Source organism: Azolla caroliniana, unplaced genomic scaffold, assembly GCF_043228905.1.
Source record: "Azolla caroliniana isolate FFs.n. ecotype wild unplaced genomic scaffold, voAzoCaro1.0.p SCAF_17, whole genome shotgun sequence".
Taxonomy (NCBI): Eukaryota; Viridiplantae; Streptophyta; class Polypodiopsida; order Salviniales; family Salviniaceae; genus Azolla; species Azolla caroliniana.
Genome location: NW_028230452.1, coordinates 4,735,503 through 4,853,478, shown reverse-complemented (window position 1 = coordinate 4,853,478; position 117,976 = coordinate 4,735,503). Strand labels below are relative to the sequence as shown.

Sequence of the window (117,976 nt, the reverse complement as noted above, 5' to 3'; positions counted from 1 at the left end):
TTGATGAACTATTTAAATGACGAGGATGAGCAAACACTTTTGAGTGAAGTAGAAAAATGTCTAAATTTCACAAGAGTAAAATTACAAGGCCATTTTCACTCAAAAAGAAATGCCATCCTTAATTACTACAACAATATTTAAGATTCAAGTTTGCATTGTCACTATTAGGCGCATGAGGGAGGAGTGCACAACTATCTAAATCTAAACATATTAGCCTACCACATGAGAGAATGGTAACAATGGTCATCCGATGCAACCAATTTGAATGATATTGCGACAATTGAACATGTATTGTGATAATGTGAGAACCATAATTACATTAAGATAGCATGACAAGTTACAAGTACAACCATACCTATATTATACATGTGCATACAAAACACAAAAGATTGTAGCATAGTAAGAGTTGAACTCCCGACTTTCTACTTGTAAGTAATACACAGTTACCAAGAAAGCCACTTCTGAGATAAATTTATCTTCTTGAACCGTTTCCATTCAAAGGCATTCTCGAGTCTTCTAGACATCCTATTCTTGCTTGTCTTTGAGCTATTATATACTTGATTATATCTAAGATCTCTTACTAATCTTTCGTGCATTTCATGCATGTTTTCAAGTTTTTCCATGTATTCACCTTATTGTATTGTAAGTTCATAACAATGTTAACCACATCACATAGCATGCTTTAGTTTGCTTTGAGCCAAAGCTAGTTTTTGTTTTCATATTTGTATTTCTATCAATATGGAGGAGTTTGGAACAAGCATGTCAATCATGACATCCTTGAAACTACAAGTTCAACGACTTGGCTCAAGTATTCTTAGTTCTAGCAAAGCAATCACAAACTTATAACGAAGAACTCAAAGAGCACGTAGCCTCTCACATATCTACATGTAGTCCCAAAGTGGACTATCAAAGCCTAAGATAGATTGTGATCGGTATGTGAGACAGGGCAACACAAATTTCCCAATTAATGATTCCCAAAAGTGTGACATTACAATGCAAATGACTTTAGTAATTAGGCATCTAAGGAAATATGTGCTTGGGATAATCTTCAATCATGTGTCAACGCATGCATCATCTAAATTTGTGTTGGTTTTTTCAAGCCATTGCCGAAGGCCCACCACCATTGCCCACCAAAGAAACACTTTTACACATGATGAAAAATGAGATTGCCATCTTGTGTCTAGCAAATGATACAATAATTATTTACATCAAGTAATGTGCCATCCAAGGGATAGCTTCACCACTAATCAAGCTCTATTTTCAATCAACTAATGGTAGACGTGATGGTTGTGCATTGCAAGTATCGATTTTCTAGTTCAATCACCACCAAGTATGGAATAGGAACCACAAGAATGGGCAAACAAGATAATGATTTCTGTCTATGGGTGGGTGATTTGAGAATGGATGTCGCCAAGTGATAATGGGGTGGGGGGTGGAGCCATTCTGGGTGGGTAATATGAGAATGGTTGTTGCCAAGTGATAATGGGATGGGGGGTGGAATCTAGAATGGCTCCACCCCCCTCCCAGGGGGTTGAAGAGAGAGAGAGAGAGAGAGAGAGAGAGAGAGAGAGAGAGAGAGAGATATTAACGTCTTCGAAGACCAAAATTGGCCCATGAGACAATTGGTTTACAACAAAAATGGGGTATTTACCTATTCATTGAAAGTAAAAATAAAATAAAATAAGACTTAAGCTAAAGAGTTCTAGTAAGAAACATGTTCTAGAAAGGAAGTTTCATTTCCATCCAAGTCTCTCGAAAAGAAGCAGGTCAAAGGGTCCCAATGTAAAATGTACCCCAACCATAGCTTCTAGGCGGTGCAACACACGTCCCCTTATCTTCTTAATTGTTTCTACTCCACGTCGAGTTGCTTTGAAGCCCGACATCCGAGAGCGTTTGGTTGTTCTTTGATTTTCTACTTTAGCAAGGGAGAGGCCGAGTGATGTAGGTGTGTCCACATTCATCATCTCCCATTGTTCCTAAAAAGTTTCATTAGTTACATGTTGGTGAATATTAGAATGGTTATGGTTAACATTTTGTAGCTTATTCCCTCTATGTTGTTTTAGCTCTAAGATATACCTACCTAGTCTCTTTATATTTGGGGTATCTAATAGTTTGGAGAGGGTGGGAGAGGGTCCTAGTATGTCTTGATATTTCGCCCTTATCTCGGCGTAAGTTGGACACTTGCATGTAAAGTGATATTCATCCTCTATCTCTATGTGACATAATCTATATATCCTTTCCTCTTTAGGAACTCTATGAGTATGACCATTCTCAATCTCAAGTTGGTGAGGGGATATCCTAAGTTGTCAAATGGTAACCATTAGTGCATTTGATAAGAATGTATCTAGATATTTTGGTTGTGTAATAAAACCTAACTTAGAGAAGTGCATGAAGTGTTCCTTATAGTACAACATTTTAGATGGGAGTGGCTCTCGTGGGGCGATCCATTTATATCGAGTGTAAATTTGCCATATTTCTTGGCGTATTACTTTATTACGGTTCTCATGAGAGATTAAGGTTTTATCAGTCCCATGGTTGTACTTAAGGGGAGGTAGGTTATTAATGTCTATGCCATTTGCAAGTAACCAACTCACTACAATGCTATATCAAGAGCTAGTATCTCTGGAAGCATATAGCGATCAGGATGCCTCAAAAGCTTGATGAGATATCCTATCTTGTGGTTGGCTATGTATCCTATGAATTGGAAAAGTGCTTCTATAACATCGGTGACAAATTGAAATTTGCTTTAATAATGTCATGTGGTACTATTGATTTGTTTCGGAGTTGACATGATAACATCGTCACCAAAGGTCTCTCTAATTGCATCCACATGAAAGATGGTAGACCTTGAGCCCAAACTACTGATGCCTACATGAGGGAAGGGGTCACTAATGAGTCGAAGAGCCATCCCTTAGTCCGTGGCTCTTGAAAGTATGCCTAGTGACATTGTCTCTCTAAGAGTGAGAGGGATGCATACCATCTCGTTAGCCTATCTTTGGCTTCCTGGGTCATCGTAAAAGATACACATTGATTCCATACACAAAACAATGGTGTTGGTGAAGCAATCAAATAGGCCACTTAGGCATCTTAAGCATCCAGAGACTTGCTCATATAGAGCATAGATGGCCCATATCATGTCATTTGGTATCTTCAGGCGCGTGCACGAGAGAGAGAGAGAGAGGAAGCTTTTTCTTGTTATTCATTCATGCCCCATGCGGGGTTAAATAGTACAATGAGGGTTACATATCAACATGATACATAAGGATGCATACCCCACTATCCATTCACACACAATTCACTCACACCCTTTCATATCTATCCACATGCACACATGTGCATGTGTTCATACAAATGCACATATTCTCACTCACACTCATGCACATTTGCACATACACAAAAACAAAACTATAGACTTTCACCCTTATCCATCTCCGTACCTCTCGTGCGGGTAACACATGGCACTTATCTATCCCCGTACCTCTCATATGGGTAACAATTTCCAAATGGACAATATGCATGAGGCATATGAAACCTTGTTTGCAAAGTCCTCAAGGTCATGGCGTGCCTACCTGGTGCTAAAATAACCATTTGCATAGTTTACCAAACCAAGCTTCACAATACAAGTAAATTTAACCATGAGACATTCTTTTCTATCCTCAAATACATCAGTCATGCGAATGCATCTCTGTTGGTAGCAAATTACTATATTTCCAGCATACCAACTTCAAAGTGTGGACACATAACAAATACCATATAGCTATCTTCAAAAGAAATATGGCGTTGACATTCATTTTGAAAGGGGTCACTTTTAAACCATCTTTTCTTCTTACCATTTCAACAATTATCACACATCACAATGCTACACCAACCATTCCACTTGGAGGATACACATTGATTCCATACACAAAACAATACATACCATCAATGGCACATTTTATGCATTGTATGTCACTTCATATGTTTTCTTTTGTATATCAATATTATCTTTCAACTAACCAAAACTTTGCATGGATTTCAAAATGGATAAGTTATTACATTACCATCACCAAAAGAATAAAGTTAATAATGTATTTCATGAGGGGTGCTGATTCCGAGTCGACAAATCCCATATACAACAAATGAAATGGCCCCAACCAGTACAACTTTGTGGTTGTTGTGTAAACCATGTTACACTTCAAGAAAAGAGATACAGCAGATAATGAGACAGAGGCTCCCTTTACTATATTGATCCATATAGCTAGTGAGCAAGCATATGGCAATAAGAATCTTGTCATAACGATCATTATGTATTTGATTCTATGTTATATCTTATTCTAAGGTGAACCTTTCTTTTTATTATGAATTCTTGGCCCATTCAAGAATAATCTGGCAACCATGGCCATGTCAGATGTGTAAAAGAATGTACATAACACAATTCTCCCTTGTTTGAGAAAGAAAACACACACAATATGGTGTTCTCGAATCTTTCCCATGTTTCACTTTGTATCGCCGGGGGGTGGTTTACAAGAAAGACAAGTGAGAGTGAGCCTCAAGTTTTGAGGTTTCCGAACATCAAACTAAAGCACAGTGTATGCTAATTGAAAAAAGTCTGTGCAATGAATGCCTACTTTCTTCGTATGAGCTCTTGGAATCTGAATTATGAATCCTTGGATAAAGAAAAGAAAAAATTATAGCACGTAAATACAGTTTTTTTTCTTCTTCTCCTCACCTTTCAACAGGTATGTAGTCATTGCTGTGACAAACACTCCAGCGTGTGACCTTCCATTTCCTCTTCTTATTCCAAAGAGCTCTCAAATTTTTATACAATGGTGCCGCCGAAAAACAAACCAGGAGTAAGAACAGAATAGCTGTGCATAGAAGAAGAACATTCCGGAATCCATCTTTGAGTTCTGGATTTCTTTGCTCTGTCCAGGGGACACCACCAACATTCATCCCGAAAGCTATTAAAATAAGCTTCAAAACGTTTTAGTGATTCTAAACAATCAAATATTAATGTGTATGCATTTTATAACAAGGTAGAATGTACATCCCACAATCCTAGTTTAAAATAATGACTATTCATGTATATATAAGAGCACACATATGTAAGTGATGATAAGATTCCGTATTTTGTTTTTGCAATGCATCTCAATAAGATCCTTCATTTTTCCAATATGACGATATACACATCTTTCACACGATATAATTCCCAATATTAGATAATTAACCAAAAAAGACGGCAAAAGACAACTTTTACCATAGATATGAAAAAAATACAAATCTCTATTGGTGCATAGTGCTCTGCATATATAGCCTTCAGACAAAAGACCCCCTAGTTTGGATATACATTGGTAAAAATTTTGGAGAATTGTAAACGAGCAAGAGTTGTTTCAATTTGGGGATGATAAATAGGTTATTTCATCATTTTATTTGATAAAAACCAAACCTTATAATTGTAACTTTTAAGCTTATGAATGCATCAGCTTTCTGGATATAGACATTATAGTATCTCAATTCATGATGATGCGCACATCTTTAGTTATGTTGATGTGCACAGAGTTACGGGCACTACAATCATTATCTCCTCCATCACAAAGTTTAGATACATTAACAGGATGAGAACACTTGATCCTTATTATTACAAACACACAAGCTAACAAGAACTCAATCATGGTTATCAAACCAGCCAAACCAGCCAAACCAGGATGCCCTAAACACTTGACCCTCTACATCTATCTCTGAACTAACTGAGATTACTTGAAGTAAACTATGCTGCCAGTTCAACCATAAAAACGTAGAAAATGGTTGAAAGACAAATCAAGCATGAAGTATGTATGCTGAAGGACCTATGCATTAACAAAATATTCCCAATAACAGAAAAGCAGAGTAGTAAGGCATGGGATAAAGGATACAATGGCAAAAATATTAATGAGAAGAATGATAAGTAGTGAACTTACCTGATGTAATGATTGACAATGGCAAAAATATTATAGAGAAGAATGATAGGTAGTAAAGTTTCCGATTTATCTGCTCCGATTGCCAGGTATCCAACCCAGCTTGAAGAGCTGTTATTCGGCTGGCAAGGAACCCAACATTTTCCTTCTGTTTTTGGAGCCGACCAACTAGTGTTTGTAATGTTAACGTATCTTCAAGTGCACACCAGTTCTTACTCTCTAACTTCTCCTTGAATCTTGGGAAAACTTGCTCAGCATGCGAGATGACCTAGACAATTAATAGATGACATGGCATTTAAATTCCCTTCCAATGCCAACAAAGGGCTAGGAAGATTAGATTGCCTATGAATAAGACAAAAAGAGATTTGCCTGTAATAGTCGTTGCAATTTGAGCTGCATCTTAGGGAATAACCTATCACTAAGCATTTTCTGTTTTACCATATATCCACCTGCAAGAAATCATGTATGGATTCAATGAAAAATGTTTCAGATCTGACAAAAAACACCACAATATATTATATATAGATTCACTGAAAATGTTTCAATTTCAGATTTGACCAAAAAAATTGTCAAACAAGAAATTATATATGGATTCAATGAAAACGTTTCTGATTAGAAGAAAAGGATCTCCTAAGAAAACTTATAAATGGATTCACTGAAAATGTTTTAGATTCAACAAAAAAACGTCACACAAGAAATTGCATATGATTCACTGAAACAAATCTGATTTGACACAAGAACAAGAAGCACATCAAAACAGCATCAAATAAGAAATTGCATATAAATTCATTGAAAATGTTTCAAACTGAAACAAAATCATCAATCATTCACTAACGAGTGTTTACCAAGAGTGCACTATGAGAATGAAATTAGGTGTTACCTATATCAAGCTCATGCTCATTCTGGTCAAGGTCCATTTCAAGGCGGGTCAAATTATCTTGCAAGTGGTCAATGTGAGTGTCAATGACGTGGACCAATAGGTTTGAAATCGATCTTGGAACACGGTGATTCACATCTTCCAAGTGGTTTCTCATCAAATAGAACTCAAGAACATGCTTTTGTATCACAAAACTATTTGGATCTGATGTAGGATCATTTTCCAAGCTCGGAATTTCAGTTAAGAAGCTCCTTTTCTCCAATGTTGAGAATTCTAACCTCGGGATTCTTCCAAGAGAAATAGTTATTATCGAATTGTGAGTTACGCGAGCCGATAGCTTTTGTGTGTATTTGCTTGATGTGGGTCCTGCTGAATTTGTTCTAAAAATGAGGGCACCGTCTACGAATCCACAAAAGGGTCCATTGCTAGCAAGAGCAAGTATATCTTGGAGCTTCAATGGAGGGCAAAGAGTACTTATAAGGTATTGAGCCGCAGTGGGTAATGTAGTATGAGACCTGGATAATTCTACATGATACCATGAAAAGCTTTCATTAGGGTGAAGCATTTGCTGTTGCTGTTGATGATGACTATGACTAGGATCCGTACTGATTAGATCCCATTCTTTCTGTTTCACATTCCCTTGTCCATCAAAGGTATACGCCATGCGTTTTACAGGAGGAGGCGACATTCCTGCGTGTTACTCTGTTTCTTCTCTCTATGTCTTTCTCTGTGTGCCTCTACTGGTCTTCACAAGATGGGCTCTTCAGAAATTCACATCACAGACAGGAGGAGGAGGAGAGAGAGAGAGAGAGAGAGAGAGAGATTGATTCAACGAAGGAAGCTTCCTTCCTAGGGGCATCTGTCTCTTCCTCCCTCTCTGTCTTCTCTGTCTCTATGTCAACAAGTCTCACTCAGTTTCGGGCCCTCCATTTCCTTTCAATCTTTTTGCTTTCTTTCTTTAAGCTTAAAGCTATATATATATATGTATGTATATATACATAGAATGAACCATACGTGCATTCGCATTCGAGAATGATTCAATCAAACGTGTATAATATATAGCTTTTTGTAATCAAAACAAAATACTAATGGATCTCCTTCACCAAAACCTTCTCCTTCACATACATAATGATAGCAAAAAATGAGACCCCAAAAAAACAAAAAAAAAAACTAACTCATGGATCTCCTTCACATCATGAAAGCCAAAATGAGACAAAAAAAAACTCAACAATTTATATCTATACCGACCGACTGTTCATCGTGTTTAAACAACCCCCACCGAAATAATGCTACCTCTTGGGTCCCATTCCATTATCGATACCATTTGTGCTCTTTTTGTTGGTACTTTGCTTTCCGTCGAAAGGTAGCAAACTACCTGTTTTCTGATGAACAAACCAACCATCCTAGTGTCACTTCTTCGTGGGTGGATAAACCATGTCCACTTCTTTATACCCAAGTCTACCCCAAAGGGTATTCAAACATCAGTTATGTCACAGAAAGTAATGGTTGATCATCAGTTACGTAGCTCACCACATACCTTACCTTACAAAGCTTCTCAATACCCCTAGCGCCAAGCAATGGCCAAGTTGTATTTGAACATCATATAGAAATGTGATTCCCACACTTCTGTTTAATTAACCCTTTAAACATAGAATACTCTTTTACATATTGTATACTCTGAGGCACTCTAGAATAAGGGAGATAAAGACCTTACTAGTGAGATTCATATGTTATTGTATATATCAAATAGTTAGTCTTGAATGGCATTTCAATTTAACAATTCCATAATAATCATCTCATTCTCTCTAACATAACATCCTTTGGCATGTCATTGTGTATATATTTTACCTATAACAAAACCATTATGTACATATTCTACCTTAATGACTTTTATCTTGTCATTACACATGGATAACTGAAACCTTGACTATTAATATATACCATGGATCCTTTCATGTGGTATATGGCATTCATGTATCCTTCAAATTTGTCAAAATGTAAACTTTCTATTAAACAAAGTGAATTTAATGTGAGTAAGATCCATGGAGCAAACTATGAAAGTCAATGCGTATGTCTAGAAACTCGAGAAAAAGTGCTAGACATAAGGGGAAATCTAATTTGTTTTACGAAACACAATTGAACTCTAGTGCTAGAGACAAATTCTAGCTAATTCAAAACTCAAAACATTTGTTTGCTTCTTATAATTGAACTCAAGTTCTTTGTCTAAGTCTAAAACATGCATTTTGATTTGATTGATGTAGTTAACATGTCTAGTACAAAAGTTTAAACAAGTTTTTTTCCAATTCTAAGATTGATTTTAATTAGTCTATTTTTGAAGCATTTGATTGAAAGGTATGTGGTGTAGTAATTTGACAGTTCAAAATTGCATTGATGTTGACTAAATAATCCAAGTGGCTAAGCCCAAAAAATTATCAAAAAAATTCCACTTCATGGAATAGGAACCACAAGATATTTTATGAATGGAAAAAGGTTATATCAAAAGTGATTTCACGGATTGAAAAGGGAAAACAAAAGAGCCACCATCCATGAAGTCTTGTGATGAAAATGAATGCAAAAAATAAAAAAATTAGGCAGGGTTGTCATCTCTTACACTACCACATCATTCTATTTGCAAAGTGTTCATAAGGATTATAGTGTCGATGTGTATGAACACATATATACCCACACCCCTATAATAGAATAGGAATGGTATAATTTAATAAAACTGAAGCACTAAAATATCACTAACGTCATAAGCTATGATTAATAACGGAATGTAAATCCTAAATCAAGATCTAGAAACTGCCTTCACAAAATTTAACAATATTGTAAAAGTGGGAGTCAATCATTTTTGAGAAAGCCCAAACATTCTTGATGGTTTCCATGTTTAGATTCTCTTTATTGAGATCTACACATTAATATGTAATGTGGTAAATAATTATTTGTTTGACCTTTCTAAAGCAAAACTTTTTGATAGGTCATGTGCAAACTTGGACTGTACATTCATCATGCTGTCGACTTGTTTGATTTGAATTTCCAATATAGTGTTGAATTCAAAGAACATAGTAATGCATTCCAACTATCCTGTTCTAGTTACCCCAGGAAATTGCTGTTCGTATCACCTTGCCCAATAACTCACTCACAATCATACCCAACTGCCTCCCTCGACCTTCACAATTCCATGGAAAATGTGGTATACTTTAAAACAGGAGTCTAAATATTCACTAGTACTAATGGACTCATAATATTCTGTTATTTCATGCATGTAATAGGAAACTTGACTGATTAGTAAAGAAACATTTCCAGCGGACTGGATTCACATATACATAGGTGTTGACATTGATTCCCTAGGATCTTAAAGGGTTTCAATATAAATAGTCTCAGGGGTAACATTGATGACATATACAAGTCAAAGAAAGTATACATGTTTTACAAATTGTTTGAGAGTGAATGTATTAATGCCCATTTTCCCACTTTGAAGTTCCCTTGTGTGCATCTTTTTGTCCTTACTATTTATCTGAATTTCATCTTCTTTCTCTAGAGGGTCATCAGCAAATCATGCAATATGTGCTATTTTCCATGTTGACCCCAATAAAAGATGTTAATACTGTCATGTTCAGAAAGCTGGATCATCTTTGCACTTTATATTAGGTCTTTACAAGAGCAAAATCCTTCACTAAAAAAGTGAACGCGGGTTCCATTCGACACCGATACTATAATTTCTCGCATCTCAGCCTTGGATATGATCTTCATAGCATTATGACATCCAACACACATCCTGTGATTTTTTGCAACTCTGATTTTTGTGCCTGGAGGTGTGTTAAGAAGGCCAAAAGCAACAGCCAGTATCTCACTATATCCGTTTAAGACATCTTCCACTTTGCTACTTCGTGTCAGTTTCATCAAGTCTATCTGTAAAGCTTCCAGCTTTGATAAAATACTGTCTTTCTGTGGATGAACTAGCAGCCCATCATGATCTGTGAAAGTATAAACCTGCATTTCAACTTCAATAAATGCTTTTGCACACTCTGATTTTGTTGTGATCACAGTTCTTCTCAACTCTTCTACCTCTAGTGCCTCATCCTCCTTCGAGGCCTGTTCATAGAGACTTCTCATAATTAGAAATGCTGCATCATGTACGCGAGACGACCCTTTGAGCAGATAATCAAAGCATCTCCTACCTAAACCCATGACACCATGAATGTGGCATGCATTGAGTAAAAGCATCCATCCTTGGTCATCCAGCTGAAAAGGAACACTTTCCAATAAGTCTTCTGCCATGTCCAAGAAACACATTCTCCCCAGTAGGTCTAATAACATATAAAAGTGGTCAATTGTGACAAAAACATCATCAGCTTCTTTCATCAACTTAAAATAGTAACAAGCTTCATCTAAAAGGCCCCCAAAATTACACGCAGACATGAGAGAGAGGAATATTATACCAGTGGGTGCCATACCCACCTGATGCATGTCATGTAAGTACTTCAAAGCTAGAGTAAAATTGTTATTCTGGGCGCATCCTAAAATCATTGAATTCCATGTCCATATACTATGCCTTGGCAACTGCTTGAATGTTGCACAAGCACCTTCGAGATCTCCAAATTGGGCATACATGCTCACTAGAGCACTGCCAATGGGTAGCTCTCCTTCAAAGCCAGCCTTGATAATCAGCATATGGGTCACTTTAGCCTGCTCAAAGGCGGCAATAGAAGGGCAGAATTGCAAAACAGTGGCAAGTGCAACATAGTCTGGAACCATGCCTTTTCTCAACATCCTCGAAAATAGCTGCAAAGCTTCTTCACATCTACCATGCTGAGCATACCGTGAGATTAGGGAACTCCATGCAACTACATCAAGGTTTTCCATCTTATCAAACACAGCATGTGCATCATCGAAATGTCCACTCTTGGCATACATATCAGCAATGGAGCTAGAAAGTACAAGGTCTAACCTTAAGCTAGCCTCAATGATCTGGCTATGCATGAGATATCCGAGCTCAATATCTCCAAGATCTGAGCATGCTTTAAGTGCTGCAACGAATGTCACTGCATTAGGTTGTAGACCCCCTTGTTGCATTTGCATGAAAAGCTGCAAAGCTTCCTCAGAGTGTTCTTGTGTGGCGTGCCCTGAAATAAGCGCTGTCCAGGTGACTATATTCTGTGAAGGTAAACCATGAAATACAGCAAGTGCTTCTTCTAGTAGAGAGCATTTCACATATGTATCAATTAAAGCACTTCCGATGAACATATGTGACTCAAGTCCACGATTGATTATATCAGAATGAACCTCCATCACCATCTTTACCTCCCCTTTCATACAGCATGCTTTCAGCACTGAGATTAAGACATAGCTATTAGGTTGAACACTTGAGTTACACATTTCATGATAAAGGCCCATTACTTTGTCTAAATACCCTAGTTTAGAATGTGCCACTATGATTGCATTCCATGAGAATGCATCAGGTTTTGAAAGATGTAGGAATACATTCCTTGCCTCTCTCAAGCTTCCAAAGTATGTGAATGTTCGAATCAAATTTGTCCCCAGAAAGGGATCAGCTTCTACTCCACACTGCATAGCTAGACCATAGAGATTGCATACTTCATTTGGATTATTATCTGTGATGCAAATTTGTAAGAGACGGGCAAATGCATCAACAATGATGCGAATTTCCATTTTATCCATTCTATCAAGTGCTCGGACTGTTTTATCAAACTGTTGGTCATCATTGAGCAAATTGCTGAAAGCTCCAGAACAAAAAATAAATAGACCATTACTTTCAGCCATCCAGCTGGATTGAAATGAAAATTGGAGGGGAACATGTGCAACGTCAAAGAAATGATCAAAAACTACAGGTGAATTTATTATGGTCATGTATGTCTTCTAGCATATAAGACTTTTCATTACACACGCTTTTTTGTCCTATGTATGCACAATACAATGGAAGCAATGGATATCTATAAATGAAATCATTCTGATAATGTTTGCCTTTGATCGTAGATGCCTTTCTATCATTTGTAAAACTTCAAATATATGCCATTTACCATACATGCTTTTCATTGTGTGTATATATATATTCATCATGTATGCTTTCAAGCATATATACTTTTGCATCATATGCACGCAACAGCATATGGCATAATCAAAGAATACATGTGTTTTACCTGAGATCGTACATGTTTTGAGCTTCAAGCTTCTTGATTAGCTCCTTAACTGCAGCAGATTTTATTTGTAAATTTGACAGGATCACTTGTTGCTCCAATTCCACCCGAGCTTTTTCCACCCATGATCTATTCGACCAATGAGGCAAATCTTGAACATCCTCCTTAATAGTCGTAACTGCAATGTCACTCATTCTCTGTCCATAGGCATTCAAAATACACATGAAAAATGAAAACCTCACAGGATGCATCAGGGCTCACAAAAAACCAGAGATTGATTGTATTCTAACAGGATTAAAACATAAGAAAAAATTGTATTCCAAAATATTTTCCTTTCTGTAACCCAGTAGAACTGTATCTGCTTCTCTACTGAGAAATAGATTCCGGTGAAAGCTATGTACATTCAAAACCAGCTCATTTTCAAACATATGTTCCCTGACACTCCAAATTCTCTACATAAAAGTAGACTATCGTGCACTGTATATGCACAAGAATCCAACATCATAGACACTCTGATACCTTTTTCCTCGTAAACGTTTAACTGTTTCTCTGCATAAATTTACGTTTTCATGAAAACTTATATGCACAAAAAAAAAAAAAACCAGCCGTAAAAAATGCCCAATAAAGGTCAGAGAACCGAATGGCATCATTCGTGAGTGCAGAAAGCAATAGAAGACGATAAATAAATGCTCTACAAAAATGGCATTCCTTCTCAATTTCTCTCCTCACCTTCTGTGGCCTCTGCACTCTCAGAACACGGCGTCCAACAAAATCCTCGGCCATGTCTACTACAGCATTCTCTGCGAGCAACAAAGGGAGAAACGATGAAGTAACGGATCACAACGGGGAACATCAAGAAAAGAATGAATGGGTGATTTAGATAACCCGCACCGTCGGCAACAAAAGAGGGGGAGGAGGAAGTGGTGGACGAAGAAGAAGCAGAAGAAGATGGTGATGACGATGAGATGCTGTAGCAGGCGATGGAGAGGCGAGGCTGCGAAGGTAGAATCGGCAAATGAAGGCAAGGGTAAGAAGAGCTGTCGAGCAGAGGGTCGTTGGTCGTCGAAGGAGGCGGGACCATCGCAATCGCCATGGCCATGGCCGCCCCTCTGTTCCGCTTCTCCGCGGGCACAACTCAGACAAAAAACAGAGTGGTCCGAGAGAGAGAGAGAAGACAGAGCAGAGAGAGAGAGAGAGAGAGAGAGAGAGAGAGAGAGAGATCAGAAGGGATAGGGGGGCGGGGGGGATACTCTGCTCCACCTGGTCCTTTGTGGATAGAACTCGACCATGGGCTGCCACGTGTCCGTCTCCTATTGGACGAAGCCTCGTCCTGCCCGTGCCCCGCCACTGCCGCCGCCACGCAAGGCCCATCCTGCTGAATATCAAGATTAAACCCTAAACCCTAAACCCCATAGCTATATATATATTATTATGTGCCGTCCGTCCCGTCCACCCACCATCGGTGCAACAGCCCTATACTTTGACCATGTGAACTCTTTTCTCACCAACCCAAAAGAGGTAGGGCACTCAAAGTAAGAAATATTGCAATGCTAAGAACACTACTACTAATCAACAAAATGCTAATCATCATAAGGGTAGGCTTGGTATACATACATACATATATATATGTATGTATGTATGTATGTATTTATGTATGTATATATATGTATATGTATGTATGTATGTATGTATGTATGTATGTATATATATGTATATGTATGTATGTATGTATGTATGTATGTATGTATATATATGTATATGTACATATATATGTATGTATGTATGTATGTATGTATGTATAGCTCTAACCTTCTTGCTGCTCGTGACTTTGTCAAGGGGTATTCTGTGTCTATATTTCAAGTCTCCAAGAAGAACTCTCTCTCTCTTTCTTTTTTTATCGTAATTACCTTACCCTACTCACACTATGCATATCCTCTTCATTTACTAGACGCCATTGTGGAATATAGGTTCTGAACCCATTACCTCCTAGTCTCCACTATGCAATCTGACCAACTTAAGCTACATGCATTTGAGCAAACTCATTCCCTCCCTCCCTCCCTCCCTCTCTCAACCACACTCACTCACTCTATTCATCACGCATTATTATGTTTTATAGTACTTTATGCAAACGTTAGAGCAAATCTGTGATGTCTTATATTATCATGACAAATCATATGAGTGTATCATATGAGTGGAATGATTGCCACATCTGATTGAAAAGACTTGGCACCTTCGAAGTGTCGAGAATTAGAAAAATACCCCATAATTCGCTTTCGACATGCTCTGAGATTTTGGTATATCCAAGTGTCAACAAAACGAAGTTGTAAGTATGAAACATTTCCTAGAGGGGAAAGGGGACTTTGATACCTATCATAACTTCTCGAAGGATGTAGAAACTCTTGAAGGATTAAGTTCCTCATAATGCAAGAATGTCAAATTATGAGGAATGCCAGGAGGCTTCGATCAACATGTACATATCAAGGTACCAAAAAACACAATGAAAAACAATAATTGTGCAAGGTATACCTTCAACGTGCATGTCTTAAGAATGACTTCAAAAAACTCAGAGCTGAAAGCAATTTCTTGTCCTCCTAATTCTTCCACCAGATTAGCTTCTTTCAATCTCAATGCTCTAGCTTCTTCGCATAATGAGAATAGAAAAAAGAGGTCACTCAAAATTTTCATCTCATAACATCAACAGCAACAGCAACAATTCAACTAACATAAAAGAAACCAAAATGCATCAAGACAGCACCATGATGTTTACGACTACCACATAAAAATTTATCACTTCAAAGTGACCAATGTGACTGAATAATAAATGCAGGAGTTTGGGTGCTCTTGTTTGAAATATACAGTAAACCCGGTTGCAATGTAAAACCTTTCCCACAATCTATTCTCAGAAAAGCCTCCATCTGAAGTTGTGGATTGTAATTATCTCTATCCCAACCATAACAGTCGGACCGACAGCTCCCAATACTTGCTCCCCAATCAATACCATTTCCTGAGTTTTTTGATAGATTAATAGCCCATTGAATGTTCCCGCTGTCTAAATCTTGAAGTGAATCTCCTTTCTCTATTTGTGCCCAAGCACTAACATTAATGTTCTCACTCAAATCCATCGAGCTTGAAAATGCAAATGAGAACGATGAAGTTCCTTTGCATGACGATGAATCAATACCATATTCGAGTTTGGGTGATTCCCAATGTGATCTTGGACTACTACTATGAGAGGGGAATCCATCAATTGGATCTGGATAAGCAGCATGAGATTGGTGTTTCTTCCATGGACGAAATTTTGGGATAACAAGGGGACCCATTTCACTCCAATGGAGGCCCATTGATGATGGAAGAGGAGGGCTAGGCCAATAACGACCAAGTCCAGAAACTGATACAACAATACCCTCTATAGGCTGGATCAACAACTGACCCAATGTGCTGAGGCACAATGGATCACCAGAATCAGTTGTGCCACGATCTGTTGTGTTTGACTGGTTACCCCATCCAGACAGATATTGTCCAACAGAAAATGCAAACATTGAACCACTCACAGTTGCTCCGAGTGCAGACCCCCTGCAATGGTTAAATAAAGCCGGTCCTTGACTGGAAAAAGTGGTGAGGCCCTTGTCCTGGAAGAAGACAATTCAACAAATTCAATTTCAAATCGCCTGAAAATAATCCCATAACGCGTTACGAGGTATAAATGAACATGTGCTAAATAAACTTGTGTTAGGAATCAAACCAAGGGTAGAGTTGAACTATGGGTGTGCAGCCATAGTGTGGAAAGCTGTGTTTTAGACATGACCTAGGGTTTCGAATATATAAAGAGTTAGCTACCTTCTCACTTCTACTCACTCTATGGAAGAAGGTTTCGTCCTCATCCATGTACATTTGCTAATTGGGTTTATGTGTAGCCTTAAATTGACTATTGATGTATAGTCAAATGTACAATGTAAGTTGTAAGATAAGACTATACCTGGAGAACATTGATTATCTCTGTCACATCTTTGCCTTGTGCACCAAGAGGCACAAACGAAAGAGAAAAGTCATCGCTAACATGTGTGACATATTGTAATTTTCCTAAAGCCAGAGAGCCCCCAAGGGCTCTGCCATCACCGACACTGCTACCCTGACCCGAAACACATTGTGTGATTAATGTATCTCTTTCTCTAAACCGAGTCTCAAATGTGAAGGAGACATCTAGTCCAGACTGCATCCCAGCATTTACTAAAGCATCTCTTGCTTGTCGACTATTACTAATATCATCAATCAAAACAAATGCCACACCAGCTTTGGCTTCTCCTTTTAAACGTGTCTTGGCACCGCCTTGCTGATCTGATGGTCGGCGGATTTGTTCTATTTTCTCTAGCCTCTCTCTTAACTTCATCAATTCTGAAAACACTTCTCTTTGCAATCGCTTCATAATTTCGAGCTGCATAGAAACAATTATTTCACATATTACGATTCAGATGTATCTCTAAATATGCTGACAATAACTAGTATGATATTACTTATCACATGAAGAATGTTCACATACCACAACATGAATAGAGTGATGACAACAATTAGAACTGTATTTTCTCTGCATACGAGCAAACTTCACAGATAACAATACACAAACATATATATAGATGCATACATGCATATGTATGTGCGTCGAAAATTAGAAACAACAATCAGTATCATATTTTCTCTACAGATGACAAACTTCACAGAATGCAACACCTATGTCCATAAAAATCATGATACCAATTACTGCCAATTTTCACATATTACAACACATATATCTACAGAAATGGTGATAACAATTTGTAACATATTATATTCTGGTGCAAACCATAGAACATGGACTTACATCTGACTGCTTTGCTACAGTTGAGTCTCCTCCGGACCCAAGTATCTGTGTAGGAGAATCTCCATCAATACCCTTAGTAATTGTCACTGGTTCTTTTATACCTGCATCCCCTGATTTTGCTGATGTTGCTTGATCAACTGCTACCTTAGCCAAAGCAGGCTGAGCAAACCAGCTTATGACAGCTTCATTAGAAACTAACCCTTCATATGACATGTGCGTGGATACATGTTCTTGCCCTAGAAACCCATCCTTTCCATGCTCCAATTTCAGCAAATTCATGTTGTTCTCTCTGCATTCACCATGTGTGATGGCTTCACCATGTGTGATATTACCTCCATCAGCTTGAAAAAAAGCCAACTCCTTATCATCTCCATCTCTCTGGTCAATCACCGTCACTGAAGCATTACAATTGCCATCAATGTCGGCATATTTGTGCAAAGGTTTGACATGTCCCTGATAGGATAACAGAAGTGAAAACAAACTACTTAGCATGGCTTTTAAACTTTCAAGGAGACTGGTATGTTCTGAACACTCGCCTTCATTGATATCATCACAGAAGCCCTGCAAATCCATCATTGTGAAGGCGAGGCCATAACAAGAACCACGAGCATGATCTTCTGGGCCAGAACTGAAGAAATCTCCATACCCACCATCACCTCCATTTCCTCCCAACCCTCCATGACCTGAGTTATTCCCACCATCACCAGGGTTACGCCCCAGCCTTTTGATGAGCTCTACAAGGTCAAACTTTCTGGCCGCAGCAACAACGGATGATGCGGTGCCATAGAAGCATCTCCTCAAATGCCATGAGGGAATTATCCAGCTAGAATCCCTTTTGGTTTCTGATGTATGGCAAGTATCGACTGCTGACATAGCAGCAATGTTGGCTCCTGGCATGCCAACCGTTGATGCTGTACCGTCATGGAGACATCTCATCAAGTCATGCGTGCTGATGTGGGCCCTTCCTACCGATGATGCATACTGAACGGAAGCAGAATCCGGGCAACCATTGCGGGTGCTACCACGACTCATTCCACAGACAGATACAGAGAATTTAGGGTCAGGAATGCTCATACAGGGGGGAACAGGAAGTTTTGATGGAGATGGCCTGATGCAAGGCCATTGCTTCTGAGGAGATGCCATGAGGATGGTGCTTCTGTTGTGTTGCATGATATGGTTGAGGAGGCAGGGAGGAGCGATGAAGCGGGAGGAGCAGGAGGAAGAAGGTGTGTAAGAATTGCAATGGAGATCTACATCAGAGGGGGGCTCATGGGAACAGGGGAGGCAATAGGAAGAGGGGAGCAGGGCCATGGAAGCTGGAGGTTTTTTTTTAAAGGTTCACAGACAAAAACAGAGACAGAAAAAGAGAGAGAGAGAGAAGGGCCTCCTTTTATTATGGGGGGGGGTTTCACTTCACTAAAAAGATTATTAGAGTGAAGAAGCCAGCCTTCCACAAGTGGGATAGTAGAGTAGAGTAGTGGTAGTAAATTGGACTCTAAATTACTCTAAATCATTGTTAGTATAAGTATTATGCATACTCTAAATCTTTAGAGTATGCAATATACATACATACATAATACTCTTAAAGGCCCCTCCCTAAGAACAAACACAACACACTCTTTCTAAGTGTGTGTTCCCTCGGAATCAGAACATTTCATTTCATTGGTCGGGTGTTTCCGCGGGCCCCAAACGATTCCCAGAAGTTATTAGCCCTACTTACTTAACACTCACATCTCGAGAATCTTCTCGTGGACGCGCTCGATCCGTCGACACGAGCTCTTTTTTCGTGGATGCCCACCCAAACTCCTCCTCCTCCTCCTCCGTAGTAATGCGAATCGAGGCAACACCTGCTCAATGAGTTTCTCTCTCCTTTGTATAAGTGCAATGGTGTGGTCACGCGCAGCGCATTAAACCAGATGGTACTATCGGGGAGGTCACAGAAATGGATTACTCTTCGATGGATTCATTATCATAGTCTTACTTACGGCACCCCATCCTTCAAAAGCAGGGTTTCCAATGGGATAAGATCATATCCTCTCACCGCGATAATAAGGTTAAGGGATAACAAGGGTTTTGTTGTATTGTGAAGGTCTTGGTTTTAACTTTATAGTAGTATATAGTATATAGTATATAGTATATACATACACAATATGTAGATATACATAATACTCTCTGAGATACAAGAGAGAGAGTGTGGCATTCATTATATGAATGGTTGAGATACAATACACAGACAGACTTTAAGAGGCAAATGAGAGGAGAATAGAAGAAGATGACTTTGCTTCACTCCTCCTCTGCCTCTGCTGCTTCTTCTTCTTCTTATTCATATTCTGCTTCATCATCATCATCATCATCATCATCATCCCTGTTCCTGCAAAGGCTGCAGAAAGAGATCCAAACAAAGAGGACCACGAAGAATAGTTCTAGAGCTCCCTCTGGTCCCGGCCCTCGTGCTTTCATAGAGAGGAAAGATCCTATCTATGACATTATCAATAAGGTTCGCGGTGCTCTGCCCATAGTTGGCCTCCTCTCTCGCTTATTCAGCGATGATGGTGGCATCGGTTCGGATCGAATCCAATTCAAAGAGTTTTGTAGTCTTGTATACCGTGAATTCCCGTCGGCAGATGTTCCCATGGCCTTCTACGAGTTTGAAGGACGACATGGCACGGTATGCCCTTCATCTCCTCTCTCTTTTGTTTTGTGAGATAACATAACCCTGTTGAGATAATACGGAGATACCATGGCACATATGCTAAAATATATCCCTCGGCTTCTTCTTCTTCTTGGTTTGCTGGGAAAAAAACGCGTGTCGATATGTACTGCTATATCATCAAGATAGATATACTGATATTGTTGAGGGTATACTAGAACATATATACCCCCTTATCTTCTTGTTTCTCATGGTTTATTTTTTCACAAAAAGAAATGTTGAGATATGTTGATACCATTGTGAAATGATGTTACCGCATTGAGATTTGCTTCAACCAGCTGGATAGATACCTTAGAGATATGCTAAAATATACCTCAAATTGCCGTTTCTGTGGATTTTGGAGAGCAGTTCATTGTTATTTCTATCTTTCCTTTTCTTGATTTCTTTTCGAGAAACAGTAAGATCTTAAACCAACTATAATTTTATTTTGATCTGCTCAAAAAGCTAATTTTTGCAATTGGCATATCATCGTATGCTGTTAGGTTTTTAACTCATAAATACCGTCAATTGTTTGAACAGATGGGGATGTGGGCGCAGATTTCAAGCCTTTCCACCCCCCATCGGAGGCCATTAGAGTTTTGACAACTCTTACTTGTTGTATTTATTGCTTTCTTCATTTTTCATGTTTTTATTTTTTCTTATGATCATGGTCTTGAGTGCTTTATAATCATCTCCTTGACTATATTATCCATTTTCACATAGGATTTGTTTTCTCTCATGGAAATGGTTTCTTCCTTCCATTCTTTTACATGCGGCAATATTATCCATTTTCACGTAGGATTTGTTTTCTCTCATGGAAATGGTTTCTTCCTTCCATTCTTTTACAGGCGGCAAGACCTCAGTATGTGCTGTTTTGGTGCTGGGCTGCAGCTGTAGGTGCAGGGTTACTCAAAAGTGATGACATGATGCTCGCGGCAACACGGTTGAGGATATCCTTTGACATTGTATATGAAGAAGAAAATTTTACTATTCTCATGGATCAAGCCACAGAGGTAAAAATGGTTATTCATTCGATCTTTATCTGTCATTTTCAAGGCATTTTTCTTTTTTTTATCAAGTGACCAAATTCGATTTTTTAATGCATGGCATAGTAGAAAAGTATGTGGAAATACCACAGCTATATAGGAATTATGCTGGAAATTTTGGATTTCTGTGTTAGATATTGTTCCCTTTATAAATATTTCTCGCCAAGAAGCTCAAAAACTCAACCTACTACTTTTTTATTAAGGCCATGGATACTGATCTTTAATTATGAGTACATGGAAAGAGCACTAATTGTTATACCTATATAATGCTGACTTTTTTCAATGGGGTTGTACTTATATTTCTTCTATTTGCTGAGCAGAAACGCAAGAAGTCAAAGTCTCCAGTACCATTTATACCTTATGAGGATAGAGCAGAGAAAGCGTTAGATGGTATCTGTAAATGCTGCATCAGTAAAGAAACAATTGTTGACGAGGAGGATGCAAGGTTATTAACTATCATGTTACAAGGTGTCTTCCCTGGGGCCAACAAGGAGGAAATAGAGAGGATTGTTCAAGATAAGTTTGCAAGGATAAAAGATGGTCTAGATCAGAGTTTGGAAAATGTTCAGAAAGAAAATGCCCAAAGCTCAGTTATTAGTGATTCATTAGCGGTGGATGTAGGTTTGGCTCCTACTGAAGTCTTAGGAGAGGGACAAAGTGTTGTCAAGTCAACCTAAATTTGGTGTAGCCTTATTTAATATAACTGAACCTTACAAAACCTGTCCATACTTCATAGCTACATGCATGTACTTATAAGTCATCTTGCCTTCTTCCAACACTTCCAGTGTATAATACTTTGGCAAGTTTGTATGAAGGTGTATGGTATGTTTGTATGTTCTATGGTCTAGCATTTATTTTGAGCCTTGGATGTGTCTTTACATTTTTTTAAATCCTTTATTGAGTGTTGATGGTTAGCCTTGCTTGTTTGTCTCAACTACCGAAATATCTCATTGAAAATAAATGTGTGAATATTCTTCTTTCATTCTCTCCCTACCTAGTTTTTCATAACTTACATTTGAGAATGGCTTAAAGCTACGGAAACTGAAGGAATGATCCACCATCCATGAGTTCTAAACCGACTGCACATATGTTTATTTTTCTGTTCAACATCTTGGAGTTGTAGACCAATTTTATTTTTCAGAACATCAAATTCAGGAATGATCCACCATCCGTGAGTTTTAGACCAATTTTATTTTTCAGTTCAACATCTTGGAGTTGTGTTCTTTAATGAGAACATCAGATTCTCCATCAAACTTTTACATTTTGTGCTGCTTGCCCATGATTCTATTGTTCAACTTTTATATCTTAACTCTCTTTTCTTTTCTATGCTGTTGATTCTTTCACAATGCATGGGGATTTTGTGCTGTCATCCTGGTGATTTTATCCAAGTGGATGTGATTGTCATATTTCTATTACAAATATGAGTTATTCACATCTAAAGAGAACTATGACTGAACCTAAACCTTTACCACAATAAGCATATTATATAGGACCATAAAGATGATGAGGATGACCATGCAGAGAAATTTATGCAGATTCAAGCAATAATTCAAGATATTGACATGCACATCTATAAAGGAAACACATAGAAAACAAATAAACATGAGCACCTTGTAAATGTGAAGGTCTATGGAATTATTACTTTTTATACAAAATTTCATGGAATTTTGAATCTGATAGAAAGCATTGGCTTAACAAATTTCACAATGTCTTTTGAGCCATTGACTATAATGGCATCATGATTCAAATGGGAGAATATTGTTCTCCTCAAGAATTCCATTGGCATATTTCTTCGCATACAACAATTGAGAACACTCTAACGAAGTCACTTGATTCTTCTCATTGCCTCAACTTTGCTTGCTTCCTTTGGCATGTCTAAACTTACATAGATTTGGTACATTGAAATATATGCCACAGGATTACACTCATGAAATCCAATTGTTTGCTCAAAAGCATATCTTCCAAGTTCCACATTTCCCCACTTTCTGGAGGCTCCGAGTACAGTGTGCCATACTACAGCATCTGGATGCAATGGGATTTTCCTTACCATAGCAATTTCCTTATCAATGAGCCCCGCACGAGCAAGTAGATCAACCATACATGCATAATGCTCAATGGTGAGTAGATGACCATGTTCGTGGACAATCATCTCAAATAACATCAAACCTTGCATAACAATTCCAGCATGGCTGCACGCACTGAAAAGGCTCATATATGTAACTATATTTGGTGGCATACCGTGTCCTATCATCCGTTCACATGTATGAAATGCATTGTCACAGTCTCCAAACTGGGCAAAAAGAGCTATAAGGGTATTCCACGAAACATCATCAGCTTGAGGTACAAGCTCTTCAAAATATTCTTCTGCTTCTAGAATTAAACCACATTTTGTATACATATACATCAATGTGTTACCTACAACAAGCCTTCTTTCGAAACCCCTCTTGACTACATCACAATGCACTTGCAAGCCCTTCATTGAGGCTCCATTATTACCACAGGCTTTTAAGCAATAAACATAAGTGACTTCATCCTGATACCGTCCTTGCCTTTTCATCAGTTCGAAACAGTCTATCACATGTTCATCTTGTCCGTGCTCTAGATACCCTCCAATCAGAGCATTCCATGAAATGACATCTTGAACCTGAAGCTTGTCAAACAATCTATATGATGTATCCAACAAGCCCAAATTTGCATACATATAAACCAAGGTATTTCCAGCAGTAGGCTCTTGCTCCAAACCTTTCCTCACTAATTCCATATGTATTTCTTGTCCTTCTACGATAGCCCCTAAACTTGCACATGCTCTGAGGCCACAAACAAATGTCACAATATTGGGAGAGAGGCCTTCGTGTTGCATTTGTTGAAAAATTTCAAGTGTTTTCTCAGCAAACCCATGTTCAACATATCCATCCATTAACGTAGTCCATACAACCACTTCTTGAGCTGGAAGCTTTTTTGCTACATTTTGTGCATCTTCTAGCCTCCCAAGCTTGCAATACATATTGGTTAACGCACTCCCAGTTATAGGTTCTTTTTCCATACCTTTTTTTACTACCTTTATATGCACTTCTTGACTTTTATTTACGCTTCTAATGCAGCTGCAAGCTTGGAAGATACACGCAAAAGTCACAGCATTCATTGAGAAATTCCCATTCTCCATCCTTTCTACACATTTTAGTGCCTCTTCACTATATCCCTGGGCAACATATCCAGCTATGAGAGCAGTCCACGACACCACATCATGGTCTACATTCCTGTCGAATATATCTTGAGCTTCAGTGAGCAATTCACACTTAGTATACATGTCAATCAAGGTCGCTGTTACTAAATGGTTGTTTTCAAACCCCTTCATGGCAATCTCGGAATGCAATTCTCTACCCTCAGTGATAGATACAAGCAAGCTTGAAGACTTCAAACAACAAACAAATGTGGAAGCATCAGGAGATATCTGATCCAATGTCATCTTTCGAAAGCATTCTAATGCCTCATGACCATCCCCTGCTTCTACATATCCTGCAATCAGAGCAGTCCATGATATTACCGTCCGATTTTCCATCTTTGCAAACAGGTTCCCTGCTTCCAGAAGGCATCCACATTTACCATACACAGCAATAAGCACATTTTCAACAAGAGGGTCCTGTTCATATCCCATACAAACAATATAATCATGTATTCTTTGGCTCTCATCTGCATCTTGAAGGCCTTGGCATGCTTTCAAGAAACAAACCAGAGTAAAATCATTGGGAGGGATACCTTGACATTGCATTTCTTTCATACACATCAATGCATCCACGTTATGTCCATATTCCACGTAACCACTGATCAATGTAGTCCATAAAACTACATCACGAGCAGGAAGATTTTCGAGAATTTCTCGGGCTTTTACAAGACACCCACATTTAGCATACATTCCAACTAATGCACTTCCGATGCATAAATTTGCCACAGATTTCTCACTCTTCGATATCTCAGCGTACAAAATTTCACCTTCCCTGATATTCTTATATATACCACAAGCCTTAAGTAAGGCCACGAGGGCATACCAGGTAAGATTTGAAGCATCATTTTCTTCATTCTTTCTCCTATATAGAGAAAGAGCATAGCTTGGCTCACCAAGTGCAACATAAGCTGTGATGAGATCACTCCAAGAGTCTCCATCTCTGTGTTGAAGCTTTTCAAATATCTGAAGAGCATAGCAAAGCTTGCCTGATTTAGCGAGGAGGGATAAAAGAAGCTTACCAAAGGAAGGATGTGATTCTAAGCCACGTTGGCAAAGATGAACTTGCAGGGTCAAAGCATGGGCAAGAAGACTAGGCCTATGAAAGAAGGGCATAGCCTGAGATGGACAAGGGCAACCTGAGAAACCCAAAAGCTTTCTGTTGTTCTCTGCATCTTCACAACCATAGCTGCCAACGTGCGACCTTGCACGTAAGTTTGATTTAGTGCCGGAGACTGTGCATATTGCTGAACAATGTGTCTGTGTGGTTGGTCTATGAGAATGTATGTATGTATGTAATGTATGTAATGTATGTATGTATGTATGTATGTAATGTATGTATGTATGTATGCATGTATGCATGGATGCATGTATGTAATGTATGTATGTATGTATGTATGTATGTATGTATGTATGTATGTATGTATGTATGTGTGTGTGTGTATGTGTCCTTTGTTTATGTGTGTCTATGTACAAGTAGAGTGTGTGTCTCAATGGCGATGATGCACCTCGAACCCTACAATTTCAGTAATTGAAAGTTGAAGCCATGGGTTTTTTTTTTAAGAAGATATCTTGTCATTAGTGTAACCATTTTTACAAGATTTTAAATTCTATGTGATCGGTGGGGGAAACAACCATTTCGGAGTTTGAAAATGCCAATAAGGAGTATCACAATTTTTTTATTTTTTTCTTGAAAAATATCCTTTCATTAGTTATGAACAATTATTACAATAAAAACTGACCTACCATCAAGCTACTATTGATCTGGTGCATTCTTCCTTAGGTCCCATCCCTCAAGGATAAATAGTATGAACACTCCACCACTCCTTAACCAAGTTATGTGATTGGTGGTGGGAACAACCATACTGGTGGTGCTAAGCACCATTTAGGTCTTGAATTTTGTACTGTGAGAAAAGGGGCCGTCTTCCAATAAGCAATAAATTCGAGATGTTGCAACACTGCAGCATCTGTCTCACCTTTAATATCCTCATACCGCCCTTTCAAGGTATGTATCATCTCCATCCAGACATTCCGTACACTTTCCACTGGATGAACAATAGTATTACCAAACAGCTTAGAACACCTAGCAGTCCAAATAAACCACATTGTGGTGATGCATAGTAGCTCCCATACTTATTGCATTGTCTTTAACATGTAAGGAGCCTCCATTTGACTTCGTTGCACCACCATTATCATTCCTCTTTGAATTCTAATAATCGTGTCATTTGGGCATGCCTCATATAGCCACATCACTTGTGCCACTATAGCCCATACTACCATACCCCACGAAAAACTGCAATCCCTAAGCATACAGGCAAGAACTCAGAACACTTGTCTCCAAACTTGTTGTGCAACATGACATTCCCACAAGCAATGTTTCAATGTCTCCATCTGACAACTACAATAGATGCATGTGGCCGGTGCAGCTGATTGTTGCAACCATTGGCCAACTGGTAATGCTCTATGTATTACTAGCCATTGGAAGACATTTATTTTCATATCTTGCTTCCTTTTCCATAATGTTCTTCAAAACTTTGTTAGGAATTCGGATGTGATCCCTTGGTGGGTCCAAAATTGACTAGCTCGTGGTGTAGTCCTATGTTGAGTTGCCAAAATGTATTGTCCAATCTTAACTAAGTACTGAAAAAAACCACACCTTTTTTCCACACAATCAAACGAATCTTTCCACCAAAATTCTCTTGAATCCCATTGCAACCTTATCAAAGGTTTCTTTTCAAAAACTCTCAGTTTCCAATGCTCCTTGACTGCCTCAACTTGTGGGTTGATGATCCACTTAGATCCGTCATATCTTGCTCTACATATACTGCCATCTTCCTCCACATCAAAGTCTTGAAGCCTCGTAAATGCTCCTTCCCAGTTGGGAGGATTAAAGGACCATACCGTAGAGGCTAAGTGCCCCAAAACCGACTGCACCTGGTCCCACATAATCAGACCCCCTCTCAAGGAAGACAAGAATTCTGATTTGTCATTTATATTCAAAGTATGAAATGATTTCCATGCATCAACGGACGCTCCTGACCCTTCATCGAGCTTGGCCCAATCCAATCGCGTACGGGACCCCAACATGTGCCCTGAGGGCAAACGCATATTCGGATTCCACACTAAGTTTTGTCTCAAGTATTCCTCCTCACATGTTGGTACACCATGTTCCAACCCTTTATGTACATGCTCCCATGCTCGTAGAAGACCATTAAAAAATTTGTCTTCCCAATTCCTAGTCATAACATGTTTCTTGTCCGGTATAAAGATCCACCTTATGCTATCAGCCCATAAACCACCCATCGGCGGAGCACAACGATACAATCTTTGCATAAGCAATTGCTTCCAAGGAGCATGTCCTGGTAAAAGGCCACGAACTAGTAGCTTTGCTAACAAGGCCATGCATTGGTCTAATGGATCTATAATCCCTAGATCATTGTATTGCTTCGGGGTTATCAGTGTACTCCAAGCCACCTTCGCTCTTACATGACTCTTATCCTCCCCAACCCATATAAAATTCCTAACCAGCCTTCGAATTTGTCCAATGCACGATTTTGAAAAGATCCAAGATGAGGCTATATACCACACCGTAGATAGTAGCACATGGTTGGCAACTATCACTCTACCGGCCAAAGATAGTTTAGCATGGCTCCACAAGAATAACTTTTTCCTCAAAGTTAATAGTAATGGTGTAGGATGTAATTCTGGAACCAAATCAATCCCAACCTGCACTCCAAGATATCGAACTGCAACTCCTCTTTGAATCCACTAGAAAGTATGATGTGGTGCCCAACAAGGCGGCGGTTCCTTGCTCAGCCAAAATGCAACAGTTTTCTCCCAATATAACTTAGCTCCAGACGCTATACAAAACTGTGACAAAGCCCCTTGTACTTGTTGCAAATTCGTTAGAGTCCTATCCACATATAATGCAGTATCATCTGCAAATTCCAAGTCCAATATATCTTGTCCATGCATTGGCATTGCCAAACCACGCAAGCCTATAGATTGTGATGATATAAATACATGCATTGCTTCCGCAAACAAAAGGAACAAAAATGGTGCGAGTGGACATCCTTGGCGGACGGATCGAGTAATGTTAAATCGAGGTCCTACTCCACCTGCCAACAACACCTAACTATGTGCATGTCTATAAAGACAAGAAACACCCTTAATCCATGCCGTGTTGAAGCCCAAGTGATGCATAGTACCTTCCAAAAAATTCCAGTCAACCCTATCATACGCTTTCTCAAAATCTAAAAGCAACACAGCTAGGTTTTGTTTGTTTTTTACCGCTATTGCAGTAGCCTCCCAAAATGTAAAAACATTATCCATAATACTCCTTTCCCTCATAAAACCAATTTGTGATACATGAATTATCTTTGGTAATACCTCTTGTAACCGAGAACTAAGCAACTTAGCAAATAGTTTATAACTAGTATTCAAGAGGGTGATTGGCCTCCACTTACGAATATCTTCTGAAACCCCTTCTGTTTTAGGTATAAGATAAATAAGCCCCTTAGATAACGACATGGGCATCTCTCCACTTTCAAACATATATTGGTAAGCATCTTTTAAATCTTTCTTCAGTATCCCCCAATATTTCTTGTAGAATTTAGGTGTAAGTCCATCCACTCCAAGACAACTATTGTCCGATAAAGAGTGTAGCGCTTATTCCAACTCCAATTCTGTAATAGGTGACATCAATGAATCTTGAATTGCTTGAGTAACCTTGGGTTGAATTTCTGCCCAGACCTTCATTCTATTTTGATTGATATCCTCAGAGATAGGCTCTTCTAACGAAAGGGTAGCATAGAATTTCGTGGCAATTTCCCGTACAACATTTGGATCCATTTCAAGTTTTCCATTTTCATTCCGCAAACAACAGGTTACATTAGAGACTCTCTTGGGGCCTTTAATATTAAAAAATTGTTTTGTACATCTATCCCCAATTTGTGTCCATCTTGAAGCAGAATTGTGATACCGAAATTGACTACGACATTCTTCCATATGTTGAACTTGTTTTCGGGCTTCTTCAAGATGTGAAGCTATCCATGCACACTCTAGCCGACCTTGTTGCAATCTTTGAAAAGATATCAATCTTGCCCTCATCCTTCTTTCCTTCTCTTGATATTCTATATATTCAGATCTTGATTTTAACACAAAATATTGTGATATCTCCGTCAAAGCACAAGCCACTTTTATTGTAATGGGAACATCCATATTATCTTTGTTCCGCCAAATATCTGTCACTTGATTATACCATCTATCATGTAACATTACTTTTTCGGGTATCCTAAATCGTATGGACTCCCTTTTCGATTACCCAAAGGTTCTCAATATAACATGAGCATGATCAGAGAAAATTGTGTCTGGCATAATAGTGATATTTCCCCCCTTTAAGACAAAGGCCTCCCCCACATAAAATCTATCCAATCTTGAAAGATTGGTTCCAGCAATTCTTCTATCAGAACGTGAGAAACTCAAGGAATACTGAGATCTATAAACATTAGGCATATGCCATGCATCCAAAATACTCAATTTCAAACACATCCGTTCCCAGACTGTTAATTCCTCCCCATGAATTGTTGAGACACTCCCTCCTTTCCTATCCTCCGGGTTCTAAAGCATATTAAAATCCCCTACAACACACCAATGAGACACATTCGATAATGCATTTGTAATTTCACACCAAAAGTGTTTCCTAGCCGATGCATGATTTGGCGCGTAGATATTCAAGTAACCCCAAGTTGTATGCAAATCTTGTAATACAATATATTGTGCTCTTCCTGGCACAATGATCTCTTTGCATATAATACTTGATTTCCAATTATGTGTTATTGCCATACACACCCCGCCTTGTGTACCACTAGTGCCAATAGCTGGGGACCAAAAGATCTCCAAACTACTAGGTAATATAGTGCCATAGTTCCTTATTCTTTGCTCATTCAAATGATGTTCTTGAAACATCATAATATCCAACGACCCATTCGTGAGACACTTTTGTAATGCTTGCCTTAACCTACCTCTATATCTTCGATACAAGGGACCTCCCAAGCCCTGAACATTCCACGTGAGGAGCTTCATTAACAATTGTTAGAGGTCGAACCAGACCCGATCCTACGAGTCTTAGAGGATGGTTCCACGGAGCTTACGCCTCCCCCATCTCCCATAATCACCATTTGGCTTTTGAGTATGTCACAACCTTCTTTAATGAATCGCCAATGATGATGGGCTCGAGCCTTGGCTTGGCTTTCCGGCACATCATCTTCATGAATATAAACATATCCAAAATCAAACAATATATCTGAAGGAGTATCACAATTGGCTGTCATGAATGGAGTAGCTTTCCATATAGTGATAAATTCATGTTGTTGAGCAATTTTAGCATCAGAATCTCCAACAATACCATCCCATTGTCCCTTCAAAGTATGAACTATGTCTAACCAAATATTTGGTCGGATTGTTGTTGCTAATCAGGTTTTATTGGCTTTAAGATGGTATGTTTTGCCATGTTGGATATTCTCCAAGTCATGCATTTTGGAAATACGTAGACTGATTCGTAATTTCTTGTGGTCCGATAAAACGGAAGGCAATGCTCGGTCAAAAGTGAAATGGGATGTTATTACCTTACCTCGTTCTAAAGGAGGATTAGGTATTATTGATCCAGTAGATCAATCAAGAGCATTGCTAAGTAAGTTGCTTGTTGGAGGATTTACATCGGGGCAAGAGATATGGAAAGTATTATTGATTGACCGGTGTTCAGATTGTTCTCCTCGTTTAGACGCCCCCTGGCCGAAGGATGTAAATTGGATATTTAGGGAAACTTCCCAAGTACCTTTAGCCAATAGATGGGAAGACAAATTTATTAGGACATTATTTTCAGCATGGAAACATGTATTACTTGGTTTGCTTCATAATAAACCTAATCCCAAACATTATGTTGACTATCTCAAACAAAAGATAGTTTGGAACCCGTTGTTTACAACATCAGATGGTTCAGTGTTGGGTTCTAGAAAATGGTTATCGTGGGGGAAAATGACAGAAGGTCCAACGAAAACAGTTCAGACTTGGAAAGAGTTTTTATCGCATTCATTGAAAGAGCAAAAAGAAATCCTACGTAGTATACATGGTGGCCAAATAATGTATCAACAAATTCAAGAATCAATGAGTAGACTTCCCATACCACCCAATAATGCTAACCATAGATGGGTTGGGGTTTTTTCAATATTGGAAGTACTCTTGGCTGTGAAGGGGTATTCAGATGATAAGACATGCCGGTTTTTTGAGGTGGATGAAACAAACCAATTATCTCAGTCCCCGGAAATGGTGATAGATTACCCCTATGCTATTGAGCACAAGATAAGGGTCATTGGATATGCTGACCGTAAATGGTATATTGATCCGATGATAGCGGAAATAAGGCCACATTGGAAGTTGTGGGTGTTAGCTAAAAAACCAATATTCATATTAGATTGGGACCCAATTGATTATCAGTGGACAGATCCTTACACGGGTAACAAATTCAATTTCTTCCAATATTCTTTATAGTTGGGAAGACATGTACTTTCAGATACACGTGATGTGTTGCCAGTTGCATCTCAATATTGGAATCAACAAGGTATTACTCCCCAGTTCCTTGCAAAATTTTGGGTATTTTATGGGCAAGAAAACAGCCACACAAAATATTGCATGTACAATGGTTAGTTGTACACCAGGCCTTACTGGTAGGTACATGGTTGCGTACAATGGGAGTATCTTCTGGTTGTATTCGATGTCAATTACAAATGGAAACTCAAAAACATTGTTTATGGGAATGCATTGAGTCTCAACAGATATGGCAACGACTCAGAATTTTTGCTAATTATTTTCCCCCATTGGTTTTCACTTGGGGCATGGTGGTTTGGACATCACTTGTCCGTGATGTGTTCCATTATGTCAATGAATCTATGGACCATGGATTTTACACTAAATATGGACGTGTTCATACATTACCATTGTTGTCATTACAGTTTTCAGGAGTAAGGAAGGAATTCCAACTAGTATGTGAGATACTGAGTAGTACCATTCTATATCACATTTGGAAGGCTAGGTGTTCTCTCATTTTCCATCAACTTAAAACACCACCAGCTGAAGTGGTTTCGAACATTTGGTTCGACATAATTCATACTTTGAAGGGTCAATGGGATGGTATAGTTAGAGATTCTAAGGCTAAAATTGCTCAACGGAGTGAGTTTCTTATTATCTGGACAACTACTCCATTCTTGACATTGAATTACGGCACTCCTTATTGGCATTTTCATCCACCGAAATGGTTGTTTCCCCCGCCAATCACATAGAGGTTTAAAATCTTGTAAATTGTTTATACTAATGACAGGATATCTTTTAATATATATATATATTTGAAACCAATCCAGTCGGTGGCGTTTTAAGCTGATGGAAAATGAGAGAGCGCCTAACCTTCCAAATGTGATATATAGTGGTACTACTCATTATCTCCCATACTGGTTGGACTTCCTTTCGTATTCTTGTAAACTGTAATAACAACAATGGTCATGTATGAACACTTCCATATTTAGTGTAAAATCCATGGTCCATAGATTCGGTGTCATAATGAAATGCATCACGGACAAGAGATGTCCAAACCACCATGCCCCAAGTGAAAACCAATGGGGGGAAATAGTTAGCAAAAATTCTAAGGAGACGTTGCCATATCAGTTGAGACTCAGTGCATTGCTTATGGGAAGTTGAAACCATGATTGGGTCAACACCCCAACTCTTCTCGAAAACTTTCTAAACCAAACGCTCAAGTTTCCCTTTCATTCATAGCAATGTCAGATTACACAGGAAATCGCCTAATATTTTATAGGAAATTTAGCATGAATTATATATAACTGCAAGCTTTTGTTCCTTCCATACAACTTCAAATTTGTGATTGGCAAATTAGACAACATAGGCCTGAGCATTTGATCCATGTCTCTATACACATGAAGTAGTTGTGAAATATGAAGTGCAAGACACCACATCTCTTTACATGTGATGCAAGGATGTAATGTCCATACCTCTATGTTATTACATGCAAAATGATGACATGTTTGGCAACATAATCACGAGAAACATTTGTACCAAAGTTTTCATCATCTTAGAGGTGTATAAATATGAACATTCAAATGTCATTGGATAGTTGTTCTTTGTTGTTCAAGTGTCATGGATGAAAGGGTCAAAGTGAAGGGTGAAGTGATGAGACATAACTCAAATAGTCAATAGCGTCAGCAAGAGCTCAAAGTAGAAGCCCAATGTCCATGTTGTATGTTATATACGGAAGCCTTAGTGAAGGGTTTTGTGGGTAAAACTCGTATCAACTTCCAAGACTAGCACTCTCATGCATTCACCATCTTCACCCAATTTTAAAGAAGATAAATGGAGCACAAGAAACACTTGTGCAATTAAAAAAAATGTCTATTTGAAGTAAATTCATGCCATTACTAGATATAAATTTGTTAACACTAATTCACATTTGTTGTGTATTGGATACTTTTTGAGTAATGACTATCTCAATCTACATCTTACATAACTAGATTGCAAGAAATATGCATAGTCAATTATGTCCAAGTGGTGGGGTTAGGTTTAGGGTATCCGTACTTCACCAATTCATGTGGCGAACTCATTGATGTGTCCTTTGCTCAAACCCTAACTCCCCAATATTTGCTCAATTATCTTTTGGATGTTATTCTTGTCCTAAAAGTAGCATTCCACTTGCAACGATTAGTTTTTGTTTTGTATTATCTAAATTGTATTTCGATTAGAACGTTTTGCTATTAACATATCTACCTAAAAGTTCTTGTCCTATGTCTTAGATTCACAATTATTATTCATTCAAGATCATTTGCATGTATTGCCCTCAATCATTAGCCTTCATTGTGCATGTTCAATATTAGGATTTTGTTCTCATACTTAGGTATACCAATCTAATTATGATCCATCTATAATATGCAACTTGACTTTACATGTTCTTTCAAAGTGATTTTGCTCTCATGTTTAATTTTCATATCAATATCCAACTCAATCATTGGCCTGATCAATGAGTGAGAACATATTCAACACTAGCGTTACTTCTCAAAACCCATATATAGACGCTTTTACAGCCATATTAGCTTAACAAATAGCATTATTATAACTTAAAAGTAGAATAGCACAAATACATGGAGATTTGAAATCATGATGTTACAGTTTGATCAAACTACAACCTACCATGGTCAACAACACATAGACACCTACATGGCAATCAAGGGCCTTTTGGTTTAAAATATAAATATGGGACTAACTACCTCATTTTATCATAAATTAAAGGCCCCTTGACCAGAACGTAGGTACCTTACATGTAGCTTACCATGCTGAGTTGCCTCAAATCCTAGGATAATTATCCTTGCTAGTATATTTATTTATGAATGATAAATTAGCCTTTCCATTCTGGCCTAAACCTATGTCCATTACATGGTAACATAAGAATGACAGATAACAAAAAGAAACTTCTGCTGAAATAACCATGGGAAAATCTTCTTCATAATAGTTCAAGAGATCTTTGAAGTTAGTAAATTTTGTGATCTTGCTAAAACCAGTTTATTGCACCCTTTGAAATCACCCAAGTATGTCATGCAATCTATTCTATTGACAACTTATTATGAAGATACAAAAATGATCAAAACAGGCTTATCATTTTAACAGTTAAATTTATCCAGTCATCCTACAAACTTATACACAGATTATCTCATTAGATGGAGATATTTTCGTTATTGTTAACAGATATACCCAGACTTCACTGTTTAAGCCTTAAGGTTATCTTTTATTCTCAATGTCATCTCTTCATAATTTCTGTATTTTCTCGTACACATTTACATTGCAACAAAGCATATCCAAGAAAAAGATCGATCATGTCATGGTAGGAAAATCATGTTGTCACGGACATACTCCCACGCAGCTCTGTTTTTTCCTTGATTGGCAATCTTCTTCTAACTGGAATGCTTCTTTCCGAGATAAACAAGCATACACTCTTTGACGCATAGCAATGGTGTGCTTTAATCAATCAAATGTAGAATTTAATTATTGGAAGAATACTGTTCATATGTCTATACAAGGAAGATACATACACGTTGGCCTGATTACAGCCAGATTCCTATTGCAGAAACACGTACATCATCTAGGTGTAAATGCACATTCGGTACCTTAGTCTCCAAGTCTCTGAATGTCATGCAGTTGATACCACCAACTAGTGTCCACCCTACAAGATCAGCAGAATATAAGATCCACTACTGAAATTTCAACCATTTGGAATTTCATGAAATGCAGAATTAAAGTTTCAAATGCTTTTGCAAATTGCAATGTAAGAATATCTTCAATCTTATACCTATTTTTCTATATTTTTTACAATTTTAAGGAAGATAAAGAACTTGCTTGTCCTCTTACAAAATATAAGATCTTCGTAAATGAGTTAAATATAAGAAATTCGAAAAAAACTAAATTAACTTTAACATAGAAGTAAGCAATATGACAATATGGCAGACATATTTAAGGCCATGTTTATAATAGTTTCTTCCTTCATTAATATCTTTTACATGCAAGCTACAATTTACAAATATGATATACATAATTTAGAACATACAGTTGTAGACAGTTACATGCCTAAGGATAGGTTCAAGTTTCAATTCCATGCAGTAGAACAAAAAAAAATCAACCATTCAAATTTACCATTACCTCGCATACAGTTCTTTATTAATTGGCATAAGATAGTGATAAAAAATTAATCCACTAATAATTTATCATAAAAATTTAAAAAGTCTTTGAGAAACACATCTATGCAACGTCCACAAAACCACCTTCTGCGTTGCATATATGTGTTTCTCACCTATGCAACCATCTATGAAACACTCACCTTCTGCGTTGTGAGCAACGTCCACAAAACCACAGTGTAGTAGCAACTGGTGGTGGTAATGGGGGATCAAGACAGAATGAGTGAGCTGATCTTGCTCCACATTCATTACAAACCATTAGCATCTCTTCCATATCTCCAATGCCACACATAATACAAGTAGGTCTCTGTATAACAAAACCATTCCCATATAACAGGTCAGAATTTCAAAATCTTGCACTAAAATTACATATTATGACATCATAACATCCGGCCACAAATGTAGCACTTTATACATCTGACATACACCAAAGGCAACTCACTGCAATATTTTCTGCAACTTGTTGAAGATTTCTATCTTCTCTGCACTCTAACAAAACTATCGACTCTTCAAACGAACTTTCTTCGCCATTTTGTCCAAGTCTCAGCTCTCTCTTAGTTATCATGTCAAATGGCTTTTTACATAGAGGGCAAGTTGGATTTTTTGATGACTACAAACATATCAAGGAAAGATATGAAAAACTGCACTATAATCTTATTAGAAATGAGATAAATGAAAGAATGAATATCCTCATTACCACTTCAGTAGCCCACTGCTTTATGCAAACATAGCAAAAGTTATGACCACACATGAGCAAACCTTCTGCTGATGTAATCTTATCAGCATGGCATATGACACATGCAATATCACTGGGAACAAGAGTACATGCTACATGACTTTCCTCCACAATGTCAACAGTTGCACCACATGATGCACCAGTACATACTGGAAAGTGAAGAGAATTATCCTTTTGAATTTCTCCATTAGATGTAGCTGCAGTTAAACTAGGAGGTCTGATTGATGTGGCCACATTTTGACAGCCTTCTGATTCAGTTGCAACATTATTTGAATAACATGAATCTGGCAACCTGTTTATAGATCTTTGCTTCCTTTTAGGATGCAAGGAGACAAACTTTGATGATGTTAACTGCTTGCCCTTCAATCTTAGACTTCTTCTTGATGATGTCACTGGAGAAGCCTCTTGGATATCTTCTAGAAATGCACAACCAAGACTCTCTGCATTAGGAGACCTTTTACCATCTTGAATTCCAACATCTTGATTTTCTTGCCTCACTTCAGTATCACTTTCATCTGAAATCAGCATATAATTGAGTATGCTGTCAGATCGTTGGTTTATTGAAACTTTATTGCTTGATTTAAATGGCTGGATTGGGCTTGACAACGGCCTTCTGGTACACTTTTTAGGCATCTTATATTTAAAACTCTGGTTTTTTATAACCTTGTGTTTCCCTTTGTCTCTCTTCTTTGAGCTATTTTGCAATAATGTCTCTAAATCTTGATCACTGTATTCAGAATCAATGATGTCATCTAAAATGTAGGACTTGTCAGGTGCAGATGAATATTTATGAATCAAAGTCTTTTGACAAAAGTCTTCATCAACAAAATAGTTTGGTGATAAATGCTTGTCAAAAGTAACAGCTTTAGGAGAATCCAATTTTCCACTCCATGCAAAATCTCTTTCTTGCTTCAGCTGCTTACATGACACAGTTCCTACATCTTTCCCACTAGTACCAAAACCACGATTAATTAATTAATAGCAGTATATTATTAGGAAGACTCGTACAAAATATATACACTGCTATGATAAACAAAAGCTATTATTTAAGTAAATCTAATTTCCCACTCTATGAAAAATCTCTTTCTTTCTTTGGCTGCTTCCATAACATAACCCCAAAAAAACCTCAAACAAAGTATGCATAGCAAGAATTACTAGAAACCCAAAAGGCTGCAATAATATAAGGCTACAATTTTGGCATATTGTATCACTTACTCAACTTCAGCAAAATACTCGTTTTTATCTTACCTCAATGATGTGTAAGATCTCTCAGAAAGACGTCTCCCAGCTTCAATGCAATCTTCAAACCATCGATGATTTATAATATGAATCCCAAACCTCTTTGCCATCTCATACTTTTTGCCACTAAATGTTTTGCAAACCTTTACCACAGATTGATCATAAACCAGTTTAGTTTATATCTACTTACCGATTTCCAATGCAATAATGAATTTAAAGTCACTTACCAGATGTGTTGTTGAACCTTTCCTTAAGCTTCCAACATAAAAACTGCCAGAACTGTTAATGTTCTTGATAAGCCTGGATTTCTCATCTCCATCATAACCAGTGATTGAAGCAACTACAGATTCCATGCCTGGTATTCGGATCTCATGAAAATCTACGGTTGTTCCAAGGTTTACTGTTACACATCATGATCATAGTCAAAACAGGAAATGAAAAGACAGTAAAACTAAAACACAGAAACTGAATTCATGAAATATTCTGCTGTGGTTCAAATATACATATGTAATCCGAATTTTACTTCTGATTCCCCCTCATCATTGATCAAAGAAATGAAAAATAAATGAAATGTGTAAAATACAGGAGATGCAATCGAAATGCAGACAATCATGGGACAAGCATGTCGATGAATTGACATACCCTGAGTATGTTCCTGATCGACTAAGACATGAGATGAGAAGGAGCGGAATCTATAGCGTGGAAATGCAGAGAATCAAACGGAAAAGCAATCGTATGAAATGAAAGGTTAGGCAGTTTCTATGAATGCTTCCATGTATCTTTATGATCGACCAAGTTTTCTACTACATAAGACGAGCAATAAAGGAGTTGAAAAAGGAGAAGAAGTAAGAAAACACAGAAATGTAGAGAATCGATTGAAAAAATCAAGGCATGAAGGGTCAGATTCTGCAAATTTGTGACTTGAGGATTAGGGGGGAATGGATGAAACCGGTGAGAAGGATAGAGAAGGAGGCAGGGAGAGATGGAAAATAAACACCTGAACCTATGTCTGAAGATCCATACGATGAAGAGCAGGGAGCACCATCTCCATGGACTCGATCGAACACCATCGTTTCAGCTGCTGCTGCCGCTCTCTGTCTCTCTGTCTCTTGACTCTTGTCTCTGCTGAGGTTTTCAAAATTCAAATCTCTGCAGCAAAACGGTTTCACACCTCCGGAAAATGTCCCAACCCAAAATGGTTCCCACTTATCCCAAAAAATATGCCCAATATGTACATATCTGATCCCAATAGTATAAGAACGCATGGCATCCGCCCTGTAAACTGATTCGGAAAGAGATCCACGATTATACTAATCCGCACGGTTTATGAAACTCATACAATCGAATAGTATGAAACTAATTTGTGTTCATCCATTAGAGAGAGAGAGAAAAAGGGGGGGGTGGAGACACATAGATCTATATACTTTTAATTTGCTCAGGAGACTTAATTGCGATCTATGAGACAGGGCCTAGCCCATTGCGAGGAATTTGTTGGGAATCATTATCGAATTTGTTTTCCAATGTGTCGATTATCGATCAATTTGTGATTTCATGGGATTGTGTGATGGGCAATTCTTTAGTGTGAGTTTGTCACGATAAGGAATCATCCCCGTGACTCGAGGCGGATGACCTCAAACCATGGGACTCTACATGTGGAACACATGAAGAATGACGTCCCCGAAGAAAATGAAAGACGATGTCGTCCAGGGTTTGCAAGACCCTGGATTTTGCTTGAAACAAATGGAAAGCAATAGACAAACAATGAATATGATGACTTGAAAAGGAGAGTGAGATGTATGTTTGGATACTTGTCTAACCTCTCATGGCTATACTACTCGTTGCTCAATTAAACTCTAGATCAAAATGGCATCTTCTATAGAGATGAGATGTTCAACTCATCTCAACAAAGTCCTTGTCATTGATTTTGGAAAGGGTGAACGAGAAAGAAGGTTGAGTGAACTCCTAATCAACCACATTCCTCATGAAGCATACTTGGATCCGTCGTAGTCCTTGAATGCACTTCCAAAAAAATTGATATTCAACAAAAATCAAGGAAAGAAAGGGGAACCTTGTAAAGCACATTGATTGCATGCTACAAACAGAGATTTCAGCAAATTGAGATGAATGAAATCCTAACATGCACTAGTAACATCAACAACTACCCGATTAGGTAGTCCTGAAGGAAAAGTGGTGAAGAGAAGCAAAACAAATTTGTCATGAAAAGTGAAAGAATACTTGTAATCGACGAGCCCTCCTCTGAAATAAAGTCAACATTAAACGTCAATAGTAGCGCTTTGATAGCAACTTCACTTGAAATCGAGACAACATTAACTAACCTACTTATGTTATCACATCTTTGTATATGATATGAGCCTAGTGAGTTTTGCATCTACAATTCAAAAGGTGATATGTGGAGGACTTCATGTCCTATTTCTACAAGTATAGCAAAGGGAGTGACATGCACGAAAAATCTTGCAACAATGGCTCGCATGGTTGCACATAGACTCTCATATTGATTAATGTAATATCAAAACTAGCCATTGCATTGTTTAGACATGACTCAAAGTCAATGTAATGTATGAAGACATCCACAAAGAAGGATAATGAGTGATCAAACAAGTATGGGCTACCACAATAAAAGTTTATCAAACCACTCAACATTTTCCCAGCATCATGTCCAAACATCAGAATCATAGTTGGAGATGTTTTGTTGGTTCAACTTGGATCACGTGTTCTTTGTTGATGGAATGTATTACACATTGATATTGAGGCAACCATTTATTTAGTAGACAATACGGGAGAAAAAGTAAGGTTCTTGACAATTTTATAACATTTGCTTGAATTTGAAACCTTGACAATCAATGAAAGATCTAGTACTTAAGAAAACCTGCAAATCATGCCCAAATAGAGAAACAAATATCAATGAATTTACAGAGATTCAAAGCATAGACAATTAAAAAAGATGGACAACAATTCCTAAATAATAGTGAGCCAATTGCAATGAAATAATTAACAACACAAACGAAGATCCAATGTTATTGACGGTGAGGTAACATGAGAATAAGCTTTAGATGATAGCATAGACTATGTGGTCAAGCCCTCAATCAATGAAGAAGAAGAACAAGTTAGGGTTGTTGGTGCTTGTCAAAGGATGGACAGGTTTAGAGGTGGTGAATATCATTATGTTTGGCTCCTTGCAATTTCAAACCATCAACTAACTCATCAACATTAATGTTCCATAACATGTTATAAGTCTATTTGTCTAGACATGGAAAACTAATAAATGATCTACCTTATGGAGTAACTAAAGCAAAATGACTTAAATTCTCAACTTCAATCAAACCCAACAACCTAACCATATACGATGTTGATTATGTTTTTATACATATTTACAATAATCGTACTGGCCAATCTATATGCCTCTATATCAAAGTCACTTGGCCACCTACATTCATGGGCCTCTCCCCACGTGTATTCAAGTCCACTTTCAAATGATCTCTTTTATGATTGAATGCAATTTGTAGAAATCCATCAAGTGGCATTTCAACTTTATTTATGAGTGCTTTTGGGTTTTGGCAATTTTTATATATCTCTATTTTGTGAGGGGTTTTCCATTCGGTCAAAGTTTGTACTACAAAGAGAAAAAAGGAAAAAAGTAAATGTACGCCTCTACCTCTATGCATATCCATCTTCACATTGTTGTGTATGATAACCAAGAGCATTCCCTCCTCGCAAGGTGAATAAACATATGTTCCATACCCATCAAAGTGTGAAAGCATATCCCCACCATGTGAACCCACCGGTCAAACTTTTGTACGAGAATACATGTCTCACATAAAGGCAAGTGTGAAGACAAATGCCGAAAACCCTCTAAGGGGGAAACTCAAGGAAGTCCACACCCATCCAGATTGAGTGATTATGCGTGCATGAGGCAAATTCAAAGAAACTACAAATGATGATGATTTAACCCACTAAAAAGATCAATGGAGAGCCAAATGACGACAACATGCGAATTCAAAGAAACTACAAATGATGATGATTTAACCCACTGAAAAGTTCAATGGAGAGCCAGATGACGACAACAGGAGACCTTAATGTCGGGGTCAGGAAGGAATGGTAACATGGACACTGTGAATGTGAACTCGGGGGGGGGGCGGGGGGGATCACAACATGGGCACGAACGAGGACATATCGGGCCTCAATACATGTAGTATATATATGCGGGTATTGTCCGGACAATACGGGATTCGAACTCAGAACCCAAACATTTCATATGAAAGTGAGTGAACATTTTGATGAGTACCATTTTGGGTCTTTCTCACTACTCTCCTCCTCTCCATTTCATGACTTGTTCTTCTTTCTCCCTACAAACAAACTTGTACAAAGAACAGAAGAAGAAGAGCATGTTGGTGCACTCTGCATACATACATATCAACATATTCTTCCCATGACAAAGACTTTGATCGGCTCGGAGAAGAAGGTCTTAGCTCTCGCTCGCTAGCTAGCTATGGCGATGGCCTTGGGTTGGCTGGACTGGGCATACGCTTGTTTCCAAATGTCTGCCGAGACTCTCCTGCAGAGGATCTATACATGCCATCTGCCTCCTCGCCTCCCCCTCCCACCTCTCACACACTTCACCTGCATCATCACCGGTGCCACTAGTGGAATCGGACTTCAAGTTGCAAAGTTAGTAGTCCTCCTCCTCTCATTGCACAGTTTTTTTTGTTTTCTACTTATGTCCATCTATTGTCTTCCATCACTCATGGATTCGAAAGTTTTTGGGTTAGGCTTTACATGATCAATCAGCATAGAGTGGAGAAAAAATAAAATACCAACAGTTCTTAACATATAATTCATCTTATGATTCTATCATTGTCTTGAGATGAATTGTCTATCTCTATTACATTCCATCTACTGCCTTGCCGTGGATACAAAATGTAAAGAATCTACATCATCAACGTAGAATGGAGAACAAGAATTCCAACATCAATGCGTTTCTGTGCCATTCTCATGAAAATCCATTTTTATATTGTGCTAAGTCACCAATACCTTGGCATAAAAATGCGTAGATTTTACATCATCAACATATAACGAAAATTCATTTAAATGTTGTAGCAAGGGGCACGTACCCTTGTATTGGCATAAAAAATGTGTAGATTCTACATCATCAACATATAATGAAAATCCATTTTATGTTGTACCAGCACACTATTGTCTTGGCATAGAATTTTTGAAGTCTTTACTTATAATGCATGTGTGTGGTTATTTTTAACTCGTTTGATGAAGTGCAATGTAACATCATGCATTAGAAACATCTCGTGGATCTGCATCATCAGCATAGAATAGAGGAATAAAGAACCCATTTTATTTGGTATAAAATGTATTGCTATAATTCCTTTTCTCTTTTTGATGAAATACATTTTATGCCATGAACATCTTCTCAGACTGATGTATCATTGGATGAATCAGAAGTTGACAATGTGACGAGAAATGTAACTCAGATTCTTATTAAAAGATCGTTCTCATATTATTTTGGGTGTGACCATCAGATGTTTTCTTAGGAAATAAAAAAGAAAATAGCTATCCAAGATCATGTATTGTATGAAGGTGACAGTGCATGTGATTGGGGCTGAAGACCTGATTCATTTGGTAGATTTGTTAAAGGTTGTTGTGTACCCTAGAACAACCTGTAAGTGGCATGTGGAAGCTCCTATGATCAAGTGTTCTAAGTTAGGGACATTCTATTTTCTCTGTATTCGCAACAATGTTCTGAGTTACTGCATGGTGAACACCAACATTTTTTGTTATATCATATATGTATGATAATATTTTGTTGATTGAATTCTGGTGCCAAATTTGATAATGTTTTAATTTTGATAACACCATTCCTTGTTCTAGGCAATTGGCTGAAGCCGGTGCACATGTTGTATTAGCATGCCGAAATGTTGAAGCTGCACATGCTTTGGTACATGAATGGCAAGAAGAGAGTGGCCATTTCTCTTGTCCCCTCGATGTGGAGGTAATCTCTAAGTCCTGAGGCCACTTCTACCTTTTTGACATCCCTGTGTATAAGCAAAAGAGCAATGTATTACATGCTATAAACATTGAGTGTTGGCATTGGGAGTTAATAACCTGAGGAGTTTTAGCAAATGAATAATAAATGCGGCGAGGAAGTAAGACAATGATAGTGTACAGACAAACTTTCAACAAAGAGACCAAATGCAGTGATTTAACCTGTTAGATAGTGATTGTCTTTCAAATGAAAGGAGATTATTTCTTTAACTGGTCATCTCTACACTCCGTTTGATTAGCTTTATGTCAACATAAGATTTGAATGTCAATGTCTTTGGTAGAAACAGATTTGTGAACAGCTGTAAAAGTATATCTTGTCAAAGTACATGGTCTCTAGAGCTAGGGAAGGGAAGAGAGAAAAATGAAGGTGGATAAGTTATTGAGATCATTTGAAAAATATTGAGTGCAACAGTGTCAACAGTTTCAGGTCAGTTCCATTGCCCAAAAAACAGTTCCATTTGGGGTGAAGTGCATTTTTTTGGTTGTTACACTGGCGTTTTGAGTCTTCCAAGTTAGCTAGTCACTGTTGCAACCAATCCTCTAGTAGGGGAATGTGTAATAAACGTGTGATGTATCTCTTCATGTAGGGTTTGGAGTTGTTTGGTTTTTTCTGCACACCTTGATTTGTTCAGTTTTCTGGCCAGTAGGTGGTAAAGCGCTCCACATAGCTTCCTTATTTTTTCTGTTCAACTTCAGCATCTTGAGCTTTTAGTCTGCCTATCTGCAGCATCAATATCAGCAGACAATATATCCCTAACGAATTGTCGGGGAGTTTTTCAGCTATATTTTTAAATGTTTCCCGATGAGCGAGTCTCTGCCAAAGGTGGTTGGCTCCAATGGTTGCTCACGTTGCTTAAAGCTTCCAAGGCCATTGTTAGTTGCTACTAGAGTTAACACGATTAAGAGTTCCAGCAAACCAACAAGCCCATCCTTATCATTGACACCTTTTTTTTTTTCGACTGCAGAATCCTGGTGCTTGTGCCCACTATTGTATCAGTTCCTTAATGAGCAGATCATGTACAATCTAAGCCCAGCAGAGACGCCTTTTTGACATCTATATGTCATGACTTGTGTTTGATAAATACTGTTTTTTCTAGGAGCATTTTAATGGTCAGATAGTGGGATAAGAGTTGATCTTGGAAACTTTGATACAAATGACAAAGATCTGAAAGATATATGATATATCTAACTATGCAGAGGACTATTTACAGCATCCATGAGATGTTTAGAGTTTCCTTTTACCCATCTACTGAGTAGTACAGCTAGTTCCTGATGTACAATTTCAGGTCAATTATTTTCCAGTGTGAACAATTTTACATATTTTACTGTGTAATGCTTAACAACATTGCCTTTATGGCTGCATTTGCAAAGGTGATGGAGCTTAATCTTCTCTCGTTGTCATCAGTAAAGTCATTTGCATCTGCTTGGGAAGCTCGCCAGGGCCCATTGCATGTCTTGATAAACAATGCTGGCATATTCTCAATGTCAGGTAATGCATTATGCATTTACCAGGCTATTAAAATGCAATGTTGGTTTCATGCTTCTTGTAATCATTCTTATTTGTATTTTCAGCTCCACGGAGATTTTCAGGAGATGGGCATGAGGAACATATGCAAGTTAACCATTTGGCACCAGCTCTTTTGACACTATTACTTCTCCCATCATTGCTTAGGGGTTCTCCCTCACGAGTTGTAAATGTTAATTCCGGTGTAAGAAATATGGATTTCTGTGCATCGTATCAGCAAACTGATATTCTGACGTCTGTTCCTACTTGATTTTAGGTGTAGTTTTTATCAAAATCAATTAAATAGTACTTCCCAACAGCATAAATGTCAGTGTATGTTTGAGAACCTCATGTTTAAATACATTTTTTCATCCTTTTGCAGCTCATATCTCTTAGGACACTACTAAGATAGGGGTAAAGATATGGCGTGACATTTCTACTGTCTGCAGAGCCAATCAGCTGTGTTGGCTGGAGATGCAGAGACCATTGGAATATTTATAACTTTTACCAAAATTGAGAAAAGACCTATGTAGATAAGAAAAGAATGAGTATGTCCTAATGAACTGGTAAAAACTCTTCAGTGTAGCAGCGTAAATTTTATGGATGAAATTGATTGACTAGTTTCTACATCCCCGTTAGGGAGCTGAATGTTTCACCTTCTTTATGGGTTAGGGTTAGAATTTAAATGCATTACAATGTGAGAATGTTATCATCTAGGCTGTAAGCTACTGAAAATAACTCGGCCGATCTGCTCCATATTGAAACTAACAATGCCAATAGATGATCTCTTTACAGTATTTGGATGTTTGGAAGACATTGTAAATGTTTGAACACAGCATATCTGCTCATTTGCTCCCAGAATCTGGCCTCGTGTTCTATTTTGCCCCTTGTTTTTCTGAGATTCTTAAAATTAAGTACCGGTGGTGCAAGTCAGGTATGAATGATTCTGATACCACTTTTTTAGATGCAATGTTTTGGAGCTGTGGATCCAAATGATTTAAACATGTCATCTGGAAAGAGAAAATATACGAATGTCGCAGCTTATTCTGGAAGTAAACTTGCCCAGGTTTGATTTATTTTCTCGTTGTTTCAGATTTTGAGGCATGCATGAGCATGAAAGCTTATGCTCATCTTATGTTATATCAGATGTATTTTAGTAGTGTTCTTGAAACTAAGCTGCTCAATGAATCTGGCGTTCATATTATTTGTGTCAACCCTGGAATCGTGAAAACAAATGTGGTATGCCTTTTTACAATGCTATGTAGATTGTGTTATCAATTTGAACAATTTGGTTTCAAAGTCCCGGATCTTTATTCCTACTTTACAGACAAGGACGCTGCCCAAACTTGTGCAAAAGGTATATAATCTCGTTGGATTCTTTTCTCTTAGTCCCTTGGAAGGTAAATTTCGCCACTTTCATTCTCTGGAGACATGATTGGATTCATATGTTTGATGGTTTACACTTTCTATCTAGGTGCAAGAAGTGTACTTTACTGTGCAACAGATCCAAACGTCATGGAATATGCAGATGCATTGAAAGAGGAAGGATGGCCAGTATGCTCCTATTATTCTGCGGATTGCAAGCCAAATGCTGCTTCTAGGCAAGCTCAGAATATGGATTTGGCATTCCAAGTGTGGGAAAAAACCAGAGAGGCAATTGGGTTGTCAAATGCACTTGTGGAAAAGCTGCTCGAAGGCAAAGATGTTAGCTGCTATTTGACTGAAGAACTTCATTCATCTTCAGATGATTAATTTTCATAAGGCAGTCAGATCATCTCGATGATTAATCATATGGACATTGTTTCTATGGTGTGAAGGATGCAGAATAACTGCCTCAAGCACTTGATTTGTTCGATTTCTTGACACCCATTCAACTAAGAACATTTTCATATTAATCAGAAGTTTTCCTTACAATGGGTTAGAAGGAACCCTGATTGACAAATCAATGGGGAGTGGCTGAAAAGAATTTAAATATTTTGTGCAAAGTTGATCTAAGGGATGCAATACAGAAAGAGATGGTGCAAATGGCTACCTTTGAAATAGATCACCTTTGTGATTAGTATGAAGGGTTCTTGGGGTTGAGGATCATCATTTTTGCCCTTAAGGGAATGGGACTCAGACTCATGTCATAAGGACAAACGACAAATAATTTGTTAATTCTCCTTAAGTAGACTCTGTTGGTAAATCAATGCTTGCAAAGTTATGCATGTTCAAGTTAGCTTGCGAGTATGGTTGGTACACATCCCTTGATGAGATCAAGTATCAAAATTAATTAACATTCAAAGACGTAATTGGTGTTCATGTCATATTTCAATTGAAGGTGGCAAAACATGGATATGGGCCATGATTATTGAGCATGCATGATGGAGGCGTGTATGGTTATATGGTTAGAGATAGGACGGAAGATTAAAGACATGTCATAACAAAAGAGAAGCAATTTATAGTGTAGGCAAGATGTGTTTGTCAATGAAAGTAAAATTTAAAGAAGGCTCTTAATGATATGGTTGATTGGACATCACAACATGATAAGTGTCGTAATGTTATTTGTAATTTTAGAAGGAAGCTCATTAAAATGTATAGAAACAAAAGTATGCACATTCACACATCTTTTTGCAATGGATTGTTTTTTTGTTATGAAACTTGGAAGTGAGATGAAACTCTATAAAGAATATCAAGAAAAGTGTGGTTAGAAATATCCAAAAGTAGGTCATGAATTTGCCCAACAATGACATGAGTGATATAAGAAGTGTGACATGTGAAAAAGATTGCAAGTGGCACAAGTTCTAGATGTACCATGCCAAATAACTATAGACATTGGGTAATTTGCTGCAAGAAATGTATCCAATGGGAACGAGTGTCGCAAAAATATTTCAATGCATACATTTGTTTTCAAATAGTCCTACATGTGTACATCGTATACATGTGTACCCTAATGCATTTATGTGTTTATTGGGAAATTTCTTATATGTGTAAGAAATTTAGACAATGTGTTGCACTTATTTTTATATTTATTTAGAAATGGTTGGTTTGTGTTGAGGCTCATAAATTATATGAAAATTAAGGATAAGCACATGGTGTGTATATATTATATATAGTGAGAAACACAAAACAAATGCATTATTCTAAAAACAAGGTTATGAAAATTAACCTAGAACAACTAGGGAAACACACTATGTCAAGCTGAAATACTAGTTATATTTACATGAAAAGTGTCTCCTAATTGTCAAATTATCATTTATAAGCTTAATTCTTTCTAATTCTCATTAGAACATAGGTGCATCTTACTTGGCTAGGATAATCAGAAGATTAATATGCCAATGTCACCCTTGATTCCCTTATTTTGTTTCTTAAATAGGGTTAGGATGCTTCCTTCAACTTCAAACAAGCAATGTGTATGCATGACTATGAGAGAAAGCAAGCATAAAATTTCAAATTTCTCCTAGATTGGACCTTACATTAGCAAATTTCCCTTCATTGTTATTTGAATGTATACATGTACAATGTGCACATGTAGTCGTATCTTAGCTCATTTGGCAAGGATGGAACACGATTATCTTGAGTCATATAAGTAATGAACATTCCAAAAGGTCATGCATTCAATCCCTTACGTTCCACAACAAGGTATAGTAAATTCGTGCATATTGGGTGAGCTCTTAACCAAAGTGAATGGGTTAGTGAAACTTCGGGAACTACTAGGTTATGGACCTAAAATACAAAACAGGAGAGACCAACATATATTGGTGGGGACGCATAGGGTTCCCCAAACGAACACTTGATCAACAAAGAGGGGAGGTCACGTGTTCAAACCCTAAACTCTAATTATGTTGTGTAGGCCGGTATGGCGGACAAGAACCAAAGGTCATGTGTTCAGTTGCATCTAATGAGGCAAAGACTACGAAGACATATGGTGGTGCCTTCAAACCCCCATTACATTTCCAAGTGCCATGATATCTACTGAATTAGTGCATATGGGTAAGATTTGGACCAGGTTGAAAGACACATACTAGATATATATGTGTGTGTGTGATATACATATGTGTGTATATATATGTATAGGTATAGGTATACCGTATATATATGTATGTGAATGTATATGTATAGGTATACCGTATATATATGTATATCATATATGTATAGATATGTGTATGGCATATGTATATGTATACAGTATATATATATACATATGTATATGTAGAGAAAGAGAGTCTCAGCTTAGTGATAGATGCAGTCATGGACAGTGCGAGACCTAATTCCACCCCTTGGAGGAAGCTCTGTGAAGCAGGGAAGTTGGGCGAGGTCCTTCACACGATCCGTACTACCCACACCCTCAAGTTTCCCATCCTCTCAGACATCTTCTATTCTCTCCTCCAATGGTGCACACAAAAGAAGAACCTTGAAGCAGGTAGGCTTGTTTATATTCACATTGTAGAGGGTACATTGGACTCGAATTCATACCTAGGAAGCCATCTCATCCGTATGTTTTCTTCATGTAGAAGATTGGATGAAGCCCAACACGTGTTCAATCGGCTTCCAAACCCTAATGTGTTTGCTTGGAATGAGATCATATTGGCTCATATCGACCTAGGCCAATCTGAACAGGCCATATCTCTCTACAAGTATATGCAATGTTCCACAGCTGTGAAACCGGATGCATACATTCTAGTTACTATTCTTAAAGCATGTGCAAAGGCGGAAGATCTCAAACATGGTAAATATATACACGGCCATATAATAGACAAGGGTTTATTCGAGAATGATCTATATGTGTGGAGCACTATTATGGATATGTATTCGAAATGTGGTAGTCTGAAGGATGCTCGGCGAGTTTTCGATTGTTTGAAAAAGCATAATGTGGTCACTTGGAGTGTGATGATTTCATGTTATGTGGAGCATAGATCTGGTGCTGAAGCTGTAAAGCTTTACAAGAAAATGCAAGTACATGGTTTCACCTCTGATACAGTCATGTTAGTGAGCATATTAAAGGCGTGTGCGAGCATTGGAGCTTTAGAAGAAGGCAAGCTTCTTCATGCTCAGATAAGTGAGAACCATATTGTTTTAGATGCTTTGCTCGGAAACTCACTCCTCGATATGTATATCAAATGTGGTAGCATTGCCGATGCTTGCAATTTGTTCGCCTTATTGCAAAAGCATGATATAGTGACATGGACGGAAATGATTGAAGCCTATGCCGAGCATAAAGATCATGCTTTGATGTTAGGCTATATTGAGTCGATGATTTGTCAAGGTTTAAGGCCTGATAAAGCTGCATTCATATGTCTTCTTTCAGCTTGTAGTCAGTTAGGCCTAGTGAAAGATGGATGTTCTCATTTTGATGCAATGGCTCAAAAACATGGCTTGCCTCCAAGGCTTGACCATTTTAATTGTATTGTAGATCTTCTCGGAAGGGCAGGTTATTTACTTGAAGCCGAAGACTTGATTTGTACGATGCCATTTGAGGCAAACATTGTTGGGTGGAGATCGCTCCTTGGCCATTGTAGAAGCCATGGCGATGTAGAATTGGGTAACCGGTGTTATGAATCTGTGGCTAATTTGGATCATAAAGATGCTTCATGTTATGTTATCATGTCCAATATATACCTACATGCAAATAGAGAAATGGATGCGCTCCAGGTGGAGGGTTCGAGGAAATGTGCAAAAGCATGCAAAATGCCAGGAGAGGCTAAGCTTATGCTTCACAATGAGATGCATCACATTGTGGTTGCAGATGAGTCACATGGCTGCAATAGCAAAGCATATGAGAAGCTGATGAGATTAACTTCTGTAATGAAGAGAAATGGATACTCGCCAAGCTTGGACCTAGTGATGCAACCTAGTTTGTAGGTCTGTTGATGAAATCCAAATGGTGGTGGTGATCATAGAGATGATGTTGTCCTCATTGTGATTGGGGTATGTTACTCCATGTGGGTTTCTAACTAGCCATACACGTGTGACTTTATGTTTTGAAGGTTCATCGCTGGAGATCAGTTAATTGTGACCTAGCAGAGTGCAATGATCGTCGTGATTATATTGTTCTTATGTGATTGGAGTATATAACTCGATGACAGGATCTTAACTAGCCATACATGCGTTAATGTTTTGAAGACGGTCCTTTGCCCCTTGAGGTTCATCGAAGCACAACATGTTCCGTGAGAAGGCTACAAGGGGTTGAATTGATATGGATGAAATGATTGGAGTTTCATTTTGAAGATTTTAAGTCTGACCATGAAAGAGTACCTCAAAATGAATGCCTATCCATGGCTATTGCAAATAGCAATGGACCCACTCCCCTGAAGGGGAAAAGAAAAGAGTGACAAACAACTTTTGTTGCATGTTGACCATTGAAGTGTGTACCAAGTCATGGTAATTGACTCCCATGAAGATTGCAAAAAAGAGCTGCAACAAATATTACCTTTTGCAAGAATTTATAATGTCTCCTAAAGTGACACCATACAATTAGATGCTGAGAGAGATTCACGAGTGCAAAACTAAGCTCAATAAAAGGTTGTGAACAAGTTGGATTCATGTTGAATCCAACTTTAAGGAATGAAATTACGTGGAACAATTGATTACATAATAATGTATTCTATTAATATTTTTCAATAACCATATCACCCCTTAAACCTAATTGCTTATGGCTACTTTATACAATAAACTTGTTTTCATAGCAACATTTCCAGTGGATGCATGACTTATCTTTGTTCGTGTCTTATGGTTAGTCATTGCAGAATCATATGCAAATGATGCTTGTCATACTATATTCTATGTCATATGTAGAAAGCGTACATTACACTTTTTAACAATGTTTTGTGTGTCACAACTTCAACATCATTTGGAAACAAAGATGGATCCATATATTTCCCCCTTACATTGTTTGACACAATCAAAGGTTCACTATACCTACTTCACTATATCCATGCTGTTTTTTCTATTGGCTTCCACTTGGATATGAAGATGGAACACCCTCATCAACGATGATCATGAAATTCAAGCCTTATAGTTTTCTTTGGACATCACTATACAAACCTATATAGATTTAAAAACACTTTATTATTTCACTATAGGGACATAGATTGATCCAAAGCCAAACCAAGCATTTCATCATTATACAAAACAAATGGTGTAAATTTATGGGAAATAAACAAGATACCTAACACACATCCAACCTTTATGCATGCAATTGGGCACCGAGACAAGCAACACTAATGTTCAAGAGGAGGAAGCAACTGGTGTCAACGTAATTTCTATTCATGGGCATTTATAAGCAGGGGGAGATGCCGAATCCTGATGACTACAAGAGATGAGCAATACCAATGTTAACAAAAACAAGGAGGTGAGCATCAATGAAATTTCCATACATTAGCAAACATGTGTGAGATGAAGCGTTTTGTCATCATCAAAATCTTAACTGTATACGTGGTTAATTATGCGTAACAAGAATTTAACGCACAACTGTGTAGAAGACAACAAGAGTACTAATAATATAACCATTACGCTATATGTTGAAATCAGGTTACTATATAACATATTGCTTAAGAAGTGCCATGTTAGGTTTTGTAATAGAGTTTTTCTTCTTGTTCTTTTTTCTTTGGATTTTAAATTGGCGACGTTGGGTTTTCTCTCTTTCACGCAATCACGTGTAACTCCTCCCCCTCCCTTTCCTTTTCTCCCATTTGTTACAGCAGTGGACACAGAAAGAACACGATCAGAAGAGAGAAGCAATCGCATGTCAGAGAAGTTTCAGCGCGCGATTTCTGCGAACCAACGATGTATTCAACCCCAGGTACATACCTCTCTTGGACACAGGGGGATAGAGAGAGAGAGAGAAGAAGAAGAGGAAGAGGAAGAAGAAAGAACTTAACAAAAGAGAGGGAATGCTGCTGTGAATCATTTGATCTCGTAGCGGTTTGGATATCCTATTTTCTATCATATGATACAATACCTTTGATAGTGAGAGAGAGAGAGAGAGATGGGGGGAGGGAGAAAACAAAGAAACGTATAGTAACATTGATTAAAGGCCAACAACAGCCTACGAGACTAATCATGATTTGTGAACATGGGTCAATTCAAGTTATCCATAATGAAACAACAATATAATTCTTCGGTTTTGTAAATTTTCAGGGTAATGATTTTAATGCATGTAGTAGAATGATTCTTGATGTGGTCTACAAGCATGAAGTGTATAACTAATATGTGTGTGTGAGAGATAGATAAATAGATAGATAGATAGATAGATAGATAGATTCTATTATCGTCTTCGGAGATCAAATGTGACTTATGAGACCAAAAATATTATATTTCACGCGATACATGTGAAAGTGAGTAGTGACTCTTGATGTTCAAGAACTTTACCAATGAATGCTGCAATCGAGAGTGCACATTGTGGTTGTGAGAAAAATTTGTGCAAAGATCGGGCTTAGTCGAAGATGTGTGGAAAGCATCATCGAATATAACCAAAGGCAAAGCATTGCATCAAAGTGTGATACTCAGACATTTGAACTTGTTTAGAGCAAAGTGTACATAGTTGACCACTCTAATCACTTGTGCGTCTCACATCGCAATGCATGTGAGCTAAGTTGCATGGAAGCAATGGTTCGAATGACAGATAACAGGATGTGTTCTAACATGTATCGATGTGTACGGTTTCCTCGTTTTGCGAAGAATATGGTTTTGTAGTTAGGTGCAACATGTGTAGTATAATGTGTGAAGCGTGAGCGTCCACATTTGTCCTATATCATGATACATTGGCATTGTAAAAAGGTCTCATTTACAGAGGAATCTAGTGATGTATCATGAAACAAGTGTGTTACATCTTATCTACCAAACCATTTTTTTATATCTTGCATCCAACCGAAACATAAAATTTTGCTTTTATGCGTCTTTTGGATATTTTTTCTTGCTTCCATGCAATTCTAGGAAGTTGATGTGAGGAGCTTTTTCGAATCTTAAGCATGTATTCAACAACCCTTTCTATGACCATTATCTCAATGGGAAGTGATCCCGTTTCTAGGAGGAGGGTGTATGGTGTTTGTTTATTAACTTGTAGAATCTTTGTAAAAAATTGCTTTTGGACATTGTCAAACTCTTTCCATGTAGATTTAGGGATGCTACCACCCCATACTTCCACCCTATATAGAAGCACTGGTGTCATCAAAGTGTCCAAAAGGTATTTCTTGAGGACCCAACACTTAATATTTCCATGATTGTGTGTGTTTTCAAATGTATAATATGCTTGCTTACCCATTTCTAAGCGGGGTGTAGCACATTCATTTCATCTATGATTTGAAAGAACTTCAAGGCCAAGATATTAGAAGCTTTCCACACATTCAAGTGGCTTATTATTGTACATAATGCACGATTTATCTTTTTTGGCTCTTCACAAGCATAATCTTTGTTTTAGAGCTATTGACGCTTAATTTAGTATGCATGCAAAGTTTTTCCAATGCTGTCATAAGCTTTTGTGCTTTTAGAGAGAGAGAGAGAGAGAGAGAGAGAGAGAGAGAGAGAGAGAGAGAGAGAGAGAATTTTCTTGGGATTGGCCTTGATGTTACCAACATTGAGTTTTTGTCATCAACACCAAATGATATGCCCTTTAGGAAATGGCAAGGGTTATTCTCTTGCGTGCATCAGGGATTGATCTTGGATTTTGTGTCTCCATATTATATGACATGATCTAGTTCTTTTTTGTTTCATTTCCAATGCATGCTTAAAAAATGTAGGAATTGGGGCATCTTTCTCAAACATTGTCTTTGTTCTCGATGATTCCGATGGTAAACATATATAACATTGTCAGCTTCCTTAGACACATCTCTTACGATCTATGGTAATGAGGTAGATCATAAAAGCAAAGAAAATATTGTACCTTCCAACAGTAAAGGGATCATCACCTTTGTCTTATAAAAAGGAGAAAACTTCCATGAACTGGGCTATGATCATCAATAACAAAACCAAAGGTCGTCAATGAACTTGAATATGCAAGTTCAATTCTATTTGCTCCGATTGCAATGCAAATTTTCACTTAGGTAGTGATACTTGAATATCCAACCAGAGTGTTCCCTCACAAAGTAAATATAAATTTGGTCTTTGACAAGGGAGTGTGCATGATGCTTAATCGCATGCAGTGAGTAACACTCGACCACTGGATCCACTGGTTGATAGCTGTTGTACTATGACAATGATGTTGACAAGATGTGCAAGTGTGAACAACAATCTATGTTCATGTTGTAAAGGCACTGTCACATGCGGATCATCATCCCAATTTCCTGGCACTCTATATTTGCATTAAATGGCTGTCAATGTGATACGGGTGTTGAGTAAATATGTCAAGGAAATTGTATGGTATGTCCAACACATCCACTGAGGATCTATTCTCAAAATTTCTAAATGCTAACATTGTTTTTGTTATTTCACAAATTAAAAGATGACTTGTTGATTTGAGCCTTTCTTTGAAGTGCTGTTCAGCTACAACGAGTAAAGAGTTTCAATAAAATTCAAGTTGGATTGTTTCTGCCAAAAGTTTGCTAATTATGTCAGCAGTATTATCATAAAGAATGGGTTATGAACATCTTTTTGAAGGATCTATGCACACTAGTGTGGAATTAAGGAGGGTAAAAAATGCAAAGACTACAGCAATAAGGCACAGGTAGCCTATATTTAGCATAGAAGCTAGAATTTTAAAAAAAGAGAGCTCTGCTTTCCTACAGTGTTTCTGAAGCAAAAGTTTAATAGTTCAAAATGCATGTCCCATAATAGTGTGTGAGTGTCTACAAGTCACGGAAAGTACACATCTACTTGTATTGTCCTGGCAAGGCCAAAGACTTAAAAGACATCAACTTGTATTGTAGCGTCTTTGGCAAGACCAAGGTCATATGATTACATCGTAGATTCTACATACCGAGCAAACTTACTTGTTCAAGAGAGACATGTTTCATGAAAGCTGGGAGGTAATCTTGATGGTTCCTCACAAAATCCTGTCACATTCGCAGACAACCATTCAATAATATGCAGAATAGGAATGAACAATAATCAGCGACTAAAATGAAAGTTACAAACAGTTTTCTAGAAACAATAATCAGATTAGATTTTAGGCATGCTCCTATTTTGATAGTGACAACTTTTGGATAGGCTTCAGGTTTTTAATGCCTAAATTATCTATGTTCAGTTGGAGAGTTGTGAGCTTGTTATGATGAAGATAGATCCTTTGATATTTGTTAACTGTTCTTCTGCTTGTATCATAATCTGAAGCACTCTTGAGTGCTTACTATAGGGCATATATACACACATTTTAATACTCTATATGTGCTTATTCGTAAAATGCTTTAAATATATTGTTTACAATCGTGCAGGAAATGGCAGGAAGCTCGCCTTGAAAGAGAACAAGAAGAGAAAAGGAAAGCTGAAGAGGTTCTTAACCACAGAAGAAGAGAACGGGCCCGATTATCATCTTACATATACTCATCTCCGCAAAATGCAGATAAGAGATATTTTAATGGGTTACAGGGTAACAAGAAATTTATGGACGATGGGAATAAGCCCAAAACAATGAGGGGTGGTGATCCCGGGGATATATCAGAGAAAAGATCCATAAGTAAGGGTAATGATGTTTGCTTTCTATCAAGTGTTCCAATCACTAAGAAGCCTTGTGGTTTGCAGACATGGTAAGTGAAATCCAGCATTATGTAATTTTTGTATAAATTTTCTGAAATGAACTTTAATAAGACTAGTTATGTAGATAAAGGATATTTTAATAGGTCACAGGGTAACATACATATGTGGACGATAGAAACAACGTGTGATGACAGATTCAGATGAGTGTCGAGAAATTCATTAAACTTTTCATACCAGAGAGAGAGATGATTTGGCTTCATAGTGCAAGGGCTTAGTTATATTGATGGACAGAGAGACAGATAGAGAAGATGAATGGATGCATGACGATGATGAAGGGTTCAAGTCTTGCAGCCCATCTATACTCCCTTCTCCAACTTTGCATCAGAAGAAGGGATGTAGCCAAAGGCAGAGAAATCCATTCCCTCATCTTCAAATGTGGCCTATTGGGTGCCTTCATGGGCACCCACATTATCCGAATGTATGCAGAGTGTGGGTCTTTGCTTGAATCTGACTATGTCTTCTTCCACTTGCCAGAACAAAGTATCTTCTCATGGAGTTCTATTATAGCAGCTCATGCCAAATTTGGAAAACCTGAGCAAGCCATTCATCTATACCATCGCTTGAATCAAGATTGTGGTCTAAATATTGATGTATTTGTTGTTGCTTCTGTCCTTAAAGCATGTTCTGCTTCACTCAACCTCAGACAAGGTATGCTTGTACATGCCCAAGCTATGCAATATAGCTTTGAGAATGATGCATTCATCGGAAGTGCTCTCGTTGATATGTATGCCAAGTGTGGTTGCTTGAACGATGCTTGTTTTGCCTTCAATAGGTCCCCAGGTCGAGATGTCGTGATGTGGAATGCAATGATATTTGCCTATGCTGAACGCAGCGAACACGAGCATGCATTGCGGCTTTTTGTGCAAATGAAATCATATCCTGATAATACTACTTGGGTTAGCTTGCTAAAGTCTCTTGCTAGTTTTGAGGCTCTTGGATGGGGTCGGATGGTCCACGCCATGATCTTGGAAAGCAGTTCCAAAGATGATCCATTGGTTTATAATACTCTTGTTAGTATGTATGTCAGGTGTGGAAGTCTTCACGATGCACAAACAATGTTCAATAAACTGTCAAGTCCAACTGTTGTCGCATGGAGTGCAATGATCGGTGGATATGCTCAAAATGGATGTGCAATAGATGCATTTTATCTTTTCGATGAAATGCAAGATAGAGGGATTGAACCGAATGAGATAACATATGTGAGTGTCTTTAAAGCTTGCTCGAGTATATCTGCCATTGGCCTCGGGATGCTTGTCCATGCCCATATGATGCATTCTTCTGTTGAACAAGATCTTTTTCTAGGAAACACCCTTATTGACATGTATTCAAATTGTGGTAATCTTATGGATGCATACAGAGTGTTTGATTTAATGGTGGATCGTGGGCTTGTTTCATGGAATGCAATGATTAATGGATGCGTGAATTTAGGAGCTTTTGAAGATGCTTTGAGGATCTTTTGCCAGATGCAAGATAATGGAATTAAGCCGGATATTTCAATACTTGTGAGTGTTTTAAAAGCATGCTCTGGCTTAAGTGCCCTAAATGAGGGGATGATGGTTCATTCTCACTTTCTAGAATGTGGGTTTAAATTCGATGAATACGTAGGGAGTGCTCTTATTGAGATCTACTCAAAATGTGGAAGTCTCAAAGATGCCTCAAGACTTTTTGCAACTTTTCCGTCAAAGGAAAATCTACTAATGTGGAGTGCGATCATCGATAGTTATGTCCTGCACAATGATTGCAAATCTGCGTTCTGTTATTTCGAAGATATGCAACTCAAAGGTTTGAAGCCGGACATTGTGATGTTTGTGTCAATTCTTTCAGCGTGTAGTCATGCTGGCCTAATTGATGAAGCTAATTCTGTTTTTAACTCAATGGTCAATATATATGGGGTAACACCTATTTTAGAACATTATACTTGCTTGGCTGATGCCTTTGGACGGGCAGGTTTGTTGGAGAATGCTAATGATATTCTCCAAAGCATGCCCTTGTTGGTGGACTCAATAGGATGGATCTCATTGCTCACAAATTGCCAAACATATGGTATCAAAGGGTTGGGAATATATAGCTTTGGCAGTGTTAATGCTGATGCAAATGCGATAGCCTAGTGGTCGGTGTTTGCCATGCGAGTTCAAGCTTTCGTCATTATGCCAGAATGCTTCCAACACCGTTTATGATCTATAATTATGATGTGTTTTGCCACTCACATTCGAAAAAGAAAAGTGCTATTCCAGACAAAAGTCTAGCATTTCAAAAGACCCACGTACATTGCATCCTCTAGCCCCCATCATTTTGTCCTCCAATGGCCTTCCACCAAAGTTATGCCTCGGACTTAGAAGGCATTATCTATATCATGTATAATTTTTAAAGCAGTCTAAGGAGTAACTAATTGTAATATGAGCTTCAACCTATTGGCACATTTATAACATATATAGATGGGTTATACATAAGAAACATGGACTTGAATGTCGATCATAAAATAGAGAGAAGAGTAGGCCTGTAGAGGGATGACGAGAATTATCCTATTAGAGAGATATCTACTTGTCATTTTGAAATTGTTGGCAATGCAAGAACTATTGACATATTCACTCTCCGGATGATAGTACTCATGTTGATGTGGTCAGGCCATCAAAATCCTCAAAACTGAGCCTAAATTGATATATATACAAATGATTGGCTTGATAGGAATGAATTTCTCTGCCTTTCACAGCATATCTTCCTCTGATATAGAATTGTACAAAGGAGTAGATACAGGTTGCAAGACTTGAACCCATCACCATCGTTATGCATCCGCCCATGCTGTCTGTCTGTTTCTAATTCCTTCTCCATTAAGCTTCCATCAATATGACTAGGCCCTTGCAATATGAAACAAAATAATCATTCTCTCTCTCTCTCTCTGTACTATGAAAAGCTTATTGAATCACTCAACAGTTGCAGTATCTGCCATCACAAGTTGGAGATTGTGTGAACAATATATCATTTTTGTACGTATTTCTGAAATGAACTTTAATAAGACTAATGATTTAGCGAAATGATATTTTAATAGGTCACAGGGTAACAATAAATGTGTGGACGATGGGGACAAGATGCTTAAGAGGTTGACAGGTGGTGATCCCATGGACGTATCAGAGAGAATATATGTAAGTAAGAGTAATGATGTTTGCTGTCTATCAAGTGCTCCTGTCACTAACAAGCCTTGTGATATGCTGACATGGTAAGTAAAATTTAATATTGTATAATCTTTTTATTGACCGTTTGAAATGAATTTTAATAAGAGTAATTATGTTAAGTTAAATCAATGGCATTGATTGAGCTGAAATAGTTTAAAATTCAATCAATCGCCAGAAACATTCCTATGTACAATTTGACTTCTTTATGTCTAATAAATGAGCTTCTGGGCTTCAAAAAATATGTACCTTTTTTTATCTTTTTGTCACCATCTTGACACTTCTTACTGTTATGGATAATAACACATATTTATGTTTATGGAAGTTGTTGACCGAGGGATTTATGTAATTTATTTATTAAAAATGGCCTCCCTTGAGAATGGATCACCATCATGTTCTTCTATACTTGTGCTTGCTGTCTTGTATTTTATAATAATTTGGGATGCGCCTTATTTATACTTAAAATACAGGCATATTGATACAAGACGAGATGAACTAGAGGGTACACCAGACCTTTTGGAGGTGGCATTACAAGAGCGTGTAGAAAATGAAGAAGCCACAAGTATGCTTATTGCTGAAATCACAGACATGAAGTCCCGTCTTGATGATTGTCTTTCAAAGCCCTTACTTGATGATTTATCAGTGGACATTTTGGTCAGAACCGAACTTGAAAGTTGTACTGATTCTGATCATGGAACTAAAATATTCAAACAGACATATGCACATGAAGAATTTCAATTGTTCCAGTCCAATAAGAATAAAAACGATCAAATAAATACTTTCATGTTCGCAAGAGAAGAGGACTTAAAAGGTCTTGAAAGTTGTACTGATTTTGATCGTGGAACTGAAATGGCTGGTCAGAAAGACGAGCATGAGGAGTTTCAATGGTGCAAATCAAATCACAATAGAAACGATCAAATAAATGCTCTCATGTTACAAAAAGAAGAGGGTCTAAAAGGTAATGATGGTGTCAATTATGGAACTACCTATATGAATGTTGACGATCGTAGTAGTAATCTGAGCACATGGAAGGGACAATATGAAAACATGGAAGGTAAACGGATAGGCTGGGGAAGTGATATCACTACTGATGGAATAAATACCTCTACTAGCAGCAGGGCAATTATGAGGTCAGATCAAACTAGTATTTATGGCCATGATGTTAGTCATGACAAAGAAAACAGAGAGCATAAAGTTTTGCATAGTATGTTGCAAGAACCACACAAGCAACAACATAGCAATAATATATCTACTCAATCTAAAACTAAACAGAATGCCCAGGCTATTATTCCTGATTATGGTGTGGAATCAAAGTCAACTAAGCAGAAAATTAGACCTAAATCATTGCTCTCATGTTGGAGCAAGTCATCAAATATTCTGTCAAGTTTGAATCTAGCACCTGCTTGTCAAGGTTCTTATGCAAGGCTAGACACTCTTTCTGGTAAACACAGCCGAAAACAAATTCCAAGCTGCTTGGGAAATAAGAAACTAGGAAGTCAAGACATCGGTTTTTCAAATCATGAAGCGTCCATTCTTGCCTCAATTGAGAAACTTGATGCAAAACTAGCATTTGTCTCAGCCAAAATGTCAAACAGCAGTCGAACATCATTTATATCAGATGAGCTCCAGTCCATAAAATCAGCTCCTCCACTGATGAAGCACAAACCAGTAAGTGACTTCTACATTAATAAATCATTGCAAGCTTTGAATCAGAGTGAAAGTAAGGAGAAATATTTTTCTAGAAAATCATTTTCTTTTTCTATATAATATTGTGGAATGGTCATAACATTGTGTCGACAGAAAGAAAAAAATCATGTTTTTTTTGTACATGGAATCCTTACAAGGAGTATGGGCCCCAAAATGAATAGATCATGACCAGTACAATCCACTTTGGGATGTACTTGAGCCTGTGCAAATGTTAAATTAGAATGCCAACAACTTCTGAATTTGCACAAGTTATGCAAATATTGTCATAGGATAAAATTTTCTGGGATGAATGTGACGAGAACTGGGAGTATGTGATGTGATGAGAACTGGGAGTATGTGGCTTTATGTATTGTAGAATCACTCAACCATGCCTTGCAATTGGGGAAGCAAAATCTGTGAAAATGCATGCTGCTCAACACAATGAAAAAGGTACCTAGTTGACCGGAATGAGTGCTGAGTATTTTACGGGATCTATCTTCTGAATCACCAGTGTAACTTTCAATCCGTGAGCATCAGCACGATTCAAATCCATACGGTTGTAATTGGCTTCTTAATGAAAACTTGGAGAAATGGCTGTGTTGATCCCACCTCTCAAAAGAAGTCTTTATAGACTTTTCCACCATAATCTTGACTATTATTCTCATCAATAAATAGTCATCAAACCACAACTTTTGCAAGTTTTCTACTTCCACTATAAGCTTTAGGGGGTGAGCTCATTACTTAGCTTTAGGAAGTTCACACCATGTAGTAGCTTGTCTAGTTGAGGCCAGATCTTACCTTTATAGCATGGATGAAAGGCTGGATAGCAATTCTTACCGTTATTCAGATTTCTATAAAAGATCTCCGCTCCTAAGTAAGCTGAAATTTTCAATAACCTTCATGAGAGAAAAATATGTCATTTCTAAATGTTGATATCTTGCCAATCCTGCTGGATATGAAGAGATGTACCTAGGAACTAAATTGTCGGGCTCCTGATATATTCATGCATTCTCAATCTGTAATCCCATGTTATGCGTCTTAAAAAACAAGAAATCTAATCTTTTTATAAGTCAAAAGCGCCTTCTATTACGTAGGATATCAAATGGGTGCTATTTTTTTAGTCGTGGATTTTGAACTTCAGAAAGAGTAACCTGCCAACATGTATACATCTTTGATCCTAGATCTCTGTCTAGTATCTATACTGATGCTTCTATTATATATATGTATATATATATATTTTTTTTTTCTTTAATGATGGGGATTTATGCAACCAAGGGAGGTACCTGCAAATTGAATCCCTGATTCATGGGTTTCAAGGGCTTCTCTTTACTTGGAGGATTTTCTATTTCAATAGACATGACAAACACTCGTCTTTTACGGCATGGACTACCGGGCACCTACTCCAATTTTCTCCCCAAGCTTTCATAGATTAGTATGCTGCTACATCACTGGTGTAACGATATAGCCCAGGAAATTGCAAAATAAAACTTGTGAACGAATCATAAAGAATGCTTGGATTCTTAGCTTTAAGAACAATTTTGCACACTCATAATGTTGGTACTTGGGAAAATATGAGCTTTTCTTTCTTTCTTTGTAATATATATATATATATATATATATAGCATTTCTGACAACATCTATGTTTCCTTGACAACAAATACTTTGATTGTTGGTTGAAACATAGACATCAAATACAACAGTGGGATCGTTAGCTTTGAAGAGACGTCAAAATGTTGGATTAACCAATATGTCGAAAGAGAAAACCAATGAATTTCATTCCTGGTATGTCATTCCAAAAGTTTCATGTGTAAAAAATCATTGTGGGATAATGTAATGAAAGATGAAAATGCGTTTTACAATAAGGTACCTTACTATTTGTATTTTTGTAAGGAACTTACTGAGAATGGTGAAAATTAAGGCCCATATGTACCTGATATTTATTATAGAATGTACTTGAGAAGACTGATGTTGTGGGTAGTGAAGTTGTTTGCTAGTATTTGATTTACTGATATTGGAATGTGTTCTTCTGATTTCATACAAAATGCAGCATTCCACAAAAACCTAGAAAGCTTCTGGATCTCCCTGTAAAAGATCACAACGAGAGAAGGCAAACATCAGATGGCACAATCATATTACACCAGAATGCAGAGTTCCTTTTTAGGTGACGTGGTAGGATCTCAAATGATATAAGAGGAATGATTGGCTTACAAGAGATCGCTACTTAAGAAAACTAATTTAGGATTTTTTGCCAAACCAATTGTACCGGATCGAGGATTTTTTGCCAAGCTTTCAAATACAAGCAAACCTTATATTATAATTGCTTGATATCAAAGTTATTTGCTGAATGTGGTGCTGATTGCAGCTTGTATCAATTTTATTATTCCAAGAAATTTCAACCAGCATTTCTATGTTGTATTTTATTTTACCTATGTTTTCTGACAACATAGAATTGAGAAAGATGTTTGGGAGAACTTTATGGAAGAAGCTCATTGATCAGAGAGATCGGTGCCCTTTAAATTCTGCATTGATTAGGTAGCCAGTTATGTTTCCCTCGTCAATAAAGATATGTTTGCTTATATTCATTCAACAATCATTTTTAGTTGGATTGAGTTTTGGGCAGTTTACCCATTTCTCTTTGAGCAGTGATAGAAATTCTCCTTTATATGATTTTCTGCATTACATTATTTGTACTGTTGATGTATGAATGTGCAGATCTCTCTCTCTCTCTCATAATTAGCTTATAGTTGTAAATTGTTATATCCATCTAGGTTCTCTCTCTCTCTCTCTCTCTCTCTCTCTCTCTCTCTCTCTCTCTCAAAGTTATTCATGGGTACATCCTTAATTTTATTTACACTCGTAGTCAATATCGAGTGTCACCTCAAGGAACATGATTTGTATTGAAGTCATAGTCGAGCATTTGGTGTTGGAGAAGTGGTGTTGTACTCGTTCATTTACATGTGTGTATCAATAATTTAGGTGCCCCATGGCGTATGTTCAAACGTAAGGATTCATTGTAGGTAGTTGAATAACTTAGAACTCACGCTAAACACCATGTTGTGGTTTTTTTGTTGACTTTTTGTATTATGTTTTTTCATTTTGGTTCAAGAAGGCATAGTTATTTGTCATAGAAAAACTCATAGTCATACAACTACATATGGATCTTGCAAGTCTGTTGCAATATCAACACATTCATAACTTGCTAGAGGATAAAGATAAATAAACCTTGTAAATAGCGAACATGTTGATTCACTCAATCAAAACATCCCATTGCCTCCTATAGCTAAGAAATCAACCCATGTTACAAGAGCATGATGGCAATCTTTCATCAACTTGAATTTTCCAAAGTTGGGAAATAAATTCCCAAAGTTGGACATGGTAGATACATGTTCCTAACATCTTGGATGCAAAATGCACCAACTCATATATCACCATTTCAATTGATCGGTATGCATGACCTTCCAAGAAATGCTTTCCCTTGAAATGATTTAATTGGGAACACCAACTTGCATCAAGAACTTTTTGCCACTACTTAGCATAGTTGGTAATGTGACATAATATCAAAACCTAATTAATCAACCATGGTTTCTCCTCAAAGTGATTTGTGATAGGTATCATTAGCTCACATGAGACAAGAGGAATAGCTACTTGACCAAATCTAAACCTTGTGCTATATCTGAAACCTATTAGAAATTGTTTGAAATGTGAGGCATCCATTGCATGGTGCATTGCATCATGAATTGGCCCCTACACCAAATACATATGGCCATGCAATCCAAACGGGTCCTAAAGAATTCCTTTTCAACCTAACCCAGAAAACAAGAAAGCACTAACTCCAACTTTTCGGTATTATGATCTCATCTCGATAATAGATGCCAATGGAAAGTTATTAGCTCCTTTGCCGTTTGGAACACTAAATGTTGCTTCAAAACTTACTCAGAAGATTTAAATGGAAATTCATTGTTAACAAGATGTCTACATTTTCCACATGGCACCTAATAATCTCTACCCAAGGTTATTAAACAATGACACACAACATGTAGCAAGGAAATATCCAAGCCATCATATGATACTCCAAAAAGTGCCATCCCTCACCATGCCCCAAATCCCTTTAGCGTACAAATGTGTCGTTAAGCTAGTCAAGTCGTACCAAATTGAGATTTCTTTTTCCAAAGTAAATTGAAATAGATGCAATAGTCAATTCGGTAGGATATTAATGTCCATGGCAACCAAAGGCGGGAAAAATACAAAATTGTCATTAAATTAAGATCAAGATTCAATTAGATAGATAGAATAGATTGTAAATGTCTATGTTTGCAATGTCCAATGTGATATTTTAGTCCAATATCCAACAGGAAAGAGAACAAACTACAAACTCTAATGTTATAATAAGGAGTACGTTAGGAGAGGCTAAAGCAGAAGGCAAGAGGGGTCGAGACATACAAAATTGGGGTCTCTCCATCTAGGAATCGGCAATGGCTCGGCAAGTCTAAACCGAAGAGTTTGGCAGTTGAATTCGGTTTAGGCTTGAGCTTCATTAGGTATGGCTCAACCAAACTTATTTGGGCTAAAACCAGTTCCTAAATTGGGCTAACCGATTTGGCCAAACCTGTCAACCTTAACCAGTTTAGGAATTAGTTTGGAAACTCCCAAACTGGTTAAAGCTTCACCGGTTTGGTTTAGACAAGGCCAAAACGGTTAAGCCGAAACCGAACTATTGACGATTTCTTATCTCCATCTATGAGGCAGGGCGACGCCGACTAACCTCCGCTTGTAGTCACTCATTCTCTTGTCTCCAAATACAACACAACACAACACAACACAATACAAATACAAATACAAATACAAACGCAAATACAATACAAATACGATGCAAATACGATGCAAATACAATACAATGCAGTAGAATGGAATGCACCCCCATTTTGGAGAGCACACGCATAACTAATTTTACTTATTTATGAAATTAGGCCTCCTCCTGCCTGCCTTTCACAGTTCACTTACCTCTCAGCGATGGCAGCCGTCGGCAAACAATCGGAGCAGAGTCCAGCTTCTTCTGGTTTCAGCCCACAGACACAGACACAGACAACAGAGACAGAGCATGAGGAGCCTCCTGTCCAGGAAATCCCCACTCCTCCTCTCCATCTCCAGAGGATCGCGCTCTCTGTCTGCTAGGCTTCCCTCTGTCTCCCCTCCTCCTCCTCCTCCTCCTCCTAGGCCTCTATCACATCGCTGTTGCTGGACCACCTCCTCTCTGCTACGCCATCTCCATGGACATCGCTTTTCTTCTACCACTCCTGATGATCCTGTGCCCTTTTGGGATGGCCCCGATATAGCTCATGAGATCTCTTCTCGCGGATGGCATATTAGCGAAGATAGTGATGGCGACTGGCGAAGCAATGCATCAGCAACAGCACGATCGTTGCAGCTTATCAAGGGTAGAATGAAGGTTCGTTCATTTGCTCGATTTTCCCCTTCCTCCCTTTTCTTCAAGGTTCGTAATGTGGTATGCATGCGTGTGTATTTTCTGTATGGTGTATATATTTATGTGTATGGTGTATATATTTAACGTCTTCAAGATGCCAAAAAATTTGTCCAATGCACAATGCACACGCATATCTTGACACTTTACTGGACTACACATGCATAGATATTATTGACTGGCAGACACCAAAATCAGTTTATTAGACAAATTATAACTAGACACCATGCTGCAGAAAAAGGCCTTTGGATTTCCGGAAGATCAATAAGAATGATATTGAGGCACGAGAGAATGCTTTGTACGTGTATGGATTTAATGCTTTGTATGTGTATTACACTATCATCTATTATATAATGCTGCTATGTTGTTTTGGCAATCGTGGGTGTATTTCTATAAATGTACATACATGATGTCAAAAACATTTATATCACATGTTTCAGTGGAATGAAATGATCTCTAAGATCAAGCAACTTGATAAGATATTGGAGGATCCAAATTTGTGGCATGATCCTGATTTAGCTGCAAAACGTAGCCGTGAAAGAGGATCAATTGCATCGAGGCTCAAGTCTGTACGACAATTGGAAAATGAGCTTGCTGAGCATGTTGGAATGGCGGAATTGGGACGAGAAGAGAATGACTTCCAAGTAGAATCTGTATGTTGTTTTGTTCCTTTTTGCCTTTTGCCTTTTGCCCCCAGCTTTTTGGTCATTGTCTTTTCCTTTTTTTATTTTTGCTATTTACTTCAAGTTCTTAGATGTATCATGCATGTTCACTTCTCAAGCTCATCACTATAAATGTTGATTGTAGTTTTGCTAGTAAACTAATATTCCATTTATAAACACCAGGAGGCTGCAAAAGCTCTTGGAAAGCTGAGGGAAGTAGCAAAAGAGAGAGAAGTAGCTGCATTATTATCTGGAGAGCATGACTCGTGTTCATGCTTTTTGGAGGTGAGAGGTTGGTTTATGTGGTTTACACATAGTAAATGCACACTTATACTGCCTAAGATAAGCCATACTCTGAGTAGTATACACGAGACTATATAGCAGAGTTGTATTATTGGTAATAAATCACATGACTATAAACTAGCATGGGTATCACATTTTGATTTATTCGTCAATTAGTTCATCCCTGGGCACATTTAAGTGATTTCTTAGGTCTGAGAAGCTTTCTAATCGTTTTTTTTGTATCTTTATCTGGAAAAAAGGTGCATGCTGGTGCAGGTGGAACAGAGAGTAATGATTGGGCATCAATGGTCTTGCGCATGTATAAACTTTGGGCTTCAAATAGAGGATTTGAAACTACAATAGTGGATGAAATGCAGGGAGATGAAGCAGGCATTAAGGTGTTTGCTTGTAAGAAGATCATCAAATTGTTTTGCATTCATTGAATCGCATAAAGTAACTATGATCATAACCTATCAGCAATTCCTGGTTGTGTTTAACTAGAGAGCAACAATACGATTAGATGGAGATTATGCTTTCGGGTATGCAAAATGTGAGGCTGGTGTTCACAGGCTTGTAAGGATCTCTCCATTCGACAGTAATAAACGAAGGCATACATCATTTGCTTCAGTTGCAGTGATACCCATCCTTGAGTCAGTTGCAGAGGTGACCCTGAATGAATCAGATTTAAGGATAGATACATTTTGCTCAGGTGGTCCTGGAGGTCAACATGCTAATAAGACAGAGAGTGCTGTAAGGATTGTGCACCTTCCCACTGGCATTGTGGCACAAAGCCAAGCTGAAAGGTGCTGTTTACATATACCTACATAATCTTTATTAAAAAGTTCTCTTTTAATATGTTCTTTTGCAATAAGCTGAGTGTAATTTGTGATGCAAATAACATGACAGAAATTCTTTATATTCTCATAGATGGAATAAATTGATTGTAAGCTTGCAACTCACAGTTATTCATGCTACAGAAGTTCGTTATTAATTCTCTTGCATGTAATAAGCTAATTGTGAGTGTCTGATGCAGATCACAACACAGAAACAGACAGCTCGCTATGTCTGTCTTACAAGCACGACTTCAGCAAAGAGAGATGGCCCAAAAAGCTCAAGCAAGTGCACAACATTCTGCTTCTCTTGGAGAAATATCATGGGGAAATCAGATCCGATCTTATGTTCTCCAGGTACAGAATTATGCCAAGTGTGTCTAAACTAGTTTTTGCGTCAGAGTTTATTTAAGCTGATATTATAGTTTAAACAATGCAGCCTTACAGAATGGTAAAAGATCTTCGCACACAATATGAAGTCTCAGATCCTGATGGTGTCTTAGATGGTGACATTGATCCTTTCATCTTTAGTTACCTCGCAAAATGTGCTCCAGAAAACTAGATCTGGAATATAGATATCAAGCTAACTTATCGGCTTCCTTAGCTTCTAATTGTAATATTATATTTAACATTTTCAATTTTTCAACTCATTGGAGATGACATACAAATAAAACTTAGCTAATTCTAGAAAAACATAGCAAATTCTATACTCCAAGTATCATTAAAAGATGCATAAACTAAATGAAAGTTGTTGGACATTCTTATTGTTCGCTTATGTTAAAATTTTCAACTTTCGGTATGGAAATGTCTGTTCTGGATAGTTTTTGCATCCAGGATTTAAAAGAATGATGAGTGGATCTCATATCTCGATCTGGCCAATAAGTGAAAATAAGTACTTATGTATGACTTATTGTCATCTATTTTGAGTAATAGTGAATGACTATATATATATCAGAATTGGGCTACAGTTTTCGTCTCTTGTGATTTGAATTGCACTACCTTAAACAATCATGTTTAAGAAGAATAAATATATATATATATATATATATATCAGAATTGGGTTACAGTTTTCATCTCTTGTGATTTGAATTGCACTACGTTAAACAATCATGTTTAAGAAGCATACCAAGAAACGTATTCTAATTGTTGATTTGATATGATATATGTGCACATTTCTTGTTCATCATTTATGCAGTTAATGGCAGCACCTAAGAAAATCAAAGATGAAATGGTGATGGTGCTGTGCTGTATGGGGTTGACAATGTCATCTTAAAAAGGAGATAAAATAACTTAATTTTATTAACCAAAACACGCTTGTTTGTGCCTGCCATTTACAAAGTGAGTTTATTGTAAAGCATTTTGCATTGATAGCATGTCCAATTGATGTTCTCTTTCTCTAACTTAACTGACGGAGGATATATTTTTTGTTTGTCCCTCATTGGTGTTTTAACATGTGCATTCAAATTAGTTCCATCCCCACTTGACATTGCATGCTCAGTACCCATGATTATTAGGACACTTTAGATACTCCATACAAACAGCTTGTGATCAGGTGATCAAGATATACTCTAGATGTGCTCCCAAACATGGTTTACCACTTCCATGATGCATATCCAACACATACCTTTGTGACTCCATACAAGTTGCTTGTAATTAGGCGATCAAGATACTATAGATATGCTCCAAAAAAGCTTGCCACATGATGCATATACAATGGTTACCACAGGAGCATCTACTTCTAACATAATGAAGTATGTTTGCACTTGCAACAAAGTATGCCAAACATCAATTGGAGTACTCTATGCAAGAAGTGGTTTCATCGATGAACAAATGTCATAACTCAAATCAATCAACACTATGCTACTGATCGTACCAATTACTACTCCTCACCTTAACATAGACAAGATGCATCCACGAACAAATGTCTCAACTGGAATCAATCAGCTCTAGCTTACTACCGCCCTCAACTTAATGCATACAAGATATTAATCATTTCTGTTATTTAGAAGCAGCGGTATGATGAGGAACTAGATAGCTTATTTCATCCTAATCACTTGTTTCACTCAAATCCTTGCATTTGAATATTGCAAGAGTGAACATATTTATTACCACGAAATGAAAGAACATTGAGACTGAATCAAATTTTTGTCCTCACAGCAAATCAAATATACAGTAAGATTGAACATGGAGACATAATATCAAATTAAATTTAGCCACTATATTATATATGAAATACCACAAATATACAGCAAAAAGAACATGGAATGACTCGACATGCTCTGCTAAAAAACGTGCCATACCTGCAAATGCTCACAAAGAATAATGCCTGCTGTAAAGATCCATTTATGAGTTGGTAGTGAAGTTTTGGGAAGAATAATAACTATGATGTGATGGGTTTTCCAGGATTAATTGAATTTCAGGTCTTGCCTGTCTTCCACGGCTGGAGAACAGCAACAACTATTATTACAATGATTACCAACAGAATGATGATGGCTATACACATCCACTTCCTAGAGTTCCGCTGCAACGACTTTGCACGTTGCAAAGCTACAGTTCCAGCCTGGACATGTTCTACAGCCCTTGTAACCTGAAAGAGAAATATATATGTGTGACATTATTTGATTGATCTCTACTGCTGTAAAATTATTCAGTTGTGTGCCAAATATACCTGTGTCTCAATATTGTCCAGCATCTCACCTTGGGACTCGACCAAAACAGCCATATCAAGAAATATCTATCCATACAAGCAAAAACAATATCCATAAAATTACTCATGAATCATCTGTCTAACATTTGGTTAAATAATATTTTCAGCTTTAGTTAAAGAGAAACAAGGTTTTAGATAGAATAAACTGCTCAAAAATGTTGATAGAAAAAACACCTGATGTAGGGCAAGCAATTTCTTTTCGATGTCTCGGACTGCATCGTGACGCTCCTGAATCTCTGCTATGGTATCTAAAATCTGTATTAAAAGCCACACATTCTTGCTTGAGATAATTATCACTTAGACAACAGTATCGAAAGAAAACTATTAAATTTTTATGGCACTGCTCCCACACAGACACATCTCTCTGTTCTCTCAGAGTAAACACTGGTTTGTTAAGAGAATAAAAAACTCCTACTTTTCTGATAACTATGTTATGTTATCTTCATTGTAAAGCCAACATCAATGAAAAACAATATACAATGCATCTTCAGTCTTTGCTATCACACTTAAAAACTGCATGAAAATTGCATTACTGTTTTCCTTGAGCGAGTAGCATACAATTGTAGGTACTTCCCACTAACAAAGATGAGAAAAAAGCAATCCTTACAATGATGGGGAATGAGGCATGCACACTGTTGGGGCAAATCTATCCTAGGATACAATTATCAAGCATAATCGCTGATCAACACTTGGGGGACAACACATTTTCCTTTCTGCTTAAGAGGCATCTCCAGAACCCTAATGAGAGTTAAATGCACAAGTAGAAAAACGATGTACAGAATGAAGCACATGAAATATTATCTTACCTGCCCACGCCCTTGTTCCTGGATAGCCTTCTGAAATATTTGCTCTCCTTCTCCAGTTTCTATCAAGTGATCAATGGTCTGCGGAAATAGAAAAAAAAAATTAAGGCGGAAGTATCAGTGAGCCATATATTAAATCCACAATGTACCCTTCTGCTTGCTTGAGAGTTAAGGACAATACCTCTTCGTCAAGTTTCTTCCCAGTAACTAAATGTAAACAAGCAACAAAAAAATGTTTGATGTGGTCAGCTAGATACAAAAGTACATACAATGGAAAACAAATACTATTTGGGCCCACATACCTGTGAAAGCCCTCCTCTCAACTACTTCTCTATACTCATCATGTATCTTCTGTCTTAGACTCTGTTTCCAGACAAGGCCTTATGATATCAATGGAGATGGAAAGAAAGACATCTTAGAAGAATTACAAAATCATTACTGTTGAACCTGAAACTCATCCATGAGCTCCTTCAGCTTTTTCTTCAATGTCCTGAATTGATGCAAATGCTTGATTTAGAGAACGAAGAGAGTTAAAAGATTGATTTAGAAGAAGCAACTGTTGCAGATGATAGTCATACCCTGTCATGGACATACGAATGCGGTCAATGCTTGTGCCCTCTCCAGCACCCGGTTTCTTTCTGTTAGCCAGATTCTACACAAATACCCAAAGAATCAGTAGAGTAGTAATTAGACATAAACCATTAGAGAATACCTGAAACTATAATGTCAAGCCCTATTAACTTCTAGAGGCTTAATTGGCCTATGTGAAAAATCTATTATACAACATGTGGTTTATTTCCAGACTCTAGAGTATGACAGTAGCCAAACTGTAAGGATCCTTACTTAGGTATGGCACCTCTGACCATGCTAACTATCTTCAATCCTGCTGGTTTAATTTCACTGGAAGTATATAGGTGGAAGAGAGAGAACATATTGACACAAAACAATGTTCTCCAAAACAGTATTATGCCTTGCAACTCACAAGGTTATAGTTCATGTCCATGTGAATCCTCTTCCATGCAAACATGAGGGGCATGTATGTATTATGGATTATTCTAGATAATTAGGTTCATACCTTACATCTTGTATCGAAGAGTCTCATTAACAAGTTACCTCTAATACTAGCACCGTTTTTCATAAAACTGTATTGCTTCAAATGTTGCAGCTTCTAATTACCAAAGGGTTTTCAATGTGTATGACTGAGATAGATATAAAAGTTTATCGAGACAGTTTATTCTGGCTTCTTACAGGCATTAATATAATCATTCTTGATTTCTTTTATGATTAAGGTTACAAGATTATTCATTACATTGCATTAACATTCACGTAGCTAATGGTCAGATTCAAAACGTGCTATTTTGCTCTTGAAAAGGGTCAATCTTCTTCCATATGACTAGTGATTACATTTTGCTACAGTTATCGTGCGATAAATGAAGTGTCGTGTGAGTTTGGAGTAGGTTGATCATCCATATTTTTCTTCTCAGGGTTAGACCTCAACATATAATGACTTGAACCAGCAAAGGACAGTGTTTATTAACCAACCTCCCTTTCTTCTCTACCCATGAGAGGCCGATGAGATCATCCATATTGTTTTTCTCAGGGTTAGACCTCAACATATAATGGCTTGAACCAGCAAAGGAGAATGTTCATTAACCTCCCTTTCTTCTCTACCCATCAGAGGCCGAAGAGAATAAAAATGAATTGGTGCCAATAATAGTAAGAACAATCTGCTTACATTTTCGTAGATTGTTATCTAAGAAGCACCAATGCCATTACTCACAGGAGAAATGGCAGTAAGTAATAAACTCGGTTGCATTCTCAGAATCCAAGTAGCCAAAACGGGAGGAGGACATCCAGTTTCCAGAAAACACCTATGCAGAGATTAGGAGAGAAATTTTGAAAAGCAAGCATATCAAATAAAATTCACCTCTCTGTCCAATGCCTCTAGCTGTTCCTTAATGTTCTTTGCGATATTGCTCACTTCATCTACTTCCTTCTCCATTCGCTGCCTTAACTCTATTAATATCATTTTCAAGTCAATATACACAAATCAGGAAGAAATGCAGTTCAAATTTTCCATATAAATCTCTGGTTCAGCTTTCATTTGATATTTGTACAGTTTCAAAACCATACCTTTCATTGCTGCTGCTCTTGTCACAGATTTTGATTCTTCATGTGCTGCCTACAAGCAAGGATAATTCAAATAATGTTTATATACAGCAAGAATCCTCCAGAAAAATGTAAGAGATGCAACTGAAATACTCAAGTGATACTCTGTTGTATTAATTATTGGGAAAAAAATCAACATTTTACAGGAAACAGATCAACATGAAAATATATTAGAATTGATGCAAATCTACTCATATCAAGGAAACAGATGCATCATAGACACTGATTGCGTTTAATGCATCATATAAACTGCATAATGGTAGGATATTGTAGTGAACACCTACATTAAATATTTTTAGATTCTAGAATGGATTTCCAAGATTCTCATAGAAAAGGTACATGTAGTTTATATCTTCTTCTTTCTGAATTTTGTTTTCTATCCTCCATTTTGCTGAGGTATCAAGACAAAAAATTAAGGGGATATGTCTTCTACAGAAATCTTATTTGTGCCTATTTTCTCTTTGAATACAAATCCAGGCATCTGGTAGTGCAAAAATATTTTACTTTAAACTTAGGCTTAAAATTGCATGGCTAAATTTAAACAAAGTGGCAATTCCCATTGCTTTTTAAAATGAACCTCAAACATGTGAAAACAGGATGAAAATCAAACCTCTAGCTTCCGTAAAGCCTTCCTAATCTGTGCCATCAGGTCCTTAATTTCACCAACCTGCATAGATAAGTTCGGATATGATCGATTGCTTCAAGAGACTTTCAAAAAATGGAACTTTGCAAATATCATAAATGCAGAACAAACCTCTTCAAAAAAAGTAGCCATTGCAGGGTCTTTTGAAGGATCAGAGGCACTTATCTGTCCTGCCTCAAGGTCTACTGAATGTTCATTAGCTTTCCCATTTCCCCTGGATGAGAGTTGAATTGAATCCTGTACAAATTCAACATCGCCGATGATGACTATGTGCATTGTACGAAATTGTATCTCGTATTATTTGACTTTTTAAAATGCAAAACCAGGCACAATGCATTTTACAGCTCAAGTTTCACACATGAAGCAATGAAAAGAATGTTTGATGTAGCTCGAAATAGTAAACAAAAAGCAGCAAAAAGAATAGCCATATTTTACTCAAAAGTCACATGACAAGCATTCGCATGCAGTGAAAAGAACAATCCATCAAAACATATTTCCTGTGTGAAAGGCATTCTTTAGCGTTATCATTCACACAATTAGCACGGGCTTTTTAGGGCCAAAATAAGTCAGAAATCCAAATATATCTTACCCTTAGAAGGTCGTTCATCTTGACAGAGGAAATCGATCTCTTTCCACAATGAAAAAGTGGATGATGAAGATTAGATTTTGCTCAGAGGCAAACCGATCACATAGTGATCCCTTGATAGAAGATCCGGTAAATAGAGTAGGCAATTAACCGGTTTTTGCAGACCAAAGTTTTGCGAGCACCAGCTTCAAGAGTAAAAGAAATGATGTAGAAACCCTGGCTATAAGTGAAGATTGAACTTTTAGGAAGAATAGTATAACCTCGCTCCTGGTGTAAATCTGTGCAGACAGCGGCTTCAGATCCACACAAGGATATGGAGAATCCCTAGCTCTGAAGCAGAAAAACTAGTCTTAAGAGCGGAGAAGAAAGCTCGTTAGGAAGAACACTATACAATTCTGGTTCCCGGAAAGGATGCTGGGGGCATCAGAACAAGAGAATGCGATGGAGGAACACTAATTCGGAGAGAATATCTCAGGAGCAGAAGAAATCCGGTAAGAAGAATGTCAAAAGAAGCCGTTCCTGGAGCAAGCATGTGAGAAACGGAAGCTTCAGAGGCAGAGAAGTTAGATGGAGGAACCTTTAAGTTCTGGGGGAGGATCGCTGGCGAAACCCTGGTTTTGAATGAAGGCTCCACCACGCAAAGGTAAAAAAAGAAAAAGAAAAAGGGCCCCTTTTCTTGGGAAGAAGAAAACATATAAAGCTTCCTGGAGAGCAAAAGCCGGTTGCAAGCGATGGAATGGAGGCTACAGAAGAAAAAGAAGGAGATGAGGATGGCGATAGGCGATGGCGATGGCGAAACCCTAAGTCGTCGCAGAGAAAGGCGATGGCGGAACCCTAAATTCAGAGTGAAGATTGGAGGTAAGAGAGGCGTGGGGTGAGTGCAATGGATTAATTAATTAGCTAATTAATTAACTAAATAATCAATTTAAATAAATTAAATATAAAAATTATAACAGTCTTTTTTAAGCCAGGCAGCCTGCTGAGAAGAGAGGGGCCCCGCCCCCACACAAACCCACTCAACTTGTTTAGTTAACTCAATTTATGGCCTATTTACAAATTACAAATATGTCCCCCTTTCCTCCTCACGTTGACTCATACACACATACATACATAAACACATCATATATACATACATGCATGCATACATACATACATAAACACATCATATATACATGCATGCATACATTCACTCATACACTCACATCTACTCTTGGACTCTCATCACATGTTGATCGTTTATCACTCACGTCTCATATGGACCATTTTTACGAGACCATGCATGTATGTATGTATGTATGTATGTATGTATGTGTGTGTGTGTATGTATGTATGTATGTATGTGTTTGTGTATGTATGTGTATGTATGTATGTATGCATGTATGTATGTATGTATGTATGTATGTATGTATGTATGTATGTATGTATGTATGTACATTCATTATGTCACTCAATATGGATGCGCACACCACCTGTAAAGCACTCTAGCACTTGTTTCTTCTCAAAATTGTCCCAAATAATGCCGATTGAAGTTGTATCTCGTCTATAAAGTCAATGTTTGCCTAGTTGTTGTTGTCCTTACTTAAGAGAATGTGCTCCTGCATTCCTTAGATTCTTTGTAATACAATTAGTTTGTATTATACATTCAATTTAAGCTCATGCATACATACCCTCGAGTCTCGATCATTGTCTCGTGCCCTTCAATCTTGTGTTTAACCTTACACTTGTATCAAGTGATTTGGCGTCGCATATTTAGGTCATTTTGAAAATAACCAAGCAAATGTTTGTGAATTCGCTAACGTATATAACCATACTATTCCAAATTGTTGATTTCTCAAACAAATTGTACGTTAAAAATATCTTTTTCATGTCCCTCAAGGTTAGAATCTTATTAAAAAACAATACCCACAATTATTAGCACTCACAATAGTCTAATTATTATTGTTAATTTGATTGAAATTAAATACATAGTAGAATATTTTTGATACTTAAAAAACCCAAAAAATGCACGATTGATTTTTTTTCACTTGAAAAAGGATAAGAGTGTCTCATAATTTGCAAACAAATTGTACGTTAAAAATATATTTTTCATGTTCCTCAAGGTTAGAATCTTATTCAATAATACCCACAATTATAAGCACTCACAATAATCTAATTATTGTTGTTAATTTGATTGTAATTAAATAGTAGAATAATTTTGATCCTTAAAAAACCCAAAAAATGCACAATTGCTTTTCTTCACTTGAAAAAAGATAAGAGTGTCTCATAATTTGCTAAAAGCTAGGGGTATTTTTAGGTGTCTTTCCTAGCAATAGATATCCCATTGATATGATCCTAACCCGATATTACTATTGATATACTTATTATCACTTCAAAATTAATTCAAATATTTATGCTAAATATGTAAAAGACAATCTTCTTTATTACGATTCTCTGGTAGCAACTAATAGTTCGATCATGTAGTAAATATTTTTCCATTTCAATGTTAAGCAACACTTATATGGGCTATCGACGCATTGTTTTAGTGTGTATATTAAGCCATGGATGTGAATGTATTTTTCGTATAAACTTGCACAATTGATTTTTTCTTGTGAAATATCGACCAAAAAACAAATTGACGATCAATCCCTTGAAATTACTCTAATCCAATGCCTCTTTCCCCATTTCTCACAATGAACCCCTCTAGCTTATTGCTCTAACTAAAAATCATTGGTGTCATGCAATTGAACCCTCTTGGTTACATTTTCCAATATTAATGTAATTTAATCACTCTAATTAAATGGTCACTTATCATATCTCATCATAAACATATCTCAACTATTGTAATTAAATATCTAATTCGCCGTTTATGATGATTCAATCATATTTTTATATCCAACTAAGGTTGTGTCATTTGTTGTCTAGCATCGACTAAACTTTCATTTTGTAGACAACTCTTAGTTAATTTGGTAATATGTAGGTTGTTAGCGAAACTCTAGGCTCGCTCTCTATATATTTGGTAAAAACACTTAATTATATTAAAAAATGTGTGTGAAAAACACCAACTTACCTATATTCATCTAGGCCTCTTTTTCCCTCTCCCTAAAAAACAATGATTTCATTATGAAAGAAAACACCACCACGACTAACTTATAACAAACTTTAGAGTTCTAGGGATCTATATATGTATTACGAACTACAACCTCAATCCTACCCCACAAGATGATGAATATGATGGCATGTCACCTTACACAACTGGCTCTCTTCATGGTTGAGATTTTGTGACTTCTCTAACACTATCAATTAGCACAAAGTAAGCTCTTTAAAGTTTGCAACATATTTGTATAGTCAACATGAGAATCAGAAGTGAAGGCCTTCCACATATTCCAATTGCACTATAGCCCCCAACACCTCAAGAACTCAATTTTTTTTGGAAATGGGCTTCAATCCTTATACCTCCAAACCATAGTACGCAAAATTCGTGTTTGTCTAGCATAACATTTGTTTTCCTACGTTGGAAAACGAATGCGAATGTTATTCAAACATTCTTGTGTTTTTTCTCATTTTTCTAATGTTTTTTCCATTTTTTAGGCTTATTTACCTCATAATAAATAGTTAATCCAAACGTATGGTATTTATCATTCTTTTAGGGTGTTTTTCTTATGCAGATGATTGAAACATTCGCGAATGCGAATGCACGTATGGTACATATGGTTCATACTATGCTCCAAACCATTCTAGCCATCAGGCATGAAAGAAATTGATGATTGTTATGTTATGATTGCACATATTAACCAAATAATCACATTCCACTATCAATATATTAATCTTTTGTTTAATTCATCCCCAACAACAGTAAAACTCCAATCCTAACTCTCCAAATGAAAACCTTAGCTTTATGGCATCAATTGAGAACACCAAACCACAGTGATCACATGAACAAACATGTAATGGGCGTACAAAAACCCCATAACTTTATAACCCTTTCTTCCATCCCCTTATGTTAGTCCATCAACTTGTGATTACCATCATTTGTTGATACCCAATTAGGTTCTTGAGATCCACCATCTAAAACGAGAATTGGGTCATACAATGATAATAATTACTACAACTTATCCCAAATAAGGCTATAACATCTTGGAATAGTTTTTGTTGTTCAAAAGGTGAATAATCTTCTTTATGACACCAACATAGCATCCTTAATCGTTACCAAACCTAAATATATAGCCATAAAATTAAATTGAAGGCTAAGAAGTTGTTTACCCTCAAACATAAATCGAATGATTGTAAACTAAGAGCTACCATATGCTTCGGTACAATTCAATATTGACACTTCACCAAGACGTTGAGAAGTATAAACACAATCACATGCCAACCATGATATGACACTTTTCCTTTTCTCTTCCATAACAAGATCCACACTTACAAGTGTGACACAATTTCAAGAGTTCCTTTCTCTATCTCTCTCGCACACACACACATATCGGTTCCAATGGATGGTGGAGATGGTTGTCCATGATGGACATTATCATATATCATCATATTTGCATCAAATATTGCACATGCTTCTAGCCTTAGGAACTAGCAATGTGATCATCATTAATGTGGATGCATGTTTTTGGCCTAACGAATTAGCAATGCCATGATTTCAAATAAAATATCGAGTGGCCCCATAACACATCTCTTTCCATTTGCACCTACGACACGATCATTTACGATCCATGCAAGTGCCTCATTTTTCAAATTGTTACGTGCTATGTCCAACTATTACAGGATACACGATTTTAGTTATGATGTGGTATGACTAATTAAATGATATTTGACTCCACCTATTATAAATGATATTATCAAAGGATTGAAAAAAATATTGCTTCATGGTTGGACACTATGGTGTAGACAAATATGTCTCACACATATCGGTCTTGTTTTCAATCACGGCTTTGCCTTAAGACTTCTTTTGGTCATAGTTGATAAACACTACGAGCACACACAAATATAACTTTTTTCAATTATGGTTTCATGGTCATAACATGCACATATTAACACACACAACTATACACATAAAACATGGACATTGATCAACACATACAAGCAGACACAAATATATATATTTCCAATTATGGAGTCATGGTCATAACATGCACATATCAACACAAACACAATACACATTAAACATGGACACACACACACACACACACAAAGCAAACAAGTAGAGGTTTATTTTTTCAAATTATCCGTTGGAGATTAAGCACGACTCTTGGATCTATAGTTTGACATGGCCGGGGGCAGACAAACAACTTGGCGCAGTGTTCAATTTGTATGTTCATAATCGAGGAGGGATGCTCTTTCTCGAGCCAGACACACTTTATACGATCAAAATAAAGAAACACACAAACACACAACATGTTTCTCTTGGTGAAGCCAAGACTTGGGGATGCCTTTGTCAGTGACTCAAATTGTGTGAATGTGGGATTTCATGTAATTGGCCTATTACATTGTTATGATCATAATAGATAGATAAGATCCACATGTATGTGTGCACGTGATCTTATTATGATGTAGCCGCCATGCAAGCTAGATTTAGTAACAAAACAAAGAATCTTAAATCGAAGAACAGAACTTGACTAAAGAAGAAGAACCAGAATAGAGAGATTAGAAGAAAGGATCAAAGCAGTTAGTTTCACAGAGTTTTGTCTTGATCTCATGAAGCTAATGACGCTTCTCCCCCAAAGAAGACGTGGGCTAAGTGGTCTTATGATGATCAATGCTAGTTACAACCATTCATTACCATCGTCTGCATCCTCTCGGCCTCCTCCTTGTAATAACAATAATCTGTTTAATGCCCATTTGCTGGTTAATACCGGTGGACCTCATCCTAATGGCCTAAGGTGTCATGGTGACCCCTTTGCTTTTAGTAATGCTTCAGTGATGAAGTCTTTATGTGGCGGTTTGAGGTTTGTGAGTAGCTTCGATGACCAAGGTTGTGTGCTCCGTGAAGAGGAACGAAGCCGGGAGAATGTTTACATGCAGGTAGGTATCTTGTAATACTACTAATGGAGCTTCGATTAACTACTTATCGATGCACATATTGTTTTTAAGGCTTATATGTTTGTTTGCAAACAAATTTGCTCCTTGCTTAATTCGATTGGCGAAAAGCATACCAAACTTTGTTAATATGATATTGGTGTTGTACATCCTTCAATTGATGCATCATCGTTGCAGTTATCGAAAATATTGGTTTTATCGAAGATGTGGCATGCATTTTTAATTGGTATACATTTTAGACATTATTAAGGTATAATAATGGTAGCTTAATGCATCAACATTCCACCCTCCTTTAAATGTTTAATAGAACACCTTCAAGAGCATGTCACTCTCCCTTGGATGATGTAAAAACTTAGATTAACAATGGAATTTATAATAGAATGATGGGCTGTCAAGACTCATTTAAGTAGTGGATTGGAGGAATATATCCAATCAAGCAAGTGTGTGTGCATGAATGTGCCCCAATAAGATGTAATAGCACTGAGTTGTTATAAGTCACTATGTATAGAATAATATTTCATTCCAATATAATATGGAAGAGACTAAGTGGATAAATACTACATTATTATGAAGTAAAGACACTTTTGAGCTGGTGACAATAAATGTGCACTCATTGATACGAGAAAGACTTGGCAGAGCTTAGAAAAATTCTAGCTTACTATCACGATTCACCATGACAATGTAGCCTTTGAACTACATTTTGTGAGTTGTTTGTAGGGGTAAAACTACACGAAGTCAATTTTTAGCTCATAAATTCGAGTATCTAAATTCAGACAAGTACATTTATGAGTTGTACGGTATCAAATCCAAAGAAGCATATGTGATATAGAAAACCGAACCCAAGTATTCTTGCGAAGTTTATTTTTGGGTTCTTCAATAAAAAAATCTATAGATAATCATGTTTTAAAATCCAATTGTTCTTTAAATAGTTACAAATCTAAAAATGCTAATTACCACATGATTTCTTTGCATCATTTGATTATGTTAAGCTTATCTTTGATTGGTTACCAAAGTATAAATTAGAATGTGGCTACATCAAGGTAAGGATTTAGTTGTTTATTGTTTTTCTTGGTTACATGGTGTGTGGTTGTTTTGAAATATGTGCATATTGATGGTGACATTTGAGGTGTTTACTTTGTATTTTAGCAAAGAGACAGAGAGCTTCTTGACAAGTTACAAAAACAATCGCAAAAGTTGGAAGAGATGAAGAAAGTAATCGAGGTAACAATCATTCTAATTATTATGGTCGAGGTAATGACACTTTATTTTACTTTGATCGAGGTGATGGGGTTGCATTATGCATATTCAAACTAGTTGTGGAACCAATTATTTTTAATTTATTGCATTTGGTTAAACATCATTGTGTCTTAGAGATGCTTCCAATTTGTATTTATATGCCCTTAGCTGTTTGTGGCTAGTTGGTACATGTGGTTATTGTTGCCAGCTAGATGGTATTCTCACGATACAACGTTGTATTTGTGGTGGTTGGTATTCTTATAAGTGGCGCGTGTGTAGATGTGCATAACAATAACAATGCCACAAAACATGTCTAACTAGTATGGGGAATATATTATGTGCAATTTTGACTACTTGGCACATGCATCTATCTCTTCGTTATTTTAATATACCAGAAGATAATGATTTGCTATATATTATGGTTGCATGTTTGCTTTTCCACTTGTACAACTTTTAAATATTGAGCGTATATACTATAAACTTATATAACACATGATAAACTATTTGAACTAGGATTTTTAAATTTTGAATGCTGGTAAATTAGAATTTTTTTTTGAATGGTACCATGGAGTGTTTAGGAAAATATTTCATCCCTTACACAAGTGTAGGATTGGCATTGGTATCTTCTCAATGAAGTGTAATTATAAATTTGGTATATTTAGCATTGCAATTGCTTTTTCATTTGACAATCAGGCTTTAATGTTCGAAGCATGCATGCATGTTGTTTCATTATTATTCAATTTGACTAGGATGCATTCAAAAATTACAATTTCAAAGCTATTTTAGCATTCCGGATGTTTTAATAATCAAGTTGCGTTGTGATTTAGGAATTGAAAGAAAGTCAAGGTTCGTTGGAACATTGGGTCCATTCCCAGATTAGTGAGCGTATGTGAAGTTACTTTAAGTTACCAAGCTATGTGTCCAATAGTTCTTCTATTGATAATCAATGTCGAGCTTTTTTGTGATCAACAAATACCTTGCTTTACAATATGTATTTAACAGTTACCCTTAGTACAATACTTTGCGTATGATAAAACAAATAAATTGTTATTATGCTGGTTGAGCTTTTTAGTACATACATTTGTCAAATATGGAGAGATTTCATACTTTTTAAATTACGATAAGAGGAGTTTGATAAAAATCTTTTAGCGTGTGTCAATAGTAAGAAGGATCTATGAAGAAGAATACGTGTTAGGAAAAGCTATGACCACCTTTCGAAAACGAGCCACCAATATGAATTGAATGCAATCTTTATAAATCAATTTGTATTCTATGTGAATGCTTCCTCACTACTTCTTGGGTTGCATTTGATTTTGTAACCTATGAACATGAGCCATGAATATGAATTGAATGCACAATTCAAATATGTATTTAGAAATGAATTAGTTTCTATTTTGAAGACTTCAATTTTTCTACGTGAGGATTGGGGGAACATTTTATGATCAAAATTAGTAGTTTCAACCATTTGTTAGTTATTTTTTGATAAAATGATGGAGAGAGAGAGAGAGAGAGATTAACGTCTTTTAAGGCCAAATTTGGCCCATGAGACAACAAAATGAGTATTTATCTAGAGAGAGAGAGAGAGATTAACGTCTTCTAAGGCCAAATTTGGCCCATGAGACAACAAAATGAGTATTTATACAGTCATCATAACTAAAATAAAATAAAGTAAACATAGAACTTAAGCTAAAAGAGTTCTAGTAGTGTACAATATGTGGTATACTCGATAAAGGAAGTGACTTTACACTAATCCTAATTTTATTTCCACCCAAGCCTCTCGAAAAGAAGTGGGGGGTTAAAAGGGTTTTGATGTGGGTGTGACCCGTGGTTCCAATGTAGAGAGTGCCCTAGCCATGGCTTTTAGGCGGTGTAGCTCACGTTCCCTTATTTTCATTATTGTTTCCACACCATGTCGAGTTGCTTTGAAACCCGGCACCCGAGGACGTCTGGTTCTTCTTTGGTTTTCTGTCTCATCAAGGGAAAGGCGGAGTGGTGCAAGTGTGTCGTGTGCAAGTGTGTCGACATTTGTTGGTTCCCCCTGTTCCTGAAAAACTTCATTTGTTACATGTTGGTGAACATTAGCAACATTATTATCAACATTTTGTAACTTATTCTCTCTGTGTTGTTTTAGCTCTAGAATGTATTTGCCTAATTTCTTTATATCTAGAGTATCTAATAGTTTGGGGAGGGTGGGAGAGGAACCAAGTATGTCTTGGTATTTTGTCCTTATCTCGGCGTAGATTGGGCACTTGCATGCAAAGTGATACTCATCCTCTATCTCTATGTGACATAACCTACATATCCTTCCCTCCCTAGGGACTCCATTAGTACGACCATTCTCAATCTCAAGTTGGTGAGATGATATTCTAAGTTGTCCAATGGCAACCCTTAGTGCATGTGGTAAGAATACATCTAATAGATATTTTGGCCGCGTGATAAAACCTAACTCAGAGAAGTGCATGAAGTGTTCCTTATAGTACAACATTTTTGATGGGAGTGGCTCTCGTGGGGTGATCCATTTATACCGAGTGTAAATTTGCCATATGTCTTGGCGTATTACTTTATTGCGGTCCTCATGAGAGATTAAATTGTTATCAATCGTGTGGTTGTACCTAAGGGGAGGTAGGTTATTAATGTCTAGACCATTCACAAGAAGCCAACTCACCATCATGAGCTAGTATAGCCGGACTCATACAATGATTGAGAGGCCTTAAAGGCTTGATGAGATATTCTATCATGTGGTTGGCTATGTATCCTATGAAGAAAGACTACAAGTTGGAAAAGTGCCTCTACTAACATTGGGGGTAACGTTGTCGAGATTTTACGCAAGTGCGTGTGGAAACGAGGCGGGACCGCGGGGGTCTCGAACCAAAGAGCAAGCGAGGGAGGAGAAAGGGAGAGAACCGGCTACGCAGGGCCGGGGATACACAGGGACGCGGCCCTTCAGCACGGTGAACGCGAACAGACACCGACACAGACAGATGTGAATGACTAAATATGTATATTAAGAAAAATGGCTAACACGACTACAACCCTCGACGGGGCACAGGTTGGTTACAACCGAACAGGCCGGCGAACAGATGCCGATGCCTGTTCACTTCGACGCACAAAGGGGCTGCCGGAAGCACTCGGGCGTTCCTCGAAACAGCGCGAGCCTCCTCGGAACCCTGCACAGAAAAGCTATGGAGCTCAAGAAGGAAGGAAACAGAGAGAGAGAAGCGTCCAGAAACGGTCCGACAGCACTTCGTCCTCTCCGCGCGAGATCCCTGCAACAGCTCTTTCCTGCTCTTATATAGCCCGACGAGCAGGCCGTCCTGTCAGCTTTATTCCCTGTCCCTTTCGAACAGGGATCCGCTCCGTTCTTCACGCATCCGCGTAGTTACGCCGCCGACTCGTGCCGTCCCTTAGCTCGCGCGCGCGACCGAAAAGACTGTTCGCGCGGTCTTTGTCTCCACTTGTGTTAGGGCCCGTTCCTGCCGATTATCCTCCTAACTCGCTTCTTCGTACAACTTGGAGCTTGCGCGCGTGAAGAACCGGTTCCCACGCCTAGGTGCGCCGATTCCGCCTATGGACGGTTTTCTTCACGACATCCGCCCCCACCTAACCGCGCATCCTCCGGTATGCGCCAAGAGAGTTGGGACGGAGAAAACCGGCCCGTCTTCATTCCTCGCCCGTCGGTTCTTCCTCGTTTTCGGATCGTTCGTCATTGCCGACCAGGAGAGCCGGGTCTGGCTCGTCGTCGTGTCGCTTCTTGAACGCTTTGATCCGCTTCCCTGCAACCGGTATCGCCATTCTCGTGCCGTCGAGTTCCGCCAGGTGATATGTCCCGTTGTCATTGGCGCTCTGTACCACGTAAGGCCCGAACCACCTTCGTGCGAACTTCCGTGTAGCTCGGTGCTGGTTGTCGAGGCTGCTATCGTAGACGAGCACCCAGTCACCTTCTTCGATTTTCTTCGCTCGGAGCCGGTGCGTTCGGTCGAACCTGGCTTTGTTCTTTTTCCTCGCCACTCGGAGCTTCTCCGCAGCCAGTTCCACGTCCTCCGGTCTCCGCTCGAGCTGTCGTATGCGCGCGGCCAACAACTCCTCCCGGCTCATCTCGTCCCTCCAGTCGACCGTTGCCCACGAGGAGATCGTCCGTTCCATCGGCATGATCGGCTTCTGGCCGAACATGAGCTCCGTCGGCATGTACCCGGTTACCGAACTGTGCGTGGTCCGGTCTGCCCACAAAGCATAAGGTAGCAGCCGCGGCCAGTTACCGACTCGGCCTCCGCATGCCCGAACCAACGCCTTGACGATCGGTCCGTGTCCGCGCTCCACCTTTCCATTCGCCTCCGGATTGTACGCAGTGGTGAGCGAGAGCTTGACTCCCAGCCGGTCGAACAGCTCCGCGGCTTCTTCGGCGTCCAACTCCCCTCGGTCAGCCACGATCTTCCCAACGCACCCGTACCGGCATATCACGTCCTCGATTAGGAACCGGCATACGGCCGCGGTCGTTTTGTTCGGAAGGGCCCGGCCTTCCACCTGGTTCGTCAGATCCTCCCGCGCTAGGACCAGGTACCGCATCTGTCCTACCCCCATTGGCATCGTCACCAGATCTACCATCCATTTGAAGTGGATGGTCGGAGGGTACGTGGGGTGAAGCTCGTCCCGATGTCGGACTATGGAGTGCATCTGACAGCTCTCGCAAGTTGTCACGAACCGATGCACGTCCTGGTACTGCCCCGGCCACCAATACTTCCCCTTCAGTTTCTCAAACGTAGCCCATGTTCCACGGTGTCCAGCCCAAGGGCTGTCGTGGTAGGCCGTCAGCAGCTCCTCCTGTTCTTCCTTCATCGCCACCACCCGGAGCGGAGCGCCGTCCCTCTTCTTCGGGTGCTTCCATAGATAGCCATCCCGGAGAAAGAACCGGTACGCTTTCTTCCGGATCCGGTTGGCCTCGTCCTTCGTCCATGACGCATCGGGCGTCATTGTCTTCAAAAACCCACCGATCTGCAGCCACTCCCCGTCGTACTTGCTCGCGTCGAAGTCGTTAAGCGCCGGAGTGCTTGTTCCGTCGGTTGTTACATACGCAGTCTCGAAGAAGTCCACGCCGACCTCTTCGTCCTCCGAAACCATGCCGCCCTCGTCATCGAATCTCGCCCTTGAAAGCATGTCGGCCATGGCGTTGTCTTTCCCGGAAATGTGTCGTATTACCGGGTCTAGGGACTTGATGTACGCTATCCACCTGAGCATTGCCAGGTCCGGCGTCGCGCATCCGGAAACCATGCCGAGAATCGGCATGCAATCCGTCTCTATGATTACCTCCGTCCCGATCAGATAGTCCTTGTCGGCCTTCACCGCCGAAACGATACCCCAGAGTTCGCGTTTAACCTGGGCGTATCCTCGCTGCCGTTCGCTGAGGACCTTCGCGCCGAATCGGATCGGAAACCGATTGCCGTCCTCGTCTTCTTGGTTGACGACCCACCCGATTCCGGTCGGACTCGTGTCAACCGTCATGTACACTGGGGTGCCCTTCCTGTAGACGGCCTTTCGGAGCGCCGGTGCTGCCGAAAGAGCCTCCTTCAGCTTCCGGACCGACTCCGTGTGCTTGTCTAGCCATTCGAATCTTCGCCCTTTCCTCAATAATCCGTATAGCGGCTCCGCAACGTGGGCGTAATGCGGGATCCATATGTGGTAGAATGCGCATGCCCCCAGGAATCTTCGTACTTCCGTGACCGAGCTGCAGTCGGGCTTCATCGCGGAGATGGCTTCTACCTTTGCCGGAGACGGTTTCCGGCCATATGGCCCACATAAGTGTCCGACCACCATGATTTCCGACTGCCCGAAGGCTGATTTCTCCCCCGAGAAGGTGAGCCTCGCATCCTCTAGCCTTTGCAGCACCTTCTTGCAGTCGTCGATGTGCGCCATCACGAATCGCCGGCATCCGTCCGGCCCGACCGTCTCGTCCTTCTCTTCTACCGGGCATCCCTTGATCGGGATGTCGTCTAGAAACGGCATGGTGATGTCCGGGATGCAGTCCCTCAGCACCTTGTTCATCGCATTCACCATGTGGGCCACCGAGTTGGTCCCTCCTTGCGGCAGCGTACACATCCGCACTAGGCCGAGGGGAGTTCGCATCGTCGTAATGTCTCTGCTTTCCACGGCTAGCTGGAACTGGTCGTACCCTGAGTATAGATCACCGACCGAGTAAATCGACCTTCCGGCGAAGGCCTCCGCGAACTCGTCTATGGTCGGTCCGATCCCTGCGTTCCGAATGGTCACTCTATTGACCGGCTGCAGGTCCTGAATGAAGCGCAATGATCCGTTTTTCTTTGGTACGGTAAACCAGCGGTTTGAATACGGGGCGCTCGACGGCTCGAGAATGCCCATATCAACTTTCTGCTTCAACAACTCCATCAACTTCGGGATGTGAGCTCTCGGAACCGAAATTGGCTTGAGATTCCACGGTATATGAGGTACCGTGAATATCACCATCGGCTCTACGATCGTCGGGTCCACGCACCCGATTTCCTCCGGCGAGAATGCGAAGGCTTTCCCGTGCCTTCCGAGCATTCTCCGGAACCGGTCTTCCTCCGCCGGCAGTAGGAACCCACCCCCACCGATCTTCAGCTCGCGGAGCGTCTCGTTGGTGAAGGTGTGTCCTATGCAAGCCCGATCTCGTAAGCTGGGGTCCGATGCAACCCCTTTAATCCGGGATTCACTGCCCTCCGGTAAGGGCGCCGCAACTGGCCTCACCTTCCGGTCCACCGTCTTGTACTTGGTGCTCACTCGGGCCGTCCGTTCCGACTCCAGCCCTCGACCGAAGTCAGCGATGACTTCGTACATTTCTTCGGAACATACCGGTATCGTCCGGTCTTCGTTAAGGTCTTCTTCGACTACCTTCCCCAGCATTCCCAAGGTGTCGTCGAAGGAGACTGCCTCCACGGCTCCGTTGATTCCTTCGTCAGGGCCGAGAACTCCGCACGCCCGAAGTCTCCCCTCCGTCTTTGTTTTCTCTCGGCCGGTGATGCCGACCATCGTACATGCTCCGCTGTCGGAGAAGCAAAATTTCCTACCTATTGTACACGGTTTTATCGTACAGATGTGGGGTTTTTCCGGAGCATCCGGACTGTCGCGGCCCCACGCCTTGGCAGTCCTCTCTAAAAATCCTCTCGGTTTTCGGAACCGAGGGAATCGCGGTTACGTTCGTGGTTCGGCCGTACCGTCAGAAACTGGACCGAATGGCGCCCGTCTTGGCTTTTGACCCTCGCGTAGGCCGAACCATTGTCCAGCACTTTGGTCTCCATTCGCGCCGCCGTGATGTACGACTCTCCTAGAATGACCGGATGCGAAGACGTCTCCTGCACGAAGAAGTGCTGGTCAATCTCGACGTCGCCAATCTTGACTCGCACATTCGGACAGGCCCCGTGCAGTTCCTCGGTGGCGCGCGTTGCTGCCCTTATTTTCCACCCGTGCTTGGTGTTGATCGGCCATTTGCCCTTCTTATAGAAGTCCATGGGCATCAAATTGATCTCCGATCCGTGGTCCACCAAAGCTATCACCGGTTCCCGGACATCGCCGATCTTCACCGGGGTTTCCGTGGTCGCTCGGGCCCAGTGTGGTCTCGAATAGTGGCTTTCCGCCCACTCGTCTCCCAGCGCCATGTCGTCTAGGTGCGTCGTCCGCACTTCCACCGGTCTTTCCAGTTCTGTCTCCGTCGACAGCCTCTTCCGTTTCACCAAGTCCACGATGGAGTCGTGGAACTCCTTCTTGGCGATTCCCAGCACCTCTCGTAACGACAGCTCCACCTTGCTGTCGAGGATCCGTTCCTCCAGGACCTTTCGTAAGTCCGTGGTCCTTTCTATCTCCGTCCCCAGACGGTACCCGCCCTTCTGGGGTTTATCTTGCGTACCGGCCCCGCCGGCTTCGTCCCGTCGTGGCCCGGACCGGGTCTCGTATCGTTGTGAGGGCCCGGTCGTCCCGGGTCTCCCCACCCGCTTCTCTTCTACCAGAGCCTCGTAGTTCTGGCAAGCGGCTTCCACGAAGCCCGTCCTTTCCTCGACCGGGTCGCTCCACCCTGTCATCTCCCGTACCCGTTTCTCCGCACGGTCCGATTCCTCCCCTTTAAGCCTTGCACCGGCAAGGCCTTCCAGCATCGTCGGCCAGAATCCGGCTTTGCTTTCCCTTCGGGCCTCGCCGCCCCCGACTCGAATGCCGGCCGACGCCGAGTAGTGGACGGTTTCCGCGTGTCGGGCCGCCGCCTCTTCCATCAACCTTTTCATACCACCTTTTCCGTCGTTTCGGCTCAGGGCCCTTCGGGTGTCGCTGGCATGCACCCGTCCTTCCCACAGGTACACCACCCTGTTCCTCAGCGCCTCCGCGAAGTCGCCGCAGTCCTTCCGAATGTGGCCGACTTCATCGCACCACATGCACCTGTTTCCTGCCGCCGGCCGTCGGTCACGAGCCGGTTCGCCTCCTTCCCTTCGGGCCTGCGCGATTTGGAGGTCCTTTATCGCCTTCGTCAATTCCTCCAGCGCCGCTCCTCCGGTTGAGCCTCTGACTACGCCGGTCGAAGCCGAACCGGTTTCCAACCACTCCCGGGTCTCTTCCTTGCGCACCTGTGGCGCTGGTTCGAGCTTCCTTGCTGCGACCGAGCCCGACCCGGTCGCCCCGTTATCCGCCCATTCTCGCCGTTTGTCGAAACGGCCACAGACCTTCCTGACAGCCGCCCAGTCGGTAGTGAGCCCGTCTTCGGTTTCCAGCAAGAGGCCCACTTGCTCCCGATCCCGCTCGTCGACCGACTTGACAAACAGCAAGACCCGGCTCGTGTCCAGGATGGTTCGGTCGAGCGCCGAAAGGCGCGCAAAGTTTTCCTCGAACTCCCGGAGGAGCGCCGACGCGTTTCTTCCCTTCCCCGGGGACTCCACCCATTCCATGAACCTTCGCTTCGAAAGCCGGAGCGCGTCGTCCAGCCCGTATTTCTCTAGGAGCCGACCTTCGAACTCCTCCCAGGTACGGCTCTCCGTCCGCACCTCGAGCACCTCCGCATGGATGCTCGGCATCGCCACTCGGGGAAATCCGGCAAGACGCCTTTCTTCCGGAATGTCCCGCATCAGCATCTCTGCACCGTAGGACGCCAAATACTTCGTGGCATCCTTCCCATCGAACCGGCCGATTGTGCCGACGACCACCTCAATAGCTCTGTCGAGGGCACCGGTGCTCTCGCGCGCGTTTACAATCCGATCCACGGCCGAAGCCATGGCCTCTGCGAGATCCGACCCCCTCATCTTCTGCTCTTCTGCCGCCTCTTTCACGTCGGGTTCACCAAAGATGTCGAGATTTTACGCAAGTGCGTGTGGAAACGAGGCGGGACCGCGGGGGTCTCGAACCAAAGAGCAAGCGAGGGAGGAGAAAGGGAGAGAACCGGCTACGCAGGGCCGGGGATACACAGGGACGCGGCCCTTCAGCACGGTGAACGCGAACAGACACCGACACAGACAGATGCGAATGACTAAATATGTATATTAAGAAAAATGGCTAACACGACTACAACCCTCGACGGGGCACAGGTTGGTTACAACCGAACAGGCCGGCGAACAGATGCCGATGCCTGTTCACTTCGACGCACAAAGGGGCTGCCGGAAGCACTCGGGCGTTCCTCGAAACAGCGCGAGCCTCCTCGGAACCCTGCACAGAAAAGCTATGGAGCTCAAGAAGGAAGGAAACAGAGAGAGAGAAGCGTCCAGAAACGGTCCGACAGCACTTCGTCCTCTCCGCGCGAGATCCCTGCAACAGCTCTTTCCTGCTCTTATATAGCCCGACGAGCAGGCCGTCCTGTCAACTTTATTCCCTGTCCCTTTCGAACAGGGATCCGCTCCGTTCTTCACGCATCCGCGTAGTTACGCCGCCGACTCGTGCCGTCCCTTAGCTCGCGCGCGCGACCGAAAAGACTGTTCGCGCGGTCTTTGTCTCCACTTGTGTTAGGGCCCGTTCCTGCCGATTATCCTCCTAACTCGCTTCTTCGTACAACTTGGAGCTTGCGCGCGTGAAGAACCGGTTCCCACGCCTAGGTGCGCCGATTCCGCCTATGGACGGTTTTCTTCACGACAACGTGAACTCAGCCCTTATAATGTCATGTGGTACTGTCGATTTGCTTCGGAGTTGGCGTGATAACATCATCACTAATGGTCTCTCTAATTGCGTCCACATGAAAGATGGTAATCTTGGAGCCCAAACCGCTGATGCATACATGATGGAGGGGGTCACTAATGAGTCAAAGAGCCACCCTTTAGTCCGTGGCTCTTGAAAGTATGCTTGGTGGCATTGTCTCTCTAGGAGTGAGAGGGATGCATGTCCTCTCGTAAGTCTATCCTTCGCTGCCTTTGTCATCGAAAATTTACCTGAGCGAGCACTGAAAGTGACTCTGAGATAGATGTATGATCCAACCACCTCAATTGGGCTATGGGAGATAGTTAGGTGACACTTAGCTCTAACTTGGGCCGATGTTTGGAAGATAAGGACTTTAGTTTTCCCTAGATTCACTACCAATCCTCGTTGTGCACAAAAGTCATCTAAGGCATTAAGGTGCCTTTGTAGGTCGTGTTCGGATTCAGAGAGAAAAACTATGCCATCCGCATAGAGCAAGATACGAACCTGCGTATCCCCAAGGACTACTCCGTTGCCTCCCTTACGAGCAATAAAATCTGTGATCTCATCAATGTAGATCCCAAAAAGTGTCGGTGATAGGGGGCAACCTTGCTTTACACCAATAGTGCTAGTGAAACAATTGGATAGGCCACTTGGGCATCGGACACACCCGGACACTTGTTCATATAGTGTGTAGATGGCCCAAACCATGTCATCTGGTATTCTCAAGCTTTTAAGTCTATCAAACAACCGCTCTCTAGGGACTGTGTCAAAGGCCGTGCGGAAGTCCACAAAACAACAATATAATTTCTTCTTGTGAGCCTTAGTTTGGTCAATTAAGCATCTATGTGTGAAGATATGATCAATGGTGGAGAAGGCTCGTCTAAAGCCAGCTTGTTCAACTTGTTCAGGTCTCCATATAATCGCTAAGCTCTGCTTCCATTACTGCACCATTTAATTTAGCAAGGGTATGACCTATCATAATGGTCATATATGTATTTGGGTCCATGGGGTCCCCCCCTTTATGTATTGGGGGGGGGGGGGGCATTGTGTTCATAGTCCACTGCGGTGGAAAACCCTCCGCAAGGGCACGATTGAAGATTAGAGTTAGCAAGGGAGCTAGGCACTCTCTCGCATATATAATGTGTTCTGCTCGCAATCCTGTGTGGTCCATGGACTTCCTATGTTGTAATTTCATTATGACCTTCGCGACCCTAGAGGTCGTGAAAAGTGTCCCCGTGGTAGGTCGGGGTGTGGAAGGCATTGGAATGGGTGGTTGGTTTGGGATTTGGTAAAGTCTCTCTGTATATGTGTGCCAAGTTTTGGGATCTTCGATGGGTGTTTGTGGTCTTGGCTCCCGTAGTCTCTTCCATGCTGTGGCGCAATCGCTACTCATGAACATATGGTAGAGTTCCCAATATTGGGATACCTCCCACGCCCGTCTCTTACGACGTGTCATCTTGCGCATTTCTTTGCGATCTTGTATTGAGGTAATACTACCATTGAGTTGTGATACTGTAATTTGTCTATGTAAGTCCCTACAATCCTCATCATACCATTTATTTTGTGGCATAGATCTTGATCTACCTTGATTTGAGTGTTTTGTATAAGGGAAACTACTAGTTGCTGCGGAGTGAAGGATGTGTGTGAGTTTTGTACTAAGGCTTTCTAAAGTAGGGAGGGATCAAGGGAGGAGAGATGGGCCTGAACATGTTGAGAGTATATGTCAGAGAGCTCATGTGTGAAATGTATTGTGGTGTGATGACGTGGTTGACTAGAGTTGGTGACCTTAGAGATATCACATTTGAGCTCGAAGTATAAGAAACTATGGTCTGCGCTAATAGGGCATGGGGCCTCCTGGAAGGAGTTAATCATGTGGGTAGCTTCAAGGCGTCCTATTAGATAATCAACTGTGCTTTCCCCTCCTCCATGTGGGAAACATGTGAGCTCTTTCGAGCCCGGCCACTTGGCTAAACCATTATATATGACCATCTGGTACCAACTGTTAAGTTCGAGCAGATGATGGCCAAAGCTCGTGGCATCCGCACCTTGATCCTTTGATCTACGTGTGGTGCCTATGTCTAAAGGATTGACATTTACCATTTCTAGGTTTCTATTCATCTGAAATACCGTGCATTGTCAGGATTGGGTTCTCGCATTGAAGTCTCCTACAAGGAATACTTCTCCTTGGGAAGAATATCGGATTATGTCATCCGATAGAGGTTCGTATGGGGAAGGCCCATGTGGCATTCCTTCATCGACTAATCTCCCCGAGCCAACAATATTATAATGGGATCCTTTTGGGGGAAAGTAACAAATGGCGAAAAATACTGCCTGGTCCTTGCTTGTGGAGACTTTCACCCACATAAAACGAGCTTCTGGGTCTATCCTCAGTATTTCTATCCTATTATGTAGCTCTCTACGAAACAATATCGCGACACCTCCAAATCCCCTGGTAGTGTGTCGACGTGAGGTTTGTCTAAAAGAGGACTCCCAACAGAATCCTTCGACCCGTGGGAGTCCTCTATTTGGGCTTTGGTGTGTTTCTACCAAGAAAAGTATACCTGATACCTTTAATATCTCCTCTAGGCAGCCGGGGTGTGTCCAAAGTGCACTGTTACAATTCCATAAGGTCATCCTAAGTGCATTTTCTGTCACATGGGCCACACGCCGTCAATTAGTAGTGCGATCATTTATGATCACTCGCCCGTCTCGGTAAAAGGCGCGATGCCTTCCTTTACGAGCTTGCATAACTCGTGGCATACAACTCTTGCGATGCTCAATTTGCATCTTAGTGAGGTCTTCATCGAGATAGATAGGGTCCCCACCCAATCCTTGAAGAATTGGTCTCTTCTTAAAGAAGGTGATTCTAGAGTCTAAGTCTTTAAATTGAAGGACTAAGGCTCTCCTCCTAGTTGTGTCACGTCCGACCCTCCATGCTTTGGTGATAGGTAGGGCCTCTGTGTACCCCAACATTTACCCAAGTGTTTGTGCATCCTCATCTGGGGATGCACCTTCCTTGAGCCTAGTGACACGTACATTTAAGCGCCAGGCCTGGCACATTTTCTCTTCTTCAAGGGTGGTATTAACAATATTTTCATCTTTTATTTCTTTTTTAATGTTTCTTTTAACCATGTCTACCCAACCCGTTTTAGCTAACTCTATGTTATTTTAACTTCCTCTTTAACTCTTTTAATCTCGTCCTTTATATCCTCTATGGAGGATATTTCACCGTCCTCTCGAGATACCTCGATGTCATTAAGTTGTTTTTTAAGGTTGGTGTTTTCCACTTTAAGTTTTTCTATTTCGGCCTTGAGGGCGTCTTTTTCCTCTCTATCTTTTTTCTTGTGGGTTTCGACGTCTTTCACCCATTTTTTCATATCCATCTCTACTTTTGTTAGACGATTAAACATATCTAAAAAGTCCTCCTTACTTATACCATCGTCTTGTGTATCCTTATGTTCCTTAGTTCGTTTAGACGTCATTGTGGTGTTAATAAGAAAAAAAAGATAAAATAAATGGGTTCGAGACTTAGCCGAGTTTGTGTGTATGTCGCAGTCACATCGGCATGTTGTAGCACGTGACGATGTAGCATGCGATGAGCATGCCAAAAAAATCCACCCACGGACGTGCCAAGAAAAACGGAACTCGACAACGTCAAGAAAAGAAAGAGAAGAAACACGCCACGACAGTGACGACAACGACCAAGAACCAACGACGATAGATGAAGACGACATCGACAACGACAACAGACGGCGGTGACATCGACGACAGTAAACGACGACGGCAACAACACCAGAGAGAGCCATTACCAGAGAGAGAGAGAGAGAGAGAAGCAAACGTTGAGAGGGGAAGAAGAAGCGATTTTTTTTATTGTTGCGATCTCTATCGATAATAGAATTGAGCATAAAGACATGCGTTAGAAAGCTCTCAATCAGAGCTTCGTAATGAGATATAGCAAGTTAACTTTGGTGGTCTGTGTGAGAAGCAACAATTAAAATAAGGAATCTTGTGTTGTTGGCATCCACATACTCGATACAAATTGTGGGTCTTTTATTGTAATCATCATCGTCGACCTCTTCAATCGGGTGAGTTCCGGTTGTCTTTCTTGTTCATGGAAAATTGTTTTTATCCCAGATCGCTATCACATCAAGAATAATAGATATAAACATGAATTCCTCTCAAATTGTGGGGGACATCGATATGGAAACAATTGATCCAAAAAAGAGTAATGTGATGGTTGAATGTAATCGTGAAAGGGAAGACATTCGAAGCTCTAAGAGGTTTAAGCGCATTGAGGAAATTAATGAGAAAAAAGCAACATATGCCCAAGTAATACATGTAAATGAGGTTGACAAGGATAATTGTAATTGGGATAATTTATGGGGAATTGTCAATACCTTATTGTCTGATATTGTGAAAGAAAATTAAAATGCAACGAAAGAATGCAATGATGAGGATGTTCATGATGTGGAAGTTGATGCTAAGGCAGTGTTGCAATCTTTTGATGTATTCTATGATCGTGTGGTTATATTGTTTTTTACTGGGAAACTCCCATACATTAATTGGATTAAACAATGGTTGAACACAATTGTGTTGAAAATATATATGCAAGACCACGAGGGTTTTATGATGTAGTGTTTCGTTCACCGGAACATCGAAGTGCATTGTTGGCTAAAGTTCCAGTGTTTTTTGATAAATGATTGGTGCATGTAATGCAATGATCCCCCGTTGTGGACTATCATGCTTTGTTAAAACAAGAATGTCTTGTTTGGATAACAATGGATTGTAAGCATGCTTTTTTATGACCACTTTTACTAGAGTTGATGAGTCAAATGGGTAAAGTGTTGGTATCTCCACATGCAAATGCTACAAATAAGTGCAGATTTTGTGTGTTATGGGATACAAGTCGTAAGAGGCCAGGATGGGTGTGTATGAACACACCTGGAATGAAAAAACTTTGTTTTAAATTGAAGTGGGAGACATTTGCAGGTCACTATTTTGGATGTGGTGAATGGGGTCACTTTATGGCGGAATGTAATCGTCATTGTCCTTCAACTATAGAGGTTCCTAATGAAGGGAATGGTAAAGAAGGAGTTGGGAGAGATGTTGGTGTGTCATATATGGTGGTTGTTATGGATGAAGGAACATCATCTAGAACAGGTTATAAAGAGGTTTCAATTCAAGGTTTGGGCCCTAAGAATAAGGGAACTTAATCTATGGATATGGAAAAACCAAATTCGGTGGTTATAGATAAGGGGAAAAACCGTTGGATAGAACTAGTAGTGATGTTGTTGTTGAAAATGATTGACATTAGGTTAAGGGCAAGTCGAAGGGCAAATCAATGAATATGCAACGTAATAGTTTGCCCACTACTTGTGAGACTACTTGGAAAAGTAATTCAGGAACTAGGGAGGGTCCTCGAAAAGTTCATTGGCAAAGACAATTTAGGGATAAGGGATTACCCCTTCACCTTCAATTTGATTCATTGGGACGGGTTGTAAATTCATCGAATTCTCGAGGTTTTTGTCAAGCGGGAGAACCTAAACAAAAGATTTTGATAGACAACTCTAAGGATGTGGTGCATGAAAACTCATATGCAGCATTGGAACATGCTTTGACTAGTTTCATGACATCGGTTGCTCTAAAGGAGCAAGTGCACCCATAACATTGTTGATTGAATGAAAGTGGTAACATGAACTGTGAGAGGGGCATGTTCTCCTCATAAGAAGTATATATTATGGCAAACTTTGTTAAGTAAAGAATGAGATATATTATGTGCAATTGAGCATAAGTGACATGAGTTAGCAGGATCCACACTTCATTTGTTGGATATTCATCATTCTATGCAGGACATCTTAATAATCATTATTCAGGTGTGGTATTAATTGTGCGGGATAAATATTATCCTCAGGTGGTGCATAATGATCCTTATGGTCGATTTTTGGTTCTAGAAATCACTTTTTTGGGGGAGGTTGTGTGGGTGGTTGGGATTTATGCCCCTAACCAAGCCACTCAACGTATTGCATTATGGGGCTCACTCCGTCAAACCCTATGTGTGGGTCGTCCAAATTTCTTATGGGTGATTTTAACATGTGTGTTGATGCATCTCAATCTACGTCTGAACATTCAATCATGGATGATCCTTAGCAACTTGCTTGGGATTCATTGGCGATGGAGGTTCTGAAGTTGGATGTTTGGACATGGTTACATGGGAATGATCTAGGTTTTACTTTCCAATCCGCTCAACATAGACAAACATGGAGTCGGTTAGATAGAATGTATGTGATGCACAATGATTCTTTTTAACCGACATCACTTCGTATGACAATTTTACAAGATGTAGGAACTTCAGATCACTTTCCTATTTGTTTGGAGGTTTGTGATCATACAATTGACATGTATAAATCCTTACTTGGAAAGCCTCCATTATGCTTTAACTCTTCTCTTTTGCTTCAACCTCACTTTGATTCTCTCATGGAGCAAATTTTGGTAATTTTTTCACAAGAAGTGAATCTTAAAGGAGTTAAAGCATGGGATATCACGTTACGAAATATTAAGATCATTCATCGCATATATGGAGTAACTAATGGTCAACGAAGAAGTGGTATTCTTCTACACTTCTCACAAGTTCTCTGTAGGTGTAATGCATTATTGAGAAAGTTAGTGTGCGGAAGCGTTAGACAAACCGGCTCAACCGGATAGCAACAAAAAATGAGAAAAGGTTTAATGGAGAACTTAACACACACACACACACACACACACACAACAAAACATAAACTTAATTCAAAATAATGACAATACTCTCTGTACATAGAATGTGCTCAAAGAGCACTTTTATACAAGTCCATAAAGGACGGACAGAAGTACTGACAGGTACTTCAATATTCCTACGTGCGACTGACACTAACTACGAGACAATGATTACCTAGTAGTTTAGGCTACTACTAGGCTTCCGGTTCGCACTCGAATCCGACTCTCTGATCCGTCTCCCCAATCCGGCCGGTTGTATCCGGATACCATCTAGATACCGATCCGGCTCTTGTTTTCGGATACCAATCCGGCTCTGGCTTATTCAGCTGATCTGGATTCGGTTGAGCTTGCTTGCTCAACAATTATTGATACATGCACCATTAGATGAGGAGCTTTTGGATATCCAAAGTCAATTGCATGTTATTATTTCTCAGTTGCAATGCCAAAGCTATCGTTATGCGAAGATGCAACAATTGAGGGATGGGGTCATCGATAATCAATGTCAATCTCATTTGTTTTTCCAAGCGTTACATCCTACTTATACTCGATCTAATGTGGTACATGTGAATCAAGGGGATGAGTGGATAGTGGATCCAATGACAATAATTGACATATGTGTTCATTATTTCAAGGAGTATTTTAATGACAAATGAGGTCAGGAGAGCACGTCATGAGTTTTATGATGTGGTTGGATGTATTGTGCATGACCTCATTAGTCATGAATTGGATGCGGATTTCACTGAGGATGAGGTGGACACAGTTTTAAGGCATCTTCCTAGTGGTAAGAGCCCTGGTTGGGATGGCTTGACAAATGAAGTTTTTAAGCGATATTCAAACATTTTAAAGGGCCCCTTAACTTTGATGTTTCAACATTCTTGGGATTTTGGTCGTATGCCTCAAGCTTGGAAGGTTGGTCTAATTAAATTAGTTCCAAAGTTGGCATCTCCAGAGTCGTTTTATCAATGGAGCCCTATTTCTTTGATGGCGGGGTTGTATAAGATATTTACAAAGGTCTTGGCAAATAGATTACAAAAGTATTAGCCAAAGTTGATACACCCGCCCAATATGGTTTTATTGCAGGTAGGAATATATTGCATAATGTGTTGAATGTTCAAATGGCCATGGATTATGCTCGAAACACTCATCAAGAATTTATTATGGTGCAATTAGATTTGGAGAAAGCTTATGATCATGTTAATTAGTCCTTTGTTTCTGGGTTAATGCATACAATGGGCTTTGGACCTTGTATGTCTAGCCTCATATTTTTATTAGGACAAGATGCGGTGTCTTGAGTCATGCTTAATGGGGGAGTTACATCAGATATTTCCCTTACAATATCCGTTCGTCAAGGATGTTCTATTAGCCCGTTGTTTACTATTGTTACTCATCCTTTGTTAGTGATGATATCCAAGCTTGCAACAAATGGTGATATTGTGGGTTTACACCTTCAAGCTTTGGTTGATGATTCTTTCATGTTTCTACAAGCCTCACGAGAGAATCTTGAGAAGGGGATGCTTGTATGGAACCAATTTGCATTGGCTTCCGGATTACATATAATTGGAGGAAGTCTAGTCTCATATCATGTACTGAAAGGGATTCAAAATGTTTAGGATGACAAGGATCCGTGGTGAAGAAAGGGTCTATTTTTCGACACTTGGGCTATCCATTAGGAATGAATGTTACAAATGGTCAATTGATTGAATGGATGTCTAGTAAGTTGAGGGATAAGTTCATACACTATTGGAAATCACAATCTTGGCCATTTCATGTACGTTTGTAGGTTGTACAATGTATTACGGAACCGATGATATTATATTACTTGCCATTGCTGCCATGGACAAAGAAAGCTTTGCATTCTATTTTGCAACCTCTTCGATATTTGTTGTGGAAGAAGAGGGATAAGATGGGAATCACTTGGGTTGCATGGAATCATCGAGCAACTCCTAAGCACTTAGGGGGAGCTGGAATATTGAACTTATTTAAGCATATGATGGTTTGTAGATTTTCATTATTAAAAGACATGTGTTCAAACTCACAACCATGGATATCTATTGTTCAATAATTCATTGAGAATAAGGCTTTAACACATGGGAGGACAACAATTAAGGCTTCATGGTGGCAATTACTGAATGGATGTATTTCACTTAGGATTCTGGGCTCTACATGTGTTCAACACTTGGTTACCTCATGGCAAGAAGCACTCTTGTTATGTGTATGGAAACCATCATCTAGTAGAGTGCATTGTAATTCTTTGCAAAAAGAGTTACTTGTGTCTTCTCGGTTATTATGTTGGCTAGGAAAGGAGAGATTGCGCTCTCAATTTAATCGTTTGTTTCGTTTGGGGGTCAAAGAGGTGGAGATATAGTTGAGACTCCATCTCAAAGAATTTTGGAGTTTGTTGAAGCACGACAATTATTATGCATTCCGCCTAATTATGGGTTTATTTGGCAACAACTACAAAATATTCCATTGATGCAAGGTCTCGTAGCTCTACAAACAGGAGAACAATCGTGGATTGATTGGTGTTTAACGGGTCAAACATCATTGTTACAAGTGACTACTAATCTTTTGTATCATTGGCAATTTCTCTATCGAGTCTCTTGGATGGTTATCATCTAAGGCTGAAGATAACAATGGGCTCGGTTCGGTTTCGGTTTCTTGGTCTTGAAACCAAACCAAACCATTTATTTATAATAAAAACCAAACCAAACCATTTACGGAAATTCAAACCTATAAACCTTTAAACTTTTAAACCTTTAAACCAAACCACATAAACCGAAACCGTTAAACCATGAAATTCAAAACTGAACCAAACTGAAACCAAACCGGATCATAACATTTGAAACCAAACCAAACGGTTTATTTATTTTTGAACCAGTAAATCGTTAAGCCAAAGTTTAACGGTTCGGTTCGGTTTGAGCCTAAACCGGGCCCATTGCTAGCTGAAGATGAATGGAGATTACACAAATCTGATTATGGGTGGTGGCAAATCTTACAACGTAGTTGGCATTCTAAATTGCCACTTGTAGCAAAGGTTTTCATTTGGAGAGTTTTGATTGGAGGATTGCCTTTGGGATTAGCTCTAAAGTGTCATGGACTAGGAATGGGTAATTGCTTTTTTTGCGTTGTTCAAATGGAAGATAGTACTCATCCATTTATACAATGTCTGATTGCTCCTCAGATTTGGAGTTACATTTCTCAAATTTGGCAAGTTTTATCACGATGTTATTTGACACCTAGACAATGGGTGTTTGCACAATTTACACAGGTTGACCCAAAGTCAGAGATAGAGATTGTTTTTCTATTTCTGAGATATTGGGGATTGCGTCTTAATTAGAATATGCGCAATGCTTTTGTATTCGATGGTAGACATGGAGTGAAAGCATATCTACGAAAGTTGAAGGGAGTACTAATGTGGCAATTTTCTTTATTGGAGCAAGTGGAGATTCTTTCCTCTGTGGAGTGTTCGTCTTGCCTATTGACAATTCAAAATGTTCCACTACCCATGTAATGTAGTTAGTGGGTGACCATACTTTATTGTCACACCCATTGTAAGTAATGTTTTTTACACACATTTATTAATATAATTGTGTGTTTTCACCAAAGAGAGAGAGAGAGAGAGAGAAGATAGATATGAGAAAAGAAAGGAATGTTATATTATAATTTATAACATTAGGAGAACAATATAAACTTCTTAGATTCCAACTAAAAACTTAGAACGTTTTTTCTTTAAAAAAAAACTCGTAGTTATAGAGTTCTACAGATGAGAGTGTTAATCCTTGAGAGTGTTATATATAAATCCTTGTAGGGACACAATAGTTTCATCTTATGTGGATGCCCACTGACTCAAGAAAGGGAGAGGACAACCATTGTTATACGAAGGCTAGTCGTCGTTTTTCAACTCCATCGGATCCGTCATTCAGGCCATCGTATTGGCTCTTTAGAGTATCTATAACTTCACTCCATATATTTTGCATTAACATTATTGGATGTGCAGTTTGGTTGGAGAAAGCCCGTCTACGCCGTTGTTTCCATAGAATGTGGTGACCCAACTTAGCTTACATAGCTTTGCATAAGTATCAGCAAAGGGTCCCAACTTACCTTATGTAGCCATGTGTTTTCATGAGTACACATGTGCCATTCTAGTTGTACTTTTTGATCGAATCGGGATCTACAATCCATTTATGACCAGTATATGTGAGTACTCGAATTTCCATATTCAATGTTGGTGTCATTGTCTCGCAATTCATGGTATTCGATCCTATCCGGGATTTCCTTACCTCTTGGGATCAAAGAGCCCTCCTCATCGTAGCCTATCCATTTCTCCATTGTCGTCCTTTAATTAGCAGCTTCCCTAAGCCATAGAGCGTTATTAATTTCAGCTCTCATAGTCCATACGCCCCTGATTCCATGGAGTATGTTGGCTTGATCTTGTCTTGGCAATGACATAAACCGTCTCCAACATTCTATACTCTTTTCTGAACCTTCTACAATGCATCCCCATGATAATCCCTTGCTTGATCCAATTAGCTGATCAAATTCATCTCTTATACATGGGTTCCATAGGATGCTTTGACTGAGCCAAGCAGGTTTAGACATAGGTTGATTGCACTTGAGCCCTCGTCTTATGTCACACCACGCCTTCCACATGGATGCACTAAATCTATCCTCCAATTGGAGTGAGAAACGTGGTTTGAGATCCATGTTTAGAATCTATCCTGCTTGGGGGGCCCAATTGGCCCCTTTTCGTGGCCTAAAGTAAGTGAAGTGTAACCACAATAGCATTTTCCAAGAGTAATCCCCTGGTTGGAGTCCTCACACCACAAATTTGGCGAGTAAGGCTTTGGATTGTGAGAGGGGATCAATCAGGCCCAACCTTCCTCTCAACTAAAGTGATGTGAGTATAGCTGCATGATCTTCCTTACTAGACCAAATGTAGTTGCGTACCTGTCGTTGAATCTAATGTATATCGTTAAGAATCAAGTAACTAACTATGGTGTCGTGAAGATTTCCGGCTACGATGAGAAAACCGAAAGGAATGGGCAAAGTCATTGATGTGCAACATGTGCACATGTACATTAGGGAATGTATGTAAAATAATAGGGGGGATTTATCCCACATTGTAACGTCCCTCCCTCCTTGGGCTATAAAAGGAAGGAGGGGTCTATTGTTAAAGGGTTGCCCATTTTGAGTTAGGAGGTTATACCGTTAGATCTAAGGTATGATAGTTTGTCTCTACTTCTTACTTTCTTACTTTCTTGTAGGGTTTCTTTTAGGTCTTATTCTTCGTCATCGTGTGGGTGGAGTCTTTATGTATGTTAAGGTCTTAGTTTGGTTGAGAGCGCGTATGTCCTAGGGGGTTTTGCTTCCGCTCCGTCTCCTGTGCAAGACCCCGCTCGGCGTGACGAGCCCAAGAGCTCCCTAATCGACGACTTGGCAATAGACCGTTGTTGTAACCTAAACTACCTTAGATCGGCTCGAAGTCGGACTTGTGTCTTACTCTTGTATATATATATAAGTGAATTTTCTGTACATAAGAAGCGTGTGTCTAGTCGGTGTTGCGTGCGTGTCCTTTTCTCTCTCTCATTCGGTTGCTTCTGGTACGTATTCGGAAACACTTTGGTCGGCGTTCTGGCCAGTCGCCGGAAACAGTGAAGCTCGACCTTCTATGCTCCGTCTCTCTCAGGTCCAAGACCCCGGTGGTCCCACCCCGAATTTGACACGTACCCGTGGATTTCTGTGACAACGGGTGTAAGTCCTATATTAAATGTACTTTGGAGTGGAGGATCTAGAATATCCCAGTTAAATACAAGGTCCTATTTAAGGCGTTATAGTCAACCCTTCTAACTAGATTCTACCTAGGTAACCACTAAGTTACATGGTAATAATTGAGCTTGATATCCCACCTATCGTGGGTCACGAGCTCTTGGGCTCTTGGGCCCTTGTTGGGTCGCTACCTTCATCGCGAAGGCATAATGATGGGCCATGTACTCGTTGTAGCCGAGTCGAGTGACAAGATCTTTCTCTCTAGAAGAACGTCGAAGTTTTTCACTCGCCGATGTGAGTGCCTTCTTTACTTCGGGTGTTTGCATGATGGGTACACCAAACTCATTGTCAAGTGAGGGAGCCGACACATCCGAATCACTATAGTCGGGGTGGTGGACTTTGTATTCGGGTATCTTACCTTTGCCTTTTGTAAAAGATTGCTTGTGGAAGCGTTAGAAAGAACAATACACACCACACTACAGAGAGAGAGAGAGAGAGAGAGTACGCGGGAGAGATAGAGAAAGAGAGAGTGAGACACACTATTTTTCAAAATTATATGAATACTCTGTGCTCTATATCTACAACGCGCTCATCAGCGCTATTTATACAAGTCCACACGGGACTGTTAGAAGTACGGTGTACTTCAATGCTCACATGAGCATCTGACACTAACTACAAGACTATAACCGCCTAGTAGTCTAACCTATACTAGGCTTCCGGTTACGGATTGGATCCGGCATACCGGCTCCCCAGCTCACCGGTCCTTACTGCTTACCGGCTCGGATGCTCACCGACATACCGATACATCTCGCTTACCGGCTCAGGCTTATTCAGCCGATCCGGCTCCAGTTGAGCTTGCCGCTCAACACTCCCCCTCAAGCTCAACCTGAGGTAGGGTCATAGTGTCAACCTCTGTGGCAGCCGGTTCTTCCAACCGACTTCTCCTGGCGTCGCTTCGCCTTGCTCACGCTCCTTGTCCGGTCCGGTCTCGTTTGCCGCGACCCCTTTGGTTCTACGCGCCTCGACCTTCGGCATGTCTGCTCAATAGGCCCATCTCAGCTCCTTCGCTGCTATGACTCCGGCGCTTGCCGATCCGTCGGTTCCTCTGCGATGGCATCGACTTCCGCTGCGTCCGTGTCTCCTTGGCCTCTCGTTGATCCGACTCATCTGGATCCTTCTGTTGATCCGAATCGGTTGTCTCCGACTCGTTCCAGCTCTTGTTCGAATCGGTATCCTCCGATTCGATTTTCGGCTTCAGGCCTCTCACCACATCGGACCACGTCTGGGTCTTGGCCTTCTCCGTGCTTCCCTTGGCTTGTTCAGCCGGTTCACCGAAGTGTTCGGAAGCACCGACTTCCTTCGTCGACTCGGCTTCATTTTTCTTCTTGTCTCCACCTCTACCGGTTTTACTCTTACCTACGGGTTCAACAGTTTTTTTGCCTCTGCCCGTTTCGGTAGTGTCTTTGCCCTTGCGTCTCCCCCTCAAGTGTAGCACGTCGAGATGCTGAACACCAAACATTTCGGTAAAGTGCTGCAACTTGTCCAACCCGAGCGGCTTGGTGAAGATGTCGGCAACTTGCCGATCCGTGTGAACATACCGTAGTTCAACTTCACCGCTCAGGACCCACTCACGCACGAAGTGATAATGCACTTCTATGTGCTTTGTGCGAACATGGAACACAGGGTTCCTGGCGAGCTGCATGCTGCTGAGGTTATCGCAGTAGATCAGGATCGGGGTCGGTACCTCGATCCGCAGGTCTTGCAGTAGTCGCCGAAGCCAAATGGCTTCGCAAGTGGCAATGGTCGCGCCCCGCTATTCAGCCTCAGTGCTGGATAGAGCCACTGTTGGCTGCTTTTTGCTGCTCCATGTTGGGAGACAGGTCCCTCTGGATGGGAAGGGAGAAGAACAGTGCTTATGAACAAACTTGGCCGAGGCCGAAACCGGATGAAGAGTACCTGGCTACGGAGAGCCGGATGATATAGACCCAGTGAAGACCGGATGAGGAGTACCCGACTACGGAGAGCCGGATGGTGCAGACCCGGTGAGAAGTGCTCACCGGATGAAGAGACATATTCGTAAATATGTTTCTGAGAGCCCATCATGGCTATATTTGTAAATAGCCGAAAAGTCATATTAGTATAAATATGACTTAGGGCAAACTTTTAGATAATGGTTGTTGTCATATTCTTGTTGATGTAAGGATAGAGAGAGTGCGTAACTGTACAGAGAGTGAGAGAGAGAAAGAGGTCGCTGCCTCTGTTGTAACCGTCGCCTGTGGCGAAGATCTGTGAGCACGAGGTCGTTGCCTCAGTGAACTCACTGCTGTACATTCTTACATAGTGACAGTTTGCAGCCTATGGGCTGCCGTGGTTTTTTCCCCTAGTTTGGGGTTTTCCACATAAACCTCTTGTGTACCCTCCTCTTCTTTGTGTCGTTCATTATTTCCCGTTTTCTGTGTATGATTCTAAGTTCGGTTGTGGCCGAGTGTTGCGTATAAGGAGCATTGCAGTTCCCGTCACTCCACACAACAACCGCGCTCCCAAGAGAAAACATAAAGCCGTTGCATCGCCAGCCCAGTCGGCATCCGTGTAGCCGATCAGCTCTTTGGTTATACCTTGCCGGTATAAGAGCCCCTGGTCCCTAGTGCTGCTTACATACCTCAGTATTCGTTGTGCGCACTGAAGGTGCTCTAGGGTTGGCTTCTGCATGAATTGGCTTACCACTTCGACCGGATAGCTAATGTCGGGTCGGGTGATGGTCAAGTAGATCAGGCTTACGACTATTTGTCGGAACCGTTTCTCATCGCAGGCTGGTCCGGAGTTGGGACGGATCTTCTGATTCCGGTCCAGGGGTGTGGAGACAAGTCGGCATTCCATCATGCCGAACTTGAACAACATATTCAACACATAATGGCGTTGAGAAAGCAATATGCCGTCAGGGGTGCGGATCACCTCGATCCCCAAAAAATAATGAAGGTCGCCCAAGTTCTTCATATCGAATGCATCCAACAACTGGGACTTGACGCGGTTGATTTCCGGAAGACCTGGGCCAGTGATGACTAAATCATCAACATAGAGTAAAATACATACCAGACCGTTTGAGCCTTGACGGATGAACAGGGAAGAGTCCGACTTAGAGGCAATGAACCCCATCTTTCGCAACCGGTGCGTGATCTTAGCATTCCAAGCACGGGGGGCTTGCTTCAAGCCGTACAACGACTTCCTCAGCCGGCACACCGCCGACTTGTTCACCTCCGACTGAAATCCGGGGGGCTGAGTCATAAAGACTTCTTCTTCAAGATCTCCTTGAAGGAAGGCATTCTTCAAATCCATCTGATGAAGATGCCACCCCCTTGCCGCAGCAACCGCCAGTACCACACGAACCGTTGTCATGTTCGCTACAGGAGCGAAAGTCTCGTTGTAGTCGATTCCGTGGGTCTGCGCATATCCCTTCGCCACTAACCGGGCCTTGTACCGGTTAACTGTACCATCGGCATTGTACTTTACCTTGTACATCCACTTGCATCCGATCGGTTTACAGTGACGGGAGGGTCAACGAGGTCCCAAGTTCCGTTGGCATCCAGTGCCCGCATTTCTTCCTCCATAGCGGCACGCCAATTTGCGTCCTTTGCCGCTTCTGCGTAGCTCTCCGGCTCATGCACTTCCGCGACCTTGGTCATGTACGCATAATGATGCGCCATGTATTCGTTATACTCGTACCGTTTAATGGGATCCTTCTGGCGGGTGGACCGGCGTAACTCACGTTACCCGGTATGAGACCCTTCTTGGCTGGTTCGGTCTTCATTCCCGAAGATCTGACTATGTCCTTGCTGAAGTCAGATACGCACCGATCCGACTCATCATTTCCGGTCTCGAATTCGGGCATCTTCTGCTTCCCTTTCTCTTTGCGTGTGAACCGTCTCCTCGGTTCCTTGCGCGGGGAGAGCATGACAGAGTCTCCACTACTCGCCGTCTCATCATTCGACTGGTTGGACTGATCCAGTCTCTCATTCGGTCCGCTTAACCGGAACGATTCTGGACTCTCATCTTGAGTCCCGGCTTCATCTTCCTCTACCTGGGCCGGTTCAGGCTCACTAGCCCTATTCTCTGACATCGGGTCGGGATCGGAAGTCGGAGTCGGTAAGGAATACCACGATGCCGATTCATCAAACTCGACATCTCAGCTGACTCGGACCTGCTTCTTCCGGGGGTTATAACACTTATACCCCTTTTGCTCTTGAGCAAAGCCGACTAGGATGCATTTTTCCGATTTTGCATCCAGCTTTCTCCGCTTCTCATCCGGTACATGTACATAGGCTATGCTGCCGAATATCTGGAGGTGTCTCAAATTCGGCTTGCGCCCGAAGTACAACTCGTGAGCTGACACCTTGTCCCCGATCCGGTTTTGGATGTAAACGACCGTTTGGACCACCTCCGCCCAGTAGAACTTGGGCATGCTCTTTTCCTCCAGCATTGCCCTTGCTACGTCAATCATCGACCGATTCTTCCTTTCGGCCACACCGTTCTGTTGCGGTGTGTATCTGCAGCTGAATTCTCGCCGAATTCCTTTTTGTTGCAGATAGCTGTTGAATTGGCTGGAAAAGTACTCTTTTCCGCCATTCGACCGTAGGCATTTGATCTTCCTCTCCGATTCTCGTTCCACCATCTTCTGGAGGCTTCAGAAACACTCGAAGACTTTGCTCTTCAACTCAATGAGGTAGATCCACGTATGCCGCGTGTAGTCGTCGATGAAGGAGACGAAATATCGACTCCCGCTAATGCTAACATTTTGTGCCGGTCCCCACACATCCGAATGGATAAGATCGAGCTTGTTACGACTTCGATTTCTTTCGGTGGGGAATGGAAGCCAGTCTTGCTTCCCGAGTTGGCAGGTTTCACAAATTTGGGCTCTCCGGCCGCTAAACTTTGGCAAACCGAAAACGACTTGTTCCGTTCGCAGGTCTTGAAGCCTCCGGTAGTTGACGTGGCCGATCTGCTTGTGCCACAGGTCGATATCTGACTCGACCTTCTGTCCTTTGGCGAACAGTGCGGTGCTGACGTTATTGGTGTTGAGGATAAACATCCTCCCATCTCTGCGCCCTTGCGCAATAACTTCACCCTCATCCTCAATGAAGCACCCGAGGTGCGGTAATGAAGCACCCGAGGTGCGTAAACCGCACCTGCATCCCCTGGTCGACGATCTGTCCGACCGACACCAGGTTCTTCGTGATCGTCGGAACATGTAAGACATTCATCAGCTTCCCCTTCTGTCCGACGTGGCTCAAAGGGACTTCTCCGACGTGCACGATCGGGTGGGGAGTGTCGTCTCCGGTTTCGACAAACCCTGCTTGCCGCCTGTTCCCACACTGGGAAGTCCTTGTGTGTCGTCTCTGGTGCTGAGTCGTTCACTCCGTCGACATAACTCCAGTAGCCATGCCCAAGCAGGTACTGGTGCATCTTGTATGACCAAGATGCATAGTTGGTTCTGTCGAGCTTCTCCACGGGAGCGACGTAGCCATACCTCTGTCCATTTCTCCTTTTGTGTCTGTTTTCCGAACTGTTAGGGTTTCCTTCACAAGTGTGGATGTCTGCAACAGAGGTTCTCAACCCACACGCTCTGATACCATGTAAAAGATTTCTTGCGGAAGCGTTAGAAAGAACAATACACACCACACTACACAAAGAGAGAGAGAGAGAGTACGCGGGAGAGACAGAGAAAGAGAGAGTGAGACACACTATTTTTCAAAATTATATGAATACTCTGTGCTCTGTATCTACAACGCGCTCATCAGCGCTATTTATACAAGTCCACACGGGACTGTTAGAAGTACGGTGTACTTCAATGCTCACACGAGCATCTGACACTAACTACGAGACTATAACCGCCTAGTAGTCTAACCTATACTAGGCTTCCGGTTACGGATTGGATCCGGCATACCGGCTCCCTAGCTCACCGGCATACCGATACATCTCGCTTACCGGCTCAGGCTTATTCAGCCGATCCGGCTTCGGTTGAGCTTGCCGCTCAACACCTTTGTCCAAGGTCGTACTTGGCCACGACGTGCTTGGAATAGTTGAAGGCTCGGCTGGGCTTGGATTTTCCTTTGGTAGAGGACTTGTTCGAATATCGTCCTCCAAGTTGACGTTCAACTCTTCCTCGGTCGGGTCGGGTGGAGCCGAATCGAGCTTATACCATGATGCTAATTCGTCGAAGACTATGTCTCGACTCACTCGAACCGTTCGGGTCGAAGGGTTATAACACTTGTATGCCTTCTTCTCGGACGCGTATCCTACGAGGATACATTTCTCCGACTTCACATCGGGCTTCTATCGGTTTTCGTTCGGGATGCGTACATTCACAATGCTTTTGAACACCTTGAGGTGCGACAAGATCGACTTCCTTCTAACATCGATTGGTGGTGCATGCACTCCATTGGTGGTGCATCGATTCATGAGATAAACGGTCGTGGACGCCGCTTCAGCCCAATAGAAGTTCAACATGTGCTTCTCATGCATTATGGCTCGTGCTACCTCAAGTATTTGCCGATTCTTCCTTTCGGCGACTCCATTTTGTTGGGGTGTGTGTCGGCACGAGACTTGGAGGTAGGACGTCGGATAAGTACTCCTTTCCTCCGTCCGATTGTAGGCATCGAATGTGCTGACCGGTTTCTCTTTCGACTTGGCCCTTGGGCTTTTGCAAGTGGGAGAGCACTTCGCTCTTCTTCTTTGATCATTGTGTAGCACGAGTAGTCGTGGATGAAGGTGACATAGTATCAGCATTCGCAGATCGTCAGCGTTTGAGCCGGTCCCCATACATCTGAGTGTATGACGTCGAGGAGGCCTTTGCTTGCATAGCTCTCCTTCGGAAATGGTAGTCGATGTTGTTTGCTGAGTTGGCATGCTTCGCATACTCGGTCGACTCGAATGTCGGAAGTCTGATGAAGACTCCCTTTGTTTTCATAGCTCGGAGCCGTTGGAGGTTTATGTGACCGATTCTCTTGTGCCACAACTCAATGCTTGTCTCGGTTTTGCGACCTTTGGCATACATGGCCGATTTCACCTCGTTCGAATCGAGGATGAACATTCGACCATCTCTCCGTCCTTTAGCTATGAGTCGGCCATCTTTGTCGATGAAGCATCCTTCGTTGTTGAAATGAACTTGCATTCCTTGCTCCACGATTTGGCCGACCGAGACCAAATTCTTCGTTATTGTGGGCACATGCAAGACATTCTTGATGCAATTTTGGTCTCCTTCTTTCCCGAATGGGACATTGTCGATGTGTTGAATGGGATGTGTGGTGTCGTCTCCCGTCTCTATGAAGCCGCGTCAATCCGACGTACGTAAGAAACCACTCTTGGTGTGACGTCATATGATGTGAGGCGCCAGAGTTGACCAACCATACGTCTTCCGAGTTGGAGGTGCTCGTGGAATCGGAGACCGACATAGAGTTCGCTCTATGTCTCATTACGAATAGTCCACCATAGTCAACGTATTCAGAGTTGATGGCATAGTTTGTGAGTTGTCGGCTTGTTGAAGCTAACTCACTTCTCTTTTCCCGACACTCCTCATGGTGGCCGATTTTTCCGCAATAGTTGCAAGCAATGGGCCACGTTTGCTGACCTTGTTTGGTATGGAAGCTCCCCCTTCTTCCGAAGGTTCCTCGATGGCTTCCTTCTTGTTGTCGAAGGTTTGAGTTCCCTTCGTTCGATGGGTCGAATCGACCTCTTCTACCGCCTCGACCTCGTCCTCGGCCACCGTCCGAATTCGAGAAGAACATTTGTACTTCAAATGTATTGGTCTTTGTTCGAACATGGTGCTCTTCGACCAATAACATTGATTGGAGGTTGAAGAACGAAGAAGCGATTTCCCTCCCGAAGATTGTTGTCCTCAACGAGTCGAATTGTTGTGTGGGGCCGCCCAAGCATACTTGAACCATCTCGTCTTCGTCGACGATTATGTTGATGGAGCTAAGCGATTCGCAAATGCTCTTGATCTTGGCGGTGTAGTCCAACACAAACATATCTTTTTCCGAATGTTGTTCAACTCTTGTCAGAGTTGAAGCTTTCGGGCGGTCATGTTGGCGGCGAACATTTTCTTCAAGTTCTCCCACGCCTCTTTAGGCGTCTTGGCGTATCGAATGTGGCTAAGCATGTGGTCGTGGACACATGTTGCCAAGCAATACATTACCTGACTCGCTCCTTGTTCCCACGTTGGGTAGTTGGCGTTTGTGATGTCGGGTTTGTTTTCAAGTGCGTCGTTGATGTAGCTCCAATACCCTTGGCCGACAAGGTATTGGTTCATCTTGTACTCCCAAGATGAATAATTGCTCCAGTCTAGCTTTTCACTAGGGAGTGAGCTACCCATTTGTGTGTTCACGTTGATTAGTTTCTTCTCTTCTTTTTCTTCTTTGGATTTTCTTCCTTCGACCACATGCTACGTAGCGGCACTACAATAGTGGATAGCTGGAATTTGTCGTTAGCGTCTCGAACACACAATCAGTTTTTTCTAAACCACACACTCTGATACCATTTTAAGAATTAGGTAATTAACTATGGGTTTAAGTCCTATATTAAATGTACTTGGGAGTGGAGGATCTAGAATATCCCACTTAAGTACAAGGTCCTATTTAAGGCGTTTTAGTAAACACTTCTAACTAGATTCTATCTAGGTAAGTACTAAGTTACGTAGTTGAGCTTGATATCTCAACATATACTTTCCTTGGAGATTGTCCAACATGATAGGTTGTACCATGTTGTTGTGAGTAATACTTGCTTTGCAACTATAATGTGACCTGCTAGTGAGAGTTTTTTCTAGCTCCAATGTATCAACTTTTGTCGAATGGAGTGAATAACTGATGCAATCATCGTCTTCGAATCCAATTTGGAAACCCAAAAATTTGGTGCTCGCTCCGTGATTGATCCACTTGAAAGCGAGTTTGGGTGCCATGCATGATGTGTTTCATCAGAAAGCCATATTGTACATGATTTGTGCCAATTGATCATGGCATTTGATCTCTTGCAAAACATGGCTAATCCACTTTCTAGCTTCTTTAGATTTTCCTCCTTCTACCAAGCCTCTTCTCACTTCTTGTAGACCTTCTATTCTTCTTCCTCTTCAAAGTCTAACAAAATCCTCAACTATACAGAACTTTTTTATTTCTACGACTCTAAAGGAAAATAGACTTCACTTCTTCCCTCTTACCAAGACTCTTCTCACTTCTTGTAGACTTTCTATTCTTCATCCTCTCCAATTTGCTAAGGATACCCTGTTATTTATAGGGAGTGGTGCCCTTTTTCATGACGAGATGTTTTCTTGTTATCATGAACTAGAGTAGAAAAAAAAAGAGTCGAGACATTTATTATAAATTTAAACATTCCTACGAGGTAAAATGACTCACAAATTTTCAACATTCTTACTAAGTAATTTGTGATTGCGAATGGAGGTATATATTTATAAATGAATATAAACCTATCAACATGTAGTGTGAAAGTATATCAATAAACAACTCACATAAAAAACAATGAATATGTTGCAATATTGTTGGATGGCATGAGTTGTGGTCTTCAAAGTATTTGTAGTGTGTAGTACCAATGGGCGCGGTTTGGTTTTGGTTTTGGTTTGGTTTCAAGACAAAAACCAAACCAAACCGTTTATGAACTCTTAGTATTTAAACCAAACCATTTAAGAAAACCAAACCGTTTAGGGAAAAGTTAAAACCAAGCCAAACCATTTAATAAAAAATTTAAACCTAACCACTGATATCAAACTAATTAAACATCTAAATAAACAAAAATACATTAAATTAAATAAGCATTTAAGTTAAATTTAATAAATCAATAAAAGAAACTTTAATTGAACCATTAAATTAAATAAACATTTAAGTTAAATAAAAAAATCAATAAAAAACCATTAAATCAATAAACTATTAAGGTAAAATAAAAGTTAACAAAAAACCTTTAACCTTTAAACCAAACCTATAAACCCGAGTTTTAGAACCGAACCAAACTGAAACCAAACTGTTTATCGAAAATTAAAATCCAAACCAAACCAAACCATTAATTTTTTTGGGAACCAATAAACTGTTAAACCATGGCTTAACGGTTTGGTTTGGTTTGAGCCAAAACCATGCCCATTACTAGTGTGTAGGGGGGTCAAAATTTTAATAATAACATTTCTAATATTCACCAACATACAACTAATGAATTTTGTCAGGGATGGCTAGGGACGATGAGTGTGGACACACATGCACCACTTGGAGTCTCCTTCGTTGAAGCAAAAAACCAAAGAACAACCAATTGCCCTCAGATATGCATGCGGAAAAAGTTGTGAAAAAGTTGTATGTTGATGAAGTAACTCGTTGTGAAAAAGTTGTGCAAAAGCAATTAAGAATATTGTTGTTCGGATATGCGTGCGGAAACGTATGTGAGGACTTGTCGGTTAAACTCAGAATACAACACAATAAGAATGGCAAGAGTATAGACAATAGATATGCACAGTTGAAGCTTTAATGGAAGCTCTATTATTGCATTCGTTCTCTCACTCTCTTTGAGACTCCATGTACAAGATGATCAAGAGTCTTTTTCTTTAGAATGTTAGGTTACTGCTTATATACTAAGCCCTAACTCTTTGGACGAGTTCACACCATAGTTCCTAATATTCGCGTACGTTGTCGTGAAGAAAACCGTCCCTATGCGGAAACCGAGTTTAGCGTGTGTAAACCGGCCCTTACACGCTGTCGTGAAGAATTTCGGCCGGAGGCGGAAACCGGGAAATATTGGCTACATCAGCGGGGTGCACCATGTGCACTCACCCTCGTATAATTGTGTGAATAATAGGAGTTAAGTCGGGACGAAGAATCCCATGTAAATCGGGATTCATCCCACATTGTAACGCATCCCTCTCCTTGTTCTATAAAAGGAAGGGATGGCCCCTTGTAGAGGGGTTGCCCATTTTGCATTACTGGGTATACCGTTAGATGAAGAGACGTTCTCTCTGTTACACTTGCGTGTTCCTCTAGTAGCTTTGATGTGAACCATTTTCCCTATACATGGGCACTTTTTACTCTAGTGCTGGCTAGAGGTTTTTTCCCCATGTTACCACATACATGAGTCACTCATATGTGGTGGTACTTAGTACTTAGGGATATATATTTCAACTATTATTTTTTTAGGAACATTCATCAATAGAGAGCTATTCCAGCCATTGCCTTCCTTGTGTGAGTGCTTCTTTCTTTGAGCTTCTTGTGTGTTTCCCACTCTTCCTCACATACCCAACAGTGGTATCA

General features: G+C 40.0%; 13 protein-coding genes across 20 annotated transcripts; 7 read left to right on the top strand and 6 right to left on the bottom strand.

Moving 5' to 3' along the window:
* Positions 1-3,860: 3,860 nt before the first annotated feature.
* Positions 3,861-7,594, bottom strand: LOC147852951 (uncharacterized). The gene is made up of 4 exons (XM_087332890.1): positions 6,814-7,594; positions 6,303-6,382; positions 5,937-6,201; positions 3,861-4,940 (listed from the first exon to the last, which is right to left on the bottom strand). Exons 1-4 carry the CDS (start codon positions 7,496-7,498, stop codon positions 4,705-4,707), a joined length of 1,266 nt encoding a protein of 421 aa, XP_087189016.1. The 5' UTR covers positions 7,499-7,594; the 3' UTR covers positions 3,861-4,704.
* Positions 7,595-10,076: 2,482 nt separating this feature from the next.
* Positions 10,077-14,092, bottom strand: LOC147852950 (pentatricopeptide repeat-containing protein At3g12770-like). Of its 2 annotated transcripts, none has more exons than XM_087332866.1 (4): positions 13,860-14,092; positions 13,698-13,768; positions 12,984-13,165; positions 10,077-12,547 (listed from the first exon to the last, which is right to left on the bottom strand). In XM_087332866.1, exons 1-4 carry the CDS (start codon positions 14,065-14,067, stop codon positions 10,453-10,455), a joined length of 2,556 nt encoding a protein of 851 aa, XP_087188992.1. In that variant the 5' UTR covers positions 14,068-14,092; the 3' UTR covers positions 10,077-10,452. The 2 variants fall into 2 exon arrangements, with proteins under 2 accessions (XP_087188992.1, XP_087188991.1); XM_087332865.1 differs by having other exon boundaries at positions 12,972-13,165; positions 13,860-14,089.
* A 1,595-nt stretch (positions 14,093-15,687) lies between these two features.
* Positions 15,688-19,157, bottom strand: LOC147852949 (GDSL esterase/lipase). Its single transcript, XM_087332864.1, has 3 exons — positions 17,824-19,157; positions 16,945-17,400; positions 15,688-16,597 (listed from the first exon to the last, which is right to left on the bottom strand). Exons 1-3 carry the CDS (start codon positions 19,132-19,134, stop codon positions 15,761-15,763), a joined length of 2,604 nt encoding a protein of 867 aa, XP_087188990.1. The 5' UTR covers positions 19,135-19,157; the 3' UTR covers positions 15,688-15,760.
* An 878-nt stretch (positions 19,158-20,035) lies between these two features.
* PDE329 (calcium homeostasis regulator) lies at positions 20,036-22,464 on the top strand. The gene is made up of 3 exons (XM_087332883.1): positions 20,036-20,491; positions 21,361-21,525; positions 21,879-22,464. Exons 1-3 carry the CDS (start codon positions 20,096-20,098, stop codon positions 22,233-22,235), a joined length of 918 nt encoding a protein of 305 aa, XP_087189009.1. The 5' UTR covers positions 20,036-20,095; the 3' UTR covers positions 22,236-22,464.
* A 919-nt stretch (positions 22,465-23,383) lies between these two features.
* On the bottom strand, positions 23,384-25,894 carry LOC147852947 (pentatricopeptide repeat-containing protein At4g13650-like). The gene has a single exon (XM_087333318.1). It carries the CDS (start codon positions 25,892-25,894, stop codon positions 23,384-23,386), a length of 2,511 nt encoding a protein of 836 aa, XP_087189444.1.
* A 9,591-nt stretch (positions 25,895-35,485) lies between these two features.
* Positions 35,486-39,638, bottom strand: LOC147852946 (uncharacterized). Its single transcript, XM_087332875.1, has 7 exons — positions 39,534-39,638; positions 38,764-38,915; positions 38,546-38,679; positions 37,259-38,246; positions 37,004-37,171; positions 36,705-36,868; positions 35,486-36,053 (listed from the first exon to the last, which is right to left on the bottom strand). The coding sequence occupies exons 1-7, from the start codon at positions 39,604-39,606 to the stop codon at positions 35,999-36,001; spliced, it is 1,734 nt and encodes a 577-aa protein (XP_087189001.1). The 5' UTR covers positions 39,607-39,638; the 3' UTR covers positions 35,486-35,998.
* A 3,341-nt stretch (positions 39,639-42,979) lies between these two features.
* LOC147852945 (dehydrogenase/reductase SDR family member FEY-like) lies at positions 42,980-48,279 on the top strand. 2 transcript variants are annotated; one of them, XM_087332880.1, is made up of 8 exons: positions 42,980-43,222; positions 44,435-44,555; positions 45,980-46,097; positions 46,181-46,317; positions 47,077-47,178; positions 47,259-47,351; positions 47,440-47,469; positions 47,587-47,796. In XM_087332880.1, the coding sequence occupies exons 1-8, from the start codon at positions 43,044-43,046 to the stop codon at positions 47,647-47,649; spliced, it is 843 nt and encodes a 280-aa protein (XP_087189006.1). In that variant the 5' UTR covers positions 42,980-43,043; the 3' UTR covers positions 47,650-47,796. The 2 variants fall into 2 exon arrangements, with proteins under 2 accessions (XP_087189006.1, XP_087189005.1); XM_087332879.1 differs by having other exon boundaries at positions 42,990-43,222; positions 47,440-47,512; positions 47,587-48,279.
* A 2,032-nt stretch (positions 48,280-50,311) lies between these two features.
* On the top strand, positions 50,312-52,572 carry LOC147852944 (pentatricopeptide repeat-containing protein At2g33680-like). Of its 2 annotated transcripts, none has more exons than XM_087332877.1 (2): positions 50,312-50,514; positions 50,609-52,572. In XM_087332877.1, exon 2 carries the CDS (start codon positions 50,733-50,735, stop codon positions 51,951-51,953), a length of 1,221 nt encoding a protein of 406 aa, XP_087189003.1. In that variant the 5' UTR covers positions 50,312-50,514; positions 50,609-50,732; the 3' UTR covers positions 51,954-52,572. The 2 variants fall into 2 exon arrangements, with proteins under 2 accessions (XP_087189003.1, XP_087189002.1); XM_087332876.1 differs by having other exon boundaries at positions 50,606-52,572.
* A 1,139-nt stretch (positions 52,573-53,711) lies between these two features.
* On the top strand, positions 53,712-65,129 carry LOC147852942 (uncharacterized). 4 transcript variants are annotated; one of them, XM_087332869.1, is made up of 7 exons: positions 53,712-53,892; positions 56,685-56,751; positions 57,455-57,766; positions 60,823-60,990; positions 61,414-62,611; positions 64,314-64,411; positions 64,677-65,129. In XM_087332869.1, the coding sequence occupies exons 1-7, from the start codon at positions 53,877-53,879 to the stop codon at positions 64,792-64,794; spliced, it is 1,977 nt and encodes a 658-aa protein (XP_087188995.1). In that variant the 5' UTR covers positions 53,712-53,876; the 3' UTR covers positions 64,795-65,129. The 4 variants fall into 4 exon arrangements, with proteins under 4 accessions (XP_087188995.1, XP_087188994.1, XP_087188996.1 ...); XM_087332868.1 differs by having other exon boundaries at positions 56,571-56,751; XM_087332870.1 differs by lacking the exon at positions 60,823-60,990 and having other exon boundaries at positions 56,571-56,751.
* On the top strand, positions 57,917-60,488 carry LOC147852943 (pentatricopeptide repeat-containing protein At2g33680-like). Of its 2 annotated transcripts, XM_087332873.1 has the most exons (2): positions 58,259-58,424; positions 58,549-60,488. In XM_087332873.1, exons 1-2 carry the CDS (start codon positions 58,396-58,398, stop codon positions 59,882-59,884), a joined length of 1,365 nt encoding a protein of 454 aa, XP_087188999.1. In that variant the 5' UTR covers positions 58,259-58,395; the 3' UTR covers positions 59,885-60,488. The 2 variants fall into 2 exon arrangements, with proteins under 2 accessions (XP_087188998.1, XP_087188999.1); XM_087332872.1 differs by having other exon boundaries at positions 57,917-60,488.
* A 2,571-nt stretch (positions 65,130-67,700) lies between the features above and the next one.
* LOC147852941 (Peptide chain release factor 2) lies at positions 67,701-70,652 on the top strand. The gene is made up of 7 exons (XM_087332913.1): positions 67,701-68,075; positions 68,549-68,761; positions 68,954-69,055; positions 69,313-69,450; positions 69,554-69,855; positions 70,086-70,239; positions 70,322-70,652. Exons 1-7 carry the CDS (start codon positions 67,728-67,730, stop codon positions 70,442-70,444), a joined length of 1,380 nt encoding a protein of 459 aa, XP_087189039.1. The 5' UTR covers positions 67,701-67,727; the 3' UTR covers positions 70,445-70,652.
* Positions 70,653-72,080: 1,428 nt separating this feature from the next.
* On the bottom strand, positions 72,081-77,460 carry LOC147852940 (syntaxin-132-like). The gene is made up of 13 exons (XM_087332914.1): positions 76,794-77,460; positions 76,316-76,441; positions 76,172-76,228; positions 75,526-75,574; positions 75,320-75,408; positions 73,971-74,044; positions 73,840-73,882; positions 73,695-73,755; positions 73,574-73,599; positions 73,396-73,473; positions 72,764-72,844; positions 72,551-72,616; positions 72,081-72,469 (listed from the first exon to the last, which is right to left on the bottom strand). Exons 1-13 carry the CDS (start codon positions 76,809-76,811, stop codon positions 72,299-72,301), a joined length of 939 nt encoding a protein of 312 aa, XP_087189040.1. The 5' UTR covers positions 76,812-77,460; the 3' UTR covers positions 72,081-72,298.
* A 4,964-nt stretch (positions 77,461-82,424) lies between these two features.
* On the top strand, positions 82,425-85,062 carry LOC147852939 (uncharacterized). The gene is made up of 3 exons (XM_087333508.1): positions 82,425-82,796; positions 83,958-84,032; positions 84,875-85,062. Exons 1-3 carry the CDS (start codon positions 82,470-82,472, stop codon positions 84,938-84,940), a joined length of 468 nt encoding a protein of 155 aa, XP_087189634.1. The 5' UTR covers positions 82,425-82,469; the 3' UTR covers positions 84,941-85,062.
* The last annotated feature ends 32,914 nt before the right edge of the window (positions 85,063-117,976 follow it).

Coding starts and splice junctions, on each gene's coding strand:
- LOC147852949 (XM_087332864.1), bottom strand. CDS start 19,134: ATGGCCCTGCTCCCCTCTTCCTATTGCCTCCCCTGTTCCCATGAGCCC. Junction 17,401..17,823: donor CTGTAGCAAAGCAGTCAGAT/GTAAGTCCATGT, acceptor GTTTCTATGCAG/CTCGAAATTATGAAGCGATT. Junction 16,598..16,944: donor AGATAATCAATGTTCTCCAG/GTATAGTCTTAT, acceptor GTCTTCTTCCAG/GACAAGGGCCTCACCACTTT.
- LOC147852941 (XM_087332913.1), top strand. CDS start 67,728: ATGAGGAGCCTCCTGTCCAGGAAATCCCCACTCCTCCTCTCCATCTCC. Junction 69,056..69,312: donor CGTGTTCATGCTTTTTGGAG/GTGAGAGGTTGG, acceptor TCTGGAAAAAAG/GTGCATGCTGGTGCAGGTGG. Junction 69,451..69,553: donor GAGATGAAGCAGGCATTAAG/GTGTTTGCTTGT, acceptor GTGTTTAACTAG/AGAGCAACAATACGATTAGA.
- LOC147852950 (XM_087332865.1), bottom strand. CDS start 14,067: ATGGCCATGGCGATTGCGATGGTCCCGCCTCCTTCGACGACCAACGAC. Junction 13,769..13,859: donor CCCCTCTTTTGTTGCCGACG/GTGCGGGTTATC, acceptor TGTTGCTCGCAG/AGAATGCTGTAGTAGACATG. Junction 12,548..12,971: donor CAAAACATGTACGATCTCAG/GTAAAACACATG, acceptor TGGAGCTTTCAG/CAATTTGCTCAATGATGACC.
- LOC147852947 (XM_087333318.1), bottom strand. CDS start 25,894: ATGCCCTTCTTTCATAGGCCTAGTCTTCTTGCCCATGCTTTGACCCTG.
- LOC147852946 (XM_087332875.1), bottom strand. CDS start 39,606: ATGGTGTTCGATCGAGTCCATGGAGATGGTGCTCCCTGCTCTTCATCG. Junction 38,916..39,533: donor ATCTTCAGACATAGGTTCAG/GTGTTTATTTTC, acceptor GAACAACCGTAG/ATTTTCATGAGATCCGAATA. Junction 36,869..37,003: donor AAGTTGCAGAAAATATTGCA/GTGAGTTGCCTT, acceptor TTTGTTATACAG/AGACCTACTTGTATTATGTG.
- PDE329 (XM_087332883.1), top strand. CDS start 20,096: ATGACTTTGCTTCACTCCTCCTCTGCCTCTGCTGCTTCTTCTTCTTCT. Junction 20,492..21,360: donor TTGAAGGACGACATGGCACG/GTATGCCCTTCA, acceptor ATTCTTTTACAG/GCGGCAAGACCTCAGTATGT. Junction 21,526..21,878: donor TCATGGATCAAGCCACAGAG/GTAAAAATGGTT, acceptor TTTGCTGAGCAG/AAACGCAAGAAGTCAAAGTC.
- LOC147852951 (XM_087332890.1), bottom strand. CDS start 7,498: ATGTCGCCTCCTCCTGTAAAACGCATGGCGTATACCTTTGATGGACAA. Junction 6,383..6,813: donor TGAGCATGAGCTTGATATAG/GTAACACCTAAT, acceptor GATTTCTTGCAG/GTGGATATATGGTAAAACAG. Junction 4,941..5,936: donor ATTGTCAATCATTACATCAG/GTAAGTTCACTA, acceptor TTATTTTAATAG/CTTTCGGGATGAATGTTGGT.
- LOC147852939 (XM_087333508.1), top strand. CDS start 82,470: ATGAAGCTAATGACGCTTCTCCCCCAAAGAAGACGTGGGCTAAGTGGT. Junction 82,797..83,957: donor GGGAGAATGTTTACATGCAG/GTAGGTATCTTG, acceptor TTTGTATTTTAG/CAAAGAGACAGAGAGCTTCT. Junction 84,033..84,874: donor AGATGAAGAAAGTAATCGAG/GTAACAATCATT, acceptor GTTGTGATTTAG/GAATTGAAAGAAAGTCAAGG.
- LOC147852943 (XM_087332872.1), top strand. CDS start 58,025: ATGAATGGATGCATGACGATGATGAAGGGTTCAAGTCTTGCAGCCCAT.
- LOC147852945 (XM_087332879.1), top strand. CDS start 43,044: ATGGCGATGGCCTTGGGTTGGCTGGACTGGGCATACGCTTGTTTCCAA. Junction 47,352..47,439: donor GAATCGTGAAAACAAATGTG/GTATGCCTTTTT, acceptor CCTACTTTACAG/ACAAGGACGCTGCCCAAACT. Junction 47,513..47,586: donor TTCTCTTAGTCCCTTGGAAG/GTAAATTTCGCC, acceptor CTTTCTATCTAG/GTGCAAGAAGTGTACTTTAC.
- LOC147852940 (XM_087332914.1), bottom strand. Junction 74,045..75,319: donor TAGAGGCATTGGACAGAGAG/GTGAATTTTATT, acceptor GTATTTGTGTAG/AATCTGGCTAACAGAAAGAA. Junction 72,845..73,395: donor AGGAACAAGGGCGTGGGCAG/GTAAGATAATAT, acceptor CTTTTAATACAG/ATTTTAGATACCATAGCAGA.
- LOC147852944 (XM_087332877.1), top strand. CDS start 50,733: ATGCAATGTTCCACAGCTGTGAAACCGGATGCATACATTCTAGTTACT.
- LOC147852942 (XM_087332868.1), top strand. CDS start 56,660: ATGGGTTATGAACATCTTTTTGAAGGATCTATGCACACTAGTGTGGAA. Junction 56,752..57,454: donor ACTACAGCAATAAGGCACAG/GTAGCCTATATT, acceptor ACAATCGTGCAG/GAAATGGCAGGAAGCTCGCC. Junction 60,991..61,413: donor CCTTGTGATATGCTGACATG/GTAAGTAAAATT, acceptor CTTAAAATACAG/GCATATTGATACAAGACGAG.